We start from the raw sequence: 128,860 nt of genomic DNA, 5'->3' as shown, positions 1-128,860 counted from the left end.
TTGCATTGAGCTATATGTTGTTAGCAAATGTGATGGAAATATGGAAATGTCCAAATTGTCTCCTTTCTTGCTGTGGCCACAGAAACATGTCTGTCTCTTTTGGATTAAGGAAAGGAAAAAGCCGTGATCATAGAATAGTTGTGTTTTGAAGAGATCTATGGACAACATCTAGTCCACTCCCCTCAAAGCAGGCTGCCCAAGACTGAGTCCAATCAGTGATTTTACTCCACGTTTGTTTCCTTGGGATCAGCTTTCAGCATTTGGAAGCTGAAAAAGTGGATTTGTTTGAAGAGTTTTGCTTGGTTTGTTTTGTTAGAGATATGTCTGCATCATTCTTGTTTTGGAGGTCTTTCTGTGCACATGAGCTTAAAAATGTTCTCTGTCTTTGTCAAGCCTGCTGTTCTCTACTCATCTTTAAAGCAACAACCAGCTGTGTGTGTGCCAAAAGATTTTACTGAAAAAATACATAAAGCAGCAAGCAATCCAGTTAAGCCAATGAATGACAGCTCCACAACCTCAATCTAGAAAACACTGAAAGCTGCATCCAGATTGATTCTTAATTTGCCACCAAAATAAAGAAATAAATCAAGCCTTAAGCACCATGACGTTCATCAGGGAAACAAAAGCTAGTGCAGATTAGCAGCCTCCTCACTTGGAACTGGTGAAAAAAAAAATAACTGAAGCCTGACTCATAGTCTCAGCCCTTGTAACAAATCCAGATAACAAGGTCTGCTATATTTTGCAAACTGCAGGATACCAGGGATGGCAAATTTCCCTCAGCCACCCTGGATAGACTTGCGGCATGGACACCTGTCCCTGATCTGTAATTTTTTTTTTTTGCTTTCCTCAATCTTTTGGTCTTTTTTGGGCAGAGGTGCACCCAGGCCCATCCCACATGAAAACACGTGCTTATGAGAAGATCTGTTGTCTCTGGTTCCTGCCCAAGGCCTTAGTTTGGACAAAGGGCTCACTAGAAAGCTGTAGCTTGAGGGGTTCTGCAGCTGCTTTATCTCTTCCCAAGACTGGGCAATACTGTTCCCCTGATTTTTTGCTAATAGAAACTCCTTGCAGGCTTAGTCCACTGCCTTGTTTACCACTTCTTGGCTTTTCCACTGAATCCCAGAAAGAAACCAGACACACAATCCTAATGAAAAGCTCGGCATGTAAAGGGAGAATTTATATTTCACTTCTTGCCTTTGCTATTTGTTTTACAAGTGATTGCTCATCGGAAACCAATTACCCCAGAAAGGCTTGGGTTTGGTTCCCTACTGATGTTAGCAGGATGAATAGCCTCATTTACAATCTCTCAACTGGAAAACAAAAAGTAATGATAATTAAAAAAAAAGTCTTTTCTAATTCTCTCTGCCCCTGTTGTAATTCACAAGAAAATTAAACTAATAACTCTCTCTGTGAGTGTGTTATGCAGATGCCAGGAGTCAGGGATAAATGGATGAAACTCTCCCAGGCAAAGTCCCTGGGGAAGGAACCTCTGAGCAGACAACTGTTATGCCTTGCAAGATTCAAAGCTTTTCCAGCAATGCAATCTATGGAGAGAGGAGGCTGTTTAATTTTTCTTTCTTCCTTTTGTTTTTCACCTCTTTTTCACTTGAATTCCACCTGCAGGCAGCAAACAACTTCCATGATATTTTGCTGGGCTCGTTTCTCACTCATGTCCATTTCCTGTTTGCCTATAGAAGTCCTTTGTAAATAAAATTCTCCATGCCAACAGAATTAAGCTTTTCACAAGTGGCTCCCAGCGTGGTCTTTCTTCCTCATTTCTTCAGCAGACAGACAGTGGTTTATCAGACAGAAAGCCTTGGGGGAAGACATGAGGGTGCCCATTGTGTTCCCAAGCTCTGTGCTGTGATTTGTCCCTGCAACTCAGATCCAAGTTTTTACTTTATTTTTTTTCTTTTTAAAGAAGATATAACATTAAAACAAAGGCTGTAACTTGTTCCTGCTGGTCTCCAAGATAGGTGGAGCAGAAATGATCTTCTAACTCCTCTCTTGCAAGATTGGAAGTGTCTTGCTGGTCAGCCACGATACCCCATGTAGATCTACCCTGGTTTTCAGACACCACAACGCTGCACACAAGATGGCTCAGTAGACGCAAGCACAGCAGATAGGATGGTTTTGGTCCCAGTTGGGTGCTGGTGGTGTGCATCATGTGAGTAACATGGAGGGGGCACAATTTCACTGCAGATTTGGCAGCATGGGGTCTTCATGGATTCACATGATAACTGAGACTGAAAGGGATGCCTGGAAGTGATCAGGTCAGCGTTCTGCTCAAAGCAGGGTCAGATTTGATCCAACCTCACTAGGAAACTACAGCAGATATAAAACTTGAGCCAAAAGAGAGACAGAAAAGAGGGCATGAGGGTAGACTCCCACAGCAACAGGAGGAGCATTCTGAAATCTGTTCAAATATCAAAGGAACATGACCATCATGGTGAGCGCCATCTGACAGGCATTGAGGGAGTCAAATGGCTCATGTCATGTGGGACAACCAGCCAAGAGGACTCTTGGGGAACATGGGAAAAGGATTCAACCCCAGCTGTAGATCTCCTTATATACTGGAGCAACTACCAGATTATTTTGCAGGGGGAAACTAAGAGGAAAAAAAGATGGTTTAGGTAAGAAAACTGAATATAACATTGCATTTCCTGGCAACAGAAAATTTAAGCTTTAGTTTTAGGAACCGATTTCAGCATTACATTCCTGAAGTCTGGTCTTCTAGGGGGGACTCAAAGCAAATAGCAAATCTGTTCCTCTGGTTTCTGATAAAATGCCACTGACAGACAGGTGCTGGGCATGTAGGGCTTTATCTCCACTTCTGGTGAATGATATTAAAGGAAGATCAAGGAGGAGACTGGGGACAAGAGGGATCCTACAGCTGGGATTCAGCCCCAGGTCAAACTCCTTACATTTACGTACCTGGGTGGATATGTTCCATCTGTACTCAGGGGAGCTTTGGAGATTTAGTCAATACAGGCTGAAGAACTGCAGAGCAAGAGCAGTGATAAACTGGGTGCGAGAGAGCAGCGGCTCTTTGACAGAAAAATGAAGCCTAGAGCCCTCAGCCCTCACCCTTGGCAGTATGGAAAAAACTTTCTGTTAGTTAAAACACCAAGACGTACAGACATGGACTTAAGAGGAGACTCATCAAACCAGCCAGGCTTCCCTGTGATGCTAGAGTCTAAACTAACCTCTGAATTTCAGATAGACTTGGGCTGAAAAAATCCCTGTGTAGAGATCTGTGTTATTGTTTGCACCATGATGAACTCCAGTGCTTTATAGGGGAAGATTTAGATACAGAAATTCAGTGACTCATTGCAATAGAACAAAACAAATTCAGACAGATCATCTTTTCTCTGGGTTCACACAGCAATTTAACCCCAATTTTTCTATTTCACATGCAGCCTGCTATCACAGAGTCTCTGTATCCTGGCTTATCAGAAGTCCTACTAATGCTCATAATAATTTTCTTGATTGATGGTTGCTTTTCCTACTTCTCTTTCCTTCGTAAGATTTATTTTCTGTGCAGGAAAAATGTATGATAAGACATTTCTGGAGCTATTTAATGATATTTTCTGTTGTAGACATTATTGAAATGAACGGATTTGATGTGAAGACCTTAGTGACCCTTCTGGGAATCTTCACTCTCTCTTCATTTCTTCTGATGCATTTTTTCACCTGTTGTTGAAGATATTCCCAGCAATGAATTAAAATAAATATCTTATCACAGATGCCTGCAGATCCTCTGGATGTGTTTCTGATGGTTGAATGCACAAATGTTTTATTTTTCAATCCGTTTAACATGAACTTGTTTGCCCTGCTTCCTGGCATTAGAGAAACACTTTGAATTCCAAATGCTGAAATAAAACTCGCTGCTATTGTTTAAAACATGCAAAAATGTATCATTTATTCAAATATAAGATTTGTAAATCATTGAATTTCATGGGAGACGAATCATTAGTCAAAGTGCAGACTGCACTAGAGGTCATATTTAATTTATTTTCAAAGCCTTTATTCGTGCTTTTTAGTCCAGTGTGTCATAACTTATTCAATACACAAAGGTGTTTACTTATGTCTCACAATAATTAAGCTGATTAAGTCATATTATCACTAACAAGAAGCATTAATTCCACTTGAGTGAACACTGCAAACAGAGTCAGTGACATTTCCACCACTTAGATTGAAAACACATTATAGGCAAACTGGGGGGGGCAAAAGTTTCACTTAGCCCAGACCTGTTTCTTCATCCGATCTCTGTGGAGGCGTTGGCAACTGATGTTTTCAGAGCAGTAAAAAACCAGAAAAGGTGCAAAGGAGCAGAGAAAATCAACACATGACAATCATGCAGACCATTTTTCAGTGTGGCAGAGGCTAAATTATTGTGACAAAAACTAAAGGATATTTATTTCTACAAAACATCGACTGAGATCAAAAAGGAAGCAGAAGGAGGGGATCCAGCCAAGAAGAGCAGGTTGTTCTGTAGGGTGAGTCCCGGGAGATATTTAAGATACTGAGGCAATTTGAAAAGAAATCAGGATGGACCTTGGCCCAGTCCTGGCTACATTAAGGTGTGTTCATTCCAGCATCATCTTCAAGAGAGAAGGAGAGAAAAGAAAACAAAGTCCTAGCGTCTTTGGAGACTGTAATTAACCACTGAGTACCACAGATCCAGAGCCCTCCAAGGTCAGTGTGCAGACTCACACTGGTCCCCATGGATTTTAGCTCTGTCCTGCCAATACCAGTCCCTCTGGGGAGCCAAGACCACATGTATTCATGGCTCTACCCAGCCTAACCTGACTGCGTGCAGAGTGCTGTGTCCCCACTAAGCTTTCCTGGGGGCTTCACTGGCTGCTACTTGACTCCATGCATGGCAGACTGGAGTAGAGCTAAGCACTAGCCCCTCTGGGTCCTTTCTTTCTGGCCTCTTTTCTCTCTACCTCTGGATTAATTTTGTCTCTCTGGTATATGCTTTCAAGTCATTACAGAGATATAAGTAATGTTTCCATCCAAAGAGTCTATTCAGCAGTAGCAAGAACAGAAAAATCCCCTATTTGTGCTGGTGCCCAGAAGCACTATGCCTAGCATGGCCTGCAGCATTTTGCAGTGAACTGCACCACATGGCAGCTTTCCCACTGTTGTAGAAGCAAATCTCAAGCTGGCAGCAGGTCCCTGAAAGCCAGATTTGCCTCTGGATCTCCGAGAGAGCTGGAACATATGAGAGAGGCATATAGAGAGCGTGCTGTTGAGTATGTCTCCAAAGCGGCTCTCATGCCCAGTGCATTACCAGACTACTGAAACTAGCTAATGCTCATGAACTGTGCAGGAGTGTAAGCACAGGAAGAGTTGTAAAAATAACTGGTTGCAGGGCAAAGACCTTGCATTTTTAATGACACCCTGTCCCTGCGGGAGATCTTCAAAGGAGATCTGATCTATTAGATGGACAATTCTGACCAGGCATGCCCTTTGAAGAAGGGATAGTAGTGTGGTTGAATTAGGTTTAAGCAAGTGCTCTCTCCCTTAAAGCAAGTCCCTTTTTATTGTCCTTTTTATGGATATGTTGATTGAGAAGAGAGAATGAAATTTAGGTCTTGTCAGAGCAGGACTTCCTCCAACTAAGCAAAAGGAGATCCTCAGGGAATTTGGGGTGTTGGGGCTTGGGCTGGGCACTGTGTTGACCCTCAAATCCTTTTTGGAAGAGGCCTGACCTATATTATGGTGCAAACCTAGGGATCAGCAAGAGGCACAGATGTATGTGTAGGAGTTAAAAAAATGCCAACAAAATGCACTGGAGAGTGACACACTCATGGGGAGGTGGCAAAAGATGGCTGCTTCATTGTTCAACCTCATGAATTTCCAAGGACAGGGGCGCAAAGTGTCCATTTAAATGCCTATGTGTTTTGGGGCTCAATTTTGAGACCTCATTTTGGGATGCCACATCTGGCAATCTGATACAAAGTGCCAGCTCCATGCATTTGTTTAGATCCTGGATACCATGAAGCACATGTACTGAGTTCTTTTACTATGTGAGCTAAAACACAGCTAACGGCTTGGCCCTGCTGCAGGGAGGCTGAGCCCCTGTGGGCTTGCTGGAGAGGAGCTGCAGTCCTCTCCTAATGCTTGACCAGCACCACCTGAAAATGGCAAGGAAAATATTGCCAGAGCTAATCCAGGAGAGGGAGATGCTCACTGCCTCCACAGGGATTCAGGTCCATTTGATGCTTTTATTACTTCTTAAGGCTGTTATTAATTTTATTGTATCACTTCACATAATTCACTTGTTCTTTTGAAGCAGTGAAACAGTCTAATGCTGTGCAGGGGTCTTGGGCACTGGCTGTTTGGGGTTCTTTTTTTACCTTTAACACCCTGCAGAGACCATTGAAGAATGCACTCAGCAGCATAAAATCCTTCATCCTACTGTCTAATTGGGACAGGGAATATTTCATCTACTGACAGCCAGGCAGATGTGAGCTGGGACTGAAGTCACCAGAAGCAGTCAGGTCCCTTTCATGTCCAAAACACTGTCCTCCTGGGTCCCTGATGCCCATGGGGCCTTTTTGAGTGTTCCCTGCCCCCTGCTTCCACTAAAGAGCATGTTATCCACTTGTAGACAAGGTCTTTTCTGGGTTAATCCCAAAGCCACATTGCAGCCTCCCCAAGCCAGTCACTGAGCAAGCAGCGGGTAAGAGAAGGACAGCCACGGCATGGCCATCTCAGGACTTCATCCAAAGGTGAACCGCTTCCCACATCAAGTCAAGAGTCATCCCACTAGCAGATACAGGCTTGCCTATTCCCCGGTAGTTGATCCCTACACCTGGTACATATCCAGGTTATCTCTGCGACTCCTGAGGCAAGCTAGTGGGTGGTGAGCATCTAGGGGAAAGCTTAAATGAACCACAGAAAGCAAAGCACAATAACGACAATAAGCCATTATTGCCAGATCCAGCCCCTCCCACCAGCAGTTCAAAGCCCTTTACACCCACGTTTTGGTGCAAATCCCTGCAGTCTCTGCCCAAGCTGGAGCATGGGGCAAGGAGCAAGGAGCTGTGTGACATCTCCAGCACCCTGCTCATCCTGGCCATGACCCCAAAGTGCTTCTGAGTCCAGGGAGGGAGAAAAGGGGACCTTGAGCCCCCAGCATCTGGGTGAAGTGAACAAAATGAGCTCTCCTGGGCTGCTCCAGCAACTCAGGAGGCCAGAGGGACATGCCTGTCCGCTGGAGCTGAGAGCCCTGCTCCAAGAGCTGAGCAGTGATTCCTGCTGTCATGTGCATCTCAGGTACAGCCAGGAGCCAGGGTGAGCTATTAAAATACAATTTATTGGTACAAATCAGACACTATGAAACAAACTTGGTTTAGAAAGAGCTGTCATGTTCTGCACAGATGGATTGGAAATGAGCTGTCCCGTGACAGGTGCGATTGGCAATGCTAGCAGACAGACCGGGTGGACAGGTGTAGGGTGAGCAGGGCAGGGGAGTAGACTGTTCTGGGGCTGGAGTCCTGCCCTTGAGGGCTCCTGACAGCCAGTTAAAAATCCTCAAAGAGAAGCAGGGCGCAGTGGGAGATGTCTGTCCTATGCAGGTGAGGCTCCCAGTGCAGGGGCTACCTGAGGTGCTCAGGACTTGGGGAAAACAGATCCAGGTGAGGGCAGGGGGAGGAGGGAAGAGTTACTGTTACCTGTGCTGGGGCCCTTCCGATGGCTGGAAACTTTTGTTCAGATGATGTTGCCTTGGGCTAGAGAGTTACCCAGCGGGGCCTCACCTTGTACATCTCTCAGCTGCTTAAGCTAACAGCTCTTCTGGCCATCCAATCTGTGTGTGCTCCAGCCCATGCTGCTCCCAGTGCAAAGACTGGCTGTGTCCTGGACTTTGGGTCTCCAGCCCTGCAAGTGTCGGGTCAGGGTTTGAAGAGAAGCACCCATAATGGCTGGGTTTTGCACTCACTTCCCAGAGAAGCCAGACACCAATGGCTGCTCTGGACCTGCAACACATCCCACTGGATCTCGAGGACAGAGCAATGGTCACTGCCCCAGTATGTGGGGTCAGGCTTGACTGAACCAGGCTTGATCTGCATACGTTTTCCATGCCTACTGGGACAGAGATACAGGCATGCAGCTCAGTACATTCACAGAGCCAGACAAGACAAGGAAGTGACAATGTTTACAGAGATGAACAGTCCCTAAGGGGACATGGGAATGGGTAAACTCAAGGCAGATTTGCTCAAATCTGGTCGTATGGACCCCCAACAGCACCTGCTGCCAACACAGGTCTGCAGGATGAGATCGGAGAAATTCCCTCCTCCTGCCCATCCCTATGACTTCTCAGTCTCTTGCTCCTTAAATCCTTTCCCCACACTCTGGTGAGCCACTATCCCAGTGGCGGAAGTCCTGAGTGGTCCATACATGGAGCTGTGTGCTGCAGGTGGACCCAGCAGCTGAAATAACGCGAGTGATTCCCAGGGCCTTGGGCAGAGCCATCCAGGCCCAGTGCTGGTCACTATTTCAGGTTGTTGTTGATAACCACACTATCATGCATGTCACAGTAAGTTGTCGTCTTCTTCCTCTTGCCAAAGGTGGAGAAGCTGTTCTTGTTCTCCTGGCCTAGGAAGAGGGGCCCGTCTTTGCTGGAAAGCAGAGTGGGAGTGCCAGGGATGTAGACATTGTGCTGATAATCCAGGGCTGGGATTCGCCCTGGGTACAAGGGGCTGTACTGGGGTGTCCAGATGCTGTTGGTACCTGCCGAAGCCTTCTGAAACTCTGGAGGAAAGATGAATGTGAGACTGACTCAGGGGAGGTCACATCCATAGCTCAGTGGGACAGTGACATCCATGTGTCACCATCCTCCCTTCTGGGGCCTGGACACCCCTTCCATGCCACAAAACTCTACCACTGCTAGGAGCAGGGATGTGTCCCCCCCACTGCATCTCCACCAAGCGACAAGAGGGTCTGGTCTTCCCAGCCCCAGCACCCCAATACTAACCAGAGACAGGGGTCACCAGCGTGCACAGCCTCTCGTGCTCCTTTTGGAGGGCTCTGCGGATTTCCCCCACATCCTCCAGGCTCTGGGAGCTAAAGAGAGGAGACCGGTTCAAAGCTGCATTGGAGATGACCTCCCTGTCCCCACATCCCCCTTCCACCCGCTCCCTCTGATCCCACAGTGCTGGATTTGGTACCTCTTCAGAGCAGGCCGCTGCGTGCTTGGAGGCAGCCAGTCCATGTTGCGCTGTTTGATCTGGAAAACACAGGGAAGAGCAAGGCTGGTTATTGGGATCCCCTGTTAATCAGCCTTGGGACCCTCTGTTAATCAGCCCAGCCCTGCCAGCACAAGACTTCAGTAGCCAGGGATGCAGGACTCCATCTCCTCCTTTGTGGAGAAGCAAACAGTACATTCCCATTTTAGGGAAACTGAGGCAGTCTTGAACCAGCCTGTTCCCTTCTGGACTTTCCCCACTCTCCTGAGACACTGGGGTTGTCTGGGGCTTGCTCTCCATCTCTGGGAGTTTAATTGCCAAGGTCTGTCCTTCTGGGGAGAGAGAGGGGCTTTTCCTATTTCTGTAATTTTAAAAAGCCTTTTTTGCAGGTGCGATGGTAACTTAGCCCAGGTCTCAGGCACCAAAGGGTAAAAGGTGCAGAAATTAGCAATGTCCCGGGGAGGGGTTGCAAACAACTAGGGGAAAATCCCATTAACGTATTGGAGAAATGAGTCCAGTGGTGCAAGGAGATGTGCGGGAAGAGCCTCTTGGCAGTGAGTTGTGGGGTCTCCTTGGAAGGGCTGTTTTATTAAAAGTCAAATGTAAATGGATTAGACGCCTCATCACTCTCCATCCTTGTAATCATGTTTTGGAGAGTCTTTCATTTGGAAAATTAGACTTTCCTCATTTTAATACCTAACAAATGTTGACATCAATATCCCATCCCAAAGACCCCGCTGCCTCCACGCTGGTGCAGCCCAGTGCGGCACAGCGGCTGAGCCCGGGTGCCAGAACCAGAGGCATGAGCGGTGCCAGCGGGGCCAGGACCAGTCCTGGGTGCAGCAGTGGGACACTGCGGACCCCCGCCGACACAGGGGAAGCGGGGCACAGCAATGCTCAGGCTGTACCAGCGTGAATTGCTCACCCACAAGAAGCAGATGTCACTCCCACCATCCCACCTCCCCCGGGGCACCGGAGCATCTCCGTTGCCTGTAATGGATGTAAAAGGCAGCGGGAAGGGATTTCCTCTCGTCTCAACTGAGCCTAACACTCCCCCGGTAATTAGACCTGTCGGGAAGCTCGGTGGAGAGTTTCCTGCTGCCTGACGGCTCCTAATTCCCGCACTGATCAAAAGCGCTGGTTATTCTCTGGGAAAAGCTGTGCCTGTGGTTTCTCCCACAGCAGAGGCTGAGGGAGGGGGCTGGGGGGACCCATGGGGCACTGGTAAGCAGCACTGGGCATGGTGTTACCTGCTTGGATACATGGAGATGCTGGCCTGGCCAGGACCGCTTCTCTGGGTCCTTCTCGTTGTTCCGGAGCGGGCTGCAGGGTTTGAGAAACATGAAGTCACTCTGGGCAGACTCAGGACCGAGACAGACCTTGTAGCAGTAGCCTGGGGGGCCACCCTCGGGCACATCAAGGCAGGTGGCAGCCGTGGTCCCCGCGGGGGGCTGCACCGTCAGGTTGGATGTCTTCAGGCCATCAGGGGAAGATCTGGACCTGGGACAGCAGTGGCAGCGGCGCAGTGAGCAGCCGTCACCTTGGCAGGAGTGCTGCTCTCTGTGGCACCGAATGGCTGTGAGGATGAGGATGGCAAGGAGGAAAGTGAAGGAGATGGAGCCCAGGGAGACCAGGAGGTAGAGGGTGAGTGGGGAGGATGAGAAGGCCTCCGGGGGGAGACTAAACTCGCTGAAGTCAGAGAGAGTCTGAGGCATGGTCTCCACCACTGAAAGCAGGAGGGACACGGTGGCAGAGAGGGCTGGCTGCCCACCATCCCGCACCTGCACCACCAGCCGCTGCCGGGTTGCATCCTGCTCCAGAAAGGAGCGGAGGGTGCGCAGCTCGCCTGTGTCTGGTGCCACGCTGAAGAGGGTGAAGTCAGTGGCCTGGAGGAGCTGGTAGGAGAGGCGGGAGTTCAGCCCCGCATCCGCATCCACCGCTGACACTGTGCCCACAAGGTAGCCAGGCCCGGCTGATCGCGGCACCAGCTCAGTGGCCACGGAGCCGTTGTGCAGCATGGGGGAAACGATGACCGGAGCGTTGTCGTTCTGGTCCAGCACAAAGATGTGGACGGTGACATTGGCACTGAGTGGGGGGAAACCCGCGTCCTGTGCTTGCACCTGGATCTGGAAGCTGCGGATCTGCTCATAATCGAGGGAGCGCAGGGCATACATGTGCCCGCTGTCCGAGTTGATAGACACATAGGTGCCCACAGGCATGCCATGGATGTGCCCATCAGCAATGGAGTAGGACAGGTAGGCGTTTTGTTGGCAGTCGGGGTCCAATGCGCTGACGGAGCAGATGGAGGCTCCTGGCGCATTGTTCTCCATCACGTAGACGCTGTAGGAGGGCTGGAGAAAGCGTGGGGCGTTGTCATTCACATCGGACACCGGGACGGTGAGGGTGCTGCGGGTCAGCAGGGCAGGGGAGCCCATGTCCCGTGCTGTGATGCTTATGTTGTACTCGGGCACAACCTCCCGGTCCAGTGCCTGTGTGGTGACCAGTGTGTAGTAGTTGCGGAAGGAGGAGCGGAGCTCGAAGGGTACATCAGGGCCAACCTCACAGCTCACACGCCCGTTGTCCCCAGAATCCCGGTCCAGAACACTGATGACAGCGATGACAGTGCCTGGTGGGGCATCCTCCAGCACAGGTGTGGACACAGAGGTGAGGGTCACCTCTGGCGCATTGTCATTCACATCGAGGAGGTGCACAAGCACCCGGCAGTGCACAGCCACAGCTGAGGGTCCACGGTCCTTGGCTTGCACGTAGAGCTCATGGAGGCTTGCCCGCTCATAGTCGAGGGGGCCCTTCAGCAGCACCTGCCCACTCCGGGGCTCTACGTGGAAGAGCTCCCGGACGCGTGGTGGTGCGTGCCCACTGAAGGAGTACTCAATCTCCCCGTTGAGGCCCTCATCCAAGTCAGTGGCATTGAGCTGGATGACCAGGGTGCCGGCAGGAGCATCCTCAGGAAGGCTCACGCCATACGAGGGCTGGTCAAAGGCAGGCACGTTGTCGTTTGCATCCAGCACTGTGACGAGGATGTGAGCTGTGCCTGACCGCTCAGGGACACCGCCATCGAGAGCAGTGAGCAGCACCCGGTGTGTGCGTTGCTGCTCGCGGTCGAGGGCACGCTCCAGCACCAGCTCTGCAAACTTGCTGGCGTCACTGCGTGTCTGCACCTCGAGCGAAAAGAAACCATTGGGGCTGAGCCGGTAGGTGTGCACCGAGTTGCTACCCATGTCAGGATCCTGGGCGCTCTCCAGTGGGAAGCGGGCACCGAGCACGGCGGACTCGGCTACCTCCAGCACATACTCTTGCCAGGGGAAGGTGGGTGCGTGGTCATTGATGTCCAGCACCTCCACCTCGACGCGGTAAAGCTCCAGCGGGCTCTCGACGAGGAGCTGCAGGTGGAGCAGGCAGGTCCCCCTGGCCTCACACACCTCCTCCCGGTCAATCCGCTCGTTCACGAAGAGGATCCCGTTCTCCAGATTCACCTCCAGGTGCTGCCTGGCCCCGGCCCGCGACACGATGCGGAACCGCCGCGCCGACAGGGTGGACACGTCCAGCCCCAGGTCCTCGCCCAGGTTGGCCACGAAGGCTCCGTGCTCCAGCTCCTCCGGCACGGCGTAACGCAGCTGCCCGCCCGCTGGGCGCGGTGCCGGGGGCCCGGCCAGCAGGAGGAAGAGGAGGGAGCGGAGGAAGAGCTGACCCCGCCCGGAGCCTGGCCCAGCCCCCATGGCCCCGCAGCCCTCCCGGGGACGCGGGGTCCCACCGGCGCCGCCGCTCGCCTGTGCTCGCGCCTTGCGCTTCCAAAGAGTTTCGGGCTCCGGGGAGCGGCGGGGGAGGGCCCTGCCCGGAGCTGGGGAGGCCGAGCCGCGGCCACTGGAGGCCCCTTAACCCTTTCCCTGCTGGCCCCGAGGAGGGGATGCAATCCGGGACACGGTGCCACACCAGAATCAGTCTGCCGGAGCCGGGCGCACCTGGGGAGGGGGCTAGCCCCGGGGAGGTCCCGTTAACGGCGGTGGGAGCTCCAGCGAGACCGATCGCCGCCCGGGGCACCGGTATTACCCCGCAGACGCTGCGCTCGTCCCCGCGGTAGATTAAGAGGAGACCGGATCGCGGCGGCTGCCAAATCCCCCGCCGTGTCCCCCGCCGTGCCGGTCCTAACCTTTACCAGATGGTTAAGCCCCTCCAGACTTGATTACATTTCCCTGCACACCGTTTTCCTTGTAATGCGGAGTTTTTAATTACCGGAGCAGGGGGGGATTACAGCCCTGGATAAAGCTGAGCCCATCAGCGCGGAGGCACAGAGAGACACCCCACCCCCCCCCGCCTGCTCCCACCCCCGACACCCCGCCTGCCCACAGCTCCGCGCCCCTAATCCCGGTCCCCACCGGGCACCCCAGTGCCAGCCCCTTCGGGCTCTCGGGGCACGATCCCGCCGGAGACCCCAGGACCTGCCCCCCCTCCCCGCGGGCACAAACTTTCCGCCCCCCGCGGAAGGCGAGGGGGAGGCGGGCACGGACCGAGCCTCGGGTCCCCCACCGGCCCCCGGAGGGCGACAGACGGAGCCCCCTGCGACCCCCCCCTTCCCCTACCCGCCCCGGTACCGATCACGGTCCCTCCGCTGGCCGATCCGTTCTCCCCGCAGACCGATCTCCAGCCGCCGCCGAGATCGGGCAGCTCCTCCCGTCGCCTCCCACCGGCGCCGTCCCCGGGGTCGCTCGGTAACGGGACGGGGCGGCCGCCCCCCCCGCCCCGTGGCTGCCTAGGGCGCGGATAATCCCCTACCGATCTCGTTAAGGGCTCGGCGGGGGTCGGAGCGGCTTTAGCCGTGCAGTGATATTTCACCGCCTTTGTCTCTGCCTCCCGGTCCCCGGTGGGAAGAGAACCGCCGGCCCCAACCGGCCCCCCCCGCTCCCCACGGGGACCCGCGTGGGAGGCAGGATCCAGGGGCGACCGGAGGAAGGAGGAGGCGGCGGGGCTGGAGGGGTTTGCCGGGCTGGGGAAGGAGGATTTGGTCCCCTGGAGCGCAGCGCGACCCACGCGGGACGTGCCGCGCTCGTGGGGCCGCCGGTTCAGGAGAGGCGCGGGCAAGGGCGGGGTGGCGCCGCGGGGCGAGCAGGTGGAAGGAGCGGGGCGCCCGGGTCACGCGTGGGCTCGGGCCGCTCACGGGTGGAATCGGGACGGCTCCCGCTAAGTGAAGCCCAGGCTGCATCGGAAGCGCTGGTCACGGCCGGCGCGTCCCCCGCACCATCTCCCACGCCAGGGCCACCCCCGGCGCCGTCGTTGTCACACACACCCCCGCCCCGATCTGTTTTTTTTCTCATCCCGCAAACCTCCCCCCACCCCAGTCCCCGCGCTGTCCGCCCCTCCCCGCCCTGCATCACCGCCCAGCTCTGCCCCGGGCTGGGACCCCGGAGGTGGGAGGGCTGGGGTAGGGCTGCCCCGGGAGCCCCCCGAGGGCTGCTCAGGCCAGAGAGGGATCTGGAGGGGAAACACACTGGACACAGAGATTTACGGGGGTCTCGTTTCTCTCCCTCCTGTCCTTCCCTGTCTCCGACCAAGTGCGTTCCGGGAAATCCTCGCAGCCGCTCTCGCTCTTTTGTTTGATTCAGATTAGAATATTCATTCTCCCCCCTCCCACAGGTGCAACCTGCTGCCGGCAGGATCCGTGCCCTCCCCGGCCCCCTGCCCGGTCCTGCCTGCCCTTTCCCGACTCGGCGGTCCCCGTCCCCCCCCCCCCCCCCCCGCTCCCAGCTCTCCATCGCCGCTTCCTTGGGGGGATCCATGTGTCGTGTTCCCCCCCCCCCCCCCTTGCTTCCCTCCCCTAAGAGAGATCGCGGGATAGTCCCATCCTGTTCCTTTTTCTTACCTCCCCAAACCTTGGGGTCCCTTCCTGCCCCCCCCCCCCAGCCCCCATGATTCCAGGGGACCAAGGTCAAAAGTGAGGGGCTTGAGAGGGGGCACAGACTTGTTTCGAGGATCCCTTTCCTGAAGGAAATGACATAGGCTGGGGGTGCTGCAGAGGGATGGGGGGGATCCAAAAAAGATCCTTGTTTGCGGGGGTATAGCAGAGGAGGGTGAACAGCAGGATGGGGGAGATGGCATGGGGACAGTCCAGCACTCCAGCTAGCACCCCACTTCACGTCCTGTAGATTTTAAGTCCCCTCTTGTGGTGCAGGGGAGTGTTCAGCTGCCAGCCGTGTTCTCTCGGGGTAAGGAATCAGGACGCAGCTAGAAGCTTGTTTTTGGAAGACACTGGAAGCTAGAAGAAGGGGGGTGGGGGTGGTCTCTCTGAGATGTCTTGGCACAGGCAGGCGGGTGGCTGGTTGCCACAGGTCAGCACTGACATGCCTTGGCAAGGCCAGCCAGAGAGATCAGGGTGGGATGTAGCAGGAGATGCCGCACGTTGAGCAGCCTTGGAAAAGCCATGCAGAGAGCAAAGGGTTGGGGGGCCCAATCACCCAGCTGCCTGCAGGCACCGAACCTTGCCCAGCCACCACCGTCACTCTATTTTCCTGCCTGCTGCACTCTGGGGCAGCAGAAGGGTCTGCAAGAAAAGCTGTCCCTGCCAGATCACGCATCCCATCCCCCAGCTCCCCAAGGCACCCGTCTGCCCAGCCATGCATGTGGGTTCGCTGCTCCCTTCTTGCTCGAAGCGAGAGCAGTTACAGTTTGCAGTGCCCAAGAGGGGACCCATGGTGGGAGGGGGGTTGTCTCCTGACTGAAGATGAGAGCAGCCCTGGTCCCACGGCTGGTAAGTCACTCCCAAGTTGCTTGTGCAGGGTCAGGTGCCGGGGGCTCGGTCTTTGAAGCCACAAAGCTCTGCGCAGCAGGATGCCCTGATCACTGCTCCTTCCCCTCTGAAGCTTTGGCTCTCTGCCTTCCCTTGGGAGGAAAAACCAGTGCCCTGAAGGGGATGGTGGTCTTCTCCGTGTGTTTATCAGGGCTGGTGGGGCACTCTGCCTGCCCTTGGGTGCTGGGATGCAAAACATAAAACATACCCATTCTCCTTTCAGAGGTGCACAGGGACAGGATGAGAAGCTACAGGCATGAGCTGGAGAAGGGAAATTCTCATTAGGTATTAGGGAAAAAAATCTTCACCGTGAAGGTGGTAAAACACTGACACAGGGACCAAACTGGGGCAGGAATTGCCATCCTTGGAGATCCTCCTGATCAACCTGATCTACCAGCCTTGGTCTGAGCAAGAATGTGCCAGGGACCTTCAGAGGTCCCGACTGATCAAAGCTATTGTGTGGTTCAGAAAGCCCCAATCTGTAGCAACCCACCCTGAGCAAAGGTCAAGCGCTCACTAAGGCGAGGGTGCCCAGAGGTTTCAAGGGAGCACAGGTCCTGTGTTTGTCAAGGAGCCAGTTCTTTTCGCAGATGCCTTGCCCAGAGGTGGGGTACGGAGCAATGAAGGATGCTGGGCCTCCATTCCCACTGGAAGTCCTAGTCCATGGGCTCTGTCCTGCAACGTGCTTGAGTTGCCCAGCACCCTCATATTGCCTGGCAGCGGTGCAGGTACACCTTTTGCAGCAGGCAGGTTTAGACCCAGGGTGTGTCAGTAAAGTTGTCCTGAAGTTCCAGGTGGTTTGTAGGTGAGAAGATGTAGCTGAGGTGTCCAACTCAAGGGCCACTACTAGTAGAGTAAACTGGATTCTCTTGGCCAGTGACACATAGCAACACTTCCCCCAACTCCTCCTGCTAGGCTAGATGGAGGCTGAGACACAGGCCTAGCTCCACGTAGACCCTGCGTAGCTGTTATCTACTTCTGAGCATTTTCAGGACATGGGGGGGCAGTCCCACTCAGCTTCTGGGTGAGCCAGTTCTGGCTGCCTGTAGCACAGAGACTTCACTGGCAGCTCAGGAAGCCAATGTCTCTGCTCCTGCTTCAGTGTGGGATTTTCTTGCAAGTCCAAACCTACAAAGGGAGCTGCTTTCATGGCTGGTGTCTTGTTTCTCTTGAAGTAAGAGACCTTGGACCCACATCAGAAGAAGAGCTGGGTCCCCATCACCCTGAGAGCTGGGACTTGTACTGCTCTGGGTACCTTCTTAGAGGCTCCCCCTAAAATGTCCTGTGGGAATGTCTCCTCTCCCCTGGGAAAGACTGAGAAGGAAGGGGGGACAGTGAGCAGAAAAGCAAGGGTGGGCAACGGTGCTTGCATGGGGGAAGAGCAGAAGCTTTGGGAGAGAGGAGGTAACAGCTCTCCTCTGCCAGGCATTGGTGTGACTGATCTTGTGTCTAAAGTTTTGAAAGAAGATTAAAAAACTGATTTAAAAGGCTTGGAAAAATATCTTACAGGGAGAAGCATAAGTGAAACTGCCTGAACTATGTGCAAAAAGAAGCCAGAGGAGGTTTGGTGGCAGGACCAGCAAGGTGTCACAAGGAGGAAAAGCTGGGGACAACTTGACAGTTAAAGGCATGCAGACCCATGGCTTGAGCCAGACAGCTTCATGCACTGGACAGTGAGAGAGCATCAAGCTGTCAGAACTGTTGATGGTGTCTATGTCTCTTGGTGTCTTCAGATCCATGTGGAACAGAAGATGTGGTTCATCAAGCCCAGTTTCCCCAGTGTATCTTGATGAAATGGGAAGACTGGCCCTGGGGAGAACAGTTCCGATTGACCTCACCTCCTCCAGCATAGAAACCACTGCAGCTCTCCCCTCCATGTGGGTGATCCTACAAGAAACTTGACCTGTTTTTTCCTATGAGAAGAAGGTCCTGTAGCTACAAGGAAGTATCTTGTCAGCTGCCAAAGGGCTCCAGGGAAGGGGCCATAACCCTAACATAGCCCAAACATAACCCTAACAGCTTTCCTTGGCAGGACTCCATGATCCTGTGCTTAGATCCTGAAACCTCTCCTCTCCTCTCCTCTCCTCTCCTCTCCTCTCCTCTCCTCTCCTCTCCTCTCCTCTCCTCTCCTCTCCTCTCCTCTCCTCTCCTCTCCTCTCTTCTGGCAATGTGCTAAATAGCAGCTGGAAATGGAGTTGGGACCCCAACAAGGAGGCCAAGGGGTGGGAGTTGGGGTGGATGTTTCTTTGTCCTCTCCCCACACACGTCTTGCATCAATGCCTAAACAACAAATGAGTGCCTGCATTTCACTTTGAATTCCCACATCCCTTGGCTAGGTTGGTGGTTTCAGGAGGGAAAGGTAGAAAAAGGCATGTTCTCCTTTGTCCCCATTTCTGATTTTTAGCTTCTATGGAGCCATCCTGGATCTCTGGGGATGCATCTCTGGAGAAGAAATTCCAATTCTTCCAGTCCTGGAGAGATATGGGGATGTTCCCTGCTTCCACGTCCCCCCTTCACTTTATTTCCCTGTCCCCATTCCCAGGATAGGGACCACCTCTACCATCCCACCCTCCCCTAGCCTCTGCCCAGGGCTGTGTGGCCCCCTGAGACACCCCCAACATCCCCATCTGCTCCTGGGAGCTTTGCAGATCCTCCAGGTTTCCCTTTTCTCCCCCACCAGCCCTACTTCTTTCCTCTCTGTCTGGGAGATCAGTCATTGAGGGTGTCGACACGCACGCACCCGACTCCCCTGGGAGGACGGGGAGCGTGAAGCTGGGGGTGGTGTTCTACTGCGAGAAGGCAAAGCTGCCATCAGCAGGCGCTTTGATCTACAGACAATTATAGACGAGTGTAGGACCTCGCTCCACTCAGCCAATAAATAATGGAATTTGTGCGTTGACACAGACAGATTTCCCCCAAACTGTCAGAGAAAGGGAGACAGAGAGTGAGCGAACGGGAGCCCAAGCGGCTGGAGGGAAGGGGAGAGGAGCGGGCAGGGAAAGAGATGAGGAGGGCCTGTGGGAGAACAGGGAGAGGGGGCAAGGGAGGAAAAAAAGAACAAGTCTGGGGAGGCAGCGCTGGTGGGGGAAGCCAGGCAGGGAGGAGAAGGAGCCTAAGGACCACATATTTGTAGAGGGGAAGGAAAATCAAGACAAGAACTGTGGGTGGAAAGGGGGGGGGGGAGTACTGCATATGCAGCAGGCTGGAAGCAGAGGGAAAAAAAAAATCTGAAGGTGGAAAAGAAAGAGAAGGAGGAACAAAGGCATGGCAGTGTCCCTGGGGCTCCCCGCTGCCTGGCAGATCACTCGCTCTCTGAGCAGGGACCATATTCCCGCAGCGCCCCACAGAGCGGCCCTGACCCCCCCCAGGCGCTCAGCGCTGTGAAGCCGGTGACGGGGAGGCACGCGTGAGTTGGTGAAATGGTGCCACTGGTGTGCAGCCAACAGCAGAAATTTGCTCTGAGATCACAAATCCACGAAAAACCTCCTGCGGATGCCCTGTCCCCACGGTCCCCCGCTCTTCCGCATCACTCTCCCCATCTCCCCCTCTCCCTGATCCTTCTCCAGCCCGGAGCTGTTTGTTCTCTGGCTGATGATGTTTTTTTTTACTTTGCTCACAACAAAGAAATACCTCCCCTTTGCTCAGGAGCCCCACCACCGAGACCAGCAGAAACCATCCATCCTTCCAGCAGCCCTCCAGCCCAACCTGTCTGCGGCAGCAGATCCGACAGGGATGGGAGGGGAGCCACTGGGGCTGTCTCCTTCCTCCCAGTTTGAAGCACTCAAGGGCACCCTTACTCCCCTCTTGGCCCCACCTGTGGCTTGACCTGGCTCAGCCCTGAGTATTGAGTGTGCGGAGAGTGGCCCAAGTTGCTGAGGTGTCAAGGCCAAGCACCACTTCACTGTAGGTGTCCTCTGCTCCCTGCGTGGCCCTTTTCGAAAAACGGGTGTCCAAGTTTCTCATTCAAGCTCCAGATGGGGAGCAAACACCTCCCAGCCCAGGGACACCCCCTGCCAAGTCTTTACCTTCCCCTACCCCGGCCTTCCATCCCTTCCCGCTCCCTTCTGCGGAAACACCAGCTCCAACCAAGGGTTAGACCTTCACCCTTGCACAGATCGGGCTCTCCCCCAGGGACACCTTGTCCCACCAGTTGAGGAAAGCAGAACAGGTTACAGGTTGGGCCAAGGGTTGACTGATCGGAGTGACACTTACTTAGTAAACAGGGTGTCCATAGAGCTGGGGGGGACAGAAATTCTGGCTCCAGGGTTGTGTGGGATGGTGCCGCAACAGAAGGTTGGCTGATGGGGCATGGGAGACACAGGAGCCTCACAGCCTGTCCCCAGCAGAGCAGGGGTTTGGTGGTACAGCCTCCTGGCACCGCTGTGCTGGGTCAAAGAGAAGCAGGAGGGGAGCTTTTCGGGGATATCGCCCATGGATGTTGTTTAGCTTAATGATGGCAAACAGCAAGAACGGCAGCCTAACTGGGGCAGCAGTAGCTTATGGCCTGAGCAATGGGAGGACTTATACCTCTCTTTCGGGAGGGCGGGATGTAAAACTGGTGTAAATTGCTAAAAAGCTGGGTCTTTTTGCTAATAAAGTCACTGAAGCAGGTAATGATTCAGCTGGCCAAGGCAGAGTAATGCATGGAGCCAGGCTGGGACCCCTTCTTCTCCAGGATCACTCCAGGTCCCTGATCCCAGTCATTTTACTGGGACGGTGGGAATCCTAGGCTGTATTTGGCTGCTGTTGCTCTAGTCCCAAGCAGGACCAGAAGAGAGTGACGGGAAGGTGGGACAGCAGGGGAGGGCAGAGTTGAGGGGGTGCACAACAGCCTCCCAGTTCCCTCTAAAGGAAGGAAGAGGGGAAAAGCAGCTTCACGCTGTGGGTGTTGGCACTCAGCCCCTCTGCGAGGCTTCAGCCCTCCCTCCCAGGATGAGGCCAGGGAAGAAGACGGCTGGGAGAGAAGTGGTGGGGGCAAGATAGATTTGTGCTTTCTCTGGGCTCTGTTGTGATGCCCCAGTGCTTTTCCAGCAATGCCACCAATATTTAATGGGGTGCAGCCACAGTAGTCTGGCTCAGGCTGACCATGGCCCCTGGCCTGGCTGGGATGGAGGGGGTGCAGGCAGCTCTGCTGAACTGGGAGATCCTCCCCCCCGGTCCTCCGAGCTGCACGCCACAAGGAACTGCTCTGTGGCCAGGGCAGAGCTTTGCACCCTCTGCCCAGGTGCTGAGAACAAGCACCAAGCTGGCTCCAGGCACCTCAAAACACTTTCATGGTGAGACCAGGCAGGATGCCCCAGCCTAGATGTGGGAACCATGAGAAACATCCCTCCTTACTCCACCAGCTTCCAGTTTTAACCCACGGAAGAGCTGCACCAAAAGGGGCCACAGCTCCGGCAAGAGCGAAGTGGGAATCAGCAGGCACAGAGCACCCTGGCTCTGTTTGCTGGTGGGGAGAAGCAGGACGGAGAGCTGCAGAGCTGGGACCTCCCTCTCTCCAATTAAAACACCAAGCCCTGACCCACACAGGCACATCCAGCACCAGCAGCCTTAAAATTCAACATGGAGATGGAGAGTGCCAATGAAGAGTCACAGAGAACCGCTGCTCCAGCACTGGGGGCAGTGAGCAAAGGGTTAACATCCCACAGCAGCACTAAGCAGTGGTGGGAATAAAGGGTTAATGCAGTGGGTGCAGGGAATGTTATCTGTCTCTTCTCTAAATATTATTTCCTCCCATGAAACCAGCTTTTCATCCTTGGCTAGAGGCAGCTCCTGCTGCTGGGAATCCAGCAAGAGCTTGTATCTGCTGCAGCACACACCACTGCTCCCAGCAAACCGCCAAGACAAAGAGCCGCGCTCCCTGGCGAGAGCAGCTCCAGCGCTGGGACCAGGCAGCAGCAGTGCAGAGACACTGGGGCTTCAGCCCAGAGGATGCAGATGGCCTCGGCATGGAGTTTGGGTATCACAGGCTTTTTACCAAAGAGGAATCTCGTTAATGAAGGCCCTCTCCCACCCCGCTGTACCACGGAGGGGTTTCCTCCCCATCTCCCAGGATGGGGAGCAGCAGGCAGAGGCACTCGCACAGGCTGGGTCAGGCTGGGGCAGGCTCCAGCCCAGTGGCAGCCGGCTGCACAACCCCGGCCATCTCCCCGGGAAGGTTTTTCGGGGGCTGCCCATTTCACACCTCACCCCTTGGGTGCACTGGGATGGCCAAGAACAGCAGGATGCTCTGTGGGGAAACACAGGCAGCAGCCACTGGCCCCAAGGTCACAACCTGGGAAAGAGGGAGGGTGCGGGGCAGCCCCTGCCCCTTCCCCAGAAGCCCAAACCGAATTCAGGCTGCAGTGAGGGTCTGGTTGTCTGTAAAGCTGCTGGCTGGGATAAAATGGCTGCTGCTAAATCTTCTCTGAAATGTCCTAAACTTTCAATGTGTATGAAACCATGGCAGCATCCCTTTCACACCCCGGAGGGCACAAAGGCACAAGCGTCTTCTCTCTCCCATTCAGCCTGAGCCACGTGCTACAGTCTGAACAGCGCTAGGTACGTGGCTGGAATGAAAGTCGCCTTTCCAGCCCGTGTGCTCAGGGAGCATTTGCCGAAGTCAAAGGATTGCCAAGTTAAAAGGGTCAAACCTCCAAGGACAGTTGTATCTGAGTGGCTATATATCATTTCAATGGCATCTTCAACGGGGATTATAATCTGAATTGAAGCGGAAAGACCCAAGGCAATGAAGCTGTCAGCAGCCTAAGATTAAGGAATTAAAACAGCAGCAGAGCATTACAGGATTTGTTCGAGATATATCAGAAAGAGCAGGCTAAACACACTGCAGCCTTCCTCGGGTCGGAAATTTCATATGAGTACAGAGAAGGGCAAGAGCAAGGATCTCATCAATATACATAAAAAGAGAGAGGAGAGCGAGACAGAGCTACGAAAACCCAACCACGCAAAATATAAATCCTAACTGTAGACAGAAATGAGTCACACAAGGTTTGACTGAGGTAAATAAAAGCAGAAATGAAGTGGATTTAGGGGAGGGCAGAGGTGAAAAGACACTGATACCCAGTAGACAGGAAAAAAATAGCCCTTAATATACTAAGGCTGGTAAATTCTGGAATGCAGCCCAGCCTGCTCTTGGATTGCCTAATGGAAATGCAGGTCCCCAGTCCTGTCCCTTCCTCTTCCCGCTCCCTTCCTCTTCCCCTTTCTTCCCTCCCCCCTCCTGTTCTTACACCCATCTCCAGAATTACTTGAAAAAGTCAAGAATGACAGCAACTGCCTGCATAGGGCAGCTGGGCCGAGAGAGAGGGAGCGACAAGCCTTGCCTTTGCCTCCATCGAGGTCCCCAGAAGGCCACCAGCAGCCCTGCACAGCTTGGGAGGTATTAGCGGCTCTTCTCAGTGGGAAGCAGAAGCTCTCAAAACAAGGAAGGAATCAAACTCCCACCAAAGGACCCATTAAAACAGTCCATTTATTTCGGGCAAATTGCACACACCTTTCTTTCATTTGCTCTATCCTAGATCAGACGTGGGGAGGAATTTCTCCCCTGCCTTAAAGATATCAAAGATATGGGATGAAACACAAAGAAAAGCAGGGAAGGATCCCTCGCAGATAAAATACACAGGAAAGTTTTGGCGACCCAGACCTCATGCAGCCACCAGCTCTGCTCAGCACAAGCCATAAAGATGCCGGTTGTACCGCTCAACACTGCTCGCTGCGGCATGTTTCCTTCAGTTACACGATCTAAAAAGAAACTGAATCACTCCCTGCGTTTCAAACACACAGCCCAGTTGACAACTAGAACAACTAGGGCCCAGAACAATGATGCTGGTTGATAACTAGATTAATCCTGAACCAGGCCATCTGTACAGAACTGTTGCACTTTATTGACACAAAAACGTACCCAGCAGAACACTTCCCTGCACACACAAGGCCATAGAGCAGTGATGAGCAGCCAGATCTAGGACACAGAAGGAGATGGGAAGCTAATGACAGGCGGAGCTTGTTCTGCAGCACAGGTAGAGCATGGAATCGCTTTTGGACTCCTCCAGCCAACTTCTACTGGGAGATTTACATACAAGTCCTCAATCAAGTCTTTTAAGAGATATCCAGAGTCCCCTGGGTAAAAACAATCTGTTTCAAGAAAGAGGAGAGTCCAGAGCTGCTCAGTGGTTCTTTTTGGTTGAGCCAAAACCAGAGAAACCCATCACAGCTGCCATTTCGTCATCCTCTTCAAATGTCAAATCTTCCTCTGCCCGCCTTTTCTTCTCTCTCTGCTTCTCCTTCTTGTAGGCTTTGGCCTTCTCCTCCTGCAGCAAGGGACAGAACAGCAATATAATATGAACCTCCCGGGCTGAGTAAGCTTTTGAGACACCGGGCACTGCACAGTTAACCCAAGTCCTACCAACAGCACCCAAGCTGTGTCTGAGGAAATCCTGGACTGCAGTCTTCCAGGATCTTTCCCACTGTCTCCAGACCACCCCACCTACCACCCCAAGAGCAGAGTCACACAGAGGAGGTAGGCAAAAAGAAGTGTTATGAAACTCTGTCTTCCGAACAAACATCAGAAGTTTTGTCTGGAATCAACGCTGAGGCAAGAAGGAGCTGTTTTTAAAGCAGGAGGCGTTTCCCTTATAGGATGCCCTGTTCCAGTGACTGCGATGCAGAATGTTGCTGCCTGTTGGCTTTCAGCCTGGCAGAGTGACAGCTGCTCACTGGAACAGAAGCTGAAGCTCTGAGCGGCTTTGGGGGCTTTTGGCATCAAAGAGTTTGCGCTGCTCTAATCAAAGTGTTTTGCTCTGCAAGGATCACAAGCCCTGGAACAGCGCCAGGCTTGTACCGGGCGATGTAGAAGCATGGCTTCAGCTCCCAACTTAGCAACTGCTCCTGCCATTCCCATCACCGTCCACTGCACCACAGCTACTGAAGACAGCTGTGCCCTGGTACAGCTGTGCCACAGCTACTGAAGAAAGCTACACCAAAAGTTGCTGCTGATTTCTTTGTTGCCATACGTTGACTGGCAGTAGCTTTTTAAGCCACAGCACTCCCTGCACTGCTGGGGCACCTGTCTCCTACCTCCCCCAAACAGATCAGGTTCAGCAGCACCAAAGCCTGCTCGAGAGCAGAGCACAGGGCTGCTCTGTGTGCACCCCAACAGAGCACCCCTGCGTTGAAGCAAAGCTCAGGGCTTGGGCAGGGAGACTCAAACGGGCAGTTATTTTTAACTTTTGGTTGTTATGTGACTGCTGATGGAGGAGAAGCATCCACAGAAGCTCCTCAACTGTCAGAACTTTGTCAGGTTTTCAAATAAACCTGATCTTCCTGTCAGGGAGCTGACACCTAAGCCCATGCTTGGGAGGAATCTGCAGTCTTTCAGTGCCTCCACGTACATCTCACACCACAGCACACTGCTCACAAAGCCCTTCCACATTCGGGGAGGCCACACAGAAGCAACATGCCACATGGAGAAGGATCCCAGCAATCCTAAGAACCATGGAAGATAAGGGGTAAAGACACAGATCTGCTATCAGAGCACAAAAAATCAAACACAACTAATGGGAGACAAAAAACAGGTGCATTGTCAGGCTTGTGCTGCTCTCAGTGGAAACCTGAAGCATCAAAAGTTATCCTAACAAAGAGGGGAAAAGGTTTCCAGGGACAGCAGCAGAAAACTTTTTAAAAAGCAAACAACAAAGAAACAAAACCCACCCATAGCAGTAGACGAGAAGCCTGTGCTACCAAGAACAAGGCTTCTGTGGAACAAGATTAGGAACCAGGATTGATTTCCTCACAAAATACGTTTCTGGGGGGCTTTGCTTCATCAGTCCTTGCCCAGACTCACCTCCTCACGGAGTTCCTTCATCCTCTCCTCAAAGTCGTAGTCCTTCTGCTTCTCCTCCATCTTCTTCTTGTTCACCTCAAAGCGTTTCTTCACCTGGTCCAGCGTGGAGCGCTCCACCCGCATGGACATTCCCAGATTTCTCTGGTCTAGAAAACAGGAGTGGAATCAACCGTGTTCAGCAATACTCATAGCCTTTGACGGTCTGCACATAGTCCCCGTCCCCAATCCCAATTTAAATATCTCAGCACAGCAGTCTCTTCCTGCCTGTGATCTGTCCCCTCAAAGCAGCTTCCAGGGCCAGACTACACTCATGCACAAGGCCATACACCCTCAAGGCTCAGTGCTCCAACCTGACCTAACCACACTGATTTGCAGGCCACCCACTACTCAAAAGCACAGGGAGCAGCATTGTCCCCCACGTTCCTGAGTGGCAGAGCCCGGCATGGCACTGTACCACCGCCCAGGTAGCCCAGAGCCAGCCTGGGGAGTGTGACGCAGCAGTGCTCCTCCCCCAGAGAGGAACGCACTTTCTGTCCTCATCTTGTCCAATATTCCTACATGGACTGGGATGGGCTTTAGGGGGACACCATAACCTAAACCAGGCAGTGACTACAATGATTACTTGTAACAAGAAAGAAGATGCAGCCTGTTCTTTTAAGGTTCCCTATTAGGATGCTGCCCATCATGTTTCATGTCAGGAAATTTAATCTTGGACCACTGGAAAAAAAAGGGTGGCGTGTTGAAAAAGGGGCCAGAATAAAACTGGCAAGCTGGTATCTCTCAGCTGTGGGAGAAGCTAAACAAGACATCAGTGGCTCTCAGTAAGAGTTCCTGCTTGCACAGGACATCTCTAGCTAAAGCAGAGACATGAAATATTAAGCGAGGCCTCTGATTCAGTGGCTGCTTAGTACAGATTCCCAAGTTTCTGCTCATGAGTGAGCCTAGGTTGAAGGAGCCACCCCTGGCAATGTCTCCAACCCACATTGCCTAGTGGATCCAAACAGCCTGTTGACTCCACCAGCCGTGCACAGGTTTGTCCCACGGATGCAGCAGCACCTGGAAGCTCAAACTACACACCAGGAACTAGTAAGAGGGCTGCTAAGAACAAGCAGGTTCCAGCCACATTTATGGACTGGATTAAGAGCTCCCAAACTTACTCTGTAAACCATATTGTACCGAAGAGCTATACATCAGCCACTTCAACCCCAGCTCAACCCTTCATCTCGGGCCCATGCACAAAGTCATGCCAGGATTTCTGATTCCAGATTCTCTCATATGGACTTATTGCTAGTGTCCCAACATGTCAAACAAAGCACTTCAGCGTCCTCCTTCCACTCACATAAAAGCACAGGGCTTTTACACATTGGGTTTTCTTTTCCTAGCTACAGAAAACTGGCCTTCAGGTCCTCTTCTGAACCCCTCATTTCTCAAAGGTTCAAGCGGCCAAGTGTGTGGGTCTGGATTGCATACATCACTCCCTTTTTGTAAAGGGGCCATTTGTTGACTTCCATGGGGAGCCACAAATCACCTTCAGGAGCAGAACAACATGGCAAGAGTGTGTCAGTGCATCTGCTGCCCCTTTACTTTCTCCACTTAGCCCACTCTCTGAACATGTCAAGAAAAAGCAATGCCCACAGTCGTGACATGAGACTCCAGTTCAATGAGGGTACAGTCGTCTTTTTCAAGTTAAACACAGTAAAGGACTGATAAACTGGGAATCCTTTTCTCTTGTCTTTTTCTTGGCCTAAGCTAACTGCATCATTACAGCAATGGAGAGAAGAACCAGAGATAGGTACAGGACAATAACACCACCACACTGCTGGACCCAGCTCCAGCGTGATCCTGCCCCACTCCTGTCTCTGCTCATCCTCAGCAAACCACAGCCTCCGTCCTTGTAAACTCTGATCCATACTCTGGAGCTCAGGGGCCAGCTAGTCTTGAGCTTCATACTCAACTTCTACAAAGAGAAACTTCTGATCCAAAATGGGCTAGTCCCATACCTTTTACTTATCTAAGAATTTCTTTAAAGTTTTGGTGCTGTAAAAAAGCCTCTCTCCAGATTTTCAGAGGAGACATCAGGATTTGCTGACCCTGGCCTTCTCACAGCACGGACACTCTGAGCGGGAAAAATACATCCGCCTAACCAGAGTAAACCAGTCATTGTTTCTTCTGGGCTTATCCCATGAAAATGGTCCAGCACCCTGGAAGGTGCCAGGAGATAAAGGCAGCACCTCCACAGCTCTCATGAGCAAACACTGCCTACATTGTGATCTCCAAAGCATACTTTGACCCATGTATAAGCATTCAGTCCTCAGACACTGTTGATGCACAAAGGGAACAGCCCAGAGCACTGCAGCAGCCCTCCAACTCAACCAACCCTCCAACAAGGCAGAAAAATTATCCTTACGTTTTTTGCCATTGATGTGATCCAAGAAGTTAATGGAGTCTTTCACCACGCAGTCGCATACGTTACAGTAGTACCTGGCAGGAGAGAGAGAAAACTTTAACGCCAAAGCATGAGACAAACCTCATCTCACAGAACAACTATTTGGGATAATCTAAAATGTGAAATCTGCATGTCACTTGGGATACATCTCCTTTGTCCAGGGCAGGAGGGAAGCTACTTCCATTACAGAGAGCCCCAGTGAAAAGAAATGTGCAAAGGCACACACCAGATTGACAGAGCTGCCCGAGTTAACACTGGAGGTACCAACCCTTATGGCAACACCACTCTGACAGATGACAGAAACCAAGATATGAACTGATCTGTAACTATGTCACTCAGGGCATCTTCCCCTTCCAGTCACAACCAACAGGGTGCGATGGACTCTGCGACACCACAGGACTCAGCTGCCCTCCTCCAAGGCAGGGCTGGCCACGCAGCCCAGGCTTCCGGACTGCAGCCTGCTGAAGGCTCTCACCTGGCTGCAAGTCCTCCCCTCCCTATTGCCTCACAGCAGCAACTCCCTGCTTTATACAGCAGTGCTTTCTGCCCATCTTAAGAGCGGTTGCAAAAACGCAGCCAGGGCCTGCGCTTCCATCCCTGGATGCTGTTCAGGGCTGCGCATCTCCCTGGCACTGCTGGCTATTAGGCTACAAGAGCGACACACTAACAGGCTTACTGTTGAGATGGCACAAACTCAATGCATTCTTTTCAAGCACTTGATGGCTTAGGGTGAGCTAAGAATCCTTTTAGCCTTTGGCCGAACACGATCCACACAAACAGTGGCCAAACACAAGTCCTAAGGACAGGTATCTGGATATTTCTCCCATTCCCACTGACAGATATCCAAATCAGAAACTCCAATCAACAGCAGATAGAGCCTTACTGCAAGCAGGCCTCCTGGCTAACAAAACCAAGTAGGCAGCAGAGATCTGCCTCAGTTGTTTCTACAAGTGGGCAAAGCAACATTGATATCAAGTAATAATGTCTGAAGGGGCTCAGCCTGCTGCATCTCTTCCATACATTACCCCAGAAGACCCAGTTTAGGTGTAATACAGTGCGGCACCACCGCACCGGGCTCAAAACACAGGAGGAAATCATCACCTGGTACACCATAAGGGCTCACCAGCACAACTCTGAGACTCCAACAAAAAGATCGCAACCTACCCTCCCATCTCTGACTGAGGGGTAGTTTTGGTGATGACAATGGTTTTCCCCAGCTTCGATTCCAGGTCCACTTTGTAGTCTCGGTGCCGCAGAAGTTCCCTTTTGACAGGCTGAGCTGGTTTGCCTAAAACATAAGCAAAAAACCAAAGTGTTTCTCAGAAAAGGTCAAGCTTGACACGCTGGATTTCACATTGCCCTTGATGAAGAGAGGCTACCGGGAACCTGGGAACTACCTGATTCATGCAAAAATTGCACTTTTTTTTTTTTTTTAAATCAGTAAACAATGTAATTTCCTCCTCACTATTTCCTGGTTCCTATTAGAACCACATAGGCCTGTGAAGTGTCTCCAGCTCTGATGTGGGTCATACTCTGAGATATCCTTGTTTCCAGGGGCTGATTGTTCCTCTCCCTCCCCAAAGAACGGGCAGACAGAGGCAAAGATTCTCAGTAATCACTTTTGTCAAAAAAATGTATTCAGTGGCAAGCAAAGGAAAAAGGATCAGAGCAAGCCAGCCTTGAGTTGGTGCTATTTCCTTCCGGAATTTCACTTCTAGCTGCTCCCTCCCTCTCGAACTCAAAAGGGGTTTGGGTGACTCACTGCCAAACGAGCAAAGCTTGCCTGGAGTCAGTACACTACCCACCATCTTTCTTTTCTCTCTCTTCTGTGAGCCGCTTCTCTGCAAGTTTCTCGTATTCATCTTTGTCCCACTTTCGGCGGAAGTCCAAGTTCTTAGTCTGAGATGGAAACAAAGTGTATTAACATTTATTATACAGTTTGACCAGCTCTGAGGGGACACTGGGGAAAGAGGTGGAGTCAGGGGCACTACGTTCCATCCTCACGTCCTCTATTTTCATCTAGGAATTAAAGATGTAGCTTAACTCGAGGTGTAACCTTAACTCGAGGTGTACTCACCTCGAGTACTGTGTTCAGTTTTGGTCCCCTCACTACAAGAAGGACATCGAGGTGCTGGAGCGTGTCCAGAGGAGGGCAACGAAGTTGGTTAAGGGTCTAGAGCACAAGTCTTGTGAGGAGCAGCTGAGGGAGCTGGGGTTGTTTAGTCTGGAGAAGAGGAGGTTGAGGGGAGACCTCATTGCTCTCTACAACTGCCTGAAAGGAGGCTGTAGCGAGGTGGGGGTCGGCCTCTTCTCCCAAGTAACAAGCAACAGGATGAGAGGAAATGGCCTCAAGCTGCGCCAGGGGAAGTTTAGGTTAGATATTAGGGAAAACTTCTTCACCAAAAGGGTGGTCAGGCACTGAAACAAGCTGCCCAGGGAAGTGGTTGAGTCCCCATCCCTGGAGGTATTTAAAAGAAGGGTAGACATGGTGCTTGAGGACATGGGTTAGTGGTGGACTTGGCAGTGATAGGTTAACGGTTGGACTCGATGATCTTAAGGGTCTTTTCCAACCTTAATGATTCTATGATTAAGTGAATAACATTCAGCATGCCTATATCTACTTCTTCTAGAAGGATTTCAAAGCATTGAGAAAAGTAACATGTTTCTCTTAATAGCTTCTGAGATGATCACCCAGGCTTTCGCTTTGAAAAACAGACACAAATGGGATTTAAGCCCACTCATCTAAGACCTCAGAAGTGCCACCTGACAAACACAGCACAGTCATTAGCAGGCTACACATACCTCTTCCAAAAGTCAATTAAACCCAAGTTGCAAATATCAGATGAGGAAACCGTGAAACACAACATGAGCTATAAAGAGTTTGATTAAAACGCAGGAGTACGGAAGGCTGTGTATACCTGCTCTCAAAGAGATCAGCAGTATGTCTATGCATTACAGGAATCAAAGTGCTGAGTTTGCCACGAAATCATACGAATCACGGGTTTTTCAAGTGAGACACACATACAAGCAAACCAGAAAAAGCTCTGAAACCCCATCTGTCAAGGCATGGCATGGAGATATACCAGGGAAGCACCTGGTGGTAAGCTGTCCTGCTCCTGCAGCTTCGTGCTGCAGACAGGCAGGGAAGGAAAGAAACACTTCTGAGGCAGACTGGCCCTTCGGCAGCTCCCCGGTGCACTCTACACTGGCAACGACAGGATTAGTTGCATGGAGAGAAGCTGAATTCAGGTGAAGCTGGCTCTGAAGAATACAAAGCCTATTCTTTTCAGGGGGGATTTCTACCTAGTCACGAAGGCTGAGGGCAGACGTGACTGGACAAGAATCCTTCTTCCATTCACATCTACTCTCATCAGACCAGCACAGCCTCTTCCCAGTGTCTGCCCTGTCTGCAGTTAAGGCCCCTGCACCTGGTATCGGTCATGGCTTATAACTCAGACACTTTGCTTTCTTGAGAAGATAACTCTCGTTTGGTTAGAAAGCTGCATTTCACTCGGCATGGCAGTGAGCAGCTCTCAGTTTCATATTAAAAAAAAGGATGGATGCATTTTAAAACACCTCCGGAAAAGAAGGACCCCTCCACACCCCACCGCCTTCTCTGTTCAGCCAAATCAAGAATCCAATCACAATCCAAAGGAAATAAATCCCATTTGAAGCTATAGCAGCAGCAGAGTCATTTAATGTTTTCTCCTCTGGCAATCCTTCAAATGGAACGAACAACTACTGATAGGACTGAAAATGCCTTAGGGAGGCGTAGAAAAATTCTCATTTATTCCCAGAGCTTCTTAAGCACTTTAAGCATGTCATAACAGGTTTTATTAACCACCCTGAGCAAAAGAAAAGAAAATATCACGGAGTGTAAATTAATGTTTGGGGGTATTTTCCAGAATCTAGACTCTCCTGCATACCAGTGCATTATCATAAATCATAGCTGGTGGGAGCCCAGGGAGGAGGCAATTTATTTGCTGCTTCACTCTCCTGTTGTAATAAAAGGGAAAGAGTCTTTCGCAGCTCTTTTACCAATCTCCCTCATCCAGGCACAGGGAAAGAAATTAAACCCAAATGAGTAACAAGATCTTGGCTAGACATTATCCAAAGGAACTTGTCTTAACTGGTGTGGTGCAGGCAAGGGTGGCTGCAAGCCCTAAAATCCTTTTCTAAGAACTGTTTTGGATGACAGTATTTCCCAAATAAGTAACAATGATTAATAACCAGAAGTGCGGCATAGCCTCTTGTTCCCTCTGGAGGTGGACACCGAACGATCTGCCCAGGATCAGCACCAAAGCCCATAAAATAATACAGGAGTCTCAAGTCTGGCTCAATCTAATGGGAACACAACCGCCAGCAGCTGAGAACAAAACACAGGCCCCACCTCACTTCCGGGCAGACATCCTGCTCCCTGACCTCTCTCAGCACTGCACACTTCTCAGCAAGTGGCTTCAGCTGAAGGAAAGATCAGCTAAGAAAGCAGAAAAGCACAGCCCCTGCAGTGCTGACAGCTGCCTGGGTTATTGCTGGAGGTGTTTAAACTGCTCTGGCTCTCCAGACATGTTACGCCAATGGCATCCACCTCACTCATCCAACCTTGGAATTCCCAACACCAAATCCTGCAGGATCCATAAAGGCAGAAAGACCTCACTGCCATGTTACACAAACTGAGCAAGGCCAATAAAGTAACCAAGTTACACGGGAGCCATCGGAGACTCCTGGAATCACAGTCACGGAAAGGGCAGTTTCTCCATGCCAGGCAGATGGCAGCAAACAGCAGCTTCAACAGGACAGTGTGAGAGCCAGCCGGGAAACAGGCAACCCGTCCCCAGAGGAGCCAAGAAGAAACGGGGCAGGACAAGAGGGGGAACAGGAGGGAGCTGCCTCCACCCGCCGTCGCCCAGCCCCAGGAGGCCCTGGGATGGGATGGTCCCCCGCGGCGGGCTGAAGGCGGGTGCGCACCCCCATCCCGGGGGCTGGGGCAGGTTCGGATCTCCTCACGCCGCCTGGCTGAAACAGGGGCTCCCACGGGGGAGGCCTGGCCCTAGGAAGGGAAGGTCGGCGTGGGATCCACCCCCCTTCTAGCCCTGAAAGCATCGGGGCCTCTCAGGGGGCCCCAAATCTCCCACCACCCACATACAGAGGGCACAGCGGTGTGAAAAGCAGGGACGGGGCCTCCCCACGGGGCCCTGCCCACCCGGGCACCCCCGGCCCCGCCACGCCTGCCCCCCGAGGGATCCCTCACCCCGCGGCCTGGCAGCAGGCCCCGAGCGAGGCCCAGCCGCAGCGGGGCGGCCTTTCCCTCCTCCTGCCCCTCCAGAGCGGCCCCAGCCGCCCCAGCCCTGCCCCCGGCACGGCCCAGGGCCTACCGAGCAAAAGAGAAAGCGACGGGCGCGGCTCCGCCGCCGCCAGCACCTACCCCGCTGCCCGATGCCATGTTGAGGGTGCGGGCGACAAGGGAACAGAAACTGTCGCGCGGTGGCGCCCGGGCCGTAAAGCGAGGCAGTCCGCCGAGCACCAACGAGTGCCTACCACTCTAGGCTAGAGCGCCGGGAGACGGTGGTGCCGGGCGGTCACGTGGAGCCCAGCCGCTACCGGTCTCCCCGGCACGGGCCATGCTGCGGCTGGGTCCGCTCGCCGCCGCCGCCGCCGGGCGCCTGCTGCCCGCAGGTCCCCGCCTCGGGCCGCCGTGCCCCGCCGGGGGCCGGGTGAGCCTCTCCCGGCCCGGGCCGTCCCGGCCGACAGGAGACCGCGGCCCCCTGTCCCGGCAGGTGCGGGCGGCGGCGGGCTCGGCCGGCGGCGAGCGGGGCCCGGCTCTGAAGACGCCCAAGGTAACGGCGGGGAGCGGGGGCCGCGCCGGCGGTTACCGGGCGCTGTTTCCCCCGCCCCGTCCTCGCCGCTGACGGTCGCTCTCCGTCCCGGGCCAGGGCACCCGCGACCACCCCCCCGCCCACGCAGCGCTCCGTGACCGGCTCCTCGCCGCCGTGGTGGCCTGCTTCAAGCGGCACGGGGCGGCCGCCATCGACACCCCCGTGCTGGAGCTGCGGGTGAGGAGGCGGCGGGGGGGGGGGCCTCCGGGGGTGGCGGGACCCCCCTCCCCTCCTTGGTGTGGTGGGTGACCCCCACGGGGGCTGTGGGGTCCCCCCTGCCCCCCCCCCCGTGGGGCTGTGGGGGCTGTGGGCTCCCCCCTCCTCCTGCGGGACTGGGGAGTGCCCTCTTTCCCCGGGGCTGAGCGGGCAGGGCTGGGGAATCCCCTGGCACGAAGGGGGCTGGTGGGGGTAGTGTCCCCTTCCCCTCCCCACACCCTCTGCTTCACTTGTGCGTGGGGCTCAGGGGGGCTGGGTGCCGTGCTCTGTCCCCCGGCCCCCTCGCCGCCCCGGTCCTTGGCTGCCCCGCCAGCCCCCCTCGCCTCTCCCCAGGAGACGCTGATGGGAAAGTATGGGGAGGAGGCGAAGCTGATCTATGAGCTGCAGGACCAGGGAGGGGAGCTGCTGGCCCTGCGCTACGACCTGACCGTATCCTGCCTTCGGCTTTCGCAGAGGGGACGGCGGCACGCCGAGGCCACTGCCACCTCCGCCTCGTTGGGTCAGGGTGACCCCTGCCCTGCTAGCAGGTCCCATCGGGGTGATGGAAACCCCCCCTTCCCGCCGAGCGGTGGACACCCCAGCTGGTCTGGCTGTCGTTGGCGCGACCCCACCTCAAACCACCCGTCAGCCAGTCCAGGATCTGCAGCAAAGTGGCCCTTTCTTCAGTGGGCTGTGGACACACACCAGTATGCTCCACTGTACTGGTTTTACCTGCTCCCAGTTACAGTCCCCAGCTCTGTGTGCTCCTGTCCTGCCCATCCCACCTTTCCAGTGCCTTGGTAGTTGTTCTGGGAGAGCAGCGGTGTTTGCTGCAGGTACAAAGCAGGTGTCCATCCCGGGGCCTTCTCCACCTCCACATCTCACCAAAAAGCTCTCCACTTCAATGCCTGTATGTCTGTGCTGTATGTTGAACTCTCTCTGATCGCACCGTAAGAGGGCAAAATGACCTAGCAAAGGTCTGTGTTTGCGAGGTGTTGATGTACTGTGGTTCAGAAGATGGAGTTGTCCCAGTGTCGGAGGAGCTCAGCGTGGTTCATCTTACTCCTCGTCAGCCTGTGCTGATGATCCCCCTAGAGATCAGGGAGCAGCTGGCAAAGCAAAAGGGGGACAGGGCGCTTTGAGGTTCAGCTTTCTGCAGCTCAGGGGATCTCCATGTTCCTGTCCTTAACTCCTCGGCCCCCCAGGTGCCTTTCGCTCGCTATCTGGCGATGAACAAGATCACCAACATGAAGCGCTACCATGTCGCTAAGGTCTACAGGCGGGACAACCCGGCCACGACCAGGGGCCGCTACAGGGAGTTCTACCAGTGCGTGAGTGTTGTGGTGGCTGCTGCTGTGCGGGGGTCCGAGACCGCTCGGAGGACTGGCGTGGGTTTTACCAGCTGGATTGCCTTCAGCTGCCGCAGGGCTGTGTGGCGTGCCTGGCAGAGCTGAAGCACCTCAGCTGTGCCAGGAGCCTCTGCCGCTTCTTCTGCCCCCAGGATTTTGACATCGCCGGCCAGTTCGACCCGATGATTCCCGATGCCGAGTGCCTGAAGATAGTGCACGAGATCCTGAGTGACCTGCAGCTCGGGGACTTTCTCATTAAGGTGAGAACAGAGCCGAGTGGTTTTCACACCTCTGCGCCTTCCCTTCCCGTGGGATTGAGGCACCGGGGAAAAGGCACAAGGAAACACCAACAGCTGCAGCTTCCCGCACCTCTGGGGCAAGAAGAAATGGTGGGAGGGGGAATCTCCCCTGAGCTCAGCGTGCCTCTCCCGCCCCCAGGTCAATGACCGACGGATTTTGAATGGTGTGTTTGCCGTCTGCGGCATCCCAGAGAGCAAGTTCATAACTACATGCTCTACCGTGGACAAGCTGGACAAGGTAAGCATTGTGCTCGTGGGGAGATCGATTCCAGTCTCTGGGGGTGGATGTCTCGGGGCTGGGCAGTGTCATGGTTCTGCTCATCATAATGAGGTTTGCAGCAGTTAAGCCACTGGTGTTTGTAAAGGATTTGGGGAGCTCTTGGGTGTGCTTAAGAATAAATCCTGGCATTTCCAGTGGTTTCTGGTAACAATTCCTGTGAGAGATGCGGATCCATAGTGAGATTGCTTACTGCTGTCTTCCTGCACTTGTGAATATGTGGGCTGGTGGAGACAGCGGGTGATGAGAACGTCCTGCAGCAACAGATGCTCTCATTTCCCCTCGCAGATGCCGTGGGAAGAAGTGAGGAGCGAGATGGTCGGAGAGAAGGGGCTCTCTCCTGAGGCTGCAGACCACATCGGGGAGTATGTCCAGCTTCACGGTGAGCACTGTGGGTCGAGCCCTTGGCCTTGTTCTTCCAGGCCAGGCAGGGAAGGCCAGCGACAGAGGGGGGCAAGGCACGTACGTGGCTGGCTGGGCCCATCGTTGCGGGTGCTGCTGCACTGGCAGCCCTGAGGCACAGCTCGTTCCCACAGGTGGCCTGGACCTGATAGAGCGGCTTCTCCAGGACCCAAAGTTGTCCCAGAACAAGCTGGCCAAGGAGGGGCTGGGGGACATGAAGCTGCTGTTTGAGTACCTGACCCTGTTTGGCATCACAGGGAAGGTGAGGAGGTGCAGAGGCAGGAGGAGGTGCTGCCGTCGTGGCCGGGCAGCCTGGGCCCCCGAGCGCGCCCAGTGACAGGGCTTCTCTTGCATCCTACAGATCTCTTTCGATCTGAGCCTGGCGCGGGGTCTGGACTATTACACGGGGGTGATCTTTGAGGCTGTCCTGCTGCAGCAGGAGAACGACCACGTGGAGGAGTCAGTCAGCGTTGGGAGCGTGGCTGGAGGCGGTCGCTACGATGGGCTGGTGGGGATGTTTGACCCCAAGGGACGGAAGGTGCCCTGCGTGGGGGTCAGCATTGGGATTGAGCGGCTCTTCTCCATCCTAGAGCAGAGAGTGAAGGTAGGTACTGCAGGTGGTGCATGGGGGAGGGTTCTAGGCTGCCAGCTATCTTTTGTTACAGAGCTCTACAGCTCCACAATGTTCGAGGGGAAAGAATTTTGAGGGAGAGGGTGGCTCTTCTCATGCCTGAATGTCCATGCACAGAAGACAGAGCCCTTCTCTGCAGCCTGTCAGGATGCAGGCCTGGGCAGCTGAGGGCAGCGTTTCGTAGCAGATGCCGAGGAAGCATTAGAGATGGTCCCTGTGCTCTTGTCCTGGCTCTGAACTTTGTGCCCCGGTCACTTTGCTCTTGTCTCTTGCCTGTAAAGTTTTCTGTCCTGGGGGTTGTGAAGTGTTGAATTTGGTAACAGCTGTGGCACTCACTCTGTAATGAGCACCCTAGGAAAGCCCGTGAGGAAATTCAGCCCTCTGCGTTTAGTTCTGAGCTTGCGATTCATAGCAAGTGAGGCTGGGGCAATGTGTTTGTACCTGAAGAATCAAAGGTGATATTGGAAAGCTGTCCAGGTCGCATCCAGGAGGGACGGAGGAAGGCCAAGATCCCATGGAAACAGCAGCACATGATTAAGTAGTGTGCCACAATGCAGATCGTCTGGGGGACTTGTTAAATGTGCCCAGGTTGTCTTATCTGTGCACTCTTTTTGCTTCTGGAAGGTTAGCCTTGCTCAGTAGCATTCACTGAACGGTGATGGTTAGCATTTAAGTATACTTGTTTTGGGGAGCCAAGTTAAGGCCTGAAGGTAAGGTGAGATGAGCTTCTGTTGTGAGCTGCAGATTCCCTCAGAGCCCATCACTCCCACGAGCGCGTCTGTCCCTGCAGGCTTCTGGGGAGAAAGTTCGAACGACTGAGACACAAGTGCTGGTGGCTACACCTCAGAAACGCTTACTTGCTGCGAGGCTGAAGCTCATCTCCGAGCTGTGGGACGCAGGCATCAAGGTAAAGTAAGGATGAGGGCTTGGCAGTGGTACAGGTGAGGGAGGGAGAGTCTGAAGGGAGCTGCAGCACAGCAAAAACAACTCCACTAGTTTTGTGTCTCTTCAAGATCTGGGCCTGTCTGAGATCTAGCAGGCAGAGATCTTACAAGACAGGTGAGAGCACTAAAGGCAACCACTTGCTGCAGGAGTAATGAGGCAGTTTTCTGTGGAGTTTTGGTGCTGGCTGTTTTGCTGCAAGATCCATCAGAGCAAATTTTGCACTAATGATTTACCTTCTCCGCTCCCTCCTAGGCAGAGATGCTGTACAAGAAGGATCCTAAACTGCTGAAGCAGCTGCAGTATTGCGAGGACATGGGGATCCCCCTTGCTGCCATTATAGGAGAGCAAGAGCTGACAGATGGAGTCGTCAAGCTGCGAGATGTCGCAACAAGAGAGGAGGTGAGAATGCCTTTTTACACCAGGTTTCAAAAGTGCTTCCAAAATCTAGAGATTACTGAAAGGCTCTGGGTTTTCCCTCGGTGACGTTGTTCCTTCGGGGAGCTGTAGCACAGATCTGTCGGGTGACTGCTCCAGAAAACCAGTCACAAACTGCATTGGCATCCACAGATGGAACCACACTGTGCTCAGGGTTCCAGTGCTGCTACCTACTCCTCTCCGTTTGCTTTACAGGTTGATATCCCAAGAGAAAAGCTTGTTGACGAGATCAGAAGAAGGCTGGAGCCCTAGCACTTTTCGGGCCAGAGCTGCTCGACTGAACTGCTGTATAACTGGAACCCTCCAGCGCCCTTAGCCATTCACTTCCCGCTGAAGTCTGGTCACCATCCACTAGCCTGAGGCTTACCTGCCTGGGCTAAGGCAGTGTCGACACAGGGTATCTGCTTGGACAGGAGCAAGCGGGTCTTAAAAGTTATGGACAGTGCAGTCACCAGGTTAACCTTCTGGTCAACTGCTCTGGAGGACAGGTTAAGCTTGTGGGGTTCCTAACATTGCACTACCTGTAACTGTACAGCCCTTTCCATCCACTGTAGGTGGCCGTGGTGGTGGCACGGGCACAGATGGACGTGGTGAAGCTCAGGCAAGATCAGGCTGAGCTCCGGAGGCGGGGGGGAACCTGTGGCGTTAGGTGCCTGCAGGCTCAGGGCGCAGGGAGAGGGTGGCAGTGGAAGGCCACCCCCACCCCTCTGAGGGCTGCAGGGGGCTCTGCTGCCGGGTGTGGGGCCAGGCGCGCCCCGGGCCGCTGGCAGAGCAGCCTGGGCTGCGGCACCGGCCTGCGAGGAGCACGGGCCCCCCTCGGGGAGGCCACGGCAGGGGGGGGCTGGTGCAGCTGCGCGGGCAGGCTCCGGCTGGGGCGAGCGTGGAGCAACTCTGTATTTTTATATACTAAAAAAAATAAAACGCAAACCCCCACCCTGGGGCATTTACGGGGCTTCGCGAGGCCGGCGCCTCCCCCGCGGCGCTGAGGCGGGGCGCAGGCGCGGGAGCGCGGCGCGCAGGCGCAGCCCCTCCCGCCGCAGTGCGCAGGCGCGGGCCGGCAATGGCGGAGGAGGCGGCGGTGCGGGCGCAGGCGGAGGCGGTGCGGCGGCTCAAGCAGGATAAGGCCGATCCCGACGAGGTGCGGCTGGTCCCGGCGCCCGCCCGCGGGGCTGGGGCGGGCGTGCGGGGCTGGGAGGGGGCTCGGGGGTTGCTGGGAGTGAGGTGCTGGGGGGGACCAGTATGACTGGGAGCGGGGTGCTGGGAGACTGGTGTGACTGGGAGCGGGGGAGGTGGCCTAGGGCGCTGGGGGTGTTGGGATGGGGAAGAGAGGCTCGGGGGGAACTGGGGGTACTGGTGGTGGGCTGGAGAGAGGGCTGCTGAGGTGACTGCGGTGTGGCTGGCATTGCTGGGCTTAGGGGGAGGGTGCTGTGGGGAACTGGGAGTATTGGTGTAGGTGTTGCTGGGCTAGGGGTGGTGGCATTGGGAAGAGGGGTGTTGGGGAGGATGGGAGTACCGGACTGGGCTGGAGAGTGGAGGGGCTGAGCTGCTTAGGGAGAGGGTGCAGGGGAGACTGGTAGTGGGAACTGGAGATCCTGGTGTTAGATTGGAGAGAAGGATGGTTGGGGGTGTCAGGGCGGGGAGGAGGATGCTGGAGACTGCCGATGCTGTAGTGCACGTAGCAGGAGCTGGTGGTGCTGGGCCTGGGGATGGTGCAGAGGCTGGTAGGATGGCAGGCAGATGTTGAGGGTAATGGGGGTCGTGGGAATCGGAGAATGGTGAGGGTGTTGGGGGTGCTGAGATTGGGGTGCTTGTGGCAGAAGTGGGGAGTACTGGAGAGGAGCAGGGAGTGCCCCTCTGGTTGCTGTGGGAGACTGGGAACACTGGATGTATTGAGGGTGGGGAGTTTGGGAATGCTAAGGCCGAAGGTATTGGGGAAGGCCTGTGGGCTGGGCCTGGCAGGTAGCCTTACCCCCAGCCCCCTCCTTGTTCCCTCCCCAGATTGCAAAGGAGGTGGCGAAACTGCTGGAGATGAAGGCACAGCTGGGGGGAGATGAGGGGAAACACAAGTTTGTGCTCAAGACCCCGAAGGTAACTTCCTCTAGCACACACGCTCGCGTGCCTCTCTGCGTGCACCACCTATTTCCATGCACAGACACAGCACCCCCCATGCACCTGTGTGTGCAAAATCTCAGCACAGACTTGCCTGTCTTTGTTCTCATTTCTGTTTCCCTTATTGGTTTTAGCGGCAGGGGAGAGAGGGGTAAACACATCCCTGATAGCATCTGACCCAGATACCCTACTAACTTAAAGACTTTCTGGTGCTTCTGTGACAAGCCAACCACTAGCTGGTGTGGTCAGGAAATTAAATTCATTTTTGGTCAAGCTTTATCATAGCTGCCCAGTGTGAGAGGTCTCACATCTGCTTGGATTGCACTATTTGAAGTAAGGTCATGACTTGCATTGCCCTGATGAGTTTAGGGTTCTCTCAGCTCTTGTAGCACTGACCCCACTAGTACCAGCAGACATTGGCTTTCGTGGATCAAGGATCCTCAAGCTGGTTCTGTTCCTTGTTAACCTGGACAGAGTGGATGAAGTTGCTGGTAGGTTGGGTGAGCACGTAGTGCTGCGAAGCGCAGGTCTGCTGGTGCGAGGCTTGTTGCGGGGGAACTGTGAAGCATAAGCCAGCCAAAGAAACCCAGATGCCCGGCAGTGTTTGTCAGGAATGTTCAGCACATGTTGAAATGTGGGGAGCAAGAAAGGTCTCGTGGCTTTTGATCTTGCCTTAGTCTGTGGGGGTGGGTAATCCTATTTACTGAGCAGGTCTGGCCAGCTGCTGACATTTGTGTCCTCTTGCAGAAGGACCCTTCCTTCAGGGGTACCTTTTCAGTCTCCAGGTCCCTGAGAATAGTGTCCATAATGCAATTTATGCTGACATTTTTTGTAACCTGAATGTTTCATCACTGGCAGCTGACCAGAGACCAACTGCACTTCCATGCCGTGGCATGGAGACAGTTATGAATGTTGCTCACGGATAAAACAGGTTATATTGATACTACTGACATAGGAAATGTCTCAAAACTGTCTCTCTTGTCCATTTCCTTTATCGTATGCTTTGGTAAATGTAATTGTGGTGTGAGACTTGGAAAGCGGAAGGGTATTTCACTGTTTAAAGATGTGGAGAGAGGATTTTGCAGCTCTGAGTGCCAGGGAAACACAGCTTGGGTTTCCAGCCTGCCTCAGCCACGTCAGTGTACTGCTGAAAGCTGCTCTTCACTGTGCGACCTGCAGGTGGGGTGTTATGAAGGGCCTGCTCTCTCTGCTTCCTCCTGCCTAACTGCCAGTCCCTAGAAAATTAAACTGGGAGGTCTAGTTACTTAATAGTGATTCACGTGTTCCTGAGAGCCTAAAGGTGGTCATCGAAATAATTCAGTGACTCTTAACAGCGAAGAAATTAAAAGGGAGCACATCCCAGTGAACAGTAGATGGGCACTTCACAGGTATCAAGCTCTGAAAAGATGATTTCCCTCTATGTGTGTTTGGAAATTGTAGAGCTGCTGGTTGTTCCACAGCTTCAAAGCGTGCCTGTCCTCTGATTCCACCTCTTAGGGTGCCTTGTTGTGCAGGGGTCTGGCTAATACACGTGAATCAGAGCTGTGGACAGATCCTAGCTGCGCTGTCATGCTTGAAAACACTGAACTCTGACTGTTGGATCTGTGTTAGCTCCTTTGTTCCCTGCATCGTGAAACTCCTCACTGAGATTTAGTTCTGCAGACCATGGCAGATCGCGTCTGAGCTGTGTCCTGATGTTTTCCAGTGTTTTTTGGTGGTGCTTTTTACCACCTCTCCCGATATCTGGTGTCTGGACCTGATCTCTCTGGTTTTGTTAGCAGTATGACAGCTTCTTCACATTGCCTCTCACGTCTGTCTCCGCTGCATGCCTCTAACCCAATGTGTCCTTTGCTCTTCTTTCCCTTATCTCACCCCAGGGTACACGGGACTACAGCCCCAAGCAAATGGCCATTCGTGAGAGAGTCTTCAATGCGATCATCACCTGCTTCAAGCGCCATGGAGCAGAAGTCATTGATACACCCGTGTTTGAGCTGAAGGTGAGTGAGGACACAGCAAGTTGGCTGAGCTGATGGGGATCCTGCAGTTGAAAGCTTACTATGTGTTGAGGGCTGAATTTTCTTCTTCCATCTCCTAGGTGTCCTCCCTTTCTCTCCTTATTTTCTGTGTGCTCTAGGGCTGATCCCCTGTCACTGAGGATGCTGTTTGTTCGTGTGTCCTTTTGTTGTAGGAGACGCTGACAGGGAAATATGGTGAAGACTCAAAGCTCATCTATGATCTGAAAGATCAAGGAGGAGAGCTGCTGTCCCTGCGCTACGACCTAACAGTATCCTGCTACAGCCAGTGCTGAGGGGTCTTGTCACCTTTGCTGCCCTCCTTTTGGGGGAGTGCTGTCCAGAGGGCACGGGAGGAGGAGGGAGGATAGTCTCTTGGCTCTGACCCCGTACCGACAGGGAGAGCGTGAGCGAGCAGTGTGGTTCAGTGGGTGCAGAACCCTTGCTCAGTTATTTACTGTACATTGCTTCTGTTCAGTGAAATAACGCTTGTATGTGGAGGTAAGGAAGATCTGTATTGAGTGGGGTTTCTCTTACAGCAGCATACCCAGCCTAGGCTGCTGTGGTACACAGCCCGCGTGAGACTGAGATCCAACCTATGGCGGTGCTGGAGGATGCCTGTAGGGACATTAATGGCAGCATGTGTAGGCTGTGTCTTGGACAGGTGTGGAGACCTTGGGGAGCTGTGGCAAGTCCAGCTGTTTCGTAGCAGCTGCTTTGCCCCACGGGTGTGCACCACGCTGTGCTGGGTGGTGGGGAGATAGCAAGGACCCAGCACTGCCTGTGACTGATAACTGGCTGGGGTGATCCCTCCCTGTTCCCATCCTTAACCCTACCATCTCAGGTGCCCTTCGCTCGCTATTTGGCGATGAACAAGATCACCAACATTAAGCGCTACCACATCGCTAAGGTGTACAGGCGGGACAACCCAGCGATGACCAGGGGCCGCTACAGGGAGTTCTACCAGTGTGTGAGTTTGGCCACTGACAGGGACGCTGCTGAGTGAGGCTGTAGGCTGGGCAGCCCTTGTGGGGACATAGGACCAAAGGCTGTGTTACCCTGCAGTGGCCTTCCCTGTGGCTGTGGAAAGCTCAGGAGGATCCACTAACCTCCTTGGCGTGCCCTTATGGGTGTGAAAAACAGCTTGAGAGTGAGGATGATGGCTGTGACACAGGGTGCTGGTGTATCAGGGAACTTTGTAATACAGCCTCCAGGTGCCCCAGGTATCTAGCCTGCTCCTCACTGTGGAGGAGGGCAACTCCTTGCTCCATTCCACAGTGCTTGCCAGCCTGGTGGAGGGGAAGAATTTCCTTCTGATCCCAAATCTGGCAATAGTTGAACTCCTGGGTGTGTTAGCAGGACACGTGAACCAGGCGAGTGAGTGACTTGGCTGTAGCATATGCTACTTCTGTCCTCTGCTTAGTCAGTCTTTATTTCAAAGGAAGGGAAAAACCCAGAGGCCAAATTACAGAATAGGTAAGAAAGCAATTTCCTTTGTGGCTTTCTCAGACAAGTGTGGTAGCCCTGAGGAATGGCTTTGTTCCACTGTACTAACACAGTCCCCAGGGCCTCGTATTGCAAACAAATTCCTGTTTGAGAATATTCCTGTTTCATCATACAACCCACGTGGATACCTTCCAGCTCCAGCTTGGTTTAATTCCCATTTCCAGACAACTTGGGGTCTTTGCCTGCTCATCTGAAAGACTGTTCCAAGATCTCACTCCTAGGATAGCTAGAAATAAGTCTTCTAATATCCAGGCTAAACTTGTGTCTGATAGTTTTCTTCTCCTTGTGCCAGTGCAACTCTTTAAACTGTAGCTGTCATGCCTTGATATGGATTCTTGCTTTTTCCCAGATAAACATTTGGGAAATGTTTAGAGAAATCGTCCCCTCCTTAGGCCATGTAAATCAAGCTCTGTTACCTTCTCTCCCTGGAGACGATTTGCTTCTTTGCTCAGCCTAGTAGCTTTTTCTGCATCTTTTCTTAAATATAATTCACCAGCCCTTGGTTGGGTTTTTTCAGTGAGATTTCACCTGTGCCATGTACAGTGGTAGCAGCACTTTCCTGACTGTGCCAGACCTTGCCTAACTTCCACGGGGATTGCATCAGCCTTTCTTGCAGTCAGCTGATCGGGGATTAACTGATGTGATCTCATCTCTTTCCTCCTCTGTGGCCCCAATTTATTTTGGAAGCTTGGTGAAGCCATGTTGAAACTCACCCACTTAATTAAAATTATTCTTGTACTCAAAATCCCATTGAAGACTTGTATTTGGGGATTCATAAATGGCAGTCAAATAAGAGGTCTCTTGTTACTTCTGTGTTTAATTTCTCCCTGAACATTGATGTTGTCTTTGCTATTTTCCAATCACAGGGTACCAGCCTATTAAAACATCTTGCTGTTGGGCTTTAGTTCTACATGCTAGTTCATCTGGTAATCTCTGGTGGAGACCACTCAGGCTTTCTGATTTCTTTTTCTGTCTTGGCAGTTGAAACTTTGGTTTTGCCTCAGTTGGGATCGCTTGTCTTGTCTTCTTCCCTGATCATTAACTTGACTGGCATGTGTTTTAATAGAAGAACATCTTAAGAATCAAGGCGAAACATCTGGCATTTAGGTCATGCTAAATAATAAGTAGTTTTCTTCTCCCCTTCCTGGTTCCTTTGTTCTATTTATTTACTGCTGATGAGTGCTCTGCTGTCTCCTTTTTGTTGTTTTTCAAGGATCTCTGTTTCAAAGTGTATCATGCAGTAAACTGCTGTGTCAGAGGCAGGGAGCAGGTCACACACCTCGAGAAGCAGAACAGCTTCTCGCAAACTGTCTGCACTGGCCATGACACAGTATACAAACTCTTTGCAATGCAGTGGACACGAGAGCACTGCTGCCTTTGGTGAAAGAGGGTCATAACCCACATCCTATCCCTTCTGGATCCTATTGGCGAGGGCTAGTGCTGCCTTACATCCCGTTTCTGTTGCTTTTTGTAAATAAACTGCTGTTAACAGCAGAGTTGAAGCTGTATTGCTGCAGCCACGCCAGTGGTGCTGAATTGCTCACTGCCTTTTCCTGTGCCCCAGGATTTTGACATTGCCGGCCAGTTCGACCCGATGATTCCTGATGCAGAGTGCCTGAAGATAGTGCACGAGATCCTGAGTGACCTGCAGCTTGGGGACTTTCTCATTAAGGTGAGACCTGGCGGGTTTCTCTGTGCCACGGTGGGAAGCAGTGGTCATTGTTCCTGTGGTTTTACGCAGCAGCACCTGCTCCCACTCTAACACCCACTAAGGCCTGATCCAGAAGTTCATCCTGCCTCTCTGCCTCCTCATAGTGTATATGCTAGAAGGCTGGACCTCAGCTCAGACTTGCTGGGAATGAAAGGACGTTTCCTGAGCCTGCAGTTAGCAGAGTTCTCTCTAGCACTAACCACAGTCCCCTGCAAAACGTCCAGCAACCAGCTTACCAGGTGACTGTCATATTCACTGCCTGCAGTAAAACACAGGCTCTGGCCCAGGATCCCTGCCCTCGTCCCAGCTCCTGATGCCCCCTTAGGGACATCTGCTCAGTGTGTGTGCTGTGTTGTCTGCAGACTCCTGCCTTCCCACCAAGTCCTTTCTGGGGCTGAAGCCTCTTCCAGAAGAAGAGTCATGCCCTACTGTAGGCTGAGCTTGCTATTTGTTTCAAAACAACCTCCGTTATCTCAGTGTGGCAGCAAATGGTGCTGGGTGTGCAGGTCAGGCAGGATGGGGAAGGGTGTACAGCAGTAGGAGAGCGATGGGTAGGAGTGCCTGATGTGCAGGAGGGCGGTGGGATCTCTGAGAGGGACTTGGAGCTGGGTCATTGCTGGGCTCTGCAGGGGAGGTGAGCAGTGCGAGCTGGGTGTTGCACTCCTATGTGCAGCCCTCACTGGGTAGGGGGGCAGTTAACTGCCCTTGAACCTGTCTGGGATGAGCTGAAGATCTGTGCACAGGAACTGCCTGTCCAGCTACTGTGTGTTTGGACAGTGGTGAAAGCGGATGCCTTTGAGGATGAGGAGGCACCCCTGCAATGGGGAACAGCAGAATAACCTGCCTGCGGTTATTCTTGTCTTCCATGAGCCACTGTCTGGTTCATGTTGATGCTGGAGGATTACAAACTCCCAAGCAGTCTTTGTTTCTGTCTAATTTAATTGTAGATGTTCTCACTACCCATGGAAATTTGAATCCAGCTGAGCCTTTGGCCTCAATTACCTACTATTACAGAGCATAATTAAACTATGGAATTCACTATACTATCAAAAAGAAAATTCCTTAGCAAGGTTTTAACATAATCAGATGTCCCTTTGTTCTTACACTGAGAAAGCAGGGTAACGCACTGAATTAATTTCCTCAGTCCATGGTCTGTTCCTGAGCTGTTTTTATGTATCCACATGAGAGGACTCATAGGCCCCGTTGGTTTTTCTTTGTTGAGTGGAGGTGTCTGTGGCTCTAGAAGGACAATGTGATAGCTCCACCCAAGCTTGGTAGGAGTCAGTTGTGCTAGTTGGCCTGCTCTGGGCAGAGAGGCAGCTTAGCTCCCCAGGAATGGGAAAGAGACAGAAATTGCAAACAGCAAAAAATCTCGGCAGCCATCTGCTAGTTTCTCTTCCATGCTTCAAACTAGAGAGGAGAGAAACTGGACACAGCTGAAGCATCTGTTTGACTTCATAGTTAATGACTTGCTCCCTCTCCCCCAGGTCAACGATCGACGCATCCTTGATGGGATGTTTGCAGTTTGTGGTGTCCCAGACAGCAAGTTCCGAACGATCTGCTCCAGCGTTGACAAACTGGATAAGGTACAGGCTGGAGCCCTGGGCTGCAACTGCCGCTGCTGGGAGTGTCAGTGAGTCTCTGTCCCTCTGGGCCGCTCTTACCATGGTCCATGAGAACTGGCTGGAAAATGCTGATAAACATTGAGTCGTTCTTGTTGCCCCCTTTCTCTGGAGGGGAGCCATGCAGGGCGCAGCAGTCACATAAGAAAACTGGATCCTATGCTTTCTTCCCCAGTATCCCATGAGGTCTTGACAAATGGAAAGGAGGGAGGGAAAAATGCTCTTCACATGGGAGATTCAACATCCTAGGCCTTAGCCTTCTTAAGGTGCTGCTGCTTATGAACCAGGATCATGAAAACCTGCCCCCAGACTGGGCCAGGGCATTGAAAAGCCTTTTCAAATGCCTTTGGTTCAGTTGGGTGGTGTGAGGAATCACAGTTCTGTCCTGTAATCATAGAACAGCCCAGATTGGAAGGGATCTCACCTGCTCCTTTAAGACACAAGGCAGGAGGTACCCACAGGTTTGTGCTCAGCAAGCTGCCTCAAGAGTACTGGCTGTTGTGAAGGTCTCTAAGGGACTCAGGCCCTTATGTGGCCCTTTGGGAGGAGGGAAAGGTGCCAGTGTAGGTACAACTTTTTATGTGCAGCTGATTGTCTTGATGGTAGGCCCTAGTCAGATATAAAGATGCTGGAGATCAGTCTATAAATGTGTATACAGTCCTTCACTAGTAGCTAAGGAAGAGAAACATTAAAATGAAGTGCCGTCTAAAAAAACTCAGTTTTCTTGGCTTGGGATCTGAAGTAGAATTTGAAGGCGAATTTTTTTTGTCTGTGTGTGTGTTTGTTTTCATGGTCATGTGGGGGACACTGTGGGCTGACTGCTTAAAGGAGTGCTCCTGACCTTCCTGTGAAACCCTGCTAAACAAAGCGGCCTTGTATCTTATCCCATGCCTCCATGTTGCTTTGTTCAAGCATGAACTGCATTTGCCTTTGGAGGCCTCATCTGATGCTTGAATGAAGTCAACTAGAGGAAGGCTCACTTAAAGTCCTATTAGCAGTGAGATCTATTGCAAAGGCATGACCAAAGTGTAGGTCTTGGGGCTGTGTGTGTGTGGAAAAGCAATAGGAAGGGAGGATTAGGCTTTTTTAGAATGGGATAATTTCCTTGTTTTCGTACTGAAACACTGTGGTTTATCTCCGTGCAGCTGGATGTGATCAAGACTCTGGTTTTCTTTGACCCCTTGGTCAGTAGGAAAACTGCTTACATTGGGTTTTTGTATCACCCAGCCATCTCCTCATACCTTTCCACGTGGTAGGCATGACCAGCAACACTTTCTTGACTGATGTTTATGGCTAATAAACCTAAAGTACCTAATGAGGGAAACCACAGCAGCAAGACATCTCTCAAACTCGGTGCTTTTACAGTACTGATGTTCGATTCTGGCCAGAAATCAAAAACAAAGTATTTGTCCTGGGGCTTCAAGTCTGCGCAGCTTTGCTGACTGCAGGGTTGGGATACAAACAGACTGTGCAGAGGTACAAGAAATGGAGTTATGACCATATGACCACGCTCTGAGAGTATTTGATCTGCTGCTTCTCTCCTGCACCTCTTAGCCACACTGACACTGATGGGGTTCTGCTGTGTAAAGATCTGTTGAGGGCAGATATGTCTGTTCATCTGTATTGGGCAGGACCACCAGAGACCTTCCCTAGGAGAGACCACAGCAGTAGCTGATGTGCTTCTCTCCCCTCGCAGATGCCGTGGGAAGAAGTGAGGAGCGAGATGGTCGGAGAGAAGGGGCTCTCTCCCGAGGCTGCAGACCACATCGGGGAGTATGTCCAGCTCCACGGTGAGCACTGTGGGTCGAGCCTTTGGCCTTGTTCTTCCAGGCCAGGCAGGGAGGGCCAGCGACAGAGGGGGGCAAGGCACGTACGTGGCTGGCTGGGCCCATCGTTGCGGGTGCTGCTGCACTGGCAGCCCTGAGGCACAGCTCGTTCCCACAGGTGGCCTGGACCTGATAGAGCGGCTTCTCCAGGACCCAAAGTTGTCCCAGAACAAGCTGGCCAAGGAGGGGCTGGGGGACATGAAGCTGCTGTTTGAGTACCTGACCCTGTTTGGCATCACAGGGAAGGTGAGGAGGTGCAGAGGCAGGAGGAGGTGCTGCCGTCGTGGCCGGGCAGCCTGGGCCCCCGAGCGCGCCCAGTGACAGGGCTTCTCTTGCATCCTACAGATCTCTTTCGATCTGAGCCTGGCGCGGGGTCTGGACTATTACACGGGGGTGATCTTTGAGGCTGTCCTGCTGCAGCAGGAGAACGACCACGTGGAGGAGTCAGTCAGCGTTGGGAGCGTGGCTGGAGGCGGTCGCTACGACGGGCTGGTGGGGATGTTTGACCCCAAGGGACGGAAGGTGCCCTGCGTGGGGGTCAGCATTGGGATTGAGCGGATCTTCTCCATCCTAGAGCAGAGAGTGGAGGTAGGTGCCTTTCGTGCTCAACTAAGCATGGAGAAAGAGCAAGGATTTACATCTTCCCCACATACCCCCAGTCCAGCAGATGCTGAAGTGAGTCTTCCTTGCAGCAGTCTTTGATGGAGAAGCCAGCCAGGTCTCTACTGGGCTCTGCAGCAGGAGTCAGAACCAGGACATAATCTCCAATTTTCTCTGGCTTGGGAGATGATCTTTGGGGCTCCCTCTGGAGACAAGACCCCTCTTACAGCAGCCCTCAGACATGGCTTGTTCAGTAGCAGCTGGAAGGGGCACTTTAATCTTCAGCAGTACCAGGTACCCAGGTCAGGTGCCTTAGTGTTCCCCACTGCATTAGGCATCTGTGTGACCCCACGTCCTCCTTGGCAAGGCGGCACTGCTCTGCAAGGCTGGCAGGGAGACAGCAGCCTCACATGTCTACTTGTCCTGCCCAAGGCACTACAGAGACCAGACAGGGATCGGATGTCCCAGGGCAGGGAGTGCAGTGCCTCTGGGGGTTTCCCTGATAGCTTTTTCCTATTCCCCCCTCCTCAGAGTTGCTTTACCAATGTGTTGTCCTCTGTCCCAATCAGTTGATGTTAAGTAGGTTTTTGTAGGCTCCCAAAACACTGCCACGCATTTCCCTCCCCCAGCAGCCTGTTGTGGGAAGTTCTCTCTTGGCAGCCAGATACAACTAGGATTTCTAAGTCAAAACTGAATTCTTCCCCTGCCACCTCTAGTCCTGGCCAGGTTTGTTCCTCTGCAGGTGACCTTTTAAAGGTTTCTCCCTTCAGCAAAAGCAGCATCAGGAAAATGCCACCTTGAGTATCCAGCATCTGCCATGGGAGCAGGTGGCTCCTGACAGCACTGAAGCATCTCAGCTTGCTGCTGTTAATCTAGTCCATAGTTATGAGCTCAGCTGTAGAACAGGCAGCTGCCTTTGTCCAGGTTCTGCCAGGCTTGCTGCTCCTGAGCTGCTTGGAGCAGATCTCTGGGAGGCCCTTGGATGTGGAGGAACAGTCTCTAGGCACAAGCTGGCAGGGAAAATGCTCATTCTCAGCTCATCCTCCAGTCTGCATGCACCTGCATCATGGAACAACTGCAGAAGATGAGATTCTGCTCCAGGATGGGGATCCTCCCTGACTCTCCTGAGTTTGTGCTGTTCATCCCACTGAGCCTGATCCTCTTCACCGCTAAATTGATGGGCCTGGGGTGGTGACCTGTCCTGCTCATAGGGTCTCAGATATCTCTGTATGTCCATGGCATCTTTTGAGTCTTGTCCCCTCTCTAGGCCTCTGAGGAAAAGATCAGGACAACGGAGACACAGGTGCTGGTGGCCTCTGCCCAAAAAAAGCTCCTTGAAGAGCGGCTGAAGCTCATCTCTGAACTGTGGGATGCTGGAATCAAGGTATGACCAGGTGATGGCAAAGTCAGGAGCTGCCTGGTCCACTCTCTGTGCCAGGAATGGACTAGATCTGGCTTTGCTTTGGGAGGAAGGAGTCAGGGAAAAGGTGGGCAGCAGACTGCCTTCCTGAATGGAGCCTGTCTCTTCCTGGTGTCCCAAATCAGGTGTTCTCCAGGAAGGGCTAGGCAGCATGACTTGGTTAGCCTTGTAACACTGCAGGGGCTGCTCTGTGTCTGTTATCTCAGGACAGATTCCCAAAGCAGGCAACACTCCAACCCCTGCTGCGTGGCAGCTGGGATACCATGCCACTTCCAACAAAAAGCAAAAAAACTGCAGAGCCTTGCAAGGAGGGGAGAGTGGGGCCAGGGAGGAGCCTGGGCTGTTTTCTGCAGGCTGAAGGCAAGCTGTATGGGAGGGCCCTGCTCCCTGCCTTGCTGTGGGCAGACTCCCTTGATGGCTGAGTGAAGGAGAATGCCTGGGTGCTCTGCTGGGCTCCAGACCTTGCAGGGGGGACACCACAGGTGTCAGCCCTGGTCTGACATGGACTAGAGCTAATGACCTGGTGCTTTCCCAGGATAAGCAGTGTCTTGTGAGTACCTCTGAGCTGTGTTGCATTACTCGTTAGCTGTAATGCCCAGCCTTCTCCATTAGCCTATCTTCTCCCCCACCACACACCCCCATGCTCACCAGACAGCAATTAGCAGACTGGCTCAGCAATGCCTGGTTGAGGGGGTGCAGAGAAACAGGCCACTGCTGATCATGGTGTTGCGCTCTGGTTCTCTTCCAGGCAGAAGTGCTGTACAAGAAGAACCCCAAGCTGCTGAATCAGCTGCAGTACTGTGAAGACACGGGCATCCCTCTTGTTGCCATTGTGGGTGAGCAGGAGCTCAAGGATGGAGTCGTCAAGCTGCGGGTTGTGGCAACCAGGGAGGAGGTGAGGCCTGTGGTAGCTTGGCATGAGGGGGGTGGCTACGTAACCCTTCATCCCAGCTTGGGTCAGCCCTTCACACCCATCTGTACCCTGCTCTGCAGCGGTGCCCTCAGGTAGTACCCATGTACAAGGTGGCTTTGCCAGCCCACATTTTGAGTGTAGAGCCCAAAGGGGCGATTGGAGGAGTAAGGGACTTCCGCCTGATGTGAAAAGCCTCCAAGGCTTAGCAAAGCTGCTTACACAGAAGGTGCAGCGAGGCGCAGTAGGCAGACGGCCATAAGCCAGGGCTGGCAGACTCGAGGTGAGGCCTATGGCCTCAGGGGTGCACTTTTGGAGACTGGGTGAGGTGAGTTTCCTCAGCCCCTCTTCACTTGCTGTGGAGCATGTGCCCTGGTGTCAGTTTGCCACAGAGCCCCCTATAACAGATTCTCAGGATTTTGTACATTGGCTTCCTCATTAGATCTTGTCAAGCAGCGGTCTCCCCAGGGACTTCTGTAACACCTCATGTTCCAGTTCCTCACCACATGCAGTCTCCTGGAGCCATGGAGCACTGTTGTCTCCATCTCTGGAATAGCTCCAGCTGTTGCTCAGTTCAGGAGCCTGGAACAAGGAGGGGCGATTCAGCGGGCTGTATGGCTGCTGGCGCTTTCTGTCCAGGGCATGGGACCATCATGGAAGGTCCTGGAAGTGCCCTCTTGGAATGAGTGGGACCAGTGCTGATCTATGCACTGGTCTTGGCTTTAGAACCAGTAGGAAAAAGTGGGAAGAGCATTGCTTTCACAATCGTTGGGCAGAAGAGGGCTCGGCAGGGTTGCCGGCAGGTGCTTGCTCTCGTAGGTTCAGCTCCACATGTGCTGCGGCCCACTCAATCCCCGTAGAGGGGCTGGTGACAGCACCATGGTGCGATCTCCCAAGACACAGGGCCACGAATGTGGTGGGGGCCATCTCTCTGGGACCAGAAAAGGTCACGATATGTCAAGCTGCTTATGTTGTATTGAAGCAACTTTGTGGTCCCCCTGTGTAGGTCAACGTTCGCAGGGAGAACCTGGTTGAGGAGATCAGAATGCGAACGAGCCAGCCTTAAACCCCTTCTGGACACGTCTACTCATTTGTTGGATTCTAGCTGACAGATTTCCTCCTGTAAATGCCTTCGCCAGGCCACGTAGCCATGGGTGCAGGGTTGGGGAGCCTTTGAAAGCTGTATTTATTCTTGTCTCGTGGCCCTCCCTTTCCCGGCGGGAGCAGAGAGGCTGCACCAACTCCTACGACATACCCTGGCCCTCCAGTGTGTCACTGGAAAGATGTTTTGCAAGTGGCTCTTGCAAACGCTGGCCTCCCGTCCGCCATCGGTGCGGTGACACGTGGAGCCCTGTGCTGTCAGCAGACCTCGGGGTCTTGGCTGCAGCTTCTTGTTCTAGTCGCTTTGAATAAACATCCCTCTGCGTCTCTCTGCTCTGGCTGCAGGGAGGTGACCTTACCCCAAGCAAGATGTAAAGGCGCTGCTCTCCAGAAACATAATAAATCTGTCTCTCCCACTCCGTGACTCCTGTCCCTACTTTCCACTTGGGGCAGGGATTTGCTTACCTGCCTCGCTGAGCGGAGCTGGTTTTTAAATGTCACTGTGGATGTTTCTTCAACCGCGATGCTCCCTCCTTGCCTCCGGATCCGACCGCTGCTGCTAACCCCTGTGCCATGTGCAGAGCAAAGCCCCCACCAGCCAGGCTGGCGCTCCCCGAGCTCCCACGTGGGCTCCCTGTGCCCTGGTCACGGGTGAACCGGGTCCCCCGGCCTCCTGCGGGTGCCTTGGGGTGCCCTCCGTCCCCAGCTCCCCTCGCTGCTGACCCACGGATTAACCCAGCTTCGTACCCCAAACCAGGTAGTTTTGTAAATCCGCGTCCCACGGCTTCCTGGCGTGGAACGGCCGCGGCAGCGGAGCGCTGGGGAGGTCGCTGCTCCCCGGCGGCGGGGCGGGCGCTACCGGCGGCCCCCCCCCGCCCCGCCCGGGGCGGAGCAGCCCCGGCGCCGTGGGCGGAGCGGTGGCGCTGGAACCTTCGAGATCCCGGCCTGGGCGGCGAGGCGGAGCGGCGGCGGCGATGGAGGCGGAGGTGGGCGCAGTCGGGGGGCGGCCTGGCGGACACGGCGCTGCCGGGGACAGGGGGGAGCGCCAGTGCGGGCACGGCTTGCCCCCGTGGGTCCCTTCCCGGGGCGGGGCGGGGGGGTCTCTCTGGGAGCCGCCGGGGCCGTCGGGCGGGGAGCGGAGCCCCCGAGACCCGCTCTCGGTGCGCTGCCCCGTCGCGGAGCGCAGCGGCGGGCGGCGCCGGGCCCGAGCCCGGTCCCGTCCCTAGCCCGGAGCCGCCCCATCCCACCCCTTCTCCCCCGCGATGAGCTGGGGCTGGTGGTCCCGGTGCCCCGGGCAGACCGTGGGGGTGATGATGAGCCCCGTTAGTACCTGATCGCTGGGGAAGAGCCGGGTCCTGCCTCTCGCAGGAGCCCTTGCACCTCCCTGCCCCGCACCCCCCGTACCGGGGGTAAGGAGGTGCCCTGTGCTGGCACCTAGCCCTGGGAGCTGCAGAGCCATGGCAGGAGGCTTAGTGGTGTGCGTGGCTGGTCTTTCTGCACCCTCTCAGTAGAGATTTCCCCTGTACGGGTCCCCACCTTCATCCAAAGGTGTTTTCTGGTCTTCAGGAAAGATGAAACCCCTTGGAGATAGAAAAGTGCTACCACCTGGTGAGGCACCTGGAGATGCACATGGTGAAAGTGCAGCCAAACTGCATTTTAGCCTGAGCCAGGGTTAATCCCACTCAGTGTACTGTTTCAGGGGCCCTAATGAGACTTCACAGTACTTAATGAGCTAAAACCTGATGATGTTGCCACATGGATGGTGTCTTCAGACCCTCCTTGATGTCCTCAGAAGCCTGAGGAGATGCTGGTAGAAGAGAGTTGGCTGTCTTGGTGTCCCAGCCTGCCTGGGATCTCGTGATGTGATGGGTCACCTTGGCTCTGTGCTCCAGCCCCCTCTTGCAGTGCCAGCCAGCTGCTGCCTGTGTCTTGGCTTTCAAAGCCCTTGCAGGCATTCAGAGGGGAACTGTTGGTGTCCTTGTGCTCTACCAAAGTTGCTGGACATAGTTATGTGGAGCAGGATTGGACAGTGGGCAGGATAGTCCTCTGGATGTGCAGTGTTGAGAGGCTCCTCCGCATCCTGGCTGGTGCTAGGCCTTGCAGTTGCTTCATGGGGTTGGGATGCCCCCAGTTGGGAGGTTGGAAACTCTTCAGTCAGACAAGCGCCAACATCATCTACCTTCTCAGATGTGGACCAACAGTATCAACCAGGCCAACAAGATGGCCCTGCTTGCCTGGGCAAAAGAAACCGGCATTGACCTCGTGCAGATCAACGGGCAGAGGCGATATGGTGGCCCCCCCCCAGGTATGTGAGAAGAGCATCTCAGTGCTGTGGTGCCCTGGGAGCCTGGCACCTAGGGTGCCTGGCAGGCACGGAGGCGAGGTGGGTCTCATGCATGTGCACTGTGTCGCTGTGTGCCTGCAGGCTGGGTGGGCAACCCCCCACCGGCTGGCACAGAGGTGTTCATCGGGAAGCTGCCGCAGGACGTGTACGAGAACACATTGATCCCGCTCTTCCAGAGTGTGGGGAAGCTCTACGAGTTTCGCCTCATGATGACCTTCAGTGGGCTGAACCGGGGCTTTGCCTATGCCAAGTACAGCAACCGGCGTGGTGCCAAGGAGGCAATTGCTGCCTTCAACAACTTCGAGGTGCGGGAGGGCTGCGCCATCGTGGTGTGCAAGAGCACAGAGAAGTGTGAGCTGAGTATGGATGGCCTGGCCACCTCGGTGAGCCGACGGGAGCTGGAGGCCGTGCTGCAGCGGGTCACGGAGGGGGTCCTCAGCGTCACTCTCTATACCAGCCCCTGCCAGAAGCGGGCTCAGCTCGCTGTGCTGAAATACAGCTCACACCAGGCTGCTGCCATGGCCAAGAAAACCCTGATGGAAGGTAAGTGGGAGGCTGGGGTGCTGTGGGATGTTGCTTGGGCTGGTCTTCCTGGTGTCTCTAAGGAGGGACTGATCCCACCTCCACTCAGCTGCGAGGTGATTCAGCCTTGAGACATCCCTTGTTCTCTCCCTGTGTCCCATGGGAGGCCAGCTGTCCTCAGTGGGGCTGATCCCCAGCAGTCCTGGTGCAGACCAAGTGGCGGCAGGGTAAAGGGCCTGCTGGAGCTCTTCAGGCAACTGCCTGCTCAGAGCAGGAGCATCACCAGTACCAGTGGAAGGCATCCAGAGAGCTTTGACCAAGTTATTAAACCCTCCTGATGGAGATGCCCTACTCCTCAGTACCCCGTCCCATGATTGCACTGCCCTCTGATGGGACACGTTTCCCAGACATCCAACTGGAACCTCCAAAGTCCTGATTTGTACCTGTTTCTGCCTCAGCTGAGAAGCATTTGGCTTTGATGTCTTTGTACCTGTCCCTAAAGGCATGCTGCCCCTAAAATCCCCTGAGTTTAGCAGCCCCGAGCACACCTTGGTAGCAAAAGGAGATGGAAAACCAACTGCCCTGCAGCTGCGAGGGGTCATGGAGGCAGGGGAGAGGATCCTGTGCAGTTTGTACACTGTGGGACAGTGCCAAACCGCCCGTGGGGGTCACTGCGCCAGATGCTGGGGGATGGGACGGGGTGGGATGGGGTGATACTGGAGGGCTGGTCTGTGAGCATCTCCTGCCAACTGCTGCCGGTCTCTCCTAGGGAGCGTGAGGCTCGGTGGGGCGGAGATGAGGGTGGACTGGTTGAACCCCGATCTGAAGCAGAAACTGCAGTCATGTGAGGAGAAGCCATCATCCAGCCAGGTGCAAGGGGCCAAGTGCCTGGGGGTCCCCAAGCAGGCACCCCTGTCTCCGGTGCTGCGCAACACGCTGGACCGCCTGAATACTCTGTGCCGGAGGCAGTACCTGGGGACCCCCCAGTTCCTCACCAAGTGCGTCCAGGCAAACCCCAACGGGTGGCTGCGGTTCTGGTGCCGGGTGGTGATCCCAGGGTGCCCCGTGCCCTTCAGTGGGTTCACGTGGGTCCGGCAGGGAGGGCCAGGCAGGAGCGGGCATGAGGCGGCGAAGATTGCAGTGGCGCTGCAGGTTCTCCGGATGCTAGGTGAGTCTTCGCACAGCATCGATGCTAACCTGCTGCCTTTCCTAAAGTCATGGAGCATCTGGGAGTGTGGAGCTGTGGTGCTTCTAGTGCGTGGGGGCAGCCAGCCTCGCAGGCAGGGCTGAAACGCTGCCACCCCCCGACCAGATGTGACCCTGGTGGCTCTGAGCTCTGAGTGGGATAGTGGGATTCCTGATTGGAAGCAGAGGATGCAAGGGGAGGGAGTTCTGGGGTGCTGCTCCCTGCAGCCCCGCACAGAGCCTGATGCTTTTCTCTCCGCTGCAGGATGCCAGCTGACGTAGGCAGCTGTTCTGCTCAAACCATGAGTTGAAGCTGAGCCACCAGCCTCGGTGCCGCCAGCCGCAGGAGCAGCATGTCAGCCCCGCTGGGGACCTGGTCCTGTTCCAGCTTTGCTTTGAGTTTGTTTGGGTTTGTTTTGAGAGCTGGCTCTGGAGGAGGGGGCTGCTGGCATGGTCTGTGACAGCTGCCCTGTCCCCGGCTGGCCCCTGGGGACAGTTCTGTTTTTTGGGGATGTAGGTTTACCTGCCAAGTTTGGCTTCTTTTAAGTTGGTTTGTGTTGCTCTGCTGCAGTGGAGGGGCCTGGTGCGGGTCCTGGGAGAAGCAGCAGCTGCTTGGAGAGACTGCCAGTGTTGGCTGGGGAGGTGGAAGGGACATTGGGGGCTGCCTGGGATCACTGGGGGACTGTCTCTCCTCAACTGGCATGCCTGGTTCCTGAGGAACAGCCTCAGGTGAGGACAAGGCCACACATGAGGACTGTCCTGGTGAACAGGGGACGTTCCATGGGCTGGGGGAGCTGCTTTTTAACAAGAGGAGTGTCTGTGAGCTCTGGGAGGTGCAGGGCTGTTTGCGCTGCAGGGAAGCAGCCGTGGGGTTACCGGCTGTCTATGAATGATTCCTTGGGACCAGAAGGTCCAGTCGCGTGCTGTTCACTTGGTATTAAAGTAGCCTGGAAAGCACCGGCTGTGTCATGTCATCTTCTGCTCCCACATCCTCAGGTCCCTGCCTGTCCAGTGCCATCTTGGTGCTTTCCCCCCATTCCAGAAAGCCTGTCTTCTCCAGTGACAGGAGAAGCGACAGAGTGGGACTTGGTTCCATCCTGTAGCTTCCAGGCTCCAGAGCCACAGGCTGCTGGGCCCTTGAAAGCTGCGTATGCTCCTGTGGGAAGCAGCAGTCCCTGGCACCCAGAGCTTTGTGTTCCCAGCTTCTCACTGGGGTCTTTCTGACTGCCTTTCGGTATGCCGCATCTTTGGGCCAGCATAGCACCTTTATGCTCTTCTCCAGGGCCTCCAACTGCCTTTCAGGGCATACCTGGGTGCCTCCAAGTACAGAACTCTGCTAGTCCTTTCTCCTGTGCAAAGGACCCAGGTGGCTTCTAAGGGCCTTTCTGTGCTCACTATGGTCCCAAGTGCCTTCTGGTGCACTTAAGGGGACTCCATGTGCCTTTCTGCACTGCCCAGGTGCCTTGCAGTGCAGCACCAGGGGACACTCAAGTGCCTTCAGGTGTCCTCCAACAGCCATTCTGTGCTCAACATCACTGATGAACCAGTGCCTTTTGTAGTGCCCCAAAGGCCTCCTAGAGCTTTGGGATGTGGCCCATGGGGCTCCAAGTTCATTTGGTGCACTGGCCCTGCATGCCTATCAGCTTCCCAGAGCTCTATCAGTACCTTCTGATGTGCATCTGGACCCACCAAGTCCCTTTGGCAGCACGCAAGTGCCATCCTTATTCCTTTTGGAGATCCCCAGGGGGGGTCCTCCAAGAGCCTTTTGGTGCACCCTCAGGTGCTGCTAGGTGCCTTTTTGTACTCTTCAGAGGTCTGTCTATCCCTTCCTACACCAGGACCCTCACCATCTCTGTCTGTGCACCTGCAGGAACCTCAAGTGAATTTTGGTGTCTTCAGCGTGTTTCTTGTTGCACTGCAGGGGCTTCAATGTGCCTTTTCTTGTGACACCCTCCTCTGGGACCTCCATGGGCCATTCTCTGCCCCCCAGATGTCTACCAGTAGCATTTGAGGCACCCCAAAGGCCTGGGGGGCTATGCTAGCCCTGGGGATGTGTCCCAGCCTTGGTGAGGCTCAGGACCACATGGGAATCTGTAATCGCTCAGGAGCAGGGTCACCCCAGCTCCCAAAGCAGCCAAGTCTTTTTATTAGGACAGTCTGGAATGAGAGACACAAGCCTGGTCTTGGTGGGTGCCCTGGAGAGAGGGAATACCCCTCCCTGGGAAGCCCACCCATCTGCATCCACAGTCAGCAGCAGCACCCACTGCATATGGATACACCACATCTTCACAGCTATCTTAAGATGTTTCTACAGAACCATCGTTGCTTCATCTTCTTCACGGGAGGAGCCTGGACGTCCAGCTGAGCGATGGTGCTGGTGGTGGTGAAGGAGTAGTGCTGCCTGATCCTCCTGCTGATGGTCTCCACCTGGAGCACAAGCCACCAAGAGCCTAGGGGCTCAGAGTCCAGCTCCTGGGAAAACACCTGAGGGGAGCTGCTGAGGGTGAGAACCAGGGCCAAGAGCAGCCCTGGATCTCAGGGGCCAAGGGGCTCTGCCAATGGGAAATCCTGGTGGCCACCTGGGTAGAGGTAGTGACTCCACAGGGCAGATCAGAGCTGAAGGGTGAGGAAAAAGCAGCCTCACAGAGGAGGGGAATGGGCAGAGCTGACGTCTGAAAGGACTGGCCCCAAGGGCACCAAATCCTTCCTGCTACCATGGCCAAGGCTGGAGCATCTTACCTTGAAGATGTGCAGAAGACGATGGCATGGGTGCAGATGTACCAGTGCAGAAGATGATGGCATAGGTGTTGCCACAGGTTTTGTAGCAGTCTGAGGCAATGCAGACCAGGCAGACCAGAGCCAGCAAGGGCTCAGGAGGAGAGCATCCAGCAGATCTTCAGTACCAACACCAAGGTCAACCTAACCTATCAGTGGGAAACCAGCATAGTCACAGCAGGGTGCTGCTCCCAGGGACACAGCTGCCAGGCCTGGGATGGCACCAGGGACCTGCTCCGAGCCGTGACACTGGGGAGTACCAGTGGCTTGTGGTCCTGGCCACCCCAGGTGTGCTCTGACCCTACCCCTCAGCTGAGGCGATGGAGTGGGATGTGGTCTGCATGATCTGCTCATTCTTCGCCCTGAGGCCAGAAGTGTGCAGGTGGGCACCCTCATCCATTTGATACTTGCTGATGGGGGTGCTGGATGACTCCCTGGGCCAAGTGGGAAAGCTGAGCTGCACTGGGGCCTGGCCTATAAATCTTCCTCCTGCTCTGAGGTGGAGCTCCAGAAACCAGGCCGCTCATCACATCTGTGACTGAAGAACAACTGCAGGCAGGGGAATGATCCAGCTCGACTGTTCCTCCCCAACCCTGCCCAGCCAGTACCTTGTTTCCCCCATCCATGCAGAAGGTGAAGCCCATGATCTTCTTGGCCATGACGGTGTTGAAGAGGCAGGCAACGATGCAGGCAGTGAAGCGGCAGCACCAGCACTCATTGAGCTCGAGGAGCTGGCAGAAGGTGTGGCAGCAGGTCGGGCCAGAAGCTGAGATGCCAGTGCTGAGCCACCTCCAGTGGGTTGAGAGCTTCGGAGACAGACCAGCTTGAGGACATCTTTCTGGAGATGGCTGCCCCCAAAACCTTCTCTGGCAGAGCACTGCAGCCAGATAGTGCCAGCTGGGGACACCACAAGTTCCCTTAGGGATGGTGACACTGCAAGCCTCCTCCTCCACCCCCAGCATCCAGAGGCAGGTGACAAGCTGGAACAACTCCAGGGGCCACCAGGGATGAGAGGGGACAAGCCAGTTGCCAGGTAGATCTGTCCCACCAGGCTAGATGGTGTCCCAGCCTGGATGGTGGTGTGGACCCCAGGACCTTCCTTGTGCTTCCTGAGACAAAGCAGCAGGGACAGCCTGAGCGCAGCACGTGGGCCCCGGAGGGGACACCCACGGGGACAGAGGGTGCAGGACCCACCCACGCTGCCCTTGAGGAAGTGGTTGGTGATACACTGGTCTATGCCAATGGTGTTGGGCTGCTTCCTCCATGTTGGTCCTGGTCACCTCATCCAACTGATGGAGTTGGTGCTACTGATCCTCCGAGCCAGGAACTCAATGATGGCAGCCTGGGGCAAGGGCAGCGTGTGGGACCCTCAACTGCATCTCCTGTGCCAGCTGGGGGACAGGAGCACATACCAACTTGGAGAGTCCTTGAGGACCTCGTGTTGGGTTTTGGGCACCCAGTGCACATAGGCAATGCTGAGGGTTTCAGTGGGCTTTTGCCCCTCAGGTGTCTCATTGTCACCAAGGAGGACACAGTCAGGGGTCTTCAGGTCAGAGGTGGCCATGCCTTTGGCCAGGACCATGACAGGATGTGGGGGGCACGAGATGGTGTGGGAATGCTGCAGCCCCGCATGCCCCTGGTCCGTGCTGCCTGTCGGCCACCAGTGAGATACATGGGCCATGCTCTGCCACCCCCTAACCCGTGGTCTCCCAGGGTCCCTCCCTTGCACTGGGACGGGTTGAACTTGGTGTTGGCATTGAAGAGCTGCTGGATGCTCTTACTGCTTGCCCCAGCACTGTGCTCTTCTCCACATGGGTCAACCACCTGGCCCTCGCTGGGTTGAGGTGGATGCCACCCAGGGCTGGGCTGCAAGGCAAGGGGAAAGGACAGGGTCTGGCTCCTGAGCAGGAGAGCTGGGTGCTGGCGGTGACCCCCTTGCTGCGCCCAGAGCCTCGCTTACCTGGAGATGCCCAACCGCTGGGCACATCTGGCTCCCCAGCCCCGAGCACTGCTCAAAGGTGGCGTGCCATGGCTGAGGGGCTGTGGGGAAAGCGCTGTGTCTGGCCAGGGCCATTCTGCAGATGTCACCCAGCCCGCAGGCTCCCCCACGGCAGGGGAAGGTGGTGCTGTTCCCCTGCCCCCGTCTACGCTGCCTGCAGCCTCCCCCAGGCCACCAGCCACCCTGCATGGCAGGGAATGGCTAGTGCCTGCTGCTGTGCTCACGGCCAAGCTGGGCATGCCCCGCCACTCGGAGCAATGGGAAAAAAACCCTGGTTCCCTCCAAACACCAGCTACAAGTCACAACACCCAGGCACAGGGCGCTCTCCCCGCCGCCACCCCCCACCCCCCCACGCCGTGCCCAGTGCCCTGCGTGCCCAGGAGTGCCAGGGAAGCTGGGGTGAGCCAAACCATGGGCACAAGGCGCTAGAAACTGAAAGGCACTGGGTTTATTTGTAACAGAGCTGATGTCTAAATTAATTAACAAAGGCTAATTGACACACCTGCTTGGACAGCGGTGCAGGCACAGTGGGGGTTAGGCAGGCCCTCAAGAAAGGGATGGACCCGTTTGCCCAGGCCAGGCACCCCAGGACCCCATGTCACCCCCCTACCCCCCAAGCAATGCCCTGCCTCGCCCCCCTCCCGCCCATCCCAGGACCCCCAAATACACCAGCAAACCCCAGCCTTAGCCACACCCCCCCAAGGCTGCATCCCCCCCCAGGGACCCCCAGCCATGTCCCCCCATATCTCAGTCACTGCCCCCCACCCCGTCCACCAGGGATCCTCAGTCATGTCCCCCCCCCAACCACTCCACCAGGGACCCTCAGCCGCGTCCCCCCATCCCTGGACCTCCCCCCCCCCAGGGACCCTCAGTCATGCCCCGCCCCCCCCGGGCCCCCTAGCCAAGTCCTTCCCCCCCGGACCCCCCCATGTCAGAGACCCCCGTCCCCGTCCCCCGGGACCCTCAGCCACACTGTCCCCAACCTCCCCCCCATCCCGGGGCCACCCCCGGGCTCCTCCCTCCTGGTCCTCCGACGCCCCATCAGCGCTGCCGGCCCCGTACCAGGGACCCACCGCGGGGCAACCCCCGCCCCCCGGCACCCCCTGTCCCTTTAAGAACTCGCCTGCAACCCAGCCTGAGTGGCAGCCCTGGGAGCCAATCAGAACGCCGACTCCCGGCCCGCCGACGGTGGCGGCAGCACCCGCCCATGCGGGTGTGACCCCGCCCCAAGGCGTGGCCGAGCGGAGCCACACCCCCGGGCGTGCCCACCCACGGGGCGTGGCCGACCAGAGCCCCGCCCCCGCGCGGGCGGGAGCCGGCGGCGCTCCCGGCCCCTCAGTCGCTGCCGTCGCTGTCGCTCCCCGCCGCCGCCTCCGGCTCGGCCTCGTCCCGCAGATCGGCGAAGAAGTCCTCCCCGCTGCCCGCCGCCTTGCCGCTGAGGGCCCGCAGCGGCCCCCCCTTCTTCTTCTTCTTTCGGTAGTCGTCCACCACCAGCCCCCCCAGGGCGGAGACGTCCCAGAACTTCACCTTCTGGTCGTGGGCGCAGCTGGCCAGGAGCTGCCCACCCGGGGCCACCACCAGCTGCTCGATGGGCTCCCCAAGGTGCTGCCCGACGCAGCCCAGCACCCGGTTCGGCAGGACGTTCACCGCCCTGGGGATGGGGCAGCCCCAGTGAGGATGCACCCTGGTCCACCACAAGCCCACCGGCCCGCAGTGGCACAGGCTTGGCCCATCCTCCCTTCCCTTGTTCCTAACCAAGGCTGATCTTGTCCTACAGCCTCCCCACCCCCTCCCATCCCCCTGACCTGATGACTCCGTCCAGGGACCCCACGCATACGATGCTGTCCGTGATGGGGACCATGCAGTCAACAGACTCGGCCCTCAGAGCGAAGCGGTCGCTGGCAGCCCCGAAGCCGTCCCAGTTGAAGAGGTAGATGGTGCCTTCACTGGAGCCACACGCCACTTTCTTCCCCCTCTAGGCAAGATGGAGGACAGCAAGGCAGAGGCAAAACAAGAAACCCAGAATGTGGAGAGTGATCCTCAGGACGCTGCTCCGCAGCAGGGCCCTGTGCCAACCTTCAGCAGCACGACAGATGTCAGGTCCCCGTTCTGCGGCTCCGAGAGCAGCTCAAAGCGCCGTCTCTTCACATTGAAGACGCCCAGGGTGCCATCACCGCTGCAGGAGATGGAAGGGGCATGTAGTAAGCATGGGACGCGGCGCACAGTGCTTCCCCCAGCCCCAGGAGAAGGCCCTGCGTGGGTGTGGGAGAGCCCAACCCCAGCACCATGGAGCCCACGCCCAGTACCTGGCGGTCAGCAGGATCTTCCCGTTACCGTCCACGGCCATCGCGCTGATGTACTCCTCCTGCTGACGGGCCTCCAGGATGGCGTCCCCCTTGCGCAGGTCCCACACCTTCAGCCCCCCGCCATCGTCGCCCGTGGCAAAGACGTGGTTGTCGATGGGCAGCACGCAGTTGAGAGCTGAGCTGCAGAGATCCCAGCCCCACACCGGCACAACCACAGCTCATACCGTGGGCGAATGGCTCCCAGAGCATAGAGGACGATGCTCTGGCCTCTGCCGGCCTGGCCCTGGCACGGGAGGGAAGGGGACGACCTACCTGTGGGCCTTGGGGAGGCGCGTTTCCAGCCGTCCCTCCTCCACCGTCAGGATGTGGATGGACTTGTCCTTGGACACAGTGAAAAGCTCTGGAGAGCCGCCTCAGCACCCCAGCCCCGGCGTCCCCCGCCATGCCCCGGTGCCACCCCATGTCTCCCCGCACTCACTCTGCCCGTCCTGGGAGAAGGCCACGTCCCGGCACGACTTGAGGTGATGCCCCGAGGACCAGAGCTGCCGGTTCTCCCCCTCGGTGCAGGAGTACGAGTACCTGCCAGCACCGCGTCGGGCTCACCGGGGCCCGCGGGAGGACGGGGAGCCCCGACGGCCGGCGCCCAGCGGTTCCTACCCCCGGGACCCCCCGCCCCGCGGAACCCCCACGGCCCCACTCACAGGTAGACGTCGCCGTCCACGTCCCCCGCCGCCAGCAGGGGCCGGGCCGGGTGCAGGGCGATGGCGTTGGCGGTCGCCTCGAAGCAGATGTCCTCGGGGGTGTCCCGCAGCCGCGGTTCCCTCCCCGCCGGCTCCGAGCACCCCTAAGGGGAGAGCGGGGCGGTGGGGCCGGGGCCGGCGGGGCCGGGGCCGCGCTGCGCCCCCCACGCGCGCTCACCTCCCCCGGCGCCGCCATGCCGGGTCCCCGCCGGGCGCAGGCGCTCTGCTCGTTTGCATAGCACCGCCCCCTCATTTGCATGGGCACGCCCCGCCGCGGGGCGCTCTCCTCTGGCAGCGCGCGGCGGCATTGCAACGCGTGGGGCGGCTACGAGCCAGCGGCTGCTTCCGTGGATCACAAGCTCCTCGTGTCTCGCCCCGCGAGGGGTTCGGCCTCTCACTTCATTTTGCCGGGATTCTTCCCGGCTGCCTCATTTGTCCCTGCTTTTTACCCGTGCGGCCGCGGGAGCCCCCGCCGGCTCCCTGATTTGCCCCACGGGGGACACCGCGGCCTCCTTCCCCGCGGCCCAGGCGAGGGGGCGGCCAGCCCCACCAGTGGCCAGGCCTCACTTCGGGCCCTTTCAAGCACTGGCACAGCACCCCGAGGTCCGGCCCCGGGGCCCAGGCCAGCCAGGGGCCACCAGCAGCTTCCTTGTTCTTGCCCAGAGGGGAAGGTTGCTCAGCTGGGATTATTTCCCCCAACTAGCCTTACTTGCTCATTTTATCTGGTGCTTTTTATCCAGGGCCTGACAGGGGCTGCCTGCCCCCACCCCTAAAGGCTCCCACAATAAACATCCTTATCTAGGACTCACCCCGTGAGCCCCACGCAGGCCTGGTGGGTGGGAGGAGCCCCTGCACCCCTGCTGCTGCGAGCTCAGCCCAGGAACCTTCCCTCTGCTCGGACAGACAGACGGTCATGCAAATTTAAGGCAGTTTTATTACAGCTACACCATTTACACATCACAGGCTATACAGCGAACTCTGGAGGGGAGAGCCCCAGCACGGCCCCGCAGCGCAGGGCCGCGGGGGGCAGGCGCTGCCTGGCCCCGAGCACAGCATGGACGGCGTGGGGGAGAGAGCGCACCGGCGAGCTCCGGGAGGGCAGCATCCAGCAGGCCGGGGTTCCGGGAGCCGAAGAGGGTACTGGAGGCATCAATACTTGGGACGTTTCACCTCAACCCTGGAAGAGGCAGAGGAGCGGGATGGTGGTGAGGAGGCAGGGCAGACAGCTCCGTCCTCCTCCCATCCGGAGCTCAGCACCGAGGTCCACAGCTTCACCCCACAGAACAGTGGGGGGGCCCACTGGGGCAGAACTGTCTGGTCAAGGAAGAGCCCCGACGCGGCCCTGGGGTCTGCTCAGCACCCACCCATGGCCCCAGGGAGATGTGTCCCACAGGCTCTGCTGAGCCGAGCAGGGCCGGAGCACCCTGAGGTGACCAAATGTTCTCCACTCTCCTTCCAGCCCCACTGCCGAGAGGCAGCAGGGAGGTTCTCTGCCCCCTGCAGCCCCTGGGTGAGGTGGCAGGAGACAGCCAGGACCCAGCACTGCCCTGCAGCTGAGCCCAGAGCAGAGACAACTTTACTAACCCATCAGCCTCCAACTTCTTCCTCTTCTCGATGATCTGCAGAGAAAGCACAAAGACCTGTTACCCTCAGGGTAGCTGGCTGCCCACAACCAAAGCAGAGGGGTTGTAGGGTGCAAGATACACCTGGGGAGAGCTGTAGCCAGACCAGAGCAAGCTAAGGTGAGCTAAAGTTGTCCACAAGCTGCCCGAAGTCTGGAGAAGCTTGGCCTGTTTCCCCTTTGCTCCATTTTGGCCACCAAAGACCATTTGTTCTCGCCCTCCTGTAGCCCATCCTGTACCATTGGGATGCTCATGGCCAGCGCACGCTGCCAGCACAACCCCCAGCTCTGCCAGTTAGAAAACAGGGAGCCGCTAAACATGCCTTGTCCCCTCCAAGCCCCTTTGGACGGCTCTGAGCTGCTGGTTTTGGACACATTAATCTGCTGCAGAGCCTGGAGCAAAAAGCCCCCAACCAGGACTGCTCCCAGGGCAACAGCTCCAAATGCAGCTCCGGATGCCTCTGCAGTCCTGAAGCCCCAAATATTTGGCTGATGGTCTCACAAGGGGCAAATCCAGCTTCTAGAGAGCCAGCCCTGCTGCACACGCACACTGGCAGTGCCTGGCTGCCAGGGCATGGGCCTGACCAAAGAGCCGTGACTTGGACAGCGAGGGCAGGACTAGATGGGAGCTCTCCAGGGCTATGCTGGCAGCTCACGGCCTAAACAGAGGACCTCAGCACCGGGCACTCACCGCACTGATCTTCTTCCATTGCCGGTCCAGCTCTGCCTTGTCATTTGTCTCCTTGAAGCGACGGGTTTTACGTCCCTCAGACATCTTGATCCCATACTGGAAGGCCGCCCTGGGGAAGGAGCAAGACAGAGCTCAGCGCTCGCAGGGGACCCACAGCCTGCTGGGGGAACGGACACATCTGCCCCAGCCACAAGCCCGTACTCCAGAGCTGGCTTGGGCCCCTGAAAGCAGCAGCTGGGCAGGAGTCCTCAAGAATGATACTAAGAGCAAAGACAAGCCACCAGGCCCAGGATCCACAGCTCTTCCTTGGGTCCTCACCAGGGAGCCCTCTTCTTGCTTTAAGCTCCCCCAGGACCCAGGTTTGGCCAGCACGGCCACCCCCACACAGAATCCTTGTTCAGCCCTTCACAAGGGCTGCACTCACTTGGGCAGAGCCTCTTTGTTGTTCATGTACTCGCTGTACTCCTCCTGGGTGTCGAAGTCCCAGCGGCCCAGGGGTCCTTTCTTGTTACCCTGCAGCGAAAGGACGACTCAGAGCAGCTCCTTAGTTGATTTCACTTCTCACACAGCCCTGCGCACCCAGGCAAGATCTCATTCTCCCATTGGCCCCAGTTCAACGGGCTTATGCACCTAGTCTGGCCTTGGCTCCGAGATCCCTTGGCTCCAGACAGGAGATTCTGTGGAAGCGGGAGTTGAGACAAACTAGCACACCTGCCCAGCATCTCTTGGTCAAGTGCCAGAGTCTCGCATGTTTGCTCCCTGGGACAACAGATCCCACCCAGATGCAGGCGCAGAGCAGATCAGCAAACCCCAAAACACATTCAACACCCAGCTCCAGGGCATTCAACCCCTCTGCACAAGCCTGCTTCTCTCCAGTAGGATCCTCTCAGCCTGCACTGATGCCTAGTTTGCTGACAGGTCCTAAAAGCTCGTGATGGCATACCTGATCCATTTTGCTATAGTCCACCTCTTCATCGCTGTCCACAGCCATATCATCCATTCTGTAAATAAAAGAAAAGCAAGGAAAGTGTTTGGAGTGGGTCCATGGGACGTTGGACCTTGGAGCCAGGCTGGTGGGAGCCATCTCGTGTGGCCTCAGACCAAATGCACTCAGTTTCTGGACCAGAGAGGAGTTCCTCCAACTGCAAGCCCTGCAGGTGAGCTGTACCACAACTGCATCCAAGATTGCAAATGCTCCTAAAATGACTCTCCAGGCTGAAAGCTGTTCCTTTTCTGCTGAGGGACTGCGTTGCAGCCAGACCTCAACAAGCAGATGAATTACCAGGGAAGCCGGCAGCCTCCCAGCCACCTCAGCCTCTCCCTGGCACTGAGGGGCAGCAGACTCCAGGTAGCCATGTATAGCAGAGACCAGCTACGAAAAGGCCAGGTCTGCCAGAACCAAGGACTTGGACAGCATTTTAACAGTAGGTTGCAACCCCAAAGCCTGGCCCGCCCCTCCCAACAAGGAGTGGGGCTGATGTTCAAGTTCTTGCTGCCAGAGAACAGCAGCCCCTCGGCACATCCTGCTCCCAACCCACAGCTTCTTGCTGCTTCCTTACGTAGCAGGGTAGCACTCGGCGTAGCTGTTCGACATGCCGAAGAAGTCCCCCAGCTGCTTCTTGTCTTCTGGCTTCTTCAATGTGACAATGGTCAAGGAAAGCACCACCACGTAGCCTGTCAGCTAACGGCTGAGCACAGCCAGCCAAAGAGCCATCTCATAGAATCATAAAATCGTTAAGGTTGGAAAAGACCCTTAAGATCATCGAGGCCAACCATTAACCTATCACTGCCAAGTCCACCACTAACCCATGTCCTCAAGCACCATGTCTAGCCTTCTTTTAAATACCTCCAGGGATGGGGACTCAACCACTTCCCTGGGCAGCCTGTGCCAGTGCCTGACTACCCTTTTGGTGAAGAAGTTTTCCCTAATATCCAACCTAAACTTCCCCTGGCGCAGCTTGAGGCCGTTTCCTCTTGTCCTATCGCTTGTTACTAGGGAGAAGAGACTGACCCCCACCTCACTACAGCCTCCTTTCAGGCAGTTGTAGAGAGCAATGAGGTCTCCCCTCAACCTCCTCTTCTCCAGACTAAACAACCCCAGCTCCCTCAGCCGCTCCTCACAAGACTTGTGCTCTAGACCCTTAACCAACTTCGCTGCCCTTCTTTGGAAACACTCTAGTACCTTGATGTCCTTCCTGTAGTGAGGGGCCCAAAACTGAACACAGTACTCAAGGTGCGGCCTCACCAGTGCCGAGTACAGGGGCACTATCACCTCCCTGGTCCTGCTGGTCACACTATTCCTGATACAAGCCAGGATGCCATTGGCCTTCTTGGCCACCTGAGCACACTGCTGGCTCATGTTCAGCTGGCTCAGCTGGCTGTCAACCAACACCCCCAGGTCCTTTTCTGCCAGGCAGCTCTCCAGCCACTCCTCCCCCAGCCTGTAGCGTTGCATGGGGTTATTGTGACCGAAGTGCAGGACCTGGCACTGAGCCTTGTTGAAGGCTAAGATCTCCTGCCCTAACACAACCGAATTGGAGGCTGCAGAGCTTATATTTGGTGTACAAGCAGCAAGGTTTGGGCGGCACTTCTATGCTACGGGAGGAAGAGCCCTCCCAAGTGAGGAAGGACAGCCACGCAGCCATGCTTGGACGAGGCCTGCCTGCAAGGGAAGCCTGGCCCCGCAGTCGGCCAGGCTGGCACAGACAGTAAAGGATATGACTCTGCTCCTTCCCAGCCAGCGGCTCCAGCAAACTTCTCGTTGATGGACTTGATGAGCTCCTTGGCTGAGCTGGGTCCTGGGGTAGAGAGAGCAGCAGGCTGAATTTTGGCCGGGGGGAAACAGCTCACCGCAACACACAAGGCTGGGCAGAGCCCCCTTCTGCATGACCAATACATTGGGACAAGGTAACAGGGAGAAGGATGGGGTGCATATGAGGTAGAAGAGGAGGAGCCAGGAGCACATGGAGGAGCAACAAACCAGTTTGAGCACAGACAGGGGCGGGCTGATCCTAGGAGACCCCAAATCCTCCTCAGCTTACAGCCAGCGTAAGGTTGTTTGAGCTGCTCTGCTGCCAGGGAAGGATCTGCACACACACTCAACCCAGGCTGGCATGCAGCAGCCTGTAGACACAAGACTCTTCACCCCAAAACCCTCATGGCAGGCAATTCCCTCCATCATAGCAGTCTCTGGGAGAACAGGGAGCTCATGCAGGCCAGCAAGTCATGCAGTTCTGAAATCTGCAACCCTGTACGGCCTCGCTAAAAACGTCCAGCCTCGTTCAAATGTCCACACCACTCGACTCACCTTTGTCAATGTCTGTGGGCTGCAAAGAAGAGGGAGAGACACCATGTCACCCGGGAGGGCTGAAAGCAGGCAAGTGACAGTGCTGCATGACTTGCAGCTCCACTTTAAGACTCTTTGTGGCAAGCACACAGAGCTGAACCATAAAAGCTACTGGCTTGTGCTAGTCCTGCCTTTCTGGCTGAAGGAGAGGACAAGCACCCAGCCACCCACCAGCCCCTGGCTGGAGAGACAGAGCTCAGCAAGAGCTGAACACTGGCACGTGTGGGAGCATGACCAGAGACAACCAAAGCCACAGGGGTGACTCCACCAACCCCACGGCTGTAATCCCCAAAGGGCAGAGATCAGGTGGGACAGTCCAGGCTTCACGAGCAAAGGCTCACCTCATCATCAGCCTTGGGCTTCTCAAAGTAGCTGTGCCTCTTCTTTTCCTCCTCCCGCTCCCGGTCCCGGTCCCGGTCCCTCTCCCGCTCCCTGTCACGTTCTCGGTCCCGGTCACGCTCCCGATCCCGGTCACGCTCTCTCTCACGGTACCTCTCCCGCTCCTTCTCCCGTGGAATCTTTGCAGTGGAGGGCACATAATCCCCAATGTCTTCAAAGATGCTAGAAGTGGAAAAAAAGCCTGCAGTTATGGGTGCTGCAAGAGAAGAGGCCACAACCACCTCCCTTTGAATTGGAACCTAATAAAGGAGCACACAGCACCAACACCGAGACCTAAGGATGCCCACTAGAACTAGCTTCTACATCTGTCACAGGTATCACTGTATTTCTGTTCTCTTCTGCTGCCTGGACCTGCTTCTTGTGGTCAGGGCAACAGAGAGCCCTTGCCTGCCTCAAGCCTGAAATAAAAATCAGAGCTTGCCTCCAGCCTTGTCCTACAAACCGCAGGTCCAAAGAGGCAGCTCACCCCAGAAGCACTAAACCCAGTCCTCTCCAAACATGGTGGGCCAAAAAGACACTGTTTAAGGCAGAGAGCTGTGACCCCACAGCCTGTGGGAAGGGAGGTACTTACTTCATATCAGCTTCAGGGGGCTTCTTCTCATCGAGCTTCCCTGCAAGGACACAACAGCAGTGAGAGGCACATCATCCACTCTGCCACCTGCACTGTTTTCCTGTCCCCAATCTGGTTTCCAAGCCCCAAGAGTGGCAGGCCTGGAGGATGTCCTGACTTCCTCTTCGGTTACCACATCGTATCTAGCCCCCTCAGGAAACCATTTTGTCCCTCCCCAACAGGGGACATTTCCCGAAGGAACTGGGCCTTAACCAGGAAGAGCAGAGCAGCACGAGGTACCCTCACAGCTATAATTTCTCAGCAGCCAGTTCCCTGTGGTGCTGCCACAGAACAGCCTGCCTTTGGGACACAGTGCTGGGGGAACTATAGGAAATCGCTGTCCTCTAAGTCCACCGCCTCATGGCGCGGGGGAACGCAGCAAACCAAAACACATCTCATTCTCTTGCAAAATTCTTCAAGCATTAAGTCCTGCTACTTGCTTCCCTTCAGCTCCTACCTTTGTCTTTCTTCTTGAGCTTCTTGTTTCGGGTCCCTTGCCTGAGATAGGAAAGGATCTGCGTCAGTTTGCTGATGACAATGTCATTGGTGGTCAGCGTGGTCTGTGCCTGAAAGAGAAATCCCCAAGGAGGTGTCTGACTGCCTTGACAGGGAGCCCCTCCTGGCAAGATCTGCTCTGGCCAATTCAGACTGATGCGGTCAAGCAACCCAAATGCTAGCTGGGTACCTCCATGGTGGGGCAGTCAGCCTTGCTCCGGATCAGCGTGGTTGGGATATCTGTGTCGGCATACTCATCGTCCAGATCTACCACGTAGGCCATCCTCCCCGGCAGAAACAGCTCATTCCGCTCGTAGGCCTTGTTCTTGAACAGAATGCGGTAGATGTTGCGACCTGGAGGGGAAGGAAATGTGTGGGAGAGTTGCTCTTACAAGAGCAACGGACAAGCCCATAGTGAAGCATGTTTAGTTTATCAGAAACATCAGAATCACCTCCTAAGAGACACGTTTCCTCCAGCTGTCAAATTCAGGATGCCTACACCTCAGACTCTCCCCCTCCAATGACCAAAGGTTTTCATTCCTCCATTCACCCTCCAGCATTTCTCCCACATTCACGGCACAACACAAGGTGGAGAATAACCACATCCACACAGTCTTACCCAGCCGAGTCTTAAATTCAATTTTGTTCTCAGGATCTTCATCTTTCCTGAACAGAAATAGAAAAGAAACACAAGTATTATGCTAAGCGTATGCTTCCTCTGCATCCTCCTCTCTGGGAAGCAGCTGCACTCAGGAGCGCAAAATCCTCAACCACTCACTTAGTTTCTTTCTGGGGCTTCTCCATCATTTCCTCCTCTTCCTTCTCCTTGCTGGCAATCTCAGCCCGTACCTGGCCACAGAGTAAATGCAAGCATTACAGACCAATCCATGCCACTGCTGCCCATCAGAACCAGTAAGCCCACTTCCACCAGCTCCCCAACCCTTCATAAATCTTTCCCAGAAAGAGAAATCCACACTGACAAGACTGAAGCACCCATAAGTAGCAACTACTACCCTCTGCCCACCCTCTCTGCCTGTGGGAGCAGACAGAGTAGAAGAGCAGCATGGCGATATCTGTGCTCACCTTCTGCAACAGCGCAAAGTCCAGACCCTTCACCAAGTGAGTGTGCTCCATGTCACCACCCAAGAACTTGGACTCCTGGATCAACTGTCTCCTCTTCTCTGCAGCAGATTTATCCCTGTGCAACAAAAATGGAGCCAGTTACGAGACAGCCCCTCTGGAGCAGACTGGCAAGACAAGACCATGCCGCAGGCTCACGTACGCCTCTGCGGTTGGCCCCACAGCCCTGTAGTTGGCAGTTGTGCTGATCAGCTCTGTTTCCTCGTAGTCCTTGTTCACACCATCTCTCCTCTCCTTAGCTCGATCCCTGTACTTCTCGGCCAACTCCCTCTCGCGCTCTATCTCCTGCTGGCGCAGCTTTGCGTAATAGCTGGGGTTGGAAAAACAGCTCAGTGTTAGAGTGACATTTTCACACTTTTGATGCACCAGTCAGGTAACAGCCCCCAAGGCCCCACACATGTGCGTTCTGCTCCCAACCTCTTCCCCAAAATTGTACTAAAGCACCATGGGACACAACGTGCCTGGAAGACACCAGACAAGTTGAAACTGCCGTACTGAGGCAGACCAAAGAGGAGCTCAGCCTTCCCTTCCAAAGGGAAGAGGTCAAGTGCAGTGTGCTGCGCAGATGTGCCCCAAAAGACACAGTCACCAGTGCAGATGTCCCACCACTGCCCTGCTCTGCCAGACACCTGCAGAGCCTCTCCCACTTCTTCTGGAGGTGAAGCTTCACCCTTATCCTGCTGCCACCCTCCCACATCTGTTCCCACAAGCCGTGACAGTCACTCAGTCTGAGCTCATCTCACTCTGCTTGGCTCCAAAGCCCCAAAATAATCCAGGCCACTCAGGGTCCTCTTTGGGAGCCCGAGAGCTCAGAAGCTGCTTCCATGGGAGCGACATGATGTACGAAGACAAGTCGTGATGCATCACTTTCCCATTTACCTTTTCTTCTTCCTCCTGCGAGCAGCTGGGTCTTCATCTTCGTTGTACTCCCGGGGCATCCTGGAAAAGGGCGAGAAACCACACATACAGTCTGCAGAGCCATACAAACACAGGCAGCTAGACGGAACAGTCCCTCAGACACAGAAGGGCATCAAGATGCTCAAAGATGGGAAGACTACAGTCCCATTTCCCTCTAATTCCACTCTGTCAGCAGGGAGAGGAGGGGAAAGTACCGATTTTCACAGAACAAAAAATAAATCTGCCTCCTGCACAAAGCATCTTATCAGCCATGCAAGACTCGCTCTGTTATTTACTGCAGTCCTGACCCACCTGTTTCTCCACTTAATGCACACATGTACAGCGTGCATGGACCCAAGCACAAAACAAGGCAGAGGTCTGCTCCTCAGGCCCTGTCTGCCCACTCACTAGCAAAAGGCCCTTTAGATACCCTGCTGCAGAGCGCAGGGGGAGAGAGTCAGGCAGGAACAGAGCCCCAGAGGGAAAGAAGACATGTTTTGTCCCACAGTCCTGTGAAAGAGTCCTACTCACTCATGGTGGCGAGATTTGGATGGTGGCGCAGATGTTGGCGCAGCCCGCGGGGTCATGAGAAGCTTTCTGAAGTCTTCATTGGTCAGCTTGGACCTGCAAGGTAGAGAGGAAACAGAAACCATCATCCTCCAGTGAGCTTCAGCAGCCTGACGGCTTCCAAGGAGGCAGAGGGTTTGCCAGCATGTCCTGTGCAACGGAGTCAGACACAGGGTCCCCATGGAGGGAACCCAAAGGGTGCATTGCACCAGTCACTCCCAGGACTCCCAGATGGAGGAAGTGGCCTTGGGCCCCATAGTCCTGGTCCAGTTATCTCCCACTGCCCCAGTGTTGAACTCACTGGTGGAAGGAGTGCGAGTCGTCCACATCATGGCCATCAGGGGCCAGGGGGTTGGAGAACGGTTCATCTAGGGAACAGGAGGAAAGAGAGCGCTCAGAGTCTGCCTGCATGGTCTCAAGCCCCACAATCCTCTCAGCCTGGTCCCTGCTCAGGGCCAGGGAAGGGAGCAGCATTCACCCACCACCCCGCTCCCACGCCAAGCCCAGGCTGCTGACACCCTGGGGTGGCCTCACCAGGGTGCATGGCACGAAGGGGTCCTGGTGTCACCACCCACCACGAGGCCTTGCCGCCCCCCAACCCGAGTGACGCCGTGCCTCCCCGGGGGTGTTCCGTCCCCCCCACCTCCCCATCCCCTCCACCCCCAGGAAGGCCCTATTGCCCCATCCCCTGAGCGTGCCCCAGTGCAAATCCCCCGCGCAGAGGTTCGCCCCCGAACACACCCCCGGTTTGTCCCCCCCCGAGCATCCCCTCACCCCCTGCGCTGCCCCGGAGCCCCATCCCAGGACGTCCCCTCCCTCCGACCCCTCAGGCTGTCACCGCACCCCTTCCCCCAGCAGAGCTGTTCCTCTCCCCAGGCTGGGGATGCGCCCGTGTCCCCTCGGGGGGTCCCCCCGCTCCCCCGCCGCAGCCCGGTGCCCCCAGCCCAGGGTGGGCCTACACCGACCCCCCGCCCCCCCGGGCCGCTCCCCGAGTGCCGCGGCACCCCCCGCCCGAGGGTCAGATACCCCGGCCCCGGGGTGTCCCGGAGCCCCCCGCCCCACTCACTGTCGCGCTCCGGCATCGCGCCCCACTCCGCAGCCCCACACCACGGCCCCTCCGCACCGCCGCTCCCCTTCCCAGCACACCCCGCGCCCGGCCGGCCCGCCCACCCCCCGCATTGGCCAGTCGCTGACCCGCGGGCGCTGCTATTGGCGGACGCTGAGATTGACGGGCGCTGCGATTGGCGGCCGCCGAAGGCGCGCCCCCATGTTGTTGTCAGGAGCAGAGAAGATGGCGGCGGCGGCGGTGAGGGGCATTGGGGGCGGGCTAGGCCGCGGCCTCCGCGAGCTCCGCATCCACCTGTGCCAGCGCTCCCCGGGCAGCCGCGGAGTCAGGTGAGCCGGGGCCGGGAGCCGCGGGGCGGGGGCCGGGCGGCCGCTCCGCGGGCGGGCCCGGCGGAGGGGGAGTGAGGCACCGGCCTGCCCGGCCCCTGCCGTGTCCGGTCCCAGCGGACTCAGCCACGGTAATCCGCCGTTCCTCCTTCCCTCCCCAGAGACTTTATCGAGCAGCACTACGTGACCCTGAAGAAGGCGAATCCCGACTTCCCCATCTTGATCCGCGAGTGCTCCGGCGTCCAGCCCAAGCTCTGGGCTCGGTACGGTGAGTGGGGGGTGCCCGCCGGGAGGCGCCACCAGGCGGCTGGAAGCGAGCGCCAGAGCCCTGCCGTCTGCAGCAGGTGGGGGGTTCAGCGATTCAGTAAGGGACATTGATGGAGGGGGAGCAGCTGCCCACGAGGCAAGGTGGGGATTGACTTCAGAGAAGTGTATGTGACCTGGTGGGAGGCAAAAAAGGGACCTGTGGCTCAGAAGGTGGTTTGCTAGCTTCTGACTGTGATCTCCCATGCCTGTAGGATTCCTATACAGAAAAATGTTTCTGTTTTTTCTTTGTTTTCACTGCGCTTTCAGTGAAATGCCAAGGAGCGAGCAGAAAAGCTCCTCCGTAAAAGCTTTGTCTTTTTCCTAAAGCCATCTGGCTTGCACAAAAATAAGTTGGGAACTTTCTTTCAAAGAGATGCAATGACTCTTTAAGCGCAAGTTTCCCAGTGCGAGCACGTGGGCCAGTAGAGCCTGCTGGTATAGTGCCTGTCTCTTGTCTGTATGTAACTTGCAAGGAAATATATCCCTAGGTAGGAGCTGCTGTAGAACAGCAAGTTTTTAGTGCTATTTTACTGAAGTGTTGGTGAGCATCTTGATGTGAGCAGGCTGAAAGCCACCATGTTGCTTTGCATGTGGTGGTGGCCTCTGCCCAGCTGCTGCGCAGCAGAAGTTAACAAAAAGAGGTAAGGAAACGTGTTAGGCTGCATTGGCTTCTCTCCAAGGGAAAGGCTGAGAATAAAGAGAAGGTGGAAACGATAACCTGGGCACAGGGAGGCACACTGGGGAGCGGTGGGTGTGAAAGGGTGGTGATGGGAGCCTGGGCTGTGACACCAGTGGCACTTGTGAAACCTAAAGCAGGGCTTTGGGTTGCCCTTGCACCAGAAAGGGACCAAGGCACCTGCCCCCTCTCTCATCCTCTGTCTTTCCTGCAGAGTTTGGCAAGGAGAAAAGCGTGCTGCTGAACAACTTTACCGTGGATGAAGTGGCCAAGGCCTTGGAGAACATTGTGAAAAGCCAGGTGTGAAGACAGACAGTAAATATGCGCACAGAATCATGCTGAAGACTTGACTGATGATCTTTAATGTAAAATGTGTATCTTTAACTTATCAATCGCATAAATGCAACGTGCTTACCCTGAGCTTCACATGTTGGGTTTAAAGCCAAAAGGAGATGCTGGAGGGAACGGCCGATGCAGCAGGGTTTATATGCACCTCCCGGGCATCAAGAGCCTGTCTGGCCAGGTTGCAGTTCAGCTCTGCCCCTGCACCAAGCTCTGGGGAGGCACAGAGCAGCCTGCTGGTAGCTATGAGGTGGCAAGGATGGAACAGCCGTGTCTTGCCAAGGATCAGCATCCCTGTGCAGCCAGCACTGGCGCTTACAGCTGGCGGTTAGACCCCTAACCAGCCCTTGGGAAAGCAGGGCACAGGGTGAACAAATGGTTTACTCCTCCTTGGAGTGCAGGGGGAGGGAAGGGAGGTGGTGTAGCCTAGGAGAAGGCAGACAACGTGGCATGGCAGGGACTGAAGGTGGAGGCTCCCAGGGGCTGCCCGACCATATCCAGCAGTGCTCGTGCCCGCTCCTGGAGTTCTGGGGTGCTCTGGTGCTGCTCAAGGGCCCGGTGCCCACCTTGCCTGACAAAGTCAGCAGCAGCCTGTGCAAGAGGAGAGGGGTGAGAGCTGGCTGGCTGCTGCAGCTGATCCTGTCTGCCCAGAGCCACCACTGTACAGCCCAGGGAACGGGGCTGAAGGAATTCCCCAGAGCCCTGCCAGACACTGAAGTCCCAAGCGAGGTAAATCCAGCCATGCTGATTGCTGGCCAGGAGTGCACAGAGCTTGAAGTAAACACAACTGAATCAAATGAATCCCCCCATAATAAAAAGGGTACAAATAACCTGCCCAAAAAACAATCATTGTCAATGAAAAGGAACTCCCCAGAGACACAAGAAGGGCTTCCACCTGCTGCATTACAAAAGTGCCCCCCTTGAGACATGTGTCTGGGTGCTGAGGAGTGGGGGGCTAGCATGGCAATGACTGAAGGTAGTATTTAAATAATAATAGTCCCCATCCCTGGCTTTGTGATCTCATGCTTCATTCTGGGGCATGCATCCCCCACTCTTACCTCTGGCCAGTGCAGGAAGAGGAGGTGCAGCAGCTCGAGGCACTGCCCCACCACTTTGGGGTCGGGCAGTGCAAGGGTGGGCAGCAGCAGGGGCAGGGCCAGCTGCTGGTGCAGCTGCTGGCAGTAGGCTGGCCCCTTCTCCGCTATATTGCACAGAACTGTCAGGACCTGGATGGAGAAGCCATGACAGGGAGTGAGCAGCGTTAGCGGGCAGCTTCCCGACAGGCTTAGGAGGGCTCCAAAGAACTCCCCATGTCCTCCCTGGAGGTCCTGCCAGGTGCTTCCCCAAAGCCATCTGCCCACCAAACAGCTGGATTTTGAATGGTCTTTAAAAGCCTTCTCTGTCCCCGTGCCAAACAGACGCAGCTGTACCACCCACCCCTTGGCAGAGCATCCCCCCAGGACCCCCTAAAGCTTTAGGGCCTTCCAAAAGAAGGTGGCAGCAGCCTCCCCAGGCCCACTCTAGGTGCTGGCACGCCTGGCCCCAAGTTAACATCTGCCTTGGGACCCCTCTTCTGTTGGGACAAGACTCTGTCAAGGGTAAATACAGACGTAGTGACTTCAGGGGAGGCGGATGGTGACTCCACCACAGCACGAGACCTTCTGCCAAGGTGTTGCTACCGCCCCAAGCCAACCTCCAACTTGAGCACTGTGCATGCGGGGTTCATGTTCCTGAAAGTCCAGCGCTTCCCCCCAGACCTGGGACACGAGGCAAGGTCTTACCAACACACTGACCATCTGGGAACAGGGCAGGAGCTGCAGCAGGGCTGGGAGCAAGTCCAGGGAGAGCAGAGCGGAGCAGAAGAAGGGCTCATCAGCTAGGGTGAGCAGAGGAGGAACATGTCAATGAAATCGAGGTTTCTGAGGGAGGTGTCTGTAGACAAGATGCCACGAGTCTGCCAGCAATCAAGGCAGGTGACTGCCACAACACAGCAGCAGCTCTGGCTCTGCTGACAGCCCGGCAGGATGCTCACCCGTGAGGTTGTTCAGCAGCCAGAGACACTCCTGTATGATGAATGGATGCTGCTGGAGGAAGCACTGCAGGATGAGGAAGAGGGCAATGAGCAAGCGTTCGTCCTGGATCTGGATTTCGCAGCCCGTCTCCTCTGCAAGCAGGTTACTGAGACACCGCACTACTGGGCAGACGAGCTGTGACGGTGGGAAACACAAAGCCCTTTAGCTGGACCGCATCCCCACAGCAATGCCGAGAACGGCCAGCATCCTGCCCACATCTTACCAGCTCCAGGCCATCAGCAGCATCTTGGGGGATTTCAGAAGCCAGGTCGAGCAAGAGCGAGGTGAGGGCAGGCAAGGCCCCCAGCGAGAGCAATGCTGCGTTGGCTGTATGGCTGCAAAGGGAAGGGAGAGCATAGTTGTTCTCAGCATTCAGAGACGAAAAACTGCTGCAGCCCTCACCAAACAATGGGCCCTGGAAATTTGGAGCGCTCTCCTGAACCACCACAGGGCTTGTTTCATGTTTGAATAGCAGCTTGTTTCTGAGCTTATGAGAAAGTTTAAAAGCTCATGGAAGACAGAGCCACTGGAATTATCTGTGCAGGTCTGGAAACAACAGCCCTGATCCTTCTTTGAGTACCTGCACATTCCTTTCTGCTGGGGCTGCTGAAAGAGATGGCACTGGAGCAGCCACGCCAAGGCAGGCAGAGACTGTTGGCAGTAGCCAGCCCAGCCAGGTACACTGGGCCAACCCCAGAAGCGCGAGGATTCAGGGAGCTTTCCTTGGGAGTGCGGGGGACAACTCCGGATATGGGGAGGTTACTGGGGGTGTGTTCAGAGGACTAGGAACAGCCTCTTCAGGTTTATCACCTGTTATCACCCTGTAAAGGAACTCAGTGATCCTTGAAACAGCATGTGTGTACGCAGATACGAGAGCAGGAATGCCCAGGATGGCAGGGAAATTGCTTTCCCAAGGGAAAGGGGCAAGGGGAGGCAATCCAGGTCCCCTCGCAGGACCTGAGCCTTTGTGCTTCTTTGTTTGGCTGCCCCCAGGGAACTCAAAATGAGGAGAAAAGCACATTTACCTACAAATGATGTAGTGGAGACACCATGCGAACTCCACGGCTGCTCCTATCCCAGCCTTGAGGCCAGAGCAAACCAGTTGAAGCATGTGCTGGGGGAGAACAGAGTCCAGAACCAAGCTAGGGTCAGAACAGCACAGTTAACGGAGGCACAGGCTAGAGCACAAGCAGGACAGACAACTGACAGGGAGACACTAGCCCTGGCCACCAAGCAAGGAGCTGCTCTCCCCCATTGTGGGGCCACATGCTCCAAAAACACACCTGGAAGAGACTGCAGCCTCAGGCACAACTAAGGCCCAGCACAAGCTCTCCCTGTCCATGGCAGGGCCTGGGGGCACTCAGGACACTTTGGCTGGGGTCACATTTTTGGCACTGGGGGCTGTCAAGCTGGTCTTTTCCTTCACGGGAGGAATACAGCCAGAATTTCCCTGCGAGGCTACCCGGCGCAACACTGTCCTTTACTGAAATGCCAGAGCTGTCTGCTCAGATGAGGCTGAGGGAAAAGCGTCAAGCCCTGTGCCCTGATCTGCAACAAAACCTCCATAGTTCTGGTAGGATTCTGCTCTGAACTATTAATATCACTGGGATAGGAAAGGCGTTGCTGTCCCTGGCATGCAAATACCACGACGGGCCCCAGGGCCCATTCTGATGCAGGGTTAAGAGGCTTGGACTCACGGTATGATCTCTGTGGGAGCTTCCTTGGCTTGGAGGAGCTGTGAGAGGACGTAGCCCAGACCTTCCAGCACAGCCTCATGTGGGGACTGCAATCAAACAGAACAAAGCTAATCCCACATGACAGAGCCAGGGGATCCCAGGGTGCCAGCTCCCATGCTGGTGAGAGGGCGATTTGTAACAGCATCTTGGTAACAGCAAACCAAGCAGTTGAGCGGCGCAGTCTCTCCATGCCCGGAGAAGAGGGGGCACAACAGGGGACCGGGAATGACAGAGCAACCTGTGGCCACACCAAAGCTGAGCTGTCCCCCCTCCCCGCACTCACATGGGCTGCAGCTGTAGGGATCCAGGAGCCCAAACACAGCAGCAGTGCTGCTTTGAGCATTGAGATCTGCAAACGACAGCCCTGGTCACTGTTGGCCTCATATGCCTGCTAGACCCACAGTGTGCAGGGGGGAGAAGTCTGTAGCTCCCCATGTTACAGACTGTTTATCGGTAAGCCACAGTTACGGATGTGAGAGATTCAGCTGGAGAAGAGCACAAGGTGGTGACCTGAGCCCTGAAAACAGAGTGCAGGAGGGCCCATGAGAGACCCTCACCCGCAAGGCAACAGCCCTCTGCAGATGGGTCTCTGCCCATGGCCACAGCTGGAAGGCAGGCTGGTAACTCAGTACTGTCAGCCAGCGTCTAAAGGGCATAAGAAAAGGTGTCTTTCTGGGGCAGGGCAGGGGAAGAGTGTGGCTGAGCTATTTCACCCACCTGGATGCAGGATGCCAGCACTGGAATGATGCCCTGAGGCAGAAGTTGCTTCCTCACAGCTTCACTTTCTACTACCAGGTTCCCCAGCGTGTACAAACACAGCTCCTGAAACACGCCGAGAGAGCAGGTCACCTCCTCCGCACTCCCCAGCGGAACCCTGGGCAGCCAGCAAGGCCTCTAGGTCCCTGCACCGAGAGATGAGGGCACACAGTTCCCCTGAACGGGGCAGAAGCTGTCTTCAGAAGGGCAAACATAGATGGATACTGCCGGACTCTCCACCTACCCCGTTCCCAGCTGTATCAGCTTCAATTTATCTTTTTTCTATCTGGCTCAGGTTGGGATCTGATCACTTCTACTTTGGAGGTTTTTCAGGCTTCTAATTATTGCTATGACACTTCCCTGAGACTCCTCTAATTCCACATTATTCTCCTGGAGACTGCGATGTGCTGCATTAAAATGTGATCATCACCTTGGGGTTGCTCCCCATCTTGTTCCTTAGCTCTGATCCTGTCTGCTTCTCAAAGGAGAACAGCGGGCTGCACAAGGCGCACTGCTCGGCAGCTGGCAAAACACACGGGCATCCCAGAGAGACTCCAACTGTTCGCTCCTTTGCCTGGATCAAACTGCACAGCTTGGAGCCACAGGCGCTCTGCTCTTCCCCCCGACCTGGATGAAAGCCTGCCTGCTTATTGCATGAAAGTAAGCTGACAAAGTAGCTGTCCCTGCATCCCAGCCTGCAGCTGCTCATTTCTTTCACTTTTCCAAGATCTTTTAAAACAGCTAAACTGACCTGCATCTAGTATTTCTGCTTTACCCACCACACAGACATCAAGGTACCTCCTGTCCAGGCCCAGCCTGCATCCAGAAGCCGGACCACACAGCTGATGATGGAGTCCAGCTGCCACAGCCTGCAGTCCCTGCTTCCCCAAACGGTGCTTGGAGCTCAAGAGGAGGAACCCCTTGCAACTGGGGCAAACCACTGCGTCCTGGGCTGCAGCAGGAGGATTTGCCTGGCCCGGATGAGGCTTGGGAGCATTTAAGAGCAGCCTGCAGCTACCTGGAAGGGGGTGCAAACATGATGGAACCAAACTCCTCTTGGTGTTGGGATGGGGCACAGTGAAGGGGGTCTCCGTATTTCCAAGACTTGGCCAGACAAAGCCTCGCTACCCTGGGCTAGCAGCGGGGGCAGTCCTGCTCCAGAGGGCCCCTTCCCACCAGCACTCCTATGTGAGCCACGTTAGGCTAAGGCTGGCCAAAAGAGGTCAACACCCAACTGCTACCAAAGGATTATCAGGTGCCAGAGCCTTGACAAACGTAAGCACACATCTTACCGTGAACTCAACACTGTGTCCTGAGAGGTAGGTGAGGAGATAGGAGGTCACTGGCAGACATGCCTCAGCCACAGCAGGGTCACTGGAGTGGGAGAGCTCGTGGAGACAGCGGGCTGCCTCCATCTGCATGTCAGCCAGGCTGCTGGTGAAGAGCCCGATGAGTGTCCGGATGCTGCCGTCCAGCCTGGTGGAACCCAAAGGGTGCTCTCACCTCCTGCCTTCCCACCCTGGGCCACACACCAGCTCACCCACACAGCACTGGGACAAAGGGCCACTCTGGACACACCCAAGATAACAGCCATGCCGTGCCAGACCTGGGCTGACCTGACAAACTTCTGCTGAGTCTCCTTGTTCTGCAGAGCCCAGCGGAGGCGGCCGAGTGATCGTTTCCTGTCTCCTGAACCCCTCTGCATGCCTCTGAGCAGCTCAAGAACCTATTAAAAAATTAAAAGATGGGCAAATTTCAAGCAGTGCCAGGGTTAAGATTTCATCCATTAATCCCAGAGGCAAAGAAACCCAGGCACAAAGATGGTCATAAAGAACTTTACTGTTTCTCACTGAGTCTGGCAGTGACTTGGAAGACACTCCCAAACCCACCCCAACCAGGCTCCTCCATATGCCTAGAGGCTGGGAAGACCCCAGGGACCCCCATCACCACGAACATCATGCTCTTCACCTCATCCTCCGAGAGAGGGTCTGGCACGTTCTCTGCTCCATCCTGTCCAGCCTCCTCTGCTGCGGTGTCCTCCCGCAGAAGCCGCTTGCTGACCAACTGCTCCTGCCGCCGGGCTTTCCTGAGAGCTGTGATCGAATTGGTCATTGTCACCACGTGCCTAGGTCAAGAGGCTTCTCCATCCCACCAAAGAGCCTCATTCCTTTTAACAGGGAGAAACTGCCAGTTCCTCCTCACGTCAGCCGGGGGTCACACTAGGCAGTGACTGCATTCGGACCTTGCACGCCGCAGGGCTGCGGGGACAGGCACGCATCAACGCGTGAAGCCACGGCTGGGCAAACCGGTATGAAGGCAGGACAGAGGCGTGAGGACCAGAGCAGCCGCACTGGGAGGGACCCAAAGATGGTTTTAGGTAGGCGAGACCTTGGAAAAGCCAAACCTCAGGGAGGTGGCCGAGGAACGGGGCATCCAGGGCAGGAAAGCCACGTGGATTTAAAAAAATAAGGCTGTAAAACACTTCCTCGAGCAAGCAGGGAGCCCACAGATGCCAGCCATCCCCTCCGACCCGGGGATGTGCAGCCAGGCGGGACGAGGCGCCGCTCGGGTCCCGCTGCGGGGCAGAGCTGGCGGCCGCGGGGGCTCCCAGCAGCGGCCCCGCCACCGGGGGGGTGCCACAAACCCGCCCGGCCCCCCGGCCCCGAGCGCTCTCTTCAGGGCCCGGCCCCGTCCTGCCGCGCTGCCCGCTCCCCGCCCGGGCAGGCCCCGGCCCCGGCCCCGGCGCGGACCTGCCTCTCGCTCCCGCCGCCGGGCCCGCAGCTCCTCCGCGCCGCTGCCGCTGGCCCCGGGCCCGCGCCGCCGCCGGCCCCACATGGCGGCGAGGAAGGGGAGGCGGAGGCGGCGGGGAAGAGGAGGCGGAGGCCGGGCCGGGCCGGGCCGAGCCGAGCCGCGGGGAGGAGGCCGAGCAGCGCCGGGCGCGGGGCGGGGCGGCGGGAGCGAGCGGCAGGGCCGGATCGCGGAGGCGTCGGCGAGGCCGCGGCTGCTTTGCCGGCTCCCGGCCCCCGGGCAGCCCCGGGAAGGGCGGCCGAAACGACCCCAACCCCCCCCCGCCCCGGCGGCTGGGGCCCTGCTGTCCCCCGCTAGGGCTCGGCCGGCGGGTCCGCCCGCAGCCCGGGGAGCCCTGGGGCCGGGGACCAGGCGCCCCCCTGCCTCGCCAGCTTCCAGCGCAGGAGGAGCAGGGTCGGCCCTTCCCGGTGCGGGGTTCTGCGGGGGCACCCTCCGCCATCCCGCTGCTGGGGCTTCAGGAGGGAGCTTGGCCGGCCGCCCTGCGTGGCCGGGGTCTGTCATGAGCAGGACGTGGTCACCCTCTTCGGAGCAGCCACGGCACCGGCGCCAGGGATGGGGCGCAGGCCATCGGTGAGGGGACATAGACACGAGTGTGCATGGCGGGGGGAAACCCGCCAGAGGATGAACTCCTCTGGTCTTGCAGGGCTGAAACCAGCCAGCCTCCAGGCTCAGGCAAGGTTTCTGTTCACACAAGGCTGGATTGCATGTTTATTGAAGCCAAAAAAGCCCAGAGACTCACCAGAAACATGAGATAATGGAGTTCAGTGTCCTGGGATCTTGTACGGTGGTGATGAGAACAAGAAAGTCATCACCCAAAAGACGGCTCCAAAACCACATGTCTTTGAAGTGGGGTGTGGCTGGTGTCCTGGTTTCAGCTGGGATAGAGTTGATTTTTTCTTCCTAGTAGCTGGTATAGTACTGTTTTGGATTTAGCATGAGAATAATGTTGATAACACACTGATATTTTATTTGTTGCTAAGTAGTGCTTACACCAGTCAAGGACTTTTCAGCTTCCCATGCTCTGCCCGGTGCACAAGAAGCTGGGAGGGGGCACAGCCAGGACAGCTGACCCAGACTGGCCACAGGGCTATTCCATACCGTATGGCGTCATGCTCAGTATATAAACTGGGGGGAGTTGGCTGGGGGGCAGCAATCGCTGCTCGGGGACGGGCTGGGCATCAGTAGGCAGGTGGTGAGCAATTGTGTCGTGTATCACTTGCTTTGCATATTATTATGGTATTATATTATTATTATTATTACTACTACTACTACTACTACTACTACTACTACTACTACTACTACTACTACTACTATTCTATTTCATTTTACTTCAATTATTAAACTCTTCTTATCTCAACCCACGAGTTTTCTGACTTTCACCCTTCCAACTCTTTCCCCCATCCCACTGGGGTGGGGGGAGTGAGCGAGTGGCTGTGTGGTGCTTAGTTGCCGGCTGGGGTTAAACCACGACAAGGGGCCACTGAGGAAGCAGAAACAGAAGAGCTCATTTTTCCCCAGAAAGCCATTTGGGGGAATTTGCAGCTGGTGGCCAGGAATGAGCAATTAAAAGGTACCAGGCCCAGACAGTTAGAGCTGCCAACTTCACCCAAGTGAGCAGTGAGGAGAACTCAGAAAGGCAGCTATGATTTTTCCACTATGCACACAGGAGTGGTTTCATGTAACCCGAGAATGGAGAAGAGGAATCATAGAATTGCTAAACTCCTCTGCACAAGGAATTGCTTAAGCAAAGGCAGAAAAAGCAGTGCAGCACTCTGCCTGAAACGCCAAGAACAAGAAAACAAGCTGCAGTAGATGTAACGACCAAAAGGAGACCTTCCCTTCATCCACCCCAGCAGCAGAGTGCCAGAGCACATGGGACAGGCAGCTTCTGCCCCAGATCTTGCATTGATAGTGTCTTTCTGCAATGCTGCATTAACAACAAACTGGGAATTGCATCTTCTAGCCATGCAGTTTTGTTGCCTTTCTGAAATCCAACATAGGCAGAGAAGTCCCTTGGGTAAGAAAAAATCTCTGATGTGTCTTTCCAAATGCCTGGTGCTCTCTGCTCACCGATGGGACCATTAACATTTTGGCATAGGCACAGCCACCAGCTGCCTAAGGAGCATGGGGGAAGCGATGAGAGTTCCTTGGCCAAGCTAAGTAGCCAGGTTGCCAAGGAAGCCAATCTTGAGTGAAGAAGTACCCTTCACAGTGTTGGGCTCTGTGCACAGTGGATGGGAATTTGTCCCGTCCCCATCCTATGTGAGACACAGGCAGCTGGCGATGGTCTGGATACTGGGTATGACAGTCTCGTACCCTTCTGCATTGCCTCTGGCAGGGTGCTCAGCACCCAGTGGGCTCCGAGGCACAGCAAGCCCAGAGCATCTGGAAGAAAAGGTGTATTTGGACTGGTCCCCAGAGTGCATTTAGGGCACCTTTACCACACTCTCTTCCCTGATCCTTCCTAGGAAAGTGAGCAGCATTGGCACTTAGACCGAAACCCTTCCTAGCCTGCAGCTTCAAGAGCCCCTTGCTGCAGGGAAGCGAAGCAGAAGTCACTGGGGTGGTTGCTGCGTGGCGCGTTGCTTCCCGTGGCACAGCCAGCCCTGTGCAGCTCAGGAAGTCACGCAGCGGGAGCAAGGGCAGCGCCCAGGAGCCTGCCCCAGGTGCCCGCCAGCCCTGACGGCGTGGATCTAAACGCAGGCAGGACGGGCTGCGGAAGCACCAACGGCAGCTGGAAAACACCTGCAGGCGCTGAGGTCTCATCCGGCTAGAGGCAGGGCAGATCAGGCGCAGGAGAGAGCTTAGCACTTGCAGAGCCTTTGGCACCTAAGCCCTGGATTTGACAGCAGCTAGAGAAGCAGCCGTGGGGCAAGGAAATATTTCAGTCCTGAACTGGCTGGTGAGTCACTGGACAAACCCACCCCCGCTTTGTGTTGCCACCCCTGGTGAGGGCGAGGGGAGCTTCACACCAGTGCTGGAGGAGAGCTTCTCCCCGGGAGGGAGGTGCAGCCCTGTGACGGCACAGAGAGGTAGGGAAAGCTCCGTCCTCAGAGGTTTTTGAGACACGGCCAGAAAAAGCTGTGGCTGATTGGGGCTAGAGCTGTCAACAGACCCGCTCGAAGCAGGAGGTTGAACTGGAGACCCCCAAAGACTCCTTGCCACTGCCCCGGCTGGGTGCTCAGACAGAGCTGAGTCAGCACATTCTTAGGAGCCTTTAATCTTTGCTTGCTGCTTTTTTGCAATCTGTTTATAAGACTCTCCCGTCAGCTGGACAGCAAAGCAATACTTGGTGCTGACACGGATGCGTACAGACCCTCAGGAATTATTTTCTGCTGACCCCTTGGAAGCTGGTAATGAATCAAATTGCTGGGTGAGAACAAGGAAAATATGAAACCCTCTGTTGCAATTTCCTGCCCCAGATTACAGCACGCCATGCAGAGAAACAAACAGATCTGTGGCTCTACTGTCCTGTGCTCAGACTGGCTTCACTGTCTGTAACTGAGCATTTCTAGTTCCTCCTGATCCGTGGAATTTCCTGGTCACTTTGGCATGGGAGTCTCTGCAGGAAGGCAGCCCAGGCAGAAAGCGCAGACCGTGGCGTCTGCTGCCTTGGGAGGAGCCACCCTGCCTTGCTGAAACCCTGCTTTTGGGGTTTGGTAAGACCAGGGCCACCGACTCCCTGCCAAGGAGTGGGTGGAAGAGGTGTAGCTTTTGGGTGTTTCACGGGTGAAACGGGCTGGGAGCTTTGCCCTGAGTCGTGGCTGAGTAGCCAGGTGGGTGCTGGTGGGGTGCACTGGACCCACGCAAAGGGCAGCTGGGCAGGAGTGGTGAGGGCAGCGCTGTGTCCCTGAGGGGTGGCTCTCTGGGGCTGAACCTGCTCAAGTCAGCCCTCCTGTTGGCTGGATCTGAATGGTCCCCTCAGCTGCCACTGCCACAAGAGTGCTGCCTGTCACCATTGCTCTCCTCATTTCTAGGCTGTTCACCATGAATGTGGCTGTTCTCCTCCTCCTGGGGCTGGGGCTATCGGAGGTAGAAGGCAGGTGTTTCTTCAATCGCACTCAGGAGCACTGTGTGTGCTACAACCTGTCCCAGGAAAGCCTAGGCAGCATCATCCAGTGTCTCCCAGCCTCTGTCGTGGAGTTTCGGGGGGGAGAGCTGGAGAGATACGCAGCCTTTCCCATCAGTGGCCTGGACTCCTCCACCATTGAAATGCTGGACTCCCTTGTCATCAGGAAAATAATTTTTGGTGATCTCTTGGTGCCTGAGATACTCCTTGCCCAAGTCCTGAGGTTCTTCTCCTACACCCGGGTGCGGGAGCTGGTGTTTGAGAGCTGCATTTTCAAGGGAAGAGGAAACTGGGCTGAAATGACTGGCCAGAACTTGCCCATATTGTCCCTGCACTTCCACAATGTGACATCTGCCCCACTGACGGGCCGTGAGCAGGACCTCTCTAGTCTGAGCAGCTGGCTGGAGACCCTGCAGGAGCTGGCTGTCACTGGCTCCCATGTCACCAGCCTGCCCTGTGGCATTGGAAGGGTGTTCAGAGCTCTGCGCTCCCTGGACGTGGCACAGAACAGCCTTGGGGATGAGCGCTTGATGCCTGCCTTTTGCGAGGGGGCTTTCCCTCAGCTCCAGGTACTGAGTCTGCAACGCAACAACCTGACATCCTACCACAGTGTGTGCAAAAGTGTGCAGCTGCTGCGTGAGCTCCAGCATTTAGATCTCAGCCAGAACAAGCTCATGGCAGACCCGTCCTCCTCCTGCCAGTGGCCAATGGCCCTTCGAATTTTTAACTTGTCCAATACTGGCTTGGATGAAGTCCTCACACCTCTGCCTCCCGGTCTAGAAGTGTTGGACATGAGCTGCAACCACCTCCATGCTGTAGACATCTCCCTCACCTCCCTGAAGAAGCTCTTCCTGAGCCAAAACATGCTGCAGGCTGCCCCATCCATCAAGAATTACACCATGTTGGACACCCTCCACCTTGGCAACAACTTGATTACAGAGCTGCCATGGGATGAGGTGAAGCTCCTGAGGCACTTATGGCATGTGGATGCAGCTGGCAACCCCTACAACTGCTCGTGCTCCGGGGCCAGGGGGCTCCAGGAACTGGCGGGCATGGGGCACCTTGGGCAGGGCTGGCCCCAGGGCTACACGTGTCACTCCCCACCTCGCTACCAGGGCAGGCTGGTGAAGGACGTGCCAGTCTCGGTGCTGCAGTGTAATAGTGCTGCGGTGATTGCCCCTGTCTGCATTGCACTCGCCCTGCTCGGCATGGGTGGGGCCATCTACCTGGTCAGATCCAGGCCCGGGCTTGTCCGGCCCTGCCGCCGAGTGTGAAGGGGACAGCCCCAAAGGCTGCAAGGCCAGGAGCTCCATGGAAAGACTCACAGGACCCCCAAGTGCTGGTGAGGGGCTCTTTGGGTGTCCCCAGTCCAGGCTCCCCTGTGGAGCAGGACTGTCCCCAGCATTATCCCACAGTGGCTGTGGCTTTGCCTGTCCAAGTTTTGGGAAAACTCCCCAAGCAAAGCCCCTTGCTCTGCTCTGTCCCAGGGCCGCACCCTCCCAGAGGGGTTTTCCTTATGGCCAACTTCAACTCCCCAAGCCCCAACATGCACCCATTGCCCCTGTGATATAATCTGCCCTGAACAAGAGCAGCTCAGCTCCATCATATTTGCACCACTGCAGGTGGCGCTCGGATGCCACAAGGCTCACTGGGGTCTGGTGGTCCTTGTAGCCCTGTGCCTCCCAGCCCAGCCCTCCTTGCAGCCTCTGCAGCCCCTCTGCTGATCCTCGACCTCTTCTCCATGGCTGGGCCATGGCTGTGAGGATGTGTGGTTTGTGAGGCTGTCTGCTTAACTGCTTTTCAGCATAAGAGAAAAACCACAAAAGACAGGAAAATTAATGAATTAAATACCCCTATACAAAAATGAGCAGGAGGTAACAGAGACAGCAACCAAGACCCAAGCTCTCAAGGCACTGGTGGACAAGCCCCCCAAGTGTGATCTCGAAGAGGTTCAACCAGAAACTTTTTAACTGATAAGAAGAAAATGGGTTTATTCTGGGTTTTGGGTTATTCAGAAAATGTCTCATAGGAAATATAGAAAATTGATTTTGGGATGCTGAGGGAGACTAGGGGATTGTGCAAAACTTACTGGGGAACGCTTATGGGAAGGATCAAAGGGAGGATCATGATGGGTGGGTGGGGAAGGAACAAGCATGGGAAAATGAGGATGGGGAAGAAGGGGACTGGTCATGGGTAGGCAGTGCTTACCTGGCCAAGCCTAGCGCTTCGTCCCCGTGGTCTGTCTTGCCTTCTCATTAAAATCTATTCCTGGGTATTTTTTGTGTCACCTCACTATTCTGTTCGTACACACATGCATGTGAGCTGTGAGCAAACACAGGCTGGACTAGTCGGTGGGTGAGAAACCAGTGTGGAAAGAGCCAAGGCTGGAGGTGGAGAGTGGCTAAACAGAGCCCAGGGTCCAGCCGTGGATCTGTGATGGGCTTGGGGTCTGCTGCATGTTCAAGGGCAGACGGGTGTGCACTTGCCTGTGGGTCGAGGGTGGGGGTGTGGGGTCGTCCCACCACCCCACATCAGCCCTGAGCAACTGGAGGGGAGGGATGGGGCCGTGCCACCCGTGTGCTTGTGTTTGTGGGAGTGCTGTTGGTGATTAGACGGGTGCTAGCAAAGGTACTGCTCTGCTTGTGTTGACCCGTGTGGACATGTGTACACCAGGTGTCTGCATTTGCATCTTGGGAACTGGTGCTCAGCCTTGCTACTGTCTGGACGTGGGAACAGGGAGCAGCAGCTGCTGTCTAATAGATGAGGAAGGAGAAATCCCTGTGTCCCAGAATCCTAGGACTCTCTTTCCCTTAGCAGCACCCACGTGAGGCACAACCCCACCCCTTGCTCTGCTCCTGATGGAGCCCCAGATGCTTCTTGCTCCATTTGCAATGACGGCTCATATCCAGCCTGGCATCACCCTCATGCCTGAAGACATTTGGGCAGGCAGAGGCTCAGGGAAGCAGGGGCAGCCTTGTAATCTCATTCTATAGGGGGAATGGTGGCAGACAGAGGGACACGTGTGCATGTCCTCATTGTGCCTGGTTCTGTCCGAATGCAAGGGGCAGGGGCTGTCCTGGGACCTCTCCCCTGTCTCCCACAGAACACAGAGATCTTCAGCTTCTGCATTTCCTTTTGTGCTGCTTTCTTGGTATGACTGATCTCCCATAAATGTGATTCTGTTTGTGGTTGCTTCTGGTGTCTAGAAAAACCTTTATGATAGTCCAAGTTCCCTCATCTCCTGTCCCCAGCTTGCAAGATGTCCCTCTTGGAGGCAGGAGCACGCCAATGGAGGGAGTGGGTCCCGGCACCCAACTGCCTCCCATGGCCCTGCTGACTGCTTGGTCAGCCCGGCTCAGCCTCCAGAATGTGGTGCCTCCAGGCTGGACTTGGTCCCTGCCTGGCTCTGCCCACACGACTGTGCCTGACACCCATTAATAATGCAAGGGAACACGATATCCCCATGTAACCCCATCCCCTGCCCTGTCCAAAACAGCAGCTCAAGGGCTTCCAGTACTGAGCTAGCGATGGACGCTGGGGAGGTGAGTGCCGTTGTGGAGGACATCACAGGGTGGTTTGGAGGGATCTGGCCCCTGCCTTCACTGCGGCATGGCCAGGCGCTGCCCAGCTCCCCAGGGGTTCATCCAGCTCCTGGCAGGTGCTGGGTGCGTGGGGCAGGACCCGGCTCATTCCCCCTCTGCCCTGTGTCCCAGCAGGACGAGCGGGATGTGTGTGTACGAGCAGCTGTGGGACTCCACCAGGCAGCAGGTAGAGCTGGGGCTGGGGACACCTGCATTCAGCCCGAACCCCCATGCCAGAGAACTGGGCTGGGGTGGCAGCCACAGCTGTGGTGGCACTGGGACCACTGGCCACGCATCCTCCCCACCCTGCTGGCTCTGAGCACCGTGGTCATAGTGGGAGGGCTCAGGGATGATGTGAAGCCCTGGGACCTGGCCCCAGGCTGCAGGGAGAGACAGCGCTGGGGCACGTGGGGATGACCCCCCTGCACCACCCCACACTCAGTGTTTTCAGGGCCAGGGGAAAGCTGGGCGGCCAGCAGTGAAGACCCCCTGCAGCTTCTCTTCGCTGGGAAGGAGGTCCAGGTGAGAGCGGCAGGGACCTGGGCATCAAGGGGATGAGGGCCCCCAGGGAGCCGGACGCAAGCAGGGGGGCCTGTCCCAGCCACCTGCCATGCTCGGGATGCAGATGAGTGCTGAGGTCGTGGGCTGATCCTGCCCTACACCCCTATGGGCCCCTCTCTTGTGGGGGGGTTATGAGATAGCAGGGGAAGGGAGGGGGTCTCCCCCAACCCCTGCCAGTGCCAGGCCCTCCATGCCGTCCCCCCGCCATCTCTATCCCAGTGTGCCCAGTCCCTCCTTTAGCCTACCTCCTTTGGTCATACCGGGATGGGGGAAACCTGAACGTTATCACCCTCCCTCCCTCGTGCCAGGACAGCTGCTTGGCTGTCGATGGCATCTTCCACTTGGATGCAGGACAGGTATTGTGAGCCCCAAGTCCTCCTGCATCCCTGTCCCCAGCCAGATGAGCCAGGGACATGCTGGCCCAAGCCGTAGGCTGGGACACCCAGCTGTGGTCCCAGAGGCACTGGGCACCACTGTCAGCTCCTCAGGTGTCGCAGGCAGTGCTGGGGACCCGGGGCTTGGTCCTATGTGTGGCTCTCCTGGTGTTTCTCAGCCCTTCCCTGTTTCCTCTTGGGTGCTGGATCATGGCTGCTGTGCTGTGCCGTGCTGTCTGTGCCTTACTGCCCATGCCATGCTTTCTCTGGCGTGCTGTGCACCACTGTGCCATGCCATGCCATGCCATGCCATGCCATGCCATGCCATGCCATGCCATGCATGCTGTGCATCTACACTGTGCCATCCATACTGGGCTACCTGTGCTGTGCTACCTGTGCCATACCATCTGTGTTGTGCTGTCTGATCTGTGCCAATGCCCTCTGTCCATCCTGTGCCATGCCGGCTGTGCCATGCCATCCCTGCTCTGCTGGCTACATCTCTCCTACCAGGAGAAGGTCCTGGAGTTGGCAAGACCCCAGCTGGCCCTGGTTCCCCTTGGCTACAGTGTGTCCCTGCTGCTGTGGGACCCCCATGGCCCTGGGACCCAGCTGCCATTCCAGAGCATCATTTGGCAGGTGAGTGCACAGGGCATGGCAGGGGAGAGGTGACAGTGCAACTGCACAGTGCTGGGCTCCTGGGTCGTCCAGCTGACCCCAGTCCTGCTGGTATGGGTGTGAGACCCAGCCACGGATGCCAAGAACTGACGGCTCCCAGCTTGACCAGCTTGTCCCCAGGTGATCGACACTGTCTTCCAAGAACTGGAGGCTGTGGGGGGTGATGCACAGAGCCTGCAAACTGTCAGCCTGGTCCAGGTAGGGCAGGAGCAGGGCTGGCCAGGATGCCGTAGGGTGGGGGTCCTGTTTCCTCTCTGCCACTGGCCGGACCCTGCTGCACCAAGGGGCATGTATTGCCCCAGTACTAACATCCAGTCCTCTATGCTGGAGGGTGACCAGGGGCTGGACACTTTTGGATCCCAGGTTTTCTCACCTCTTCACAGGACTTCCCAGGCATGGGAAGCCTGGGCTGCCCATGGGGCATCTTCCAGGCTGCAGCAGCATGGTGGGAATGGGGGAGCCCTCTAACACCTTCCTGCCCACTGTGTGGCTGAACTTTTCCTGCCAGCCACTGCTCCCTGTGGCCTGAAGGCCCTTCCCACATGCGCCTGGTTGGCACAGGAGCGATACCAGCTCTTGCCACCAGGCCGGGCACTGCCCTTGGCTCTGGGATGCTGCCAGGGACCTCCCAAGTTCCTCAGGGGGGTCTGGCATTCCCAAGGCTCTGCCTTTCCCCGGCCCCGGGGGTGGAAAAGCTGGAAGTGACCCTGAGATCTCTCCCTTCCCAGCCCTTACCACAAACAACCTGGGGGCTCTGGTGAGCGTGGGATGCCAGCAGCCCCCTCTTTCTGCCCTCCTGCCTAACGCAGCCTGTTCCAGGTTTGCGCCCCCGACAAAGCCTGGGACCTGCTCCGTCCTGATGGCCGAGTCCTGCAAGTGATGGATGTCACGCCACTGGGCCTGTAGGTACCTGATGCCGTGTGGTTGGGCAGCTACTCCTGGGTACCCCAACATTGACCATGGGGCTGGGCAGCGAGCATGGTGCCCAGCCAGAGGACAGCCAGGGGTATCCCTCAGGGGGACCGGGCATGCAGGAGACAGGTGGATGTGACCCTCCCTGCTCACTCTTGTCTCTCTCTGCTTCCAGGATGGTGGAGGAGGCAATGGAAATTGCTGTGCCCGATGCCCAAACTGCCATCAGTGTCTATGCCTGGGGGCTGGCTGCCATCCCAGCACTGCAGCCCCCCGCAGATGGGCGCTTGGCCATGCAGGGGTGAGGGATTCAGCCAGTATCTCGCAGGGTTGGGAAGGATTGGGTCACAAGGTGCCAGGGCTGGCTCCAGGCACCACTACAGCCCCACTCACATGCCAGCCTCTCCCTAGCACCAGCAGCCTCTTCACTCTCACCGTGGAGCGGGAGCTGGAGGGCGGCAGGCGACAGCGCTCAGCTCTCAGGATCCTGGCATCCCCTGGGGCCCCCAGGCCCTGCCCTGAGCCGTACGTACCAGAGCTCCGGCTCTGTGCTGGGGCTGAGCCGGGGCCTCTCTCCAGCACTCCCGTGGTGCCTGCGGTGGGGTTGGTGGGGGATTCGGTACCAGAGGTGAAGCAGGAGAGACCCATATACTCCAATGGAAGCCCATGGCTGGGAGCCACGCCTCAGGGATGTGGGCTTGCTCCCAGCATGGCTAACCCATCCTCAGGCTCTCATGGGTCAGGGCTCAGCCTGCCTGGGCGTGTGGGTCCCAGCCCCACCCCTCTCCCGGGTTGTCTCTTGCCCCACATGCAGGGCACCAGCTGCCGGCCACCCCCCGCCTGACACCAGCTGCCTGCCCTGGATTGTCGAGAGGCTGCTGGAGGGGAACAGCCTGACGTTCCTGCTGCTGTGTGTGACACTGCCAGGTAGCCCCTGGGACTGGGACGCTGCTTTGGGCTGCCCCTTCCCTGAGGTTTCCCCCCTACCCTGCCCCACACCTGGCACTTGGTCCCTGGCCACTGCCCCGGGACACCTGCAGTCATTGGAAGCCAGACACCGGCTCCACTCATCCCCATCAGCCCTGACCCTGTGCCAGGCACCGGGATGTCCCCATGCTCTGTGGTCCCTGCCCAGGGCTTGTTGCTCCCCCAGACACCTCCAGAGAAGAGATCCTGGCAGCCCTGGGGCTGGCTGAGCGGGTGAAGGGGCTGGCCAAGACGATCTCAGCCACTCTCTGGGACCCGGCACAAGAGGTTGCAGCACGTCGAAGGGAGATCCGAGGGCTGCGGACAGAGCTGCTGGCTGGAGCTAGCCTCCCAGACCAGAAGATGGCTGTGGCCCAGCTGCGGAGAGTCCTGCGGGAGCTGCAGGTGAGGAAACACCCCTGGCCACCAGGTGGGACCGATCCCTGCCCCTGTTGGATGAGATCCGGGCTCCATCCTGCTGTCAAGATCCTTGTCTGGCACTGAGGGCAGGGGCTGGGGGCTGCCTGCCAGGGAAGGCGAGACGGTGGGGGTGGGATATGTTCCTGGAGCTGTGCCCTGCCTGGAGGTCTCCAGCACCCCAGCAAGGACCCCCAGCCCCTTTTTCCAGGTGCTGAAGAGCCAAAGGTGGGAGAAGAAGCAGGCAGCGGCCGAGGTGCTCAGGACAAATCAGATATGCCAGCCCAGTGCCAAGGTGGGGACAAGTCAGGCCACGTCCCCCTCATCCAGGACAGCCCAGGTGCAAGAGAAGCTCTGAATCCTGGTTGCATCCCCATAATGTCTCCTCCTGCTCCCACAGGACCAGGTCTCCGCAGGGAATACAGCACCAGGCCAGCAGCCTGGGACCCAAACACCCCTGACCGGTGCCAGTCTGGAGCCAGCAGGTCCAGAGCGTGGGGACAGGCACACGCCCCCAGCCTGGGTGGCCGATATGTGGGCACGGAGCATCGCTTTACATGGTGGGAAACAGCTTTGCTCAGGGCCTGGAAGAGGCCTCAGTCCTTCGTTTAAACTGACTTCTTCAGCCCCGCCACGTCACGCTTGTTCTCCTTCCTTCTCCCCACCCAGGAACGGGTGCCAGCGAGAGCGGTCAGGGAGGGGACAGCCAAGCCCTGGGGAGCACAGGTCAGGGCTTGCTGGAGGAGCCCCCGCCGAGCAAAGCGCCACAGTCGTGGCCACTGACTAGGGGCGACACGGTGAGTGGGAGCCCACTGGGTCCCTGGCTGCTGCTCCTGGGCAGGGGCGGCACCCAGGGCCTGCAGTCCTCTGCACTGACAGCACTGGGTCCCCAGGCTGTCCGAGCTGGCTCTGCTCTCTGCCAGGCAGGGAGCCAGTGCCAGCCACGCCCATCCCTGGAGGTCCAGTACGCCCTGGCCAAGGCACAGAGGCAGTGGCTGCGGGCTCAGCGCTGCTTGCTCCTCCAGCGAGAGCTCAGGGATGGGGCAGTGCCAGGCCAGGAGACGACCAGGGAGGTGGGCATGGGAAGAGAGCCCATCACTGTGGGCTCCAGGCTCTCCTCCTTCCCTGGCTCTGCTCTCCAAGGGCAGGGCAGCCCCAGGGAGCAGAGACACCCCAGAACTGCCCTGTCCTTGTCCCTGTCCTCTGCAGTGGGACACAGCTTGCTGGCAACAGGAGGTGGCCACAATGCGCCTGAGCCTGGAGGCAGCACAGAGGGAGAGAGAGGCGGCCGAGTGGGACCTGGAGGCCTTGCTGCAGAGCCATCAGCAGGAGAGGCAGGCCTGCAGGCAGCACCTGCTGCAGGTGGGCAGGGAGGGCTAGGGACACACCTCCTGGCTGCCAGGGCCATGCCAGGCAGCCCCAGGTGTCCCAGCAGGTGCTTCGGGACCAGCAGCGCCTGGCAGAGGAGCAGAGGGAGGCGCTGGACCGCCAGCACCGGGTGCTGCTGCAGGAGGTGCTCCAGGATGCCGTGGAGCTCGCCGTGCACAACCAGCAACTGCGAAAAGCCAGATGGCTGGGCACAGCCGATGCTGCCACACAGACGCCCTGAGCCAGCATCCCAGGGTGGTGGGCACTGCTGCCCTGGCAGGCAGGCGGGATGGGATGCCTGCAGACTCCTGCCACCTCAACCCCTCCTCCCTCGAGTGAGCCACCAGCCCTGATGCCAGGGGACCAGCCAGCCCCAGTTAAAACAGAGGGCAAGGCCTCCCGACCTGCCTGCTGAGAGCTGCTCCCTGCAGAAACCTGGCTCCAGGGAGGGTGCTTGCTGGCAGAAGTAGGGAAGTGCTTCACCCCTCTGCCCCCACAGGAAAACCCTGCATGGGCAGAGTGGGTACGGTGGAGGGCTGGTGGCCCCCGGGCTGCTGCCACGGGGAATAAAGCGGGTGCCCGTTCACTGATGAGTGTCAGGCTCGGACATGGCCCTGGCCCCACAAACCTCTGCCAAGTGAAACAGATGCCTTCCTGCAGGGAGGACAGACACACTTGTGCTGTTGAACCACAACTTTAATAATCCCATCCAGAGCCAGTGGTGACTTCTGCCTGCCAGGAACTCACTAGCCACAGCATTTGTACAAATTAGAGTGCTGTCTCCCTTTTGGGGAGCAAGTGAAACAGTTCCCACATCCCCCTATTCCCCATCTGCTCCACATGGAGCAGTGACACCGTGCCTGAGAAGGGGAAATGGGGCCTAAAGACAACAGCCCTTCAGCCAGGGGCTGGGGCAAGGGGTGGGCTGAAAAACCACAGAGAGAGGTGGGAGAAATGCCTCTGTGGCATGAGTCTCTCCAGGCAGCAGCACCCATCCCAATGCAGATGGCTGGTACCTCTCCAGACCCTGAGGGAGAAACCCTCTTCCTCACCTCACTAAGGGCTCAGAGTGGGCACAGGCCGGGAGGTGGGCCACCTCCCACAGCACCGAGACTCCCCTGAAGCCAAGGGCTGGGGATCAGCTGAGCACATCGGATGGACGTGGCCCCCCCCGCCACAGGGAAGCACCATCCACAGGAGTCAAAACAGCATCAGGCAGCGATCGTGCAGCAGGGCTGCCTGCATGCAGAACCTGCAGCACAGTGGAACTAACCACTGCAGGAGCATTTACAGGCACAAGAAATGAGCGCGCTCTTTGGTGCAGGGAAGATGGGGGAAGCAGCTTGAGAATGTGATACACCACATGAATGAGGTGTTCAGGACCCAGCCTATTGTGCAGGAACCCCATGGCACAGAGCCCAGCCGGGCTGGAGCAGGGCCCAGCCTACCCCCTGGAATCAGGGACAGGGCACTCTCCCCCTCAGCTCTCCTCCTCCGGGGGCCCCTTGCTTCTCTTGCATGCACTCACCAGTAACGACTCCCTGCAAACAGTAGCGTGGGGAGGCCAACAGCCAGAGCACCGCTGTGCTTCCAACACCAGCCCCAGCACAAGCACTTAACACCCCTGAGGAACGACTAAAGACTGCCCTGGTGTACACAGGGTAGGAAGGCAGCAGCTACGTGACCCCATAGTACAAGTGAACAGCGAGGCCGATGCATGAGATGGCAACAAAGAAGAGGAGGGTGAGCTGTAAGTTGAAGAGGGTGACGGACAGGAGGGCATTGACGAGGATAGAGCAGGAGATCACGAAGAGCCTGGTGATGTTACTGCTGTGCTTCATGACCACGGACATGATCAAGCCATTCAAAGCCTGGCTGACCACAATCACCAGCACCCAGGAAGAAAAGCCCTCCAAGAAACCACCCTCTGTGCTGCTCCAGAAGTAGCCGATCAAGTTGAGCAGGACCCCAAAGAAGTAAAGGAAGAGGTTCTGAAGGCTGAGAGGCAGCGCCTGGGTTTTCAGGATGGCTTCCGTGTAGACAGCAGACAAGCCTGATATCAGGCAGTACACTGAGATCAGCAACAAGCCCACCAGTGTGATGTGCAGCTGCATCTTGGAGGGGCTGCCAGGGTCCTGCAGGCCACCACAGCTGTAGCTCACCCCAGCAGCCACCAGCAGGAAGAGAGCCAGCCATTTGCGCATGGCGAGTCTTTGGCGCAGGAAGAGGCTGTAGAGGAGCGCGGTGCTGACGATCTTTAAGTTACTCAAGACCTGGTAGGTGCTGGGATCCATGAAGAGCTGCATGTGAACCACCAGGTTGTTGTTGGCAGCATAGAGCAGGGCAGAGAGGGCGAAGGGGGCAACGTGGTGCCACGACACCGCAACTCCCAGCAGCTCCCGGTTCCAGGTCAGCAGGAACAGGAGGGAAAACACCAGTTTTGTCAGTTCAACAAGAACCACGACGGATGTGGAGCTGAAGGGGATCATCCCATCCACCTTGCACAGGGTCAGGAGGGGAGCATGAGAGCCGTATATGGCTACGGACAAGACCAGCATCAGTCCCCACAGCCCCCTCCGGAGCACCCGGTTTGCAGAGCCAGCAGCATTACCAAATATCACCATTTTCAGGCAGTAGTCAGCAATGGCAAGCTGCTATCAGTGCAGACAGGCCAGACAGACTCACACCCTAGAACATTCAAGAAGAGACCAAATACCATGAATTTAATGAGCCTGATTAAAACAGGATGTTACCTGCTACATTTCTGATGCAGTGGTAGAGAATGGTTTTGTCTTTCGTTAGGAAGAGAACTACAAGCCTCACCAGGAAGCCACACAAAGCATGTTCCTAGGGCAAAGCGTGCAGCTCGGCAGAAGGGTGCATGGGTGGTGAGCATGATGACATGTCACAGGTAGCCTTTCAGTCCGCAGGGGCATGGGGAGAAGTGATGGGAAAAGGCAGCTGGGAAACCATCGGCTGCTGATGCTTCCAAGCTACTGTGGGTTAGCAGAGTGATCAGCACTGTCACGATGCTCTAATAAATACCCCATAACCAGACCCGCTGATGTCTCGCAGCGATGTGGTGTAAAGCCCTTTTCCAGTGGAAAAGAATTGTGTACGTGACATGCCCCTGAAAGCCCTAGGAATCTCCTGCGCCTGCTAACTAAGGAGTACCGTTCCTACAGTCACTGCTGCCAAAGGGCTCCTCACTAGTCCCGACCTTTTTTCAGTGAACTGAAATAGTCCTGGACTGTCTTTTCAACGTTGGGGACAGCATAGTTCTGAGCGGCGTATATCCCTGTGCAGGTCCCAACCACGAATCCCAGGACGGCCGAGAAGCGAAGTTTGGCTACCAGGTAGCCTGCCAGGAAGCCTTTGAGAAAGGGTGAGGCCAGCAGAGAGCCATCCTGCAGAGAAAAGAGTGAGGCCACTGGGCAAGGTGGGCTTGCACAGGGAATGCAGAGCAGGGCCCTGCCCCAGGGATTTTTTTTTTTTTTTAACCAAGCCCCCTCAAGACGGGTGCCTGGTCCGGCCCGAGGCACACGGGTGGCCACACCGGCGGGGGATGCGCGTTACCTGCCCCACGCCAGCGTGCACCTCGTCCTCCACCCTGCGCTGCAGGCTCTCCAGCCGGTCCTTCAGGAAGGCGAGGTCCTTCAGCTTGGGCAGCGGGTCCTGGGGGAGACACGCAGGCTGATGCCCGGCAGCGTCCGGGGACAAGGAACCAGCCCAGCAGCTCCCGCGGCCCCGGGTACGCCGCGCCCACCCCGGCCCGCCGCGCCGCCCTGCTCACCTTATCGTCCGCCATCTTAGCGCAGGCGCTGCCCGCCGCGCAGGCGCTGCCCGCCGCTGATTGGACCGCAGGGAGGCACGTGACGCCTCGCGTGCCCACCCCACCCCGCCCCACCCGCCGCCAGCCTGCTCAGCGCCATCTTGAGAAGGGGCGGGCACTGGCGGGGCGCCGCCATGATGGCGGGGGCGTCACCTCCCTCCTGAGGGCCGGCCCTATCCCGGGTGCGGGGGCGGAGGCCGAGGCCGGTACCGAGCCCCGCAGAGCAGCTTGGACTCCTCATAGCGCCTGCCGGGGCCTTCGCGGCCCCCGGGCTGGGGAGTTCTGGCTGCCGCTGGCGCGGCTCCGGGGAGCGGTGGCTGGTGCTGGGGAAGGAGCCCCTAAGAGGAGCTGTTTGGCCCGTGCATGTGGGAAAGGCGGGCCTCGGCGGGGCTGGGGCCTGTGGCTGCTGCTGCCGTGCCTGTGGCCTGCTCTAGCTGCTGGGGGTGTGTGTGATCTCCGCCCTGGGACAGCAGGGGCTCAGGGGCCTTCATCACGGGATGGGTGTGCATGTGTGTCTTCATATTCTCGCAGGGATCCCTTTGTGTGGCAGTTTCTGTTGCAAAGGTCCTAGGATCAACCCAGCATCCACCCTGGGCAGTGCAGGAGGCATTCCGCTCCCTGGCCCGGCAAGCTGGCAGGGAGAAGACCCAGTGGCTTGCCAGGCCTTGGCAGAGCATTTGTTGGAGCTCAGTGTTCAAGAGCCCCCTTGTCTCTGTCCCAGAAGATGCTGCCGTGGTGCTGGGGTTGGCTACAATGTTGGAGTCGCCCCACATATCGTTGTGCTCCGCTTCCCCTGCCTGCCCTCTCGTTGCCCACACAGGCAAACTCTGCATTGGGCTTGGGGTCCCAGTCACAGCCTAGCAGGATGGACACATCCTGACACTGAGTGTTTGTTCAAGTCTGGGGATGGAGCAGCAGAAGATGAGCAGGAGAGCCTGTGAGGGGTACAATGAAGAGGCAATGATGGGATGGTGCTCCCTTTGGCTTCTGGCCCACTGGTGGAGGACAAACCGCAGCATGGTGTAGGAACAGCCTTCCCCTGCCAGCCCCGCAGGGATAGTCCTGGCAAGTGGAGACCACTGCAGGAACATCACATCTGCTGCACGGTAAGTGACAGAGGGACAGGAGCAGGCTGGGCCTAGCCTTTGAGTCACTGTCATTCCTCTTGCTCCCACTGCCTGAACTGAAGAGGGAGGTAAGTGAGGTCCGTGATGACAGAAACCTCAGTCTTCCTCTGCCCTTGTGCTTCATGCTTCCGAGTGTTGTGTCGTGGCTTTTCAGCATAGCTCAGAAGTTAGCTGAGGTGACAGCAAGTTGTACAGAGCTGTGGCTCGTCAGTCCGTTTGCCTCTACCTGCAGTCTTCCAAAGATGCTGTGGTCCACTTGTGGGCAGGGGCTGCTGTCAGAAGAGGGGACATGTGAAGGAAAATGTCAAGGTACCAAACAGGGTGAAGACAACTGGGTGAGAGAGAGAGTCCAGAGCCGGGGTCAGAAGGAAGCACTGTCAAGACTGGCATCGCCCAGCTGTGACCCCGGGCTGCCAGGACCTGCCCCTCTGCAGCCCCTGTTCCCTCAGGGTCTCTTCCCCAGGATGTCTGGGGACTGGGCTGAGGAGATGTCTGCTGGTTTGCCCACAGCTGTGCCATGGGGGATCGGCTGGCACCTCGGTGCAGATGTGTGCCCCTAGGACGCTGGTGTCTTGCCCTGCTCGTGAGCAGTGACACAGGGCTTGGTTTGTCCTTCATAGCAGCAGGGATATTTTATGAATGGATGACCATTCTGGCTGGCTCTTGTGTCCCAAAGGGCCCTGCTGTGTAAGTTTGTGTGACCAGATGCTGTAGGTGTGGACGGAGAAATAGCTACCACAGAACAGCAGGCCAGAGAGAAGAAGTACATGCTAAGAGGCAGCCTGTGAAAGTCCCCCAAGAACTGATGAGAGACTGGAGGCTGGCAGTTGTTTTGAATCCACAGGAGCTGGTAAGCGTAGGACACTGTGAGGCTCCCGGCACAGGTGAGCATCAGCTGGGGGTCATGTAACTTGGGCCAGGTCCATTCTGCACAGCAGGATTTTGTACAAGTGTCTAATGAGAGAAAAGCCCCTCTGAGGGACATTGTGAGCACCTTTCTGGTGGGCTCTGGTGTGTCAGTGCAACACTCCACTCCAGGGAGCAGCTGGGGTCGGCTTCCAGCTGTTGCTACGTGAGTGGGTGTGAGTGACCCTTGCGAGTCAGTGACCATACTGTGGGACTGGTTAGTAACAGCTTGAGTCTGTTAATAGCAAATGCTTAATGGTCTTCTAATGGACCTTCTAAAAGGTTTTCTAATAAATACAACTCTGACTTGATCCCCTCTCAGGTAAAAGGGAAGTTACACCACTTGAGCACCCCTTCCATATCCCCCTCAGAGGGGGAGAACTGGGAACCTACAGAGCTGGGGACCCCTCTCCGTCTGTGTGTGCTGCAGTGCCTCCAGGCACTCCAGGCCAGCAGAGAAAAGCCAAGGGCCACCAAAGGTGACCTCCCAAAGGTAGCAGACAGTTGCTAATGTGTGTGCAATCTTTGTACCACCAGAGTAGGTGAGGGGGGATTCACCGCGTAGGGCTGGCCAGGAAGAGCATGTTGTCCCCACAGCCCACGTGGAGATAGGGCAGCCCTCAGGTGGGGGGGTGCTGTCCCTGGCACATGGAGGGGAACTGAGCCCCGGGGATTGCTATCTGCAATGTCTTCATTAGTGAAAAGCTGTGTGCGGGGTGAATGTGTTCTAGTGCAGCTCCAGCCTAGAGGGATGTAGAGCACAGAAAGGTAGCAAGCAGCTTCCAGTGTAGGGATCTGTACCAAAATATTAAGGGCTTGAGTCTGTGTCTCATCCCATCTCTGCTTCTGCTCTCATGGCAGGCCCTCATCTTGGGTTGCTGTTGTGGGCCTGGCGGACAGCTGCACTGGAGGCTCCGGTCCTGTGGCTGGTGTCAGGCACAAGTGGCAGGACGTGTTTGGTCCCAAGTGTGTGGCTTCATCCTGTCGGTCAGGATCCCTCCCACCTTCTTCTTGGTCCTAGGCCATAGTATCAAGACAGCCATCCTTTTCCCAAGAGCAAGGGGTGGAGGCAATCCCCCTTGGCTCTCTTCTGCTGCTGGTTTCAGGGCAGAGATAATGGTCTCTGGCTTCAGGAGGCTGCGTCCAGCCCAGGGCAGTATCAGGAGCAGGAAAAAGAGACAAAACATGTCCCAACCTCATTAACCCATCTTCCTCTCCATTTCATAAGTAGGATGTGTTTGTACAGACAACACTGTGGGCTCTTTACTCAGTGGTTGGAGCAGCTCAGATGTCAGTGCTGTTTTGCTGGGGATAGATGGTGACTCAGGGCATCTTTGCATCCATGTCTGCCATGGTTACCCAGGTCACTCCTGCCCTGAACAGCTTCGTGCCATACCAGCCAGGTCCGTGGGGATGCTCAGCTGTGATGGGAGCAGCAGGCTGGCTGCGCTGGCTGGCTCCTGCTCTTACTGCAGATCCCAACACCAGAGGCCAGAACAAAATTGATGAGGAAAGAACAAAAATGACTCTCTAAAACTAACACCTTGAAGTTACTATCTAAAGGCCAGAGCTGGCAGTTCTCTCTTTGCTAGTAAGAGGCTTAGCTTAGTAAAGAGCTGGACACAAGAAAGGACCCTGTGCAGGCCTCCTGAGCCACCTGTGACCCCAAACTGGCACCCAGAATTAACCCTTCTTCCCTACTTGGGTCTTTAAGTTGTTTTTCCATTTCTTTGTCTGTTCACCTTTCTGTGAGACTTAAGCATCACGCAGTCGTGCTGGGGACCATGCTCCATCTAGCATATCCATTGAAGGTGCCAGCGAAACACAAACCGCAGCACTTTCAGCTTGGGAAACAGGCACTACAGAACTACAAGTAAGACTGAGGAATTGTGAGAAATCCACGTTTCAGATGCTTGGCTAACAATTTAATTAAAAATTGGGATGTTGGGTTTTATGTATGTGTTACCCCCATGGATGCTACACCAGGATTTAAAGGCTCAGGGATTTAAAGGTGTGAATTTGCAGGCACAGCTTATACTAAAACGGGCAGCATGCAAGAGCATCGAGACAGCCCTGTGAAGGCTTCTGGACTGTCAGGCTGCTGGCTCTCTATTTATACGCACCCCCCCATATATATTATACTGCTCCTGCTGAGCCACTGGGAAGAGGAAATGAAAGGGATTGTGGAGTCAGCAGCAGGTGCAGCACAAAGCAGAGGCAGTTAATTAATAGCCAGTTTAAGTTTGAGAGATGTGAGAGTCCAACCACGGCCGACAGCTGAAGTGCTGAGCTGCTGTTTTCCTTGCTTTGCAGGATGCCAAACATTAACCACAGACAGACGTGAACTTAGTGAACCTGCCATTTTCCTCAGCCACTTCAAATGAGCCCACTTTTCAAGCAGTATTTTTGCTACAGGAAAGGTAAAAAAAATATCAGTGTGATTGCAAGGGCCTTTCTTGGAGCACAACCACAAAACTTGAAAAATGCAACTTAGTGCAGGCTGACTTTGAAAATGTGGATATTGCTAAAAAGCAACACTTGAGGGCAGCACAGCACCACTGAACAGTCATTTCTGCTCACCGCCTGTGGCTGTTTCCTCATGAAAGGTGTACCTGTCCCCAACCTCACAAGCACTTTTCTGCAGTAGACAATGTGCACGTTTTTCTCCATTGAAGCACACGACCCTCCCTGGCTGGCATGCACACCTCTCTGCCAATCACAGAATCATAGAATTGTTTGGGTTGGAAGGGACCTTAAAGATCATCTGTTTCCAACCCCACTGTCATGGGCAGGGACACCTTCCACTAGACCAGGTTGCTCAAAGCCCCGTCCAACCTGGCCTTGAACACTTCCAGGGAGGGGACATCCACAACTTCTCTGGGCAACCTGTTCCAGTGCCTCACCACCCTCATAGTAAAGAACTTCTTCCTTATAGCTAATCTAAATCTACCCTCTTTCAATTTAAAGCCATTACCCCTTGTCCTATCACTATGTTCCCTTGTAAAAACTCCATCTCCAGTTTTCTTGTAGTCCCCCTTCAGGTACTGGAAGGCTGCTATAAGGTCTCGCTGGAGCTTTGTCTTCTCCAGGCTGAACAACCCCAACTCTCTTAGCCTGTCCTCATAGGAGAGGTGCTCCAGTCCACTGCTCATCTTCATGGCCCTCTGGACTCTCTCCAACAGGTCCATGTTGGGGACCCCAGAGCTGAATGCAGTACTCCAGATGGGGTCTCACAACAATGAAAGAGAGGGGGAGAATCACCTGCCTCAACCTGCTGGTCACGCTTCTTTTGATGCAGCCCAGGATACAGTTGGCTTTCTGGGCTGCAAGTGCACATTGCCAGGTCATGTTGAGCTTCTCATCAACCAACACCCCCAAGTCCTTCTGCTCAGAGCTGCTCTCTATCCATTCTCCTCCCAGCCTGTATTTGTGCTTGGGATTGGCCCGACCCATGTGCAGGACCTTGCACTTGGCCTTTGTTGAACTTCATGAGGTTCGCACGGGTCCACCTCTCCAGCCTGTCAGGGTCCCTCTGGATGGCATCCCTACCCTCCAGCCTGTCAGCCGCACCATGCAGCTTGGTGTCATTGGCAAACTTGCTGAGGGTGCCCTCAATCCCACTGTCCATGTCACCGACAAAGATGTTAAACAGTGCCGGTCCCAATACCGACCCCTAAGGAATGCCACTCATCACTGATGTCCACTTGGACATCGAGCCGTTGACTGCAACTCTTTGAGTGTGACCATCCAGCCAATTCCTTATCCACCAAGTGGTCCATCCGTTGAAATCTGTGTTTCTCCAGTTCAGAGACAAGGATGTTGTGCGGGACAGTGTCAAATGCTTTGCACAAGTCCAGGTAGATGACATCTGTTGCTCTTCCCTTGTCCACCAATGCTGTAAGCCCATCATAGAAGGCCACCAAATTTGTCAGGCATGATAACTTGTTTTATTTCAGCCTCACGAAGTGACCACCGCTGCACAAGCTGGTTGTAAAGCGTCATCATGCATAAAGTGTTCTTTGCTCTGGACCTGCACAGTTATCAACCAAACTCACCTGCTCTTTAGAAATTACATGAATATAAGATTTAGGGATACAAAGAAAAATAGGTGCTGGGGAATCTTTTTAGCTATTGTCAAACTTCAGAAATAGTTACCTTTGGCTTCTTCTCCCCTCCTGCCCCAGGTACAGAAGCATCCTGCATTTGCAGGGCTCCATAATTTGACCTTTACAAACAAAAAGTTTCTGCCCAAAGGCTTCAGGGCCCAAGTTTCAGGATGAGTTCGTAGCTCCCAGGAGTGGAGGGGTGGGAGGACAAACGAAGCTGAGAACACTTCCTGCCTCTCAGCACCAGAGAGGGCATTACAGTGAGTCAGGTTTGGGGGTCTTCTAGAAGATCTGTTTTCTTAATGCCAACATTTATATTCAAGCCACTGCATAAAATTTTTAAAGAGTCAAAATTGACTCTGGCTCTTCCATTAGAAAGAAATGTTACAGCCAAGGTGTATGCTTGGTGTGAGACTTCAGCAGACAGTAGTTACCAGAAATGTGAGCAAAAATGAGAAATCTCAACACATTTTCCATGATTCAGTCACTACCCACCAGCATTATAAGAGTATTCTCTTTACCAGCCTTTGCAGGGTCGAGGTCCCACAAACACAGACAGCAAGAGAAAGGGGGAGAAAACCAGCAGCCGGATCAGCTGCTCAGATTCACACATAAGTAAGTGAGAGTATAGCCAAGAGCAAGGAATGCAGCATCTTTTATCTTTGTTCTTCTTTTAAGCCATGTGTCTTTCCTTAAGCTGCTGATAATGATAAGTGAGTACATAAGCATTTTGTACAGCACTTGATCAACTCCAGTTCCTACCACAAACTGAATGATTTTAAATGACTCAGTAAATTTTTCTGATTTTCAGCAAAGCAGTGACTTATGCACAGTCTTGGGGCTAGAGAAACTGTGCAAAGGCTTAAAACTGGAGACAAAAAGAGTAATTTCCCCATGGCAAATAGCAACGTACCCCCAAACTCTAAGTGATGCTGGATGCCAAGGAATTGATACCTAGACATGTCCGAGAGGACTTAAAAAAAGTCACTGCTGAAGCCAGCCAGGAAGAGTCACCAGACTGAAGGAACCAGTTCACAGTAAGGGCCACATTTTGTTGTTGATGAGCAACACAAGTTATCTTTTTAAAGTTTTCTTGCTGTTCAGCACTGGAGCAGACTATCATAAACCAGCAAGAAAATGGATGAGATTTCCCTGAAGAGCTGGGTGATATTTCCTGCTCCCAAACCATTGTGTCTCTCACAGAGAGCAGCCCAGAGCAGGGCGCCATAGAGGCACAGCAAACTGGATGCCGTGGCCGTGTGTGACACTGTTCTGATACTGCTTCCCGTGAGCATCTGCCACACGAGCAACAGTTTCTTCCTCTAAATGCAGGTCGTGTGTGGTTCCAGTTGAGCTGCAGTTCTGCACCACCTCCTGTTTGAGGGGATTAGCAAAAGGAGGCAGACGACTCCAGTTCATTGGTATGTTCAGTCATGACACATTCAAAGTGGAAACTAGACAGTTAAAACAAGCAGGTAAGTGCAATAAAGATGACAGTTCACTATCTTTTATATGAACCAGAGCCCAGATGGGTGGCCAGGTTTGCTGAGGTCAAACAGCAATGACAGATTGGTGCCTCTTCCTGGAGATCAGCAGTTCACAGTGGTGGCAGGGAACCCTGTCCTCCCACACCAAGCAAAGACTTGCCAACAGAGGGATGAAATCATTCCCAATTCTCCAAAGTAGCGGAGAAAAAGCAGCAGGGAAATTTCTCTGCTGATGCTCCAGTGCTTTTTTGTGCCATTTAAAGAAGCAGGAAGCTGGATGGCATGGGGCATCTTTTAATTACCAATAATTGTTCTTGAAATTATTTAGCACTGGGGTGAATGATGGTGCTTGCTACTACTGTCATTTACAGGGATTGGCTCCTGAAGGTCATACAGACACTGACCTCTCAACCCCAAAACCCAGCAGTGAAACAGAAGCAGAGGAACTCTCCTTTCTAGCCGTAAACTCAGACTCACGAAGATGTCCACATCAGCTGGGATTTATGTGCAAAAGAGGTAAGAGTTAAAAAAAACATCCAAAAGGACATCTGAGAAAGGCAGCTCCTTAGAGGTGCTGCCTTGCTTTCAGCAGACTGCAGCCTCCTGGGAAACAGGTCTGCCCTCCCAAAGGATGCTCATGTGCTGACGCCAGGCTGGTGATGAGTGCCCAGAGCTCCTGCTGACTTCTGCCATCCACCATGGCCATGTCAGTTGGAACTGGTTCCTGAGCCAAAAACACTTCTCATCCTGAACCTGGTGAGAACAAGGCAGCTTTCAGCTCCATCCCCTTCTTTAAATATCAGTCCATGTAGCTGGAGTGATCCTGAAAATTTCCGGGACTTCCAGTACAGTGATCTTTAATACACACATCTGTCCAGAGAATAAACTATTCAGAGGGTCCAGAGAGATTTTAGGCAACCTCCATAAAACCAAATCCTAAATTGACCCATTCCCAAACCAAAAGGCACACTCTGCTGCCATTCAGGAGCACTCTGCCTCCATCCTCCCCATCCCTCTGTCCCAGACAGTTGCTGTATTCGTGCAAATGGCAGGCCAGTCTGCACTGATGGCTTTTCATCCGAGGTAAAGGAGAAGACGTACAGGAGCAGGAGTAAAGACACTTGTAATAGGCACATGCATCTCTTGCAGAAAAGCAAGATCAGTTTTTCTAAGCTCATGGTAAAAGCCCGAGCACCTGCTCTGCAATGGGTCTTTGAGACAACTCACGTATCAGCCACCCTGAGGTTAAAAAATAAGTCTCCTTTTTGCTGTGTGGAGCAGGACAGATCTGGATGGATCACTACAGGCAGTTAATAGTGATTTGTGGTCACCCACAAGGAGAAAAGACCAAAGTGTGCCTCAGAAAGGACTGCTGACCTGGCTAACTCCGTGGTTGCAAACGAACAGGAGCTGGGCTTATTTACATCCAAATGGCACTAGCAAAACCTGATGGGAAAACAGCTAAGATGTGAGGAAGAGCTGTGAGAAGCCTCATCCTTGCTGCATCCAAGCTCAGCCCTGGCCCCAGCCCTGACCAGAGGGAGGGTGCAGCCTTCCTATGCCTGGCTCTGTGCCTTGCTTACCTGGACCCTGACTGTCAGCCTACCTTCCTGCTCAACCTTGGACCTACCCGATCGTTACTGGATGGTGGTGGACCTTGGGCCTGCTCAGCTCACCTTGCTGAGGTATGGTGGCATTGCTGCTCCCTATGGCTCAGGTATGGGTCTGCTGGTCCCTAACACCTCTCCTTCATCCTGAGGGCAGAGAAGAGCTTCTCAGGCTATGGAGTAGTTCCAGATGTTGCGCAAAAATGTTCAGCAAGACCACCCTGCTGCTGGTGGGACTGGTGGGCTGTGACTGGCTTGGTCTTTACCTCTTTGAGGCCTGGATGCCTGGGACCCAGCAGTCCCACTGCAGAGCTGGCTGGAAAGCTCAGCTCCTCATCCTACACATCCTCACCAAGTGGAGAAGCAGTGGAGAGAGGAAAAAGTAGGGCAAGAGCAATGCCAGCAACCTCTCACTGCTGCACCGAGCCCATCCGTGAGTCACCCCCATGGCTCTGTGCTTACTCCAGGGATGAGAAATCGCTGGGACTCATAGCCCTGTGTCAGGCACCTCTCCATGATGGTTAGGCTTGGGGCCATGCTCCTGTCCCCCACAGCTTGAGCTTGGGGGGCTCAGGTTGAAGATGCCCCCTAAATCTGCTCATCACCCATCACGGCCCTGGCAGTCCCTGCATATTTGGCTCCAGATCAGGGTAGTGCCTGTGCCCCTCGCACACGTCTGCCTCCCGTGGCACTGGAGCATAGGGCATTGCTGGAGCAAGGCGGTGCCCGAGCACTGCGTGATGACCAGGGACATCCGGAGCTTTTGCCCCCTCGTGATGGAGGGCACAGTGGCGATGAGGGCATGGGCCTGCAGTGGGGAGGCCACTGCCCTGCCAGTGCATGCCAGCAGTGGGCCAGGCTATGTCTGTGCTGCTGACACCCTGTGGCACCTTCAGCCACCCCAGAAGCTGGGGAGTCCTGAGTCAGGTCTGATGTGGAACACTGCAATTAGCACAAAACTGAGCTGATTTGTGCTGTTAGGGAGCTCAAGGGGAAACTGGTTATCCTCTGTTTGCCAGCTTGGGCAGCAAGCGTCCAGTTCTTCTGAGGTTTGATTTTCCTGCCTCTGATTCAGCTTTGCTTGCGATTCACTCTGCTAGCAAAGACTTTCACCTTGCCATTTGCTTGGCCCTGGCTTTGCCCTTGAGCAGTAGCAGGAGCTGAGCCTTTGGCTGGCAGCATGGTTTCTGCTGGAACAAGGTTGCGCTGTCAGGTTTCCTCTGGGCTTGTGCCTGTCTTTCTGCCTGTCCCCTGATAATATGGGCTGAGCTTATTAGCCTTCTTCAGCCCAGCCTGACTGAAGGCAGTGATGGGTGAGGTAAGAAGCGCCCATATGGGAAGGGAGCAGGGCGTCAGGAAGGAGATGGTGTCCATGCCCTGTGAGGATCCACAGTGGATTTGAAGGGGACTGTGGTGCTGCTGGCTTTGCTGCTCATGCAGCTGCTTCTGGCTGTTCCTGTGTCACTGAGCTCAGCCCTGATGCCATGCATTTACCTTGAATCTCTGTGCCCTTGGGAACGCTGCTCTGAAACAGGAGGTGGGTGATCAGGACCCGTGTCCACCTGCTCATGCCCCAGAGCACTCTGCTCCCTGCACCCAGGCGTACACGTCTCCTATCACAAGCAGGAGGTCGGTCAGCTGCAGCAGCACGGCTCTCCCCTCTCCCCCTCTGGCCAGTGGAGCACTAGGCACTAGCACATCCTGGAGGCCTCGGCAAAGGTCCCTGACACCTCTGCAAACCAGCAGGCCAAGAGGAGCTGGCTCTTTGCAGCGGCCTTTGCTGTTACAAACCCTCCCTTACAGCCCTTTCATTTGTCGTTTTTGTCTTTTGCACAGTTGCAGTTCCTAGAGATTAGGCTGCAGATTAAGGCTTTACTGAACCCCGAAATGGGTTCCAATTCCCAGTCCCAGCAGGACCAACATGCAGCCAAATCTCCTCTGTAAGCTTGCAGAGCTGGAGCTGGGGAGAGGCATCTCCCACTGTGTTCTCCCATGTGTGTGAAAGATGGAGCCCTGCTATTCACCTGGGCTGCTTTGCTGAGAGGCAGCTGCCAGGTAAGTGCAGTTTTATCCTGGGAAGGAAAGCTCAGGAAGGAACTGGAGCTGTTTCATGAGTGGCTTTGGATGAGAGGAATAATCTGTAGCTGATCCCTCTTTACTCAGTGTCACACTGGGGGTAGAAGGTCTCAGCGCAGAGCGCACTTCCAGGCCAGGAAAGTGGTACCAGCCCGTGAGGGTCGCCAAACGCTGTCCTACAGGGCTCACAGGGCTTGCAGGCGTCTCTGGAGTCTTGCCACACCAGCACTGTGAGGGGAAGGACGTCCAGGTGCTCACTGGCCTTGGGCTGCCTATTGTCTGGGAGCCTGAGCAGGTCCCAGGGCCCTTTTGAATCCCAGAGGCTTCAAAAGGTGGTTAAGGAGCTGGATTATAAGCTCTTTGTGCCTCAGTTTTCCAGCTGGGCTTAACAGCGCTGCTGGGTCTCCTTGGGTGGCTGTGAAGTGCTTGGCTCCGCAGGCTTCATGTGGACTGAGCCGCTGGTGGACAGTGGTGACGGACTGCAGGGTGAGGGTTTTCCAGGCTGCCTTCTTCCCAACAGAAATTGCAATCATCCAAGCTTTCATCCAACTGTTCAAAACAGTACGCCCAGGTTTTTCTTCTTCCACTCTGAGGAGAATCCTGGGTGGTATGGCTACATTTCTGAGATAAGCCCAATGAGCTCTTTGTGGAGCAAACAAGGATGGAGCAGCGCTGTCATGTCGGAGCCCTTTGAGCTGACCTTGGAGGCAGCACAGGCAGGCTGCTCTTAAACCAGGCTCCCGGCAGCATCTGCTGCTGTGCCAGGTCACCCACTAGAGCTGCCTTCTTGCCTGCTGGGAGCCCCACGCACACAGCCCCCCACCAGCACCAAAGCTGTGGTACCAGGTACGTGAAGAAGCAGTGACATAAATGTCCATCTGTTTAGTTTGTCTCAGGATTGCTCCCCAGGCACCTCTGCCTCCCAGGCTGGGGCACCCATCTTCCTGCCTTTCTTTCACTTTGGCCACTGCCTGAGAGTGACAAAGAAATTCAGCGCCCTGCCATGATCCCTGAGGCTGCAATTGGCTCTGTCCTCTTGGCTGGTTTTGTTATCCTTGCAGTGCATCACGGCCCTTGCACAGGCTGTGCATGCTCAGACCAGCGGAAGCTGGGCTCCTGAAAGGAGCAGCTTGCTGAGTGCTGCTGGCAGGAGCCATGCAGCAAGGACATGGCTAGGCTGGGCAGCCACAGCTCCAGTAAGGAGCCTGAGCCTGCTGTTAGAGAGATTGCATACTGGCACCAGACCATTGGCCAACAGGTCCAGACAGGACTTGAGGGACTCTACCCACATTGGAAAAATAGTGGCAGGGAAGCTGGCTTAGCTGAAGACTCACCAGTATCCACAGAGGTAGTACCATCCCCTAGGATGCTTTTGTGCGTCTGGCCCCAGGCAAAGCCACCCAGGAAGCTGTGAGTAGAGCCAGGAGGGAACCAGGCACAGAACTCTTGTCGCCATCCTCAGCCATGTGGCCAGGTCACCTCCTCTGGGCCCCTGGACTCTGCAGTCCCCTCGGGGTCTCCATGGCTGGCCCAGAGGATGGTCACAGCTGTGTCTGGGCCCTGGTGCTGGAAGTTCAGGCTGGGGGAGAATGTGAGCTCTCAAGGGACCTCATCCTTGTGCCAAAGTCCTGGGAGCTGGGGGGGGCCAAAGGTATCATGTCCATGTAGGGGTGCTGCAACATCAGAGGGCAACAAAGCAACTGAGCTGCGTCCCGCCCCCCCTTCCCTCCCAGGGCAGAACTGGCTGGCTGGATCCTCGTTCAGCTCTTGGCAAAAGGGGAAGCTGAGGCATGGAGCAGTGCGTGCACAGCTCTGCCCCTGCTCTGTGGCCTTGCCAAGCTGCACCAAAGCTTTGCCATGGTCTCTGGCAACCCGGTAAGCAACAAGCCCTGGAGTCACCATCCTGCCCCATGGCACACAGCTCTGACCACACTGCATCACTCATGCTTGGTTGCCTGAGGGACTGGCTGGCTCCACTGCCCTGTGGCTGGCCCAGGTCATGTGGGGCACCTTTCAGATTTTGCTGTCTTCCCAGCTGGGAAGGCTCCTGGCCGCAGCCCACCACAGGGACTGTATTTCTCACCCGCTTGCTTGGTCCTGGCAGTCCCTCAGGAGCAGGCTCCATCCCTCGCAAGCTTGGTTTCTCCAACAAGCATGGCCTTATGTGGGGTGTCCAGGCATTGGGGCTGGCATGGATACAGCCCCTTTTTCAGCCTAGGCAGATCCTGGAGGAGCATGTAGATGGGCAGAGCCAAGAAATCATCTGTTCCAGAGCCATGCTGAGCAGACCCAGTGCATGTCCTATGCCCTGCTTCTACCTGACCACATGAGGCCTGAGCAGGCAGGGAGGGCCCAGCTTGCTGGGCTCATCGAGGGTACTTCACCCCCAGGCACAGAGGGATGAGCAGCCCAACCTGTGATGTCTTGCACCAAAACCCCCATGCAAGTTGTTCCAGTACTGCACCCTGCCCCTTTCCCAGAGCTCCAGGCAGTCTGGCACATCCTTTGGGGCTGGAGAAAGATTTCTGTGGAGTGCTTGGGAGGAATGTGGGCATGAAGGGCATCAGCAGGCACCACAGATGGCTCTCAGCGCGAAATTACCGGATGGAGCAAAGGCAGGGAGGTTTCTTGCACTGTGGGACTACCGAATGTCAGAGTTCCCCAGGGCTGACCTCCTCTTCTACCTCCACATCCCGAGTAAGTGGAAGGTGAGGATGTTTGTGTGTGACTGCACAGTGGGGCCACCAGCCTGGAGGGTACCCTGGAAGTCCTGCACATACTCCTTGGGCCTGCAGAAGCCATCAGATTAGGCAGGCCATGCTGGCTGGATGTGTTGGACCCAGTACACACATACACACGCGTGGCTGGGATTTCCAAAGCCCCGTCCAACACCACAGGATGTCCAAGGGCCGACTGCACATTGCGCCCAAGATTTAGGATAATGCAACTTAACTCCAGAGGAAAAGGCTTTATATGATATTATTCAAAGCAGATTAAAAAAACCCGACCCACAGATTAATACATGAGATATACATAACACAGAAAATGGGAAGTATGTCACAGGACTGTGGTTTGAGTCAGCTGTTTCCAGAAAACATGATGCACAGGAGGTTTTGGTGGGCAGTTCCTGCAGGAGGTTGGGGATTGCTGCCATGGGCGGCACTTGCTGCAAGAGGAAGGGGCTTGGGGAAGGGGGACTGACCCCCAGGGTGGCGGCGCGGGGCTGGGCAGCACCGCTGCTTTAGAAGCAGTCGCTTCGCAGAGGCTGCGGCAGGTCTGACTCACTTATCTGGAGGTTGAGCTCTGTTGAGTGGAGGGTCGTGGACGGGTTGTGCGGCTGATTCCCCTCGTACACGGTGTACTCCTCGTGACACTGCTGCCGGAGGTGCCAGAGGATGTCTCTGGACAAGGAGTGGGTTTCTGCTTCACCTGATTCTGGAACAGAAGAAAGACAAAACCCACCTTCACTGGTCTGGCCCGAGGCAGGGGTCTGGGCAGGGGGCAGAGCAGAGTCTCTGGGAGATGCCTCAAAGTATACGGAATTTCCTGAGAAGTCAAAATACAGTTCTTCCCCCTTTCAGCATGCCAGAAGAAAGAAAATAAACCACAAAGTGCAGGAAGGAGAGTAAAATACAGGTGGTATGTGCTGGTTTCCTAGTAGTGCTTGTTGTGATGGGAACTATATCACTTGATAGAAATGCTTCTCCCCATCAGGGGAAGCTCTGAATTTCCTCTGAAAAACAATGAGATTCATTTCAGCAAGAAGCAGCAAGCTGTTTTCAAGCCCTGCTGCTCTGGCAGGGGTGAGGAGAAGGGAAATTAAAAGGAAGAAGGGATCACCTCCCTCCTTCTCGTCCCCTATCAGGAGGAATGCCGCTGAGCCAGCACACACACCAACACCCGTCCCAGTGCTGGGGAGGGCTTGACAGCCCCAGCCATTTCTCCCAGGAACATCAGTAGTGAAGGGAGCTGCTCCTTCCCCTGGAAGCCCGCTGTTATATTCAATTGTTGAGGGAGCATTCTTGCTGCCGCAGCGGAAGACTGCTTGTCTCAGGTGCCTCTGGGGACTTCAACAGGGACCAGCTCTGCCAGCATCCTCCCCACTCCTCTGAGACCCACAGCAAGGAGTCCTTCTGTGTTGGGAGGCAGCCCCTTCCTCCCACTGCGGCACGGACCCCCATGCCCGTGTGAGTGGGGATATCAGCCAAGCGCTACATGGATCCTGCCTGCTTCCCCTTGTTTGCCCTGATCCGAGGTCACTCAAGGGGCTGGGGGAGCACAGCCACTGTGCTGGGCACCCCTGCCCTCTTCCCCTCCTCACTCACCCTCGTACACAATGAGCCGGTAGGTACCCGCACACTCCTTGGAGCCTTTCAGGATCTCCTCCAATGTCCTGTAGAAAAGCTTGGCCTGCTCCAGGCGGTCCTCCCGGCTGAAAGCAGCATACTCATCCTGGGACATGGCGTAGAGGGACTGCAGCGGTGTGGCATACTCCACTGCGCAGTGCCAGAGCTGCAGGGATGGAAGAAAAAGACATGGGGGCAGGAGGACCAAGCACCTGGCAAAGGGCTGCCGGGGGACCCTGGTGCTGGGGAGAGCCCTCGAGACCCCTCGGCAGCTCCATGGCCTGCCCTGCACTGGTGCTGTGTGCTGGGCCCCCAGGACAGGGCTCCTGCCCTGTGTTGAGCGGGGAAAGAGCAACTGGCCTGGCAGAGAGGCAGGTATGGCTGTGCCCCAGGCGCTCAGGAAGCTGCCTCCCTCCCGCAGGGCCCCAGTGTGCAGCCACTGGCTTTGGCAGCACTCCCAAGCCACAGCCTGGGGATTTTCCCATGGAGGGAAAATCCGTGGAGACCCCTCCTTGCCCATGTCTGATCACACTTTCTTGGTGGCTTTTCTACTAGAGAAGGGGAAATCTGAGCATCCTAATGGAGAGTAGGAGAAGGGAGAAGAGGATAAATGCTGGCAAGGTGAATGCACAGCTAGAAGGAGGCTGATCAAACAAATGAGGAGAGATTTGTTTAGGCCATAAAAATCCCAAGGAGGAGCAGGGTTACCAGTAAGTCTTATACTGGGCAAACTGGAGAGTTTAATAAAGTGTATTAGAAGGAAGAGGGATGGGATCTCTGGGTAAACGCAGAGTAGCAGGAAGAGCTACCAGCCTTGGAGGGCAGTTGCCACAGTGGCCTGGAGCAGGTGCCAAGGATGGGAGCTAGCATTGCTGCCATGCACGCATTCACCAGCAACGCGGCAGAAAGCTGAGGGACAGATTTTACTGATGACATGCAGCAGCTCAGGGCAGGTCCAGGCTGCAGAGCCGCTGGAGATCACTTGGTGCCGAGTGACTCAGCAGGAGACTGACAGATGAAACACAGCATCGGTGTGTGCCTCGTAGCAGGAAAAACCCAATGCTGACTGTACTTCCCCAGGAGCAGGGCCTTGAAAGAGGCTCTGGAGTCCCTGCAGGCAGGACTTTAAAAGCAGCAGCTCAGTGCTCAGCCACCATCAAATGGCAAATTAGGGAGACCCACGTGAGAAGCATCGCTCATCCATGGCCATGCCAGCAGGACCAGTGTGTTCCCACCTCCAAGGGTGCAGGGGCAGAGGCCTGTCTGCCTGGAGATGTGGAAGGAGGTGAATGCAATGTGAGGTGGAGGGATTCAGGGCTTGTCAGCCTGGAAAAGAGGTGACTGGGGGAAGGGGAGAGAGTCAAATTACATAATGACCCACACAGACATTTTCAAGCACCTCTTCACAACAAAAGGAAATATTCATTCATCCTATTGGAAGTGATGCTCTGGACCCCACATCTGCTTTTTTCTGCTCAGTTTTCTGCTGTTTTCCAGACTTAAATAAACTCCAGGAGGGGTAAGTCATCCCAGCATCCCTGAAAGGGCTGAGCCTGGAAGGAGGCAGCCAGGAAGAAGGGGTGCAGATGGCCGGCACGGATGGGACCTCTCTGTCTCGTGGAAGCCTGCTGAAAGCTGGGAGTATCTAATAGGAGAGGGGACACTGTCCTGCCCTTGTGGCCACTTCTGGGATGGGATCTGAGGCGAGGAAGACCTTTGGGCTGATGCATGCTGACTGCTTTCCCGATGCTGCAGTCAGTATACCTTGTTGCCTTCATCCCTGATTGTGTAGAGGCTGTGTTTGTAGACTCTTTTTTTGGTGCCAGCTCGGGTCAGGGTGGTTTCAGGGAGGTCCATCAGGTACTGGATATTGCTGTCAGCTTTCTCCAGGTCATCATACACATCACAGCTCAGAGGGACCAAGATGTGGAGCTTCCAGGTCTCCCTGCGTGCCAGCACGTTGGGGTTGGCTCTGCTGAATTCCTCCATCGACTTTTTCACCCCTGGTGGAAAAGAGCATCGGGCAGAGGTGCCTGGCGTGAGTACAGCTGCTTTCTACCTTGCTCCCCATTTCCCTGCTAACACTGTAGAAGTGCCAGGATTGTTATTAGGAGCTATTTCTATCTGTAGGCATGATAATGCAGGGTAACAGCTACGTACGTGGCAGGACTATTTTTAGGTACCCAACGTAGTAAGACCAGGCAAGCCCATGAGCGACATTCTGCTTGGACCTCTCAGACATCTCAGACATTTCCACTGCTGAGGGCTTCTACGAAGGGAAGGAAAGACAGACCAGTGGTGATGAAAGCAGCCACCTGGGCTCTTTTGCAATAGTTGGTTCTCTACAGGGATTGGAGAGCAGCCACCCTCTTCAAAGAGATCTGGAGAGTGAGCAACCCTGCTGCCCCCTTCCACCACCACATCGGGTAGTGGGGCCAAGAGTCCTTGATGGCTCATACAGCCCCTGCAGATTAGGAAGCTGATGCTGGAGTGAGCCAAACACATTTCTGGCTTCATCCTCCATTGGGATTGCATGCCCCAGTGCAACTTGTGCACCAGCCCAGTGCTTCCAGCATGTGGGAGGAGACATCCCAGCGCCTGATGGTGGGATTTCCAGGGCCACCGGTGGCCCCTGCCAGCTCTGCGTGCTCATTTAGGTGGAAATGGGTGATGAAACCCCACAGGCACCTGACGGCCGCCCTCCCCACTGCACCTTTCTGTAGCCTGTGTGACCTCTCTCCCTTTCCAGCTCTGCTGGGGTAAAGCAGAGCCCACCCAATGCTGCAGAGGTAGCTGGAGCTTGGCTCTGCCACCCACAGCACGCCTGATAATTAACACTTTAGAGACCACACAGGCTACCCTTTCCCCCCAAGCACCACCTTGATTGATAGATTTAAAAATACCCATTTTTTGTGTCAGCAGAGCTCTGGCTGCAGCAGGGCTGCTGCCAGCACCCGGGGCAGCTGTGCTCGTTAAAAGGCAGCCCGGCTTTCCTGCTGGCGCACGTGCCAGTATGGGGCTGAGGAGATCAGCTCTTTGGGGCTGAGCTAACAAGAGCGTTTCTCCTGCTGCGGGGCTGCGTGTGGGTGGGCTGTACATGCAGGGGCCACGCAGAGTTGGGCCATGTGCCCTCTCGACTGCTTGGGGCTGCCGCGCTCCCCGGGATGCCTGGCCAGGCTAGAGGTCTTAATGCCTTACGTGGAGCCCCAGAGCGAGGATGAGGAGCTGGCACAGGCTGGCCAGGCCGAGGTGGAGGCCGAGCGGTTGCCCATCTTCAAGAAGAGCCACATATGCTGAGCCACAGACGAGCAGCATGAGACCATGCCAGCGCAGGGGGAAGCAGGCACTCAGGGCCCTCCAGAAGCTGCCGTGGTGCCTGGGTGGGAGAGGGAGACAGGAGACAGGCTGGTGGCTGCCCGCCTGCCCTCCCCATCTGCAGCCCACAGGGCACTGGCCAGGGGATGCTCCCACCTCCCTGCCAGTGCTGCTGACCTTCCAGAGCAGTACGGAGCCAGGGAGCCCTGTGGTTCCTTGCTTAGTGCACCCCAGGTGCCCCCAGCCAGGAGATGGCTTGGGGCTTGTCCTGGTTTCAGCTGGGATAGAGTTAATTTTCTTCTTGGTAGCCGGTATGGTGCTGTGTTTTGGGTTTAGGATGAGAACAATGTTGATGATACACTGACGTTTTGGTTCTTGCTAAGTAGTGCTAAGCTGTTGCTGAATAGTTGCTGAGTAGTGCTCACACTGGTCAAGGGCTTTTCAGCTTCCCCTGCTCTGCCGGGTGCACGACGGGGGGCGGGGGGGGGGGGGGGCAGCTGGGAGGGAGCACAGCCAGGACAGCTGACCCAGACTGGCCAAAGGGCTATTCCATACCGTATGGCGTCATGCTCAGTCTATAAGCCGGAGGAAGAAGAAGGAATGGGGGGACATTTGGCATGACGGCATTTGTCTTGCCAAGTAACCGTTACGTGTGATGGAGCCCTGCTTTCCTGGGGATGGCCGAACACCTACCTGCGCATGGGAAGTAGCGAATTAATTCCTTGTTTTGCTTTGTTTGCGTGTGCAGCTTTTGCTTTACCTATTTAGCTGTTCTATTTTTATTTTACTTCAATTATTAAACTCTTCTTATCTCAACCCACGAGTTTTGTCCCTTTTACCCTTCCTATTCTCTCCCCATCCCACCAAGGGGGGGGGCGAGCGAGCGGCTGCGTGATGCTTTGTTGCTAGCTGGGGTTAAACCACGACAGGGCTCTTGCAGCACCCATGGGTCTCAGAGGGGAGCAGATGCAATGTTGCCCTAGGCAGCAAGGGGAGATTATCTCCAACAGCCCTTGCCCTCTGGCACTGGGTGGTGGGGGAAGGCTGGGGGCTGAGGTCTGCTCCCCAGGTGAAGGTCACACTAGGGAGCTACCAGAGAGAGGAGAGGGAGAGGTCCATAGACATACGGGGGAGCTGGGCAGGCAGGAGAAGGGAGAGGAGGAGGAGGAGCTGAGAAAGACACAAGGCTGATGAAGAGCAGTGTGTGCTGCAGGGGCACAGCAGAGCATTGCCCCAGAGGGCACGCGTGGGGGTAGAAACAAGGAGCAGATCCCTCCGAACACCCAGAGGCTGCTATACCCGTGGCCCCAGGGTGGCCCCAGGAGCCCGGGAGACGGCCACCCCCATGCTGGCTCACCTGGATTGGAGGTGGAAGATCTCCTCAGCCAGATAGCAGGTGCCCTTGAGCAGCACCCCGATCTGCAGGGCCATGAAGTGGGAGATGAGGCTGCGGGCGCTGGGCACAAGGGGCTCCCCGGCGAGGTACAGCACTGCAGCGCACAGAGCCAGGAGCAGGTACACGGCATGCTGTGCTCGCCCTCCCCGGGCCTTGGGGATAAGCAGGGCGGTGGGGTGGCTCAGCCACTGTGGTTCCTGAGACATCTGCGGCAGAGAGGGGGGGTCAGCAGCAATTGTTGTCCTCAGCACCCACACATGCACATCCAGCACTGAGCACCCCAAAGCATGCAACAGAGCCAGCCCTTCCTTTGCATGCTGCTGAAATGCAGCCACTTCTGGGGAGGTTCCCTTGTCTGCTGCACAGGCCACCTCAGGGCTGTCGTCCCCCCTCCCCCCCCCCCCCCCCCGCCTCAACGGGCTCAGCAAAGTCAGAGCCTGGTTGGCCACCCCACTCCCAAATCGATGCCAACCCTATGCCGGCCCTCCCTATGCTGCAGCCATGGGGCCATCACTCCTGTTGCCGCACTCACCGGAGCAGTTACCAGCGGTGAGACTGGACACTGCCTGGGTTTCCCGTGCTGTAGTTAATGGGCTCTGTGCTCCAGCCTGAGCAGCCGTGGCTCTTTTTGGAGGCTGCTGCCACAGACAGAGACCCAGAGCCCCTGCACCATACAGGCTTCTGGTGCCACGCGTGGACCTGCACAGTTCCCAACACCGAGAAAAATGAAAATGAAAATGAAAGGAGCTATTGCAGCTGCAGACAGCTTGCAGAAAGCATCAGAGCCCTCCCACACAGGGCACCCACGAGGTCTCACACCCGCAGGAAATCCAGGCACTGGCAGCGCTGGGTGGATGTGGCAGGTTTTGATGCCCATGAGCTTACACCTCTGGAAAGCCCCAGCGTACCGGTTAGGTCATAGTGGGGCTGAGCCAAGCTGGAATGAGGAAGGAAACCAGAATTTATTGAGATTTAATTTATTAAGTGCAGCAGATTTCAAAGATTGAATTTATTAAGTGCAGCAGGTTTCCAGGGGTGAAACAGAAGCAAATTCCTTCTAGCAGAGAGGGTGACTCACAGCACCCTGGATCCCCACACCCCACGCAGCTCCAGGAGATGCTGGCTCAGGAGGCAGTGCCCACAGGCACTGGCGACATAGCAGGGGCTTCCTGCAGCCGGGCTCTTGCTGGCCAGTAAGGCCCTCAACGCTCTCAGGTCCCTGGTCCTGGTGACCACAGACCCAGAGCAGCCAAAGTACTCAAGGCCTTCTTTGACTTGTTGTTATTGCAGAGGTTTGCCCTCAAGCCTCCCAGGTCCCTGGTCCTAGCAGCAGCGTCTGCAGCGGTGAAGCATTACCCACCCTAGAGGCAGACTGACTTAGGGCATGCGACCACAACCCCATAGGACCAGGTGGGATGCACTCAAGGATGCTAAGGCTGGTGGCTGATGCCATGGCAAGGATCCTCTCTAATCTCTTTGGAAGATCATCGCAATCAGGAGGTTCCTGATGAGTGGGAGAAGGCAAACATCACACATCATAACTTTGAGCAGGGCAAGAAATAGGGCTTGGTGAACTACAGCCTGCCCAACGTCACCTCTGTCCCTGGGAAGGTGATTGAGCAAATCCTCCTGGCAATCACCGCCAAGCACCTGAAGGATGAGAAGGGAACAACCAGCAGGGATTTACAAAGGGCACATTGTACCTGACCAACCTGAGTGCCTTATGAGATGAGATAACTGGCCGTGTGGATGACGGGAGAACCTTCACTTCAGCAAAGCTTTCAGCATGGTCTCCCATGGCCTCTGTGTAGCCAGACTGGGTAGATACAGGCTGGGTAAGGGGGGTGACTGTCCCGAATGTGCTCTGGGTCCAATTGCTTTCTGCCCAGGAATGCCAGTGGACACAGGGAGGCTGCCAAGGGAACCTTGCAGTCCCCACAGACCCACAGGCACCTTGCTGCGGGTCTCCACAGGCTGGAGCAGGCACACAGCACAAGGATCTTGATACAGACATGCCCACGGGGCGCATTTAATTCAAGCATTTGCAAACCCAGAGGGCAGGAGGAAGGAATAGATGCCCAGAGAGACTGGCAGTGTGCTACTTGCATTTGTCTCAAGGTTATCGGAGTCTGTTTCAGTGGTACTTTAGAAACCCCAGCAAACCTGCTCTACAGGGCATCTGACGTGTTCCTAGCCTGGGGAGCGCTTGTGGATATAGCCAATGTGTTGTTTGCTTTTTCAACACAAAGGTTGGCTAAAACATCAAGTGAATCACTTCCTCGTCCTGTGCTGGGTTGTTCCTGGTGGCTGGGTTTCACTGACCAGCTCTGGCTGGCTCTTGCAGTGCATAAAAAAACCCAGCAAGGGACCTCCCCAGACCAGTGCTATGGCACTTCCAACCAGGCTAGTGCTGACTCCCCTGAGATTTAGTTGGGCAAAGAAATCAACTCTCTGTAAAGCAATCTATAAAACACACCTACACTGCAGACGCCACAGACATTAGTAGTTTCTCACCCTAGACATTTTTAAACCACTCGTGTGACAGGCATCATAAACCCCTCATGCACCATGTGCCATGGCCTTTCACTAAGCACAGAGCAGAACGTGCATCAGCTGGTGCTTACGCATGAAAACTGCCATGTGTGGCACAGATGGATGCACGGGGCATCCTCATCTTCCCCACCCCCTGTGTCTTGGGCCATGTGCCATTTTGGGCAGTGTCCCACCAATGCATCCGTGGGATGCTCCTAATGCAGACAAACCACAGCAAAACCACCTCATTATGTTATTGGAGATGTCCATCATCACCTGCTGGATAACTGACTCATTGGCACCAAACTAGTTAGCACGAACCTCTCATCGCAGCCTGGGCTTGCTGGTTTCCACACTGCTGCTGTGCTGCTGTAAGCGGAGATGGGCCAGGGCCAGGGCAGCTCCACTGCTGGGTGTTACCTGGGTGCATGTTCTCAGCCTCTGCAGCCTGCTCTGCCTCACTTTTCTGGGCACCTGAAGGACCCTACGACATCCCTCTTAGCAGCTGCTCTGTTTGTATATACCTGGGCAGAGATGTAGGAGCTTGTGGTCCAAACTGACTGTCCAAACCACCCATGGTTTAATCACTGTCCAAACGCAGCAAGAACTAAGCTGTCTACTGAGCCAGCAAAGATGTTTGCAAAGGCAGGGAATCATAGAATCATATGAATCATAGAATACCAGTCTGGTAGAATACCATCGTGTCCAACCTTTCTTGGCAAAAGCATGGTCTAGACAAGATGGCCCAGCACCCTGTCCAGCCGAATCTTAAAAGTGTCCAATGTTGGGGAATCCACCATTTCCCTGGGGAGATTATTCCAATGGCTGATTGTTCTCATTAGGACAAATTTTCCTCTTGTGTCCAATCGGAATCTCCCCAGGAGTAACTTGTACCCATTATCCCTCGTCTTTTCCATGTGACTCCTTGTAAAAAAGGAGTCTCCATCTTCTTTGTAGGCACCCTTCAAATACTGGAACATGCTGATAACATCTGCCCATAGCCTTTCTTTTCTCAAGGCTGAACGAACGCAGTTCTCTCAGCCCTTCCTCATATGGCAGGCTTCCCAGTCCTTGGATCATGTTTGTGGCCCTTCTCTTGATGCTATCCAGCCTGTCCACATCTTTTATGTATAGCGGGGACCAAAACTGAACACAGTATTCCAGGTGTGGCCTGACAACTGCTGAGTAGAGTGGGATAATGACTTCTTTATCTCTGCTAGTGATGCCCTTGTTGATGCAACCCAGCACCCTGTTTGCTTTCTTTGCTGCAGCAGCACACTGTTCACTCATATTGAGCTTGTCCACAAGGACCCCCACGTCCCTTTCCACAGAGCTGCTCCCCAGCCACGTAGATCCCAGCCTGTGCGGCACTCCTGGATTGTCTTCCCAGGTGCCAGACCTTCCTTACGTTTGTCTTCTTTGTTGAACTTCGTAAAGTTCCCATTAGCCCACTCTTCCAGCCTATCCAGGTCTTCCTGCAGGGTGGCTCTCCCTTCCCCACTCAGTTTGGTATCAGTGGCAAACTTCATGAAGGTACACTTGATCCCATCATCCAGACCGCTTATGAAGATATTAAACAGCGTTGGGCCCAATATCAGTCCCTGGGGTACCCCACTTGTGACGGGTTGCCAGTTTGAAAAGGAGCTATTTACCACCACCCTCTGGGTGTGCCCTGCCAGCCAGTTCCCCACCCACCACACAGACCATGTGTCTAGACTGTAACGCATCAGTTTCTCTAGGAGGAGGCTGTGGGAAACTGTATCGAAAGCCTTGGAGAAATCCAGGTAGACAATGTCCACCACTCGCCCCACATCAGCTGAGCAGGTTACTTTGTCATAGAAGGCGATCAGCTTTGTCAAGCACGATTTGCCCTTGGTGAATCCGTGCTGGCTTTTCCCAATAACGTGCTTCTTTTGAGTTGTGATAGCCCCCAGGAGGATTTGTTCCATAATTTTGCCAGGGAGTGAAGTAAGACTGATGAGCCTATAATTTCCTGGATCCTCCTCTAAGACCTTCTTGTAAATGGGGGTGACATTAGCCTTCTTCCAGTCTTCTGGGATGTCCCCCAATCTCCATGACTTCTCAAAGACTATGGAGACCATCCTCGCAACAACACCAGTGAGCTCTCTTAACACCCTTGGGTGGACATTGTCAGGGCCCATCAATTTGTAAGGGTCAAGCTCCTGTAACAGTTCACATACCGACTCTTCCTTCACTGATGGTGGGTCTGTGTTTGCATCAACCTGGATTTTTGTTCCCAAGGCCTGGGGCCGAACAGTGCCGGTAAAGACAGAGATGAAGGAAGTGTTGAGAACCTGCCTTTTCAGCATTGTCGGTGACTAATTCACCTCTCCTGTTTAACAGTGGGCCAATATTTTCCTTCTGTTTCTGCTTGTTGTTTACATACCTGAAGAACACTTTCTTTTAGTTTTTGACATCTCTGGCCAATTTCAATTCGAGCTGAGCTTTTGTTTTTCCAACTGCATCTCTGCACGCCTTGGCAATGCCCTTGTAGTTCTCAACAGGTATTCATCCGCTTTTCCATCTCTGGTATGCTTGTCTTTTGGTTTTGAGCAGACTCAGAAGCTCGCAGTTAAGCCAAGGGGGTCTTTTGCTCTGCCTACTTCCCTTACCTTTAAAGCAGGTGAACTGTTTTTGTGCTTCCAGGAGAGTGTTCTTGAAAAACTCCCAGCACTCGCTAGCTCCTTTATCCTCCATGGAAGCTTCCCACAAAATCCCTCCCAACTGAGCTCTGAGCAAGCTGAAGTTTGCTCTTCTAAAATCTAAAACCTTTGTCTTAGTACTAGCCTTCAGTGTGCTCAGCAGGATCCCAAACTCCACAATATTGTGGTCACTGCAGCCAAGGCTATCACTAACCGAGATATTACAAAGCAGGTTTTCTTGGTTTGTGAGTAGCAAGTCCAGCAGTGCCTCGTTCCTGATTGGCACATCTAACATTTGTGTGAGGAAGCAGTCCTCTGCGCATTCCAGGAACTGTACTGTTCTTGCAACAGATGTCTGAGTAGTTGAAGTCATTCATAAGAACCAGGTTCTGTTGACATGAAGCTTGCTTAAATGACCCAAATATTGCTTCGTTGGCCTTATCGTCTTGGTTTGGAGGTCAGTAGTAGATGCCTACTGCAACATCCCCCTTGGAGATGACCCCTGATCTTGACCCAGAGGCATTTGGCAGGGCTTCCACAATCACCATAGTTGACTTCTACACATTCAAGGTTCTCCTTAACATACAGTGTGACAACTTCCACCCTTGGGAGCATCCAGAAGAGCTGAACTGGCCTGTAATGCAACATAGGCTGGTTTCTAGAGGGGCCTTGCTGTACTGGTTAGGGCTGGGGAAGGGATCAGCCTCTCCTGACATCCCAGTGGCCATAGGCAGAGTGGACAACTGTAGCCAGGATTTGGTTTAGACAGGGAAGGGTCTCAGTGAAATGCCTGAGAATTTGTAATAACCTAGAAAAAGAATAAAAAATCCTGCAGTGATAGGAGGTGAGATCCCTTGCAGGTAGCCAGATGCTGTGAATTTGCTTGAAGCCTCCCCCACCTCTGGAGACCCGCTGGCTGCTCTGTATGAGGTGCCTTCAGTATAAGGTGGATTAACCCAGCAGCTGGGCCTGGCCACTGGCCCTGTGCGAGGCTGAAGGCGGTTAGGAGCAGGTGCTGGATGCATGTGGCATGTCCCCAGCCAAAGGCCAGGTCAGGAACATGGTGCTTTCCCTGGTATCTCCTGGGTAAAGGACTGCTCCCAGTGAGCAGGCAGGCAGCAGGCATAACAGAGCCTGCTCCTGCTGCAAAATGGGCACTGCAGCAGTGCTTGCTCCTTTTTTTATTGCATCATGTGCTGTTGCCCTGCAAAAGCCAGCAGAGCTCCTTGGCTTCAGCCGAAAGGCAGACTGCCCAGTGACAGCTTTACACTGGGGATGCCTGTGGGGATGGGGTTCGGATGCCAGGCTAG

General features: G+C 55.5%; 14 protein-coding genes and 1 long non-coding RNA gene across 31 annotated transcripts; 7 read left to right on the top strand and 8 right to left on the bottom strand.

Moving 5' to 3' along the window:
• Window positions 1–7,376: 7,376 nt before the first annotated feature.
• LOC104022140 (protocadherin-10-like) lies at window positions 7,377–13,420 on the bottom strand. Its single transcript, XM_009475820.2, has 4 exons — window positions 10,451–13,420; window positions 9,183–9,241; window positions 8,990–9,078; window positions 7,377–8,766 (listed from the first exon to the last, which is right to left on the bottom strand). Exons 1-4 carry the CDS (start codon window positions 12,935–12,937, stop codon window positions 8,507–8,509), a joined length of 2,895 nt encoding a protein of 964 aa, XP_009474095.2. The 5' UTR covers window positions 12,938–13,420; the 3' UTR covers window positions 7,377–8,506.
• A 10,029-nt stretch (window positions 13,421–23,449) lies between these two features.
• Window positions 23,450–33,853, bottom strand: ZMAT2 (zinc finger matrin-type 2). Its single transcript, XM_087759932.1, has 6 exons — window positions 33,709–33,853; window positions 30,089–30,182; window positions 29,448–29,571; window positions 28,245–28,318; window positions 25,838–25,983; window positions 23,450–24,305 (listed from the first exon to the last, which is right to left on the bottom strand). Exons 1-6 carry the CDS (start codon window positions 33,724–33,726, stop codon window positions 24,162–24,164), a joined length of 600 nt encoding a protein of 199 aa, XP_087616058.1. The 5' UTR covers window positions 33,727–33,853; the 3' UTR covers window positions 23,450–24,161.
• Window positions 33,793–39,025, top strand: LOC104022149 (histidine--tRNA ligase, cytoplasmic). 4 transcript variants are annotated; one of them, XM_087759925.1, is made up of 12 exons: window positions 33,797–34,120; window positions 34,217–34,336; window positions 35,097–35,201; window positions 35,560–35,685; window positions 35,856–35,963; window positions 36,142–36,240; window positions 36,568–36,661; window positions 36,816–36,943; window positions 37,043–37,285; window positions 38,103–38,219; window positions 38,510–38,656; window positions 38,888–39,025. In XM_087759925.1, exons 1-12 carry the CDS (start codon window positions 33,905–33,907, stop codon window positions 38,942–38,944), a joined length of 1,560 nt encoding a protein of 519 aa, XP_087616051.1. In that variant the 5' UTR covers window positions 33,797–33,904; the 3' UTR covers window positions 38,945–39,025. The 4 variants fall into 4 exon arrangements, 3 of the variants coding, with proteins under 3 accessions (XP_087616051.1, XP_087616048.1, XP_087616049.1); XM_087759922.1 differs by lacking the exon at window positions 35,097–35,201 and adding an exon at window positions 34,709–34,804 and having other exon boundaries at window positions 33,798–34,120; XR_015705254.1 differs by lacking the exons at window positions 35,097–35,201; window positions 38,888–39,025 and adding an exon at window positions 34,709–34,804 and having other exon boundaries at window positions 33,793–34,120; window positions 38,057–38,219; window positions 38,510–38,647.
• Window positions 38,971–54,402, top strand: HARS1 (histidyl-tRNA synthetase 1). 4 transcript variants are annotated; one of them, XM_087759928.1, is made up of 13 exons: window positions 38,971–39,089; window positions 40,691–40,780; window positions 42,679–42,798; window positions 42,990–43,085; window positions 43,658–43,783; window positions 45,884–45,991; window positions 47,518–47,616; window positions 49,349–49,442; window positions 49,597–49,724; window positions 49,824–50,066; window positions 51,346–51,462; window positions 52,247–52,393; window positions 53,415–53,925. In XM_087759928.1, exons 2-13 carry the CDS (start codon window positions 40,721–40,723, stop codon window positions 53,472–53,474), a joined length of 1,398 nt encoding a protein of 465 aa, XP_087616054.1. In that variant the 5' UTR covers window positions 38,971–39,089; window positions 40,691–40,720; the 3' UTR covers window positions 53,475–53,925. The 4 variants fall into 4 exon arrangements, with proteins under 4 accessions (XP_087616054.1, XP_087616053.1, XP_087616052.1 ...); XM_087759927.1 differs by lacking the exons at window positions 38,971–39,089; window positions 53,415–53,925 and adding exons at window positions 39,600–39,830; window positions 54,267–54,402; XM_087759926.1 differs by lacking the exon at window positions 38,971–39,089 and adding an exon at window positions 39,600–39,830.
• Window positions 54,298–58,536, top strand: DND1 (DND microRNA-mediated repression inhibitor 1). Of its 2 annotated transcripts, XM_087759931.1 has the most exons (5): window positions 54,298–54,495; window positions 55,697–55,814; window positions 55,935–56,396; window positions 57,145–57,543; window positions 57,826–58,536. In XM_087759931.1, exons 1-5 carry the CDS (start codon window positions 54,484–54,486, stop codon window positions 57,840–57,842), a joined length of 1,008 nt encoding a protein of 335 aa, XP_087616057.1. In that variant the 5' UTR covers window positions 54,298–54,483; the 3' UTR covers window positions 57,843–58,536. The 2 variants fall into 2 exon arrangements, with proteins under 2 accessions (XP_087616057.1, XP_087616056.1); XM_087759930.1 differs by lacking the exon at window positions 54,298–54,495 and having other exon boundaries at window positions 54,512–55,814.
• Window positions 58,537–63,341: 4,805 nt separating this feature from the next.
• Window positions 63,342–65,611, bottom strand: WDR55 (WD repeat domain 55). Of its 2 annotated transcripts, none has more exons than XM_087760116.1 (8): window positions 65,559–65,611; window positions 65,342–65,484; window positions 65,119–65,219; window positions 64,953–65,040; window positions 64,641–64,820; window positions 64,411–64,510; window positions 64,140–64,309; window positions 63,342–63,985 (listed from the first exon to the last, which is right to left on the bottom strand). In XM_087760116.1, exons 1-8 carry the CDS (start codon window positions 65,574–65,576, stop codon window positions 63,670–63,672), a joined length of 1,116 nt encoding a protein of 371 aa, XP_087616242.1. In that variant the 5' UTR covers window positions 65,577–65,611; the 3' UTR covers window positions 63,342–63,669. The 2 variants fall into 2 exon arrangements, with proteins under 2 accessions (XP_087616242.1, XP_087616243.1); XM_087760117.1 differs by having other exon boundaries at window positions 64,641–64,838; window positions 64,954–65,020.
• Window positions 65,612–66,296: 685 nt separating this feature from the next.
• Window positions 66,297–76,302, bottom strand: IK (IK cytokine). 2 transcript variants are annotated; one of them, XM_087759951.1, is made up of 20 exons: window positions 76,213–76,302; window positions 75,448–75,514; window positions 75,111–75,203; window positions 74,562–74,621; window positions 73,825–73,992; window positions 73,626–73,740; window positions 73,321–73,391; window positions 73,162–73,208; window positions 72,733–72,896; window positions 72,505–72,613; window positions 72,009–72,048; window positions 71,380–71,599; window positions 71,000–71,018; window positions 70,413–70,490; window positions 69,252–69,333; window positions 68,636–68,693; window positions 68,117–68,205; window positions 67,693–67,801; window positions 66,965–66,999; window positions 66,297–66,557 (listed from the first exon to the last, which is right to left on the bottom strand). In XM_087759951.1, exons 1-20 carry the CDS (start codon window positions 76,226–76,228, stop codon window positions 66,530–66,532), a joined length of 1,668 nt encoding a protein of 555 aa, XP_087616077.1. In that variant the 5' UTR covers window positions 76,229–76,302; the 3' UTR covers window positions 66,297–66,529. The 2 variants fall into 2 exon arrangements, with proteins under 2 accessions (XP_087616077.1, XP_087616078.1); XM_087759952.1 differs by lacking the exons at window positions 66,297–66,557; window positions 66,965–66,999; window positions 67,693–67,801; window positions 68,117–68,205 and adding an exon at window positions 68,213–68,369.
• An 81-nt stretch (window positions 76,303–76,383) lies between these two features.
• Window positions 76,384–77,940, top strand: NDUFA2 (NADH:ubiquinone oxidoreductase subunit A2). 2 transcript variants are annotated; one of them, XM_087759960.1, is made up of 3 exons: window positions 76,384–76,541; window positions 76,700–76,806; window positions 77,735–77,940. In XM_087759960.1, the coding sequence occupies exons 1-3, from the start codon at window positions 76,414–76,416 to the stop codon at window positions 77,824–77,826; spliced, it is 327 nt and encodes a 108-aa protein (XP_087616086.1). In that variant the 5' UTR covers window positions 76,384–76,413; the 3' UTR covers window positions 77,827–77,940. The 2 variants fall into 2 exon arrangements, with proteins under 2 accessions (XP_087616086.1, XP_087616085.1); XM_087759959.1 differs by having other exon boundaries at window positions 76,700–76,882.
• On the bottom strand, window positions 77,854–86,546 carry TMCO6 (transmembrane and coiled-coil domains 6). Its single transcript, XM_087759950.1, has 12 exons — window positions 85,177–86,546; window positions 84,395–84,519; window positions 84,043–84,152; window positions 83,719–83,902; window positions 82,388–82,492; window positions 81,632–81,717; window positions 80,960–81,076; window positions 80,158–80,269; window positions 79,895–80,069; window positions 79,644–79,738; window positions 78,921–79,088; window positions 77,854–78,453 (listed from the first exon to the last, which is right to left on the bottom strand). Exons 1-12 carry the CDS (start codon window positions 85,814–85,816, stop codon window positions 78,289–78,291), a joined length of 2,082 nt encoding a protein of 693 aa, XP_087616076.1. The 5' UTR covers window positions 85,817–86,546; the 3' UTR covers window positions 77,854–78,288.
• CD14 (CD14 molecule) lies at window positions 80,295–92,136 on the top strand. 6 transcript variants are annotated; one of them, XM_087759954.1, is made up of 2 exons: window positions 80,295–80,611; window positions 89,212–92,136. In XM_087759954.1, exons 1-2 carry the CDS (start codon window positions 80,550–80,552, stop codon window positions 90,575–90,577), a joined length of 1,428 nt encoding a protein of 475 aa, XP_087616080.1. In that variant the 5' UTR covers window positions 80,295–80,549; the 3' UTR covers window positions 90,578–92,136. The 6 variants fall into 6 exon arrangements, with proteins under 6 accessions (XP_087616080.1, XP_087616084.1, XP_087616081.1 ...); XM_087759958.1 differs by lacking the exon at window positions 80,295–80,611 and adding an exon at window positions 84,542–84,803; XM_087759955.1 differs by lacking the exon at window positions 80,295–80,611 and adding an exon at window positions 87,570–88,607.
• Window positions 92,137–94,290: 2,154 nt separating this feature from the next.
• On the top strand, window positions 94,291–97,483 carry LOC148055503 (uncharacterized). The gene is made up of 6 exons (XM_087759938.1): window positions 94,291–94,455; window positions 94,615–94,692; window positions 95,314–95,396; window positions 95,582–95,707; window positions 95,818–97,349; window positions 97,459–97,483. Exons 1-5 carry the CDS (start codon window positions 94,291–94,293, stop codon window positions 96,248–96,250), a joined length of 885 nt encoding a protein of 294 aa, XP_087616064.1. The 3' UTR covers window positions 96,251–97,349; window positions 97,459–97,483.
• Window positions 97,484–97,573: 90 nt separating this feature from the next.
• SLC35A4 (solute carrier family 35 member A4) lies at window positions 97,574–101,517 on the bottom strand. The gene is made up of 2 exons (XM_087760207.1): window positions 101,378–101,517; window positions 97,574–100,845 (listed from the first exon to the last, which is right to left on the bottom strand). The coding sequence occupies exon 2, from the start codon at window positions 100,779–100,781 to the stop codon at window positions 99,834–99,836; it is 948 nt and encodes a 315-aa protein (XP_087616333.1). The 5' UTR covers window positions 100,782–100,845; window positions 101,378–101,517; the 3' UTR covers window positions 97,574–99,833.
• Window positions 100,854–102,001, bottom strand: LOC148055502 (SLC35A4 upstream open reading frame protein). The gene is made up of 3 exons (XM_087760208.1): window positions 101,951–102,001; window positions 101,734–101,832; window positions 100,854–101,564 (listed from the first exon to the last, which is right to left on the bottom strand). Exons 1-3 carry the CDS (start codon window positions 101,963–101,965, stop codon window positions 101,367–101,369), a joined length of 312 nt encoding a protein of 103 aa, XP_087616334.1. The 5' UTR covers window positions 101,966–102,001; the 3' UTR covers window positions 100,854–101,366.
• Window positions 102,002–102,166: 165 nt separating this feature from the next.
• LOC148055501 (uncharacterized) lies at window positions 102,167–111,381 on the top strand. Its single transcript, XR_015705317.1, has 4 exons — window positions 102,167–103,095; window positions 106,336–106,442; window positions 109,461–109,549; window positions 109,987–111,381. It is a non-coding gene; the product is annotated as an uncharacterized LOC148055501 (long non-coding RNA).
• A 1,915-nt stretch (window positions 111,382–113,296) lies between these two features.
• Window positions 113,297–123,166, bottom strand: STING1 (stimulator of interferon response cGAMP interactor 1). 2 transcript variants are annotated; one of them, XM_087760154.1, is made up of 7 exons: window positions 122,888–123,166; window positions 122,317–122,561; window positions 120,843–121,278; window positions 119,805–119,913; window positions 119,409–119,647; window positions 117,624–117,810; window positions 113,297–116,733 (listed from the first exon to the last, which is right to left on the bottom strand). In XM_087760154.1, the coding sequence occupies exons 2-7, from the start codon at window positions 122,559–122,561 to the stop codon at window positions 116,540–116,542; spliced, it is 1,410 nt and encodes a 469-aa protein (XP_087616280.1). In that variant the 5' UTR covers window positions 122,888–123,166; the 3' UTR covers window positions 113,297–116,539. The 2 variants fall into 2 exon arrangements, with proteins under 2 accessions (XP_087616280.1, XP_009474097.1); XM_009475822.2 differs by having other exon boundaries at window positions 113,299–116,733; window positions 120,843–121,020; window positions 122,888–123,164.
• Window positions 123,167–128,860: the final 5,694 nt, after the last annotated feature.

The sequence above is a fragment of the Nipponia nippon genome, unplaced genomic scaffold (assembly GCF_047370975.1).
Source record: "Nipponia nippon isolate SJK-2023a ecotype South Korea unplaced genomic scaffold, ASM4737097v1 scaffold_21, whole genome shotgun sequence".
Taxonomy (NCBI): Eukaryota; Metazoa; Chordata; class Aves; order Pelecaniformes; family Threskiornithidae; genus Nipponia; species Nipponia nippon.
Note: the sequence above shows the minus strand (reverse complement) of the source record. Positions and strands in the feature narration are given on the sequence as shown.

Bases quoted from the DNA above. Each gene is read 5' to 3' on its own strand.
- LOC104022149 (XM_087759925.1), top strand. From the start codon at position 33,905: ATGCTGCGGCTGGGTCCGCTCGCCGCCGCCGCCGCCGGGCGCCTGCTG. The intron at 35,202-35,559 runs GTGTCCATCCCG...TCGGCCCCCCAG, and splicing joins TTGCTGCAGGTACAAAGCAG to GTGCCTTTCGCTCGCTATCT. The intron at 36,662-36,815 runs GTGAGCACTGTG...TCGTTCCCACAG, and splicing joins GGAGTATGTCCAGCTTCACG to GTGGCCTGGACCTGATAGAG.
- SLC35A4 (XM_087760207.1), bottom strand. From the start codon at position 100,781: ATGGTGATATTTGGTAATGCTGCTGGCTCTGCAAACCGGGTGCTCCGG.
- LOC104022140 (XM_009475820.2), bottom strand. From the start codon at position 12,937: ATGGGGGCTGGGCCAGGCTCCGGGCGGGGTCAGCTCTTCCTCCGCTCC. The intron at 9,242-10,450 runs GTAACACCATGC...TGTGTTTTCCAG, and splicing joins ATCTCCATGTATCCAAGCAG to ATCAAACAGCGCAACATGGA. The intron at 8,767-8,989 runs GTTAGTATTGGG...TCTTTCCTCCAG, and splicing joins GCTGGTGACCCCTGTCTCTG to AGTTTCAGAAGGCTTCGGCA.
- DND1 (XM_087759930.1), top strand. From the start codon at position 55,631: ATGCCCCCAGTTGGGAGGTTGGAAACTCTTCAGTCAGACAAGCGCCAA. The intron at 55,815-55,934 runs GTATGTGAGAAG...GTGTGCCTGCAG, and splicing joins ATATGGTGGCCCCCCCCCAG to GCTGGGTGGGCAACCCCCCA. The intron at 56,397-57,144 runs GTAAGTGGGAGG...GGTCTCTCCTAG, and splicing joins CAAGAAAACCCTGATGGAAG to GGAGCGTGAGGCTCGGTGGG.
- LOC148055503 (XM_087759938.1), top strand. From the start codon at position 94,291: ATGCCATCCCTGCTCTGCTGGCTACATCTCTCCTACCAGGAGAAGGTC. The intron at 94,456-94,614 runs GTGAGTGCACAG...GCTTGTCCCCAG, and splicing joins TCCAGAGCATCATTTGGCAG to GTGATCGACACTGTCTTCCA. The intron at 95,708-95,817 runs GTGAGGGATTCA...GCCTCTCCCTAG, and splicing joins GGGCGCTTGGCCATGCAGGG to CACCAGCAGCCTCTTCACTC.
- WDR55 (XM_087760116.1), bottom strand. The intron at 65,041-65,118 runs GTGAGTGCGGGG...GCGGCTCTCCAG, and splicing joins CTTCTCCCAGGACGGGCAGA to AGCTTTTCACTGTGTCCAAG. The intron at 63,986-64,139 runs GTCAGGGGGATG...CCCCATCCCCAG, and splicing joins TCCCTGGACGGAGTCATCAG to GGCGGTGAACGTCCTGCCGA.
- STING1 (XM_087760154.1), bottom strand. From the start codon at position 122,561: ATGTCTCAGGAACCACAGTGGCTGAGCCACCCCACCGCCCTGCTTATC. The intron at 121,279-122,316 runs GTGAGCCAGCAT...CCCAAAACACAG, and splicing joins ATCTTCCACCTCCAATCCAG to CACCATACCGGCTACCAAGA. The intron at 119,914-120,842 runs GTAAGGCATTAA...TTCCCTTCGTAG, and splicing joins TCCTCGCTCTGGGGCTCCAC to AAGCCCTCAGCAGTGGAAAT.
- HARS1 (XM_087759926.1), top strand. From the start codon at position 39,753: ATGGCGGAGGAGGCGGCGGTGCGGGCGCAGGCGGAGGCGGTGCGGCGG. The intron at 49,443-49,596 runs GTGAGCACTGTG...TCGTTCCCACAG, and splicing joins GGAGTATGTCCAGCTCCACG to GTGGCCTGGACCTGATAGAG. The intron at 49,725-49,823 runs GTGAGGAGGTGC...TGCATCCTACAG, and splicing joins TGTTTGGCATCACAGGGAAG to ATCTCTTTCGATCTGAGCCT.
- TMCO6 (XM_087759950.1), bottom strand. From the start codon at position 85,816: ATGTCCCCTCACCGATGGCCTGCGCCCCATCCCTGGCGCCGGTGCCGT. The intron at 82,493-83,718 runs GTAAGATGTGTG...GGCGTGTTTCAG, and splicing joins GACACAGTGTTGAGTTCACG to GAGCTGTGTTTGTACACGCT. The intron at 81,718-82,387 runs GTGGGTGAAATA...GTTTGATTGCAG, and splicing joins TGCTGGCATCCTGCATCCAG to TCCCCACATGAGGCTGTGCT.
- CD14 (XM_087759954.1), top strand. From the start codon at position 80,550: ATGGCACTGGAGCAGCCACGCCAAGGCAGGCAGAGACTGTTGGCAGTA. The intron at 80,612-89,211 runs GTACACTGGGCC...CCTCATTTCTAG, and splicing joins GCAGTAGCCAGCCCAGCCAG to GCTGTTCACCATGAATGTGG.
- IK (XM_087759951.1), bottom strand. The intron at 71,600-72,008 runs GTAAGTACCTCC...TTCCACTTCTAG, and splicing joins CCCCCTGAAGCTGATATGAA to CATCTTTGAAGACATTGGGG. The intron at 67,000-67,692 runs GTGAGTGCCCGG...CTTTCTCTGCAG, and splicing joins AATGGAAGAAGATCAGTGCG to ATCATCGAGAAGAGGAAGAA.
- ZMAT2 (XM_087759932.1), bottom strand. The intron at 28,319-29,447 runs GTAGGTTGCGAT...CTCTCCTGCCAG, and splicing joins CCTCAGTCAGAGATGGGAGG to GTACTACTGTAACGTATGCG. The intron at 25,984-28,244 runs GTAAGGATAATT...CCTGTTTTCTAG, and splicing joins TCACATCAATGGCAAAAAAC to ACCAGAGAAATCTGGGAATG.
- LOC148055502 (XM_087760208.1), bottom strand. The intron at 101,565-101,733 runs GTAACGCGCATC...TTTTCTCTGCAG, and splicing joins TGCACGCTGGCGTGGGGCAG to GATGGCTCTCTGCTGGCCTC.
- NDUFA2 (XM_087759959.1), top strand. From the start codon at position 76,414: ATGTTGTTGTCAGGAGCAGAGAAGATGGCGGCGGCGGCGGTGAGGGGC. The intron at 76,542-76,699 runs GTGAGCCGGGGC...TTCCCTCCCCAG, and splicing joins CCGGGCAGCCGCGGAGTCAG to AGACTTTATCGAGCAGCACT. The intron at 76,883-77,734 runs GTGGGGGGTTCA...TCTTTCCTGCAG, and splicing joins AGCCCTGCCGTCTGCAGCAG to AGTTTGGCAAGGAGAAAAGC.